The sequence below is a fragment of the Pituophis catenifer genome, unplaced genomic scaffold (genome assembly GCF_029215685.1).
Source record: "Pituophis catenifer annectens isolate HBS135680 unplaced genomic scaffold, rPitCat1.0.hap2 SCAF_8, whole genome shotgun sequence".
In the NCBI taxonomy this organism is placed as follows: domain Eukaryota; kingdom Metazoa; phylum Chordata; class Lepidosauria; order Squamata; family Colubridae; genus Pituophis; species Pituophis catenifer.
The window spans coordinates 20,108,997-20,230,892 of record NW_027256888.1 but is presented as its reverse complement, the minus strand read 5'-3'; the positions used below and the strand labels follow the sequence as shown (position 1 = coordinate 20,230,892).

At 37.6% G+C, this 121,896-nt stretch overlaps 3 protein-coding genes across 3 annotated transcripts; 1 reads left to right on the top strand and 2 right to left on the bottom strand.

The window, feature by feature from the left end:
- Positions 1–3,240: 3,240 nt before the first annotated feature.
- On the bottom strand, positions 3,241–42,892 carry ASIC5 (acid sensing ion channel subunit family member 5). The gene is made up of 10 exons (XM_070948984.1): positions 42,556–42,892; positions 25,578–25,884; positions 25,093–25,324; positions 23,954–24,076; positions 14,449–14,598; positions 12,528–12,675; positions 11,945–12,001; positions 10,787–10,955; positions 4,132–4,223; positions 3,241–3,431 (listed from the first exon to the last, which is right to left on the bottom strand). The coding sequence occupies exons 1-10, from the start codon at positions 42,890–42,892 to the stop codon at positions 3,241–3,243; spliced, it is 1,806 nt and encodes a 601-aa protein (XP_070805085.1).
- A 6,477-nt stretch (positions 42,893–49,369) lies between these two features.
- Positions 49,370–73,206, top strand: TDO2 (tryptophan 2,3-dioxygenase). The gene is made up of 13 exons (XM_070948787.1): positions 49,370–49,446; positions 49,659–49,727; positions 50,018–50,123; positions 51,513–51,603; positions 60,170–60,240; positions 60,788–60,915; positions 64,065–64,251; positions 64,783–64,890; positions 65,958–66,069; positions 67,314–67,371; positions 68,697–68,776; positions 69,420–69,510; positions 71,887–73,206. The coding sequence occupies exons 2-13, from the start codon at positions 49,693–49,695 to the stop codon at positions 72,038–72,040; spliced, it is 1,221 nt and encodes a 406-aa protein (XP_070804888.1). The 5' UTR covers positions 49,370–49,446; positions 49,659–49,692; the 3' UTR covers positions 72,041–73,206.
- A 165-nt stretch (positions 73,207–73,371) lies between these two features.
- On the bottom strand, positions 73,372–84,434 carry CTSO (cathepsin O). The gene is made up of 8 exons (XM_070948483.1): positions 84,282–84,434; positions 83,469–83,577; positions 83,064–83,203; positions 82,269–82,436; positions 81,733–81,854; positions 76,169–76,332; positions 75,178–75,270; positions 73,372–74,242 (listed from the first exon to the last, which is right to left on the bottom strand). The coding sequence occupies exons 1-8, from the start codon at positions 84,420–84,422 to the stop codon at positions 74,208–74,210; spliced, it is 972 nt and encodes a 323-aa protein (XP_070804584.1). The 5' UTR covers positions 84,423–84,434; the 3' UTR covers positions 73,372–74,207.
- Between the last annotated feature and the right edge of the window lie 37,462 nt (positions 84,435–121,896).

The following is a 121,896-nucleotide window of genomic DNA, read 5'->3' as shown; positions in this document are numbered from 1 at the left end:
CCTTTCGCCAATCATTGTTTCTCATCCTAGGAAGAAGCAATGGGAAATCACTCCTGAAATCTTGGGAATAAAAATGCAAGGACTGTTCCAGGAGGTTGACAAAGTCCACTACCTTAGGTAGTGAACACTGATTTAAACACACACACTCACAGAAAGACAGAGTGAGTAACTAAGGTAAGAAATGCCATTGAACATTAGGTAATGTAATGGATTCTGTGAATCTTCAAGTGCTGTGTATAATTATTCATGAGCTTCAATATATAATTCATTCATTTTGTCTATACTGTTTGTTTACACAACTGAATTTCAGAGAATGCTGAATTGGTCAGTTGTTATCAACAAAAGAAAACTGTTTTGTTCTCATACCATTACTAACATGACTAGATTGTTTGCAGACCCTTCTATAAAAAAATAGAGATTATGATTCTTATTTCAAATAACAATTCTGCTATTGTTTATATCAGCCTTCTTTCCAGGTGTTTGGGAATTCTCAGGCTGGGAAGAATGCCAAGCATCAGATAGTGATGTTGCTTCATCAGTATCTGCAAGTGGGATGAGCGAATATTTCTCTCTGCCTCAGGGTAGAGCCCTTTCCAGTAAGAATGGATAGAAGTAGTATCTTCATTTTTCCACACTATGTGTAAGCTTCCAAAAATTTTCTGCCATGTCCCCCAGTTTTACTTTACTAAACTAAAGTGGTGGACACATTTCCATAGGTTGCATTACAATATAACAAGATACGGTAATTATTTTCTAAACCGAGCAAAAAAAGAATTTACACTTAAAAGCTATGATAAGTGCTAGTTGACTTAAATATATATAATTATATATATATTATTACATTATTATTATTAATTATTATATATATTATAATTATATATATAATTATAATTATATATAATTATATATAATTATATAATATATATAATTACATATAATTATTATATATATATATATATATATAATTATATATAATTACAAATAATATTTTAAGATATATTAACAGTTTGCAGTGTTAAACCAACACCCATGCTAGATGAGATTTGCATTCCATCTGGTCCAGTTTCTTTTTTCCACAATGACCAGTTAGATGCTTTTGAGAAACTTGTAAAAAGACAATTGGTTTTTCTTCTTTTTCTTCTTATTAGAAGCACACTGTCTCTATATTTCCTTTGAGCTATTATGATCCTGTCTTCCTTCCTGAATTTGTATAAATTCTTTTAACTCACCTAAGGTAGTGGCCTTATGTTCAAAAACCAATTTCTAAGCAGTCCAGTTTGCAAACTGACAAAGGGACTGAACTATTTACATATAAAACCTTTCCACAATAAAATATAACTTATTTTCTTGTCCTAAATCTGCTAACACTCAATTTATGGCTTATCAAAAGTCAAGGCAGAGCCAGTCTGTCTCAAAGTGCAACCATTTGACTTTTCTGCTGATAAGAAAGGAGGCACAGTTTTGCTTCACAAAATCACTTTGAAGAGGCACTTCTATTGCCTCTGAAGCAAAATATCCTTGTTGAGATCTTCAACACCCCATGAATAAACCTCAGATACAACTTCATTTTATGCAACAAGTCCTGGAAGAAATAATTGTAATTTTTACCCCACTATGTATAAGCGTTTATAATTTTATAATTCCTATCACATATATTCTTAGTTGTCTTTTTTTCTTCTTAAAACTAAGAATTCCAATAGGTCCTTTTTCCTAAGGATTAAAAAATCACTGTGATGTGAAGCAGCTGGAAAGTATTTCAGTACAAATGCGCCATCAGTTTATATCAATGTCAAACAAGAACTACTTCTATTAGCTGTTCTGGTGGAATTAGCAGAATGAATTTCCATATTTCATTGATTCCATAAATCAATAAAAGTCAGTTCTACATTGTCTCATGCTTTAACAAAATACTAGGAATTAAAAGAGAAAGATGAGTAGGACATCTGCTGGCAATACACTGTAATTAGAGATGCTTAAATCTACTTCATTTTAGCTGAATATTTTCCTCTTCTAACCTGTGAAAATATGTGTATCAAGAGTACCGTATATATTAAATGATGCTTAAATGTGTGGATATCAGCGCAAAAGAGCATACGTTTGTGGTAATTAGTTGCTTTAGAAAACAAATGTATTAAAAGAAATTCATTTCAGAGAATAAATGAATACAAAATGCATATTTCAGGAAAAGTTCTAAGGAAAAGTATACATTTTCTTGTTTCAAAAAATATAAAGAAATTAATATATGGAAATGAACCAAATTTAATCTACATGTTCTGGACCAAAAAAAAAATTGTTAGGTAGAATCTTACAATCTTACAGTCACAGATTATTACTCACATAGTGGTTATATTTAGACAATCCACTTAATCAGGTTTAATCAAAGTTTACTTGATCCTTTTCTTAGATTCACATGACATGCTTAACCGTACATGAACCACATCCTATATAATCACTATTCAATAAAATTGTCTAAAGACCTATTTTTTTTCAGTGATATAAAATATGAATTAAATATTTGAGGTAAAGAAAGATAAGGAAAAAACAAACAATATAAATATGCAATAATATAAATTATCATTTGAAGCTAAAAAGTAATACAACATATCAATAAAGCAACATTAGGACCACAGACAGATCATAAATCATTAAATAATGTCCAAACCTTTCACTTGCTGTTGAAAAGATTATAAGACAAATTTGGGGAAAATCCCTTTGGTAGCAGGCATTTTTTCAGAACAAGGAGGTTATAACTGAAAAAGTCTCTCCTTTGCAGCTACCATGTCTTAATAATTGAGAGGATTCCAGGGTGAGTACCAAATAGTAACTACAGATTGAGAAATGTTTTGAGGGAATGTTGCCACCAGGTGTATAGAATAAGATCTTCTTGAACAATTTGAACATTAAAGCAGGACTTTGATAATGGCAACAGTTTGCCAACTCAAGCAATAATAGGATTACAGTGACAGCATTTTTACTGGCTGCTGTTTCACATCAGCTGAAATTTCTGAACCATTTTCAAAGTATAATGTAATAAGCTAACAAAATATAGGTAACTATTACTTACTCTGTCCAGATGGGTTCATGAAGTGGTCTTTCTACTATCGTAATAAAAAATGAGTAATGATACTAAGGCCATCTTTTCTTTAGTAACAAAGATAGATTTTAAAAATAAATGCCCTGCATACACAGAAAGAAAGAGTTAGGATGTCTTCATCACTTTTGATTTGTTTTCTGAAAGTATTAGCATTCTTGTATTCTTCTCTTGTGTATTTGTTCATTCTGATTTGAAGTGTTCCAATCGGGCAATTTTGGTGCTTTTAGGAGAAGAAAAACACACATCCAATAGAAGTTGGTGAATACATATTCGACAATTTCAATGATGGTAATCATACTGGCTCCACAAAATAAGCCCAGTTGACCACCAATATCAGCTGCAACGAAAGCAAAAAATTTATCAATCTAGTGTTTTTAAGTGCAATTCTATCCTTATGTAATTAGAAATAACTTATATTGGAGTCAATATACACTGCTCAAAAAAATAAGGAACACTAGCAGAAGACATCCGAGATCTGAATGAATGAAATAGCCTTATTAAATACTTTGTTCTTTACATACAGTAGTTTATACACTGCTCAAACAACTAAAGGGAACATAAAACTACTGTATGTAACGAACAAAGTATTTAATAAGGCTATTTCATTCATTCAGATCTAGGATGTCTTCTGCTTGTGTTCCCTTTATTTATTTTGAGCAGTATAATTTAATATTATATATTAACAACTTGATCTCATGTGCACAGAATATATTGTGTTAAATTTATAGTTCAGAATGAAAATGCATGCCAGCTGACCATTTCCTCCATATTGACATTTTATTTAACATGGAGTTATAATACTGGCTCCTCAGTCCTGTGAACATATTTGATGTTAAAGAGACCAAAACATGATAAAAACTTATTCACTATAGGCCCGTGGATTTTATATATTTCACTCATCCTTATATTTTCATCTAATTTTATATTAGAGTTGATTATAAGCAAATTGAAATAAGACCCATAAAGCTAATTACATATTATTCAGCCTTATCTGAACTAGAAATACCAGATATAAAATGTAATTATAGAATACTTACCTAACAGTTCTGATACACTCAGTGCCTTCTGTTGCTGGGTCATTTTGTAATTCAAATTGTGGTATTTAATGTCAATATATACAAGATTATTCCTAAGGGTTATAAAGATACTGTGTTGTTGTCAATTTAGCTATGATTTTCTTTCTACAGATGGAAAAAGAATCAATTAATAGCCGACAACACACTTTTACCTGTAATGTATTTGTTGTTTGGTCAGTAAGTCGTGTTTGACTTTTTGTGACCCATGAAGGGCATGGCATAAGTCCGTTGGAGGTTGCCAAATTCATGTTCATTGAATCAAACCTGTTACATTTAATGGCTTCTTATACCCAGTTTTTCAGATCATAATAAGTCTCTGAATTGTGAGGAAAATTTTAAGCATTGACAAAGCAGGAAAGTAGACAAATAATTTGGACTAGGATATTGGATATTGGTGGTGCTGCTGCTGCTGTACATCATCAACCTAACACATTTTGGTGCCTAGATGGATCAGCTTCTTCATATTAACCCAATCAAGGCACATATCATCAAAATTAAGCAAGTTTTGGAATGAGACTGTAAATCTTACATATCTCTCCCTACTCTGGCATCAGAAATCAAATCATCAGTGAAATAATTATAATACGTTCCTGAGGGTGATGGGCTTAGTTAATATAAATTGGAAGAGATAGATGCTGAAATTATGGTCAATTATATACTATTGAAAGTATATGGAATACATATGGAAATATGTATTTATTCAATTTACATGGCTATTCATTTGCCATAGTAATCTAAATGTTCAACAACATATAAAAATACAGTGGTACAACTCATTGTTTTTTGGTTCTGGGAGATGTGATGAGTACCAAAAAAGATGAATACCAAACAAATGTTTCCCATAAGGAATAATGTAGTGAGTCACAAGGTAGTTGACACCAACAAGTTCTAGCTTGTGCATTGAGTACCAAACAAATGATGAGTGCCAGGACAAAATTTTCACATCAAAATGCATTGAGTACCAAATTTGATGAGTTTCAAAGCACTTGAGTACCAAAGTACTGCTGTATATCAAAACAATACTTTAAAACCTATGAAAGCCTGGTGACTCAGCAGCCTGGTGGCTCAGCAGACTGATAGCATTGTGATTAACACCAGCTGTCTGCAATTACTGTAAGTTCGAATCTCACCAGGCTCAAGGTTGACTCAGCCTTTCATCCTTTCTAAGGCAGGTAAATTGAGGACCCAGTTTGTGGGGGCAATAAGCTGACTTTGTATAAATATACAAAAGTATGAAGGCGGGACTTCCGGGTTGGCTCCGCAGCGCCATTGACGGTCTTTTTAGACCGCCGCCCCCGTGATTCCGTTGAGCCGTTCTGACAGCGTTAATCAGCTGTCAAACGGCTTGAAAATCTCCCCTTCGGGAAAAGAAGGGGAGGAGAGCAGGTGGGTGAGGGTAGAGCTCCCCGAAAACCCCTGGATTAATTCCAGGGGTTAGGAGGGTGAGAGCTCCCCGTTCAGCCCACTGAAGCTCCGGATCCGGGGGGACTCTGTTTTTTTTTACAGAGCTAGGCGTTGCGTCCAATTTCTGCTGTCAAACAGAAGATTAAATGATTTCAAAAAAGCAGGCGGAACAGAAGCAGGAGGACAAGCTTTTTGCAAGTATAACACTTAACTCCGGGGATACAATGTTTCTAATTGGATTTTCTGAGCTGGAAGTTAAGATGGTGTTTCTTTGTTGCGATTTTAAAAGGGAAAGTTAGAAAAAGTTTTTGCTAATAGACTCGTGCTCAGAGACTGGCTTTAAGTTGCTGGAATAGATTTTGAAGAGCTGTTTGGGAAAAGATTATTTATAAAGAAATTGCTGAAAGCTGCTCAAAAGGATGGCTCTGACTTTATGATTTTATGGTTGTGGGAAGAAAGAAAATTTCTTTAAAATAAAATGGCTTCTAAGAAAGGAGATCTTGAAAGTGCTGGATGTTATTTGGAGGTGTCAGAAACGAAACAGTTGTCTGATTTACAGAGTTGTAAGGATTTTGATGCAGAACTTACAGAATTTATAAAAGAAGCCATGAATAATCATACTGCAGCTATAAGTAACCAAATAGCAATTCTTAAAGGGATAACAACAGAAATGACTGAGGAAACCAAAACAACTATGGAGCATGATGACAACTCAGGAGATATTGCAGCAGAGAGGGTGGAAGAATTTTCTCAAGAATTTTCGAGCTTATTCTCTGCTCTTTTCGGAAAAATTGATAGAATCTTTCAAAATTATGACTTGGTTTGGAAAAAAGTAGTAAATGACCAGACTTTCGAAGTTTCAGAAGATGAAGGAGACTTGTCAGTGGCATCTATACATTTAATAGAAAAGAAACAATTGAACTTTTTTTCACAAACTCTTGACAAACTTTGGTTTTACAGACGAAGGAATGAACTGATTTATATAAGCATGAAGAGGCGATTTGGGGGCTCTAAATCAGAGGAAACTTTCTTAAAAAGGGGACAATCTTTGCAGTTATATCAACCTCAAATTAAAATGAAAAACCTCCTCAAAATAGAAGTAGGAGGGATGCAGAAAGACTGGAAAAAATATAAAAAGAAAGCAAGAATGGAAGATTAACCTTTTCTTTTGGCTTTGTAGTTGTTCTACTCATGGTTAAAAATGATTATGTTGTAGGTATTATAACTACTGAGGGGGAAAAAGTATAAAGTTAAATATTGATTTTTAAATATGATGTACTAATGGTTGATTAATCCTTTTTGGTTTTCTAGTTTATGTATTAATGGTTAATTATGTTGATGATTATCTTTCAAATTTTAAAAGTTGGAGGGAGGAATAATGAAGGGGGAAAATTTAGAAACTTAAAAAATGTAGAAATTTAATTAGTGAATATCTAAGGTTTATTTTTTGTCATGAGATTTTAAAATAAGAAAGCAAGAATGGAAGATTAATTTTTTCTTTTGGCTTTGCAGTTGTTCTACTCATGGTTAAAAATGATTATGTTTTAGGTGTTATAACTACTGAGGGGGAAAAAGTATAAAGTTGAATATTGATTTTTAAATATGATGTATTAATGGTTGATTAATCTTTTTTGGTTTTCTAGTTAATGTACTAATGGTTAATTATAAAAATGTAGAAATTTAATTAGTGAATATCTAAGGTTTATTTTTTGTTATGAGATTTCAAAATATCTGAACTTTGAGAAAAGTAGGAGGGGGAAAAATGTTTTTAGGTTTGAATGTTTAATATTTGTTAATGGTTTTAAAATTCTTAGAGTTATTGGATTACATGTTACTTTGTGTCTATATAAAGGGAGGTTGATGAAATTGTAAAAGGGGAGTTAAGGGGTCTTGGGAGTTATTAAATCTTGCAGTTAGCTAGTTTATTTTAGCGAATGTTTGGTGAAATCTATGCCCTGTTTTTGTTCTGGGAAGTCGGGGGTGGGGGGTGGTGAGGAGGGGTTGAAGATTGAGTTTACCAAATTGATTTTTTTTCTTTTTTTCTGATGATAGTTTGAATGATTGTTTATATTGTATACTTGTTTGATCAGAAAATAAAAGTATGAAGGCTATTGCTTAACGCAGTGTAAGCCGCCCTGAGTCTCCGGAGAAGGGCGGCATATAAATCAAATAAAAAAAAAAAAAGCAACTAAGATAAAAAAAAATTATCTATAATCAATTCAAATTCAAATCACAACAGGGATGTTCCAGCAAATTATTCAGCCCCCTGTCTAAAAATATATCTATGTCTTCAAAAGCTTCTGAAAGGCTGACAGTGTCAGGACCAATCAGTTCTCAAGGCTATTGTGTTCCAAAGTGCAGGTACTGTGACAGAAAAGACTTGTTGACTATGTTTTGCAAGATAGCATTTTTTAATCAATGGGACTCTTGGCATTCCTGGATCTAATTAGATAGGTAGAAGCAATCAGAGAGAGGTAGTCCTACAAATCACCTGGCCCCATGCCATGAAGTTGATAGCTGACAACCTGTACTTAGAAGTATACCTGCAAGTATACTGGGAGCCAGTGCTGCTCTCAAAGCAATGATATAACAAATCTGTGCTGCTACATGCCAGATCAGTTGCAACTTCTGGATGCTCTTCAAGGGTATCCTGATGCAGAGCACTTTGTTCTCAGAAGCACAGTGGTGCTTCCGGGTTGAAAGGATTAGCTGGTGACATCACAATTGCCCAGGAGATGCTCGGTTGGGGGTTTATTTCATGTCATTGGCAGGAGCTGGAGCGAAGGAAGAGAGCTCACCCTATGGCAGCATTTTGGGTCTTGAACATTGTCTTGCTAACTCAACATCCTAACTACGCAAGCCAACATGCTCCTTAGCACTTTGTAAATAGTCCACTTGGGAGGTGACCAAATCATGGTTGGCCATGTACAATACTTCCTAGTCCAGGAAAGAGTGTGATTTCCAAAACATAGTTGTGCAATAGCCCTTCTTACAACATTTGTCACCTGGTCTCTGAACATGAATCCGGGAGAATCTCCAAATTGTACACTAGTTTGACAATGTATTCCATCCAGAACTAGAGATGGACACTTCCTGGCTCTGGGGATTCCTAAAATGTCATATCAATCAATTTTGGAAGACCAATCCTAATATGCAAATAACCAATATTGTTATTTATTTAGTATATGATGAAAACATGACAAAGAGAAGTAAACATATGCACACAATCCACATAATTATACAGAAAACTTCTATGGGGGTACTGCAGTGGCCTCATAATTTGATGTTTCCTCCTGGACTTCATGGCCATGACAAACAGAAGAGTATAATCAATAATGGAAAACAGAATACTGATTAATATCTGGGAAGTTGACTAAATTCTGTGACAGAGTAATGGTGCTCAAATGTCATTGGATGTTTAATTTCAGCTGTCAATAGGATTTTTAGCCTAGATATTTTATATTTTAACATAGGTTTTTTTTTCTTTTTTATTCTTTGACTGTAGATTCTTAAATAATAAAGAGATTAACTATTTTTTGCCTACTTCTGAAAATTCAGGATTCATTAATGCAACAATTCCATTCTTAAGTAACATTTTCTCTTCAGAACAGTCTTACAATTACTTAATGTCTTTGCTAATAGACCCCATTTTTATGATTGCTGACACAATAGATATGCTAGTATTCTATACCTATAGCTCACAGCTATATTACTTTTTTTACTTTTGTTTTTTTAATCAATAGATGACAATTAGATGACCATTTATAATGTTTATAATGTTTGCTTATTAATATGTTTGCTAGATTCATGTACTTGGGAACAGAAATATTTTCCTGTCATTTGTCAAGCTTCACTGAGTAATTGCAAGATAGAGCTCCATTTGTGGACAATCAGATGTCAGAATAAATTAAATAAAAATGTTGATAGGAAACTCAGTCTACGAAAGAGATCCATGGCACTCCTGTTTTTGATATAAAGCAAATACAGCTTTGATCACAGCAATGACAGAGCAGGATGCTTTTTCTCGAATGCTTTCAATCTTTCCCACTCCTGAATCTTCACACTGATTTTCTTCTTCTAAATAAATCATACAATAATCTGCACTTGATTTTCTGCTTTTAGCAGAATTAAGAGTTCTTGGATTATATCAGTAAATAAGAATGTAATAATGGGATTAAACTGAAGAAAGAGTTAAATAAATATGAAATCTTTCAAAGCACATAATTCTAATACAATTTGGCCAAAAAAATCCAAAACAGTTTGGCCTATAGTCCTTTCAGGGATTAATAAAAATGTAGACCTGCCCAAAATATTACCAACATATAGTATCAAGAGCAGGGGTGTAAAACCCATGGTGCCACGTTGTCATCACATGACATATCATGACTTTTTCCCCTTCGCTAAAATGGGGGTGGCCGTGGCCAGCATGTGACACATCCGGCCTGTAGGCTGTGAGTTTGAAACCCCTGATCTAGAGAATAAGGAGCAGATGGAAACATTTATTTACATCCAGTTCCTTTTTCCATTAGAGAGAGATAGAGCACGCTGAGAAAAAGCTGGGATTGCACTTCCAGGTGTCATCAACAATCATGATAAAATTTAAGGGTCTTTATCTAAAGATAAAAAAAAAGTCAACTTTTCATATTAAAAGAAAAGTAAAAATTCTCTTGAATAATCCTGGTAAATGCATGACTATATCCAAGCTGCTTTCTGGACAATGATTAGTTTGCAATTACTTTTATTGGGTCTTTCTTATTTCTCTTGTCTCCTACAAAAGTACTAACCAAGCCAAGCTTTGCATAATTTCTGGGCCCAACAGGATTAAGCAGGTGCTGCACATGGAGTGAAACAGGCAGAGGTGGGTTTCAGCAGGTTCTGACCAATTCTGGAGAACCGGTAGTGGAAATTTTGAATAGTTTGGAGAACCGGTAGTAAAAATTCTGACTGGCCCCGCCCCCATCTATTGTCTGCCTTCTAATTACCAGCTGATTGGGAGGAAATAGGGATTTTGCAGTAACCTTCCCCTGGAGTGGGGTAGGAATGGAGATTTTACAGTATCCTTCCCCTGCCACGCCCATCAAGCCACGCCCACCAAGCCATGCCACATCAAGCCACACCCACAGAACCGGTAGTAAAAAAATTTGAAACCCACCACTGGAAACAGGGTCTGAAATCTGTCCATGGTTTGACTATATGATAAAAAGAAAAATACCTGGCATATTCTGGTTTTTTCTTCAGCTTTGCAGATAGGAATCTGAGGGCTTGTTCACTTGCAAAAGTAGAATATGAGATGGTGATTGGGTAGTCTGTTTCTTCACATGGTACTGGACATGTGGAATTATGTCTTCCTACTGTACACAATTCCATGAATTCTATTTTATCTAAAATGGAAAAAAATAAATATTACACACACACAAAGGGAGAGATACTAAATTATCTTTTTTGTTTGGTGTATCTTCTTAGATAATAGATGCTTTATCCAATGCAGGATTTTTAACTAAAAGTGTAAAATTAATTCAATCAATCAGAATAGAGCTGCATTTCACACAAGTGACTATCCAGTCTCTTATTAAAAACCTCCAGTGATGAAGCACCCATAACCTCTGAAGGCAAGCTGTTTCACTGGTTAATTATCTTCCTTAATTTCATCTCTCCTTGATTAGTTTCCATCCATTGTTTCTTGTCCTGCCCTCTGGTGCTTTGGAAAATAAATTGACCCCCTCCTCTTTGTGGCAGCTTCTCAAAAGCTGGAATACTGCTATCATGTTCTCCCAGTCCTTCTTTTCTCTAGACTAGCCAAACGCAAATCCTGCAACTGTTCTTCATATGTTTTAGTCTCCAGGCCTTTAATCATCTTAGTTTCTCTTCTTTGCGCTGTTTCCAAAGTCTCAGCATCTTTTTTATAATGTGGTGATCAAAACTGGATGCAGTATTCCAGGTGTGGTTTTACTAAGCCTTTATAAAGCTGTACTAATACTTGACTTGATTTTGATTCTATGCTTATTGTATTAGCTTAATTAATATATAATTGACATATTAAAGTAAAGGTTTTATATATATTTGTTAGGAGAACTGTAACATTTTAGTTTATAATTCCTGCCTGTTTCCCACACTTCCTAGAGATTAATAAAACTTGGATTCCAGAAGGGTCCTATTTATTTACAAAGTTTACAAAGTGCAGATATCCAACTGCACTGGTTTGTGAATCTCACAAGATGGGTGCAGAAACTCAGGTCATATATCAGCATTCACCCAGTGGCCATATTATCATGTCCATATATTAGCGATCTAACTAAGTATAATTTGGTATAGCTACAATGTAATTTTTGAACCAGTTTTTAGTTTTGTGATGTATATTGGTTATACTCACACAAAGTAGGAGAAACACAGCTGTAAAATTTCTCCAAGTCACATTCTGTGCCATTTCCTTTTCAACAGGTGCACGGGACAGTTGCAGTAAATGAAAATTAGCAATATAAACAAAAATATGAATAGCACTTTCAATCTGATATTTCCATTCATCTAACAATTCAGCTTTGTATAACATCTCTTTATATAAGAGAAAGTAATAAAATAACAGTAATTACATTAACTTATTCTATTGATGAATCAATGGCAATTTCAGCCATTCTTTCCAGTACTTATATCTCCTTTTAAGTTTTCCCTGAAAGTGGTATACAGAGAAGGTCTTTGCGAAGCAAAAATAGAATGTCCACTCTCTCCATAGCAGAGATATTCTTATACATCACTGTTGCATTAATTGTGATTTGTCACATTTACACTATATGTTTCTATTTTGAACCCATTTGTATTTTAATCTAAATGTATTGTAACCTCTGCTTTTGAACATCTTGGTAGCTTTTTTCTCCAATCATGATTCCTACAGTATTATTGGAATTTTTTTTTTAATCCAGACCCTTTGCAAAATAGGAAGTACATGTGCCAAGTTGTACCTGGCAGCATAAAAGGTAAACATCCACAGTGCTTTTGGATAAGATGAACCTTGCATTCTTGTAGACATCCATATGTACTGTAGATTTGATGATGTTGAAGCTTAATGTTTGGGTTGCATTCTCCCCAAGGGTATTCTTGGATAATTGTCTGATGTGAAAAAAGGAAGTTTTATTTTGAGCAAATGGTATCAATTTCAATGGCAAAGTATTGATGGAACAACTTTTAAAAATTAAACCCAGAAAAGTAATCACTGTAAAATGAACATTTTCAGCACAAATCATCTTCAAATACAAAACACAATTGAATATATTGTGAATTATATTCCTGGGTTGAAATAAATAAAAACATTTTGCCTTGTGGCAGAATCAAGATCCTATCTCAATGTAACTTTTAAGGGATCCCATTTCATATCCCTTTTATCCTCTAATCCCCTAATTTTATTTGTTCCTATTTTTTTCTAAAGCAGTTCATTATCAGGACTGAATTTGATTTAACAATGCAGATCAATAATTATTATTGGCAGGGGGGCAGAGGTCGACCCCAAGGCCCCTTGTATGTGGGGTGCCACAGGGGTCGGTCCTCTTGCCCCTTCTGTTCAACATTTATGTGAAGCCGCTGGGTGAGATCATCCGTGGTTTCGGGGTGAAGTACCATCAGTACGCTGATGACACTCAGCTGTACATCTCCACCCCGGATCACCCCAATGATGCCCTTGAAGTGATGTCCCAGTGCCTGGAGGCTGTGCAGATCTGGATGGGGAGAAACAGACTCAGGCTCAACCCATCCAAGACCGAGTGGCTGTGGTTTCCGACGTCCTGGTATAGTCAGTTGGTGCCATCACTGACTATTGGGGGCGAGTCATTGGCCCCCACAGAGAGGGCTCACAACTTGGGTATCCTCCTGGACTCACAGCTGTCTTTAGAAGAGCATTTGACGGCTGTGGTCGGGAGGACTTTTAATCAGGTCCGCCTGATTCACCAGTTGTGGCCCTTTCTGGATCAGGATTCATTAAGTACGGTCACTCATGCCCTCGTCACTTTCCGCCTGGACTACTGCAATGCTCTCTACATGGGGCTCCCCTTGAGGAGCACCCAGAGGCTCCAGCTGGTCCAGAATGTGGCCGCGCGGGTGGTTATGGGAGCAACGTGGCGCTCCCATGTGATGCTCCTCCTGCGCAAGCTGCACTGGCTCCCGGTGCACTTCAAGGTTTTGGTTACCACCTTTAGAGCGCTCCATGGCTTAGGACCAGGGTATCTACGAGACCGCCTTCTGCCACCAGTAGCCTCTCACAGACCAGTATGCTTCCACAGAGAGGGGCTCCTCAGGGTGCCGTCAGTCAAACAGTGTTGACTGGCGGCCCCCAGGGGGAGAGCCTTCTCTGTGGGGGCACTTGCCATCTGGAACGAGCTCCCCCCGGAGATACAGTGGATCACAGATCTACGCACTTTCCGCCATGCCCTTGACACTTGCCTTTTCCAGCAGGCTGGCCTGGCCTAACCTCTTTTTAAATCGTTTTAAATTTTAAATTTGTCTTATAAATTGGGGTGTTTTAAATTTGTTTTTGGGCCATGGTATTCAATATATTTTAAATGGTTTTTAACATTTGTATTATGTGTATTTTATCTTGGCTGTTCACCACCCTGAGTCCTTCGGGAATAGGGCGGTATATAAATTTAATAATAAATAAATAAATAAATAAATAAATAAATAAATAAATAAATAAATAATAATAATAATAATAATAATAATAATAATAATAATAGTTGTTGTTGTTGCAGACTAAATCCTAAAGCTCTATAATCTCTTTAAAACATGTTTGTTATAGCTATACAAATCATATGTTATATTATTGATTGCTTTAAAATGTAAGAAATAAAATAATATTGAACCCCATTTTACATATCAAATGCTAATACTTACTTTTACCTGTTGGATTGCAGCATGGGCATGCATTCCCACTGGAGTAAAGACACCTAAACCATCAAATCGGGGAGGTTCTTTAGGTGAATGGATAGCAAAGGTTATGCCAGCATCAACAAAACCAAGACTAGGATCATCAGTGAACTCATCCTAATAAGATTTTTAGAGAAAGACATAGTAAAATAGATGGGTTAAATTCCTGTCAGTGATCTCTTAATTGCTCTCCTGCAAAATGATCTACAGTGTTGATAAATTAAAATAAAACAACATAAACTGTATTGGTATGAAGTATTGTTATATTATGTAATATGTCATTTTTATTAATAATTATCCTTCAACCATAATTGTTGTTAAGATTGCCGTTCTATACACACTTACTGGACAGCAGGTCCCATTAGGTCTGAGTACTCATGCATTTTAAATAATGATTTAAATGATTTTATTGCTCTCTCTGTATAAATGTCAATAGTTTTTACTATGGTCACTGACCAAAAGTTCAAACAAAAACAAATGTACACACTTTAGGATAATCTTAGGTTTATGTCTTTGTGACTACTGTACAAATGACCATTCAGACTTGAGCTACATATCTTGGAATCTGGACAGCAAAATGAAGTGAGTGATGTTTCAGAATTACCCAAATACAATAAAACAGACATGAAATTAAACAATGGAAAATGCCCTGATAAAAAACACAGGTTAAAAGCATACAACTTATTGCTTCTAATACTTGACAACTGCAAGAATAGATTCTCTCATCACAAACATCTGGTAGAAACCAATATGTTATTAAAGTCATTTAAACCATGGCATCATGATACACATGATATCATTAATGCCCCCGATCCAGGGGTGAAACTAAAATTTGTTACTACCGGTTCTGTAGGCGTGGCTTGGTGGTGGTGGGGTAATGTGACTGGGTGGGCGTGGCCAACTGTTTTTTTTTTCTTTTACTTTTAAAAGCATTTTTTCTACAACCTTAAGAGGTTGCAGAAAAAAATGCTTTTAGAAGCCTCTGATGATCAGGCAAGTCAGCTGGGATCGCCAGAGGCTTTTAAAGGCATTTTTTTCCCTACAATCTCTTCGGCTGAAGGGATTGCAGAAAAAAATGCTTTGAAAAGCCTCTGATGATCCCAGCTGAGCCACGCGATCATCAGAAGCTTTTTTTTTTACTTTTGAAAGCATTTTTTCAGCCGAAGAGGTTGTAGAAAAAATGCTTTTAAAAGTAAAAAAACCAGCCTCTGATGATCGTGCGGCTCAGCTGGACATTGGGGGGGGGGCGCGCAGGGATTTTTGCTACTGATTCTCCGAACCACCCACCGCCATCACTACCGGATCAGGTGATCCGGTCTGTACCGGGAGCATTTCACCCCTGCCCTGATTCCAGTGCTGACACTCATTTCTCAATATGTAGAAAATTCCTTAATTTTCCCTACTGCACTTTGAAAGAAAGATATTGCATATTGCTATGTGTTGCTATATATTGTTGCACTATTGTGTATAGGAATTGTTAACGGGTTACGGGTAAGCAATTTTTTCTGTCCAAATGTAACTAAAAACACAACTATTTGATATTTTGCATCATTGTTTTTCAATGCTCATTTTAGCATGCTCAAATCATAAACTTAAAGGTGATCTTTGAAAAGCTCTATGATCAGAATTTTTATTTTTAAATACTTTATTGAATTTTCCAAAATAAAAAGAAAATATATATACAATCTCTATCTCCATCAGAGGTACAGTGTTTATACAATTTGGTGAATCATACGTTAAACAAACTTCATCCTTAGCTATAGAATATTCAATGCAATATAACTCAAATTCAAGTGCATAACAAGTCATATCCTAAAGTCATGTTTTGGTTTTGTTCTTCAACCAATTATACCAATTTCCCCATACTTCATCATATTTCGATTTCTCCTCATTCTTTAACTCACTCATCAATTTTGCCATTTCTGCGCACTCTAGGATTTTGTTTATTAATATTTCTTCTGAGGGTGTAGATTTATTTTTCCAGTATTTCGCAAAGGCTAGTCTAGCCGCGTAATCTGGATTATGAGTTGCGTTTTGTTGTTGTTAAGGCCATCTTCAGTCATACCCAGGAGAAAGGATTCTGGGGCTAGGACTATCTCCTGTCCCGTTATTTCACACAGCCAGTGTCGAATTTTTGACCAGAACTTTTTAGTCTCAGGACAGGTCCACCATAGATGATAGAAGGTGCCGACCGTTTTTCCACATTTCCAACATGTGGCTGAGAGATTTGGAAATATTTTTGCTAACCTAGCCGGGGCTAGGTACCACCTGTGTAACATTTTGTAATGGTTTTCTCTAAATGTTGCCGATTTCGTTATTTTATAGTTCCTATTCCAGGCCATCTCCCAGTTGTTAAAATTTAGTCTATATCCCAGGTTTTTTTCCCAAATAGTTAGCTGATTTTTTGCTATGGTCTCTGCTCTATCCTCATCTAATAGGGAGTTATAAATTTTCGTTAGCATTTTCTTGTCTATTCCCCAAATAATTTTATCAAAGTTTCCGTGTTTAGCTTCTATACCAAATTTGTCTCCATCTTTTTGGAATCTAGAGTTAATCTGAAGATAGTTCCACCAATCCAAGTTGAAACCCTGGTCCCTCAATAAATCCAAGGGTTTAAGCTTCCCTTCTTCATCAAGAATATCCTTATATGTGCCCAATTTATAATTGTCTCTTCTATTTGGGGCCGCCAACGCTTCCATAATAGATAGCCAGCTGGGTACCTTAGTATAGATCCTCTGTCTAATTTCCTCCCACGTGCGAATAAGAGTCTCCCTAATTTTGTGTTTGTGAAAGTAGGATTTTTTCTTGTTCTTTGTATCCCACAGGTGAGCATGCCATCCTTCTAGAAGATTGTGTCCTTCTAATGTCAAGATTCTCCTATCTTGTAGCTTGATCCACTCCTTGATCCAGATTATTTTTGCTGCCTTTTGATATATTTCCCAATCAGGGAGCCCAAATCCTCCCAGATTTCTTTTCCCTTGGAGTATCTTAAAAGAAATCCTCGATTTCTTACCTTCCCATAGGAAGTTTCTAATATGTTTGTTCAAATCCAGAAAGAATTTTTTATCTAGAGATAACGGGATATTTTGAAAAAGGAACAGAATTTTAGGTAAGATGTTCATTTTAATTGCTGCTATTTTACCAATCAGGGACAATTTTAGCCTTTTCCATCTTTCCAGGTCTTGATATATATTCTGCAGTAGGGGGATATAATTATCGTCTTTTAGTGAGGAGAATCTCGCAGTAATCCATATTCCCAAATATTTTATTTTCTTAACTGCCTGGAGGCCTAATAAATCTTCCAATTCTTTCTTTTGTGGGTCTGTCATGTTTTTCACTATTATTTTAGTTTTATTCCTATTGAGTTTGAGGCCCACCACTTCTCCATAATCCTGAATTTCCTTCATTAATTTTAAACCAGTTTCTAATGGATCTTCTATTATGAGGGCTACGTCGTCTGCAAAAGCTTGAGTTTTGAATATTTCCTTCCTGATCTTTAATCCTTTAATTTCTTTATTAGCTCTGATCTTTCTAAGTAGCACCTCTAACGCCAAAATATAAAGTAGGGGGGATAGGGGGCAACCCTGCCTCACTCCTTTTTGGATCTGAAATACCTGAGTTTTGTCTCCATTCACTAATATGTTTGCCCTCTGATTATGGTATATATTCTCGATCATCTTCCTAAAATTGGTCCCAAATCCCATTAAGTCGATTTGATTAGTCATAAAAGTCCAATTCAAATTGTCGAATGCCTTTTGGGCATCGACAAACATTAGGACCAGCTGTTTTTCAGGGTGTTGTTCATAGAATTCTATGGTGTTCAAAACAATTCTCAAGTTGTCTCTGATCTGTCTCCCTGGAAGAAAACCATTTTGATCTTTATGGATCCACCGATTTAAAAATTTTTTAAGCCTCTCCGCAATTATGTTCATGAACAGTTTGTAATCTGCATTCAACAATGAGATGGGTCTGTAATTTGATATCTGCTTCGGGTCGGCACCTTCTTTCAGAATGAGCGTCAAATACGCTTCCCTCCAAGAATCTGGAATTGTTATACCAGCTAGGGCCTCATTAAATATTTCTAGTAATTCTAGTTTCAGGACTTCATCAAATTTTTGATATATTTCCCCAGGGAGACCATCTGGGCCTGGGGTTTTGTTCTTTTTTATTTTAGAGAGGGCAGTTTTTAATTCCTCTATAGTGATCTTTTCGTTTAACATTTCCTTTTCTTCTTCAGAGATTAGAGGTAAACTGGCTTCCAACAAATACTGCTCTACCTTGTTTGACTCAATTCCTTCATTTTTGTATAGGCATTCGTAAAATTTTCTTATACTTTCTAATTTATCTTCTTCCTTCGTCAGAATGTTACCCTGAGAGTCTTCTAATACTAGTATTTGATTTTTTTCCTTCTCTTTTTTTAATTTATACGCCAGCCATCTCCCCGACTTATTAGCGTTCTCAAAACAATAATGTTTGGATCTTTTTATTTTTTGTGCCATCTCCTCCTGGTCCAATAAATTCAATCTATGTCTCGCCATCCACCACTGTTGTTTAATCGCCTCATCTCCCGGGCATTTCTGGAGTTCATCTTCAGCTTGTAATAGCTTTTTGGTAAGCTCTTCCCTGATCTTTCTTTTTTCTTTATTTTGGAAGGCAGTATATGAGATGGCTACCCCTCTCACATAAGCCTTCATGGTGTCCCACACAATTTCTTTGGCTATCTCTTGGTTCCCGTTTTCTATGAAGAAGCATTTGACTTCTTCATTCAGTTTCAGTGTAAACTCTTTATCATTTAGTAGATTGGTCCTTAGGCTCCATCTCTGATGTTTTCTCTTGGTATCGTGGTGCCAGCTAATTTCAAGAAACTTGTGGTCTGCCCAGGCATTTGTGCACATATTAACCTTTTTAATTTCTAGGCCCAGTTTTCTAGTAGCCCAGACCATGTCTATTCTAGACCAAGAGTTCTGTGGCATTGAGTAAAAAGTAAATTGTCTATCCTGGGGGTGTAGAGTACGCCATATATCTATCAAATTTATCTCATCCACCAAGTCAAAAAAGGTCTTTGGTAAGGGAGCTCTTTTATTCTTTTTAATTTTATCACATTTATAATCTTTGTTTGGGTCAACAATTCCATTAAAGTCCCCTAGCATGCATATTTCGTTATGGGCCCATTTTGCCAGCTGTTCATGCAATGTCCGATAAAATTTCCCTTGTTTTTTGTTCGGGGCGTAAACCCCTACCAATAACACCTTAGAATTACCTCTCGTTATTTCTACTATAAGTATTCTCCCTTTTTCATCTTTATATTTACATTCTGCCTCTATTCCTTTCTTGACATAAATAGCAACCCCCCTTTTTCTTTTCTCAGCTAATGAAAGAAATACTTTACCAAATTTAGAATAATTTAGATAGTTGGCTTCATCTTTTTTATGTGGACCTCCTGAATACAGATTATATCAGGATTCTGTTTCACCAATTTTGACAATATTATCTTTCTTTTTTTATAGTCATTTAAGCCATTCACATTTAACGATATGATCTTTGTATCGTTCATTCCTGTGGTTGGTCTCTGATCTCTAGTTCTTATTTACCTTTAAGGTTACTGCTCTTACTGGTCTAGTTTTTTTCCCTTTTTCTTCTGTGTCTTCCTTTTTCTTCTCCTCTTCTATATCTTCCCTTGTGATTTGTTCTTGAGATGTCTCTTCTTCCGTATTCGCTATTTCAATTTCCTCCTTACTAGTTTGTTCCTCTTCTCCTCCCCTTAATTGATCTAGGAAGTCTTGGGCATCACTTAAACAGTCGATTTTAATTTTCCTCCCTTGCCATGATATTAACATTCCTTCTGGCAAGAGCCACCTAAATATTATACTTCTCCTATTTAATTGGTTTGTCAGAAATCTGTAGTTTTTCCTCCTTTCCCTCACTCTCCTTGGAATTTGTTTTAAGATATTCACTTCTTTTCCCCCATAGATAATTTTTTCCTCCCGGGCTATATTATACAGAATGTCTCTCACTTTTTTTCTAGCGAAGCGAACGTGAACCTCTCTTGGGAGCCTGTTTCTTCTCACGTAATTTGTTTGGACTCTGTACACCTCGTCAATCTCTCAAATTATTTCCTGCTTGTCTTGTTGGAGGGTCTCTGCGATCAACTCGGCCATCTTATCTCCTAGGTCCTCTTCTTTATCTTCCAATATATTTTGGAATCGAAGGTAAAACGAGGCCTTATCCATCTCGAGTTGTATCAGGGTGTCTTCTGTTTCTTTGTTCTGCACCAACAAAGTTTGATCGACTATATCCAATTTCTTCTCGTTTTTTTTCAATCCTTTGTTCTGCTTTCTGAATTCTATTCTCATTGCTGGCAATAGCAGTTTGAATCTCGTTCATTTTTGAGTCAAGTGCATGTATGTCTGAGTTTAGTTCAGAATGACTGTTCAAGAGTTTCTCTTGCATCGCAAGCATGGTTTCTTGTATTGATAGCAGAGACGATTGTACCGTTTGCAGCGTTGGGGTTACTGGGGGTTTGTCTGTTTTCTGGAGACCTTCTACTGATTTCTGGGTGGCTGGGGATGACATTGCTAAGGTGGGAACAGATGGCGCTTTTTTACCGGTTTTTGCAATTGTTGATATCAAACTTGCCATTTCTTTCAAAAGTGATTTTTGGTCTCTTATTATATCCTCTATCTTTCTCCAAATAGTCATCCAGTGGCACTTGCCACGTTTTGCTCCGGGGTGCTATCTTAAATCCTTATTAAGCTCCTTTATTAATTCCCAATACACTCTTAATAAATTTCAATTTATACTTAATTTCTAAATTACTAAAATAGGATAGTTCAACACTTCCAACAAACAACAGTCACTACCTATGTAATTCTTATATAGCTAAGTTCAGTCTTAAAATAAGTATTAATAAAGATGAATTAATAAGTTAATAAGTTCTCTCTATAGTTTTTATATATCTAAATTCAAACCTTAATATAAAATATTAATATAAATAACTTACTAAGTGCTACCCGTAAAAATAAATATTATAGATTAAATAAATTGATAAATATGACTAGATAGATATATATAGGTATAATATATGATATAATAGGTTAATTCATTAAATACAAATCTAAGTTCTTAATTGTAAATATGTCTAATGGCTATTGGATATAATCAATTTTTGAATTTTTATAATTCTTAACAATCAACAGGTTTAATTAATAGTAGTTATAAAAATATTTTTAAAAATCAAAGTTCAAGTGTTAGAATCACAGATGCTCCAAAAGAGGAGAAGGGAGAATAGATATAAGTGTATATATGTTATATTATAGTGTTTACAAAGTTGTAGATTTCCACCTCGCCGCTCTACTGGGCTCCAGCACTTCTCGATGATAAATCTTCCTGCTAGAGCGTCTTCTTGTTCGTCCTCTGCTGTCTCACTCTTTCTGTTCAATGGGCGCACTTCCTGTTTCACTGAAGCTCTCAGAAAACAAATCACAGATTTCTCCTGCTTCCTTTCCACCTCGTTCACAAAACACAACGCCAGCCACACCGAAAATCTTTTCTTTTCTTTTCCCTCTCACTGCCCCGTCCGGAGCTCTTTGTAGAGGCGATCTACTCCCTCTGTATCTCATGTCAGCTCACCGGCTTGTCGGGTCTCCATAGTTTCGATCTGCTCTACCCTCTCCGTCGCCGCCTCACACCGAGCCAAGCACTCCTCTCCCGACTCCACCGACCTCCTCTTTCAGCGCTCAATCACTCCAGGGTATGGGAAAAAGGCTTTAAATCTGACACGGCACCTCCGATCTCCTTCTTAGCTTCTCGTCTTTTGCTGGCTATTGCAGCTTCAAGCCCGCCATCAATAGCCGGCTCACTGCGTTGGATCGACAGAGCCGCCCGATCAAGCGGGGAGTGGTTGCGCCCCACTTTCCCACTTGTCTGGCTTCCTCTTTCGTCCGCAGGACTCTCCGGGTCCCACGCCCCCAAAGGGATCCCCAAAACGCGGTGATAAGAGGTGTTGAGGAGCAGCGAGCACTCACTCAACACCCTATCGCTGCAAATCACCAACCGGAAGTCCCTCTATGATCAGAATTTAGCCTCTAAGAGTTTATGTATTTGAGTTTCAAAAATAGCACTGATATATATTAAATGCATTAAATGCATTTTAAATGCATTTTTAAAATTGTGTTTGACAATTTCTAAGAGGAGATGAGAACGTAGACTAGATTGGGCTCCATAGAATACTTAAGCAAGTCACTGCTAGTTTGAAGGAAGCCTGGTAGTAAACAATATCCTTCTAGGTGTTTTGGAACCTGCTTTTTTGGAGCTCCAGCATGTATGAAATTGAGTTATATAGATGAAGCAATAAACCAGCACATTTAAACTTTGGCAACTCTTAAAGGTAATATAATTAAGTTCAAAACCTTCTGACAAATCCATTACAATTTATCATTCCCCAATCTATTGCTTCCATGGATCTCATTAATCTCAGCCAAACCACAATAATACCAGCTGATTGGGAATGATAGGCATCCAATCATTCTAATACATTGGGATATCAAATTCGTTCAGGTAATCTAATCAACTCTCTTCCCATTGCAGGAATCTCATCCTATCATGGACAAATGGGTATTCAATCTTTCTTGAAAACGTGGAGTGATGTAATAATTATAACTTTGTTCCACTGTTTAATAGCTCACACAATGAGGAAATTTCTCCTTATTCCATGTTTGGATCTTTCTCTATTAAGCTTCCACTCATTGCTTCTTGCCTTATATGCTGTAACATCACTTTATGTATTGAAAGACTGTTATCTCCACTTAGCCTTTTCTTCTTTAGGCTAAACCAGTGTTTCCCCATCTTGGCTATTTTTAAATATGTAGACTTCAGCTACCAGAATTCCCTAGCCAGCCATGTCAAAGTCCACATATCTAGGAGTTGCTATGATTGAGAAACACTGTGCTAATCATACCAAATGTAACTACTCTACATAAGCAAGAGCTGTGGTGGCGCAGTGGTTAGAATGCAGTGTTGCAGGCTAATTCTGCTGATTGCCAACTGATAGCAATTCGACAGTTCAATTCTCACTGACTCAAGGTTGACTCAGCCTTCTATTCTTCTGAGGTTGGTAAAATGAGGGCCCAGATTGGTAGGGGCAATATGCTGACTCTATAAAACTGCTTAGAGAGGATTATAAAGCACTGTAAAGTGGTACTGTATATAAATCTAAGTACTATAACATTTTGCCCCAATGGAGTTGCCCCTCTGGTTAGTTTCCCCAAATTCAACCATTACATTGGCCGGTGTTCCCTCCAGTTGATCAATGGAAAATTGTGAAAAACAGCAGATAGCTTACATCCCAGACACCAACTTTGATTTTTCCTCTCCTTATAACTTTCTCCCTTTGGCAAGGAAATAGCAAACAAATTATAGCAATTGACTAACCAGTGGAGTTTCAAAATTAATACGTTCATGAAAATATTTCTACCTGTTTGACATCAAAAATCAAACTGAGGCCTCTTCCAGAAAGGCTAACTCTTCTTCTTGTAGGAAGGTTAATGTGATTAAAAGTAAAGCAGTTCCCATATTCAGTAAAGACATGTGCAAAGTCCTTCCATGAAGAAAAAAGAAACAAATGAAAAATGGAGTTAATATTTTCTCACAGACATTTTAGGTGTCAGGTTTTGCTATTACCTGTGGCATTTTAGTATCAGTGAATGAAGAGGTTTGCACTACACAGAGATTTGCAAGTATCTAATTAAAAAAACCCTAAAGATTGAATTTCAGCTCTGGCTAAAGTTCACTGTTGAAAGTAGGTAATCAAATCAGTCCAGGTCACATCATTCTTAACCTTGCAGTAAGGTCCCATCAGTGAAATCAATGGATTTTAATTAGGGAGTTTTCAGACACAATGCTTTTATTTAGCATAAACAAAACCAGATATTAATGAAATACAATATGTTTGTGGGAACTGTTTGTTATGAGCTTTTAAATTTCAGTAATTATTACCTTTTGACCTTTTTTGATGGATAAGTGGAATTAATTTTTGAATTATAATTACAGCATCACTCTGCAAATTAAAAACTTATGGAGTGATTCACTAATGTATATCTACACTCTTATGTATTGGTGAAACATTGAGAATTTTTTTTCCAAATTTAAGATATATTGACAGCCAGGTTGGTCTAGGGGCTAGGAAGTAGGAGACTGTTTATGTCCCACCTTTGCCATGTAAGTCATATGGGTGACTTTGGGCTCTTTCAGCCCAACCCACCTCACACAATTGTTGTTGTTGTTGTTGTGAAATAGGAGGAGGCTATGTTCACTGCCTTGAGTTATTTATAAAAATAATAAAAGCTGGCTATAATAATAATAAAAAATATTAGCATGTATTATCACGTTGCATTTGCTTGGTGCATTACTAACTTTGCACATATAGCCCTTTGCTAAAAATCAAAATATGCATTCTGACAGCCAAATATGCATTCTCTTACCCTGGTAGAAAAACCATCTTTCAGTTTTCAGACAATATTTTTTCTGACAATATTGCCTTTCAGATCGTTATATAAAGACTACATTTATTTCAGCATTTAGCTAATACATGTTTTATAAAAACGAAAATGTTACCTTTGGGTGGCATTTTTTCCCAAAAAATTCACAACTCAGCAATGTGCTGCTGTTGAGATAGAAACCATTATCTCTTGTAAATTCTTTGATGCTGAAATTTTGATTCCCTTGAAAAAAATCTTGTAGTTCTTGACTAAACTTATCATCAGTATTGAACATACGAAGAACTCCTGACACTATGCTCCATAAGAAGAAAATGATGCTCAGGTTAGCTACTGCTTGAGTTTGGAACCTAGAAGTATAAATCAGAAATGCAAATATAAGTTCTGAATGCTTGAGTAGCCCAAGACTGTCTATATTTTTTCCCAAAACAAAGATGAATTACACAGAGGTTATTTAATTTTACATTGGCTATAATATTGCAACCTTTAACTCATATAAATGCATACTATAAAATGCTAGAATTGTTAGCCTTGATATTTGTCCAATTGTGATCATCAGAGCTTAAAATCATATAGGGCACAAGGAAGAAAATAGTGCCTTACCTGTTCAGATTACAAAATGTTACAGCAGGAAATTCAATATTCTCCACATACTGAACTACCACTGAGGTTGTGGTGGGCCAGCTGAAATAATTGATGAAACGACAATAAACCTGCCAGGCAACTAGGACAATAGAGCCCAAGACTACTACCATCCATAAGATCTTGCGTGTCTTGCTCTTGGTATGAATAATATTGTGCACTCCATGGAAGGAAGTTGAAGTTGCAAACTCATCATCATATTTCTTCCTTTCTTCCAAAGATGGTAGAGTCTTTCTTGTGAAATAGAGCCTGGCTTTTTCCAGAATTCCTTAACATTTAACAAATAATGATAAAATCCATTCAGAATGAGTTCAGTTGGATAAAGGATACATTAATCCCCACCTTAATGAAAACATAGCATGGTCAATTTTCAATTATTTTATGTATGTATTCTTGGTGTCTACATATTTGGCATGTGTTTCCAAACAAATATTAAGAAAAAAGGAAGCAGAGATTAGAGAGAAAGAATCCATGCAAATGTTTTGCCAAAAAAATCATGAAAAATTCTCTGATAATAGTTTACACTAGTTTGTTAAAATATCAATGATAAAGGATGACATTTTAATGCAAAAACGTAAGAAGTATTCAGAGACATTTTCCTATGAATATAGTTGTTTTTCTATTATTTCACTTTTCTTCTTAATCTCCTCTACAAGCTGCAACTCAAGCCTGTGCCTGATGAATCAGATTTAAGTAACATGGTATTTTTCTATGTATATGAAAAATTGCAACTGCAGTTTACCTGCATATTGTATTCAAAAGAATTAACTATTCAATATATTCTAAACAAAAAAAGTGTTTACAATTTTCATTATGTCCATAAAAAATGAATAATGCTAAACACTCTAATATAACCAGCCAACTCTGTGTAATAATAATCACAGCGTACCTTTGCCATGAAAGTTCCTTAATTTTCTAAGCTTCTCCATTAGACAAATATTAGAAGATTCATCTCTAATACATGGGGAGTTAATTGCTTTTATAACATCAGGAAATGGGTGGGGATTCTATTAAATACACAACAACGTGCAATTTGCCTGCCTCTGTTGCTTCTCTCTCTCTCTCTCTCTCTCTCTCTCTCTCTCTCTCTCTCTCTCTCTCTCTCTCTCTCTCTCTCTCTCTCACACACACACACACACACACACACACACACACATACACACACACACGAAGACTAAATGCATGCATTTAAGCATACAAAATATAATAAAAAAGATGAGTGACACTTTTTAAAAACTGTAAACAATATCATAATTAATGAATTAAATGCTAATTACTAGAATATCAAACAAAAAGGCAATGACAGATTTTGAGTAAAACTCAGTAGTTATGATCAAGCAATAGGCTTTTTTCACTTTTTTTCTTTTTGAAACTTTTTAATGCAGTTGAATAGAAACAGGGGTGGGTTCTACTTAACTTTACTACTGGTTTGCATCGCGCCCGCTTCTGCACATGCACAGATCACTTATGATGATGTCCGGGTCAGTGGGTGGAGCCTCCCGCTGGTTTACTACTGGTTCTTGTGAACCGGTCCGATCCACGGGCAACTCACCACTGAATAGAAGGCTTTGTGTGATTTCACTGCATTAGCTGACAGCCTTTCCTGTGAAAGCAGAATGCTCAACTGTTAATCTGGATTAATATCCAGATTAGCAATTTGATTCACCCACATTATTCTTCACAAGGGACCCATGTCACAGTTCTATCAAAGAATCAGTAGACTTTTGTGTTTTGAAGTAATTTCCATGTATTCTGATGAAGTTCAGAATCTACTCATAAACATGTGTAGTAGTAATGCAGTGTGTAAAATCCAGTTGGAAGAAAACAGCAAATTTGAATAGAGTTAACGATATTCTGCATAAACAGGGCTGTTTATTATACAAGAGGAAGCCTGTCAGTATGCAGTAATATCACAATTGCTCTTCTTAATTTACAAAATAAACATGGGAAGGTGAGAGGAGCATTGCATATCAGTATTCAAAAAAGATAAACACATAATTTCTCAACAAATAATTTAAAAATCAAATAGCACCAACAAAATCAGAATTGACTATTATATGGCTGCTTCTTCAGGCAATGCCATCTGCCTCAAATTTCCATGGTTTTAATGTAGATTATGTGACTATTCCATGTATTTGACTCTCTGGAGAAAAGAAGGCAGAAGGGGTAGCATGGGGATTATTGCAAATAATGTCATAGTGAATAGGCGTTGTAAGAAGGCATAGAAAAAGGTGTGAATTGAGTATTTTTTAAAAAAAAAATCCACATGTAATTTTTGCTCAGAGACTCAGGATTTCTAAAAATACATGTTTGCAACTTCTATTTTTCACTTTCTTAACTAAAAATTGCACTCACTCACCTATTCATACAACCAAGCAAACCTACACAATTTTAAGTCTTACAAGACAGGATATGTTGAGTTTCAGAAGAATAAGGATGAAATACTCAGTGGACATAGCCGCATAAATGGTGGCGTCAAAGAACTACAGTTTTCTCATGATGATTTTCCACTAGAGTGCCATTGCTAGTTCACATGGAAACCATATAATGTTTTGGGAATGATCTTTTGTTTTGAGAACCATCTTCTTAGGCTGTTCTAAAAGTCTTCATTCTGCTACTTTTCCAGATGTTGCATAAACTGAAATCTTTCTGAACAAAACTTTTTATCTTTATGGCTTGCTTTGAGTGAATCTTATGCATTCCATTCTTTAAACATTCACTTTCACATAAATACATAGTACAAAACTACACAGTATTATTACGCTGTGGCATCATTTAATGATTGGCGTTACAACTAATAATAATATACTAGCATTTACAGACTAATACAAGCTATGCATGGTTAATTATAATTTGTTTAAAAACAGTTTAACCTTAATCTAGCAGCAAGCAATATTTCTATAGTTAGGAATGGTATTTTCAATATTTCAAATTCATTTACTCTCTGAAGATAGCTGTGTTTCTGGCTAGTGATATAGCGCAATCAGAAAGAATGGGATTTTAGGTTATAAGATACAATATATGTTGTGACCTGGTGGGTAAAAAATATACGACATAGTCTAATATACTTTGAGGGGGTATCAAAAATAGGGAAAAGAGCCATGGTAGTACAGTGGTCTAAGGCACCCTGTTATTAAGCTGGTTATTAAGACCAGCTGCCTGCAATTACTGCAGGTTCGAATCTCGCCAAGGCTCAAGGTTGACTCAGCCTTCCATCCTTTCTAAGGTAGGTAAATTGAGGACCCAGTTGTGGGGGCAATAAGCTGACTTTGTATAAATATACAAAAGGATGAAGGCTATTGCTGAGACATTGTAAGCCGCCCTGAGTCTCCGGAGAAGGGCGGCATATAAATCAAATAAAAAAAAAAAAAAAAGAATGAGAGCACCTGCAGAAACATATGTCAAAATGACTTAATCTATGTTGCACCATTACAATGCAAATTCTATTCCTTTTCAACCTGTGGGCATGTTTTGCCCCATATAAAAGGGATGGTAGATTCTGTTCCATGATAGTGGAATGGTGGTTCCGTCATTTTCCCCTTGACTCCCTACGATGGAATGGGTTGTTTAGACACGGACCCTTGGCCACTCCTCCTTCACCTCCAGCTACCCACCTCAGCCCATTCACAATTAGCTTTCCTCCTCTGTTGGCCCTCCTCCTGTCATTCTCCATGGCCAATGAGCCCCTAGCTCTCTGCCCCTTTCCCTTTGTCCTGACCTCTTTGTTCAGACACTGTTTGACCTGGGTCTTTGGTTGCATGGGACAAATAGCCACCAGCCAATCGGGTGGCAGGCAGAAGCAATGGTGCTGTGGGGGCAGTGTGGAATTGGCGATCACAGGGGCTGTGGGGGTGCAGCATGCGATGCAAGATTTTTTTTGAAGTGCCACAGCTCCTCTGCAATTTTTTTAAAAAGTTTTTTGGATTTTTATTTTTAGAATATACATCAACATCAATACATGGATAGTGCGGTATCTATTTGTTATGTTATTCAAACTTATGAAAACCTAATATTAATATACATATTTGTTTTAAAGTAGTTATTCAATATTTCAATGTTCCATTTTAATGCCAATCACAATATTATTTGAGTTTACATAGTACTGCCCTCTTTCAACCTCTAATCTTTCCTTCTAGTTATTGCTGTTTGTTAAAGCGGTGAACAATTATATAGAGAAAAATTTTAGACCCAAAAGAAAGGAACTAAGGGGAGAAGAGCTAAAGACTTTTTAAAAACATAGAAAATTGGACTGTCAAACTGGGCAGGCATTGCTTTGGAAAGGCACCTTAAAATGCTGGAACTATCTACTTGAATAATTGACTTCTACAAATTGAATTAAAATAGGATTAAATAACTTTACATTTGAAACAATGCTGAAACCTAAGCTGAGGGAGCCACCTACTGATGAATGGAAAATATACCATACCCCTACAAGCCTGGGAAAGTTTCTGATAAGAGAAATAAACAGAGAGATTAATAAGAGATATAAACAATATTTCTCTGATAAGAGAAATAAACAATACTCATCATCAATTTTTATCTATCCTGCTAGGAAACCAACATTCTCTTGACGACACCAATTTTTAAATCAGGGGTTTGTTTCTAAAATCCTTTGCTTCCTTATTGGATGTTGGCCTTTTGTTGGAAATATAAATGAAAACACCACTTGTGCTCCTAATTCCTTAACTTTCTTCCCTAGCTGTTTGTTATCTCTTGCTATTGTTTTCAGGTTTATTGTTGTGTCATTTGTCCCCATATGTAGAAGAAGAAAGGGGTATCAATGTGGTTGATTATTTTAGTAAGTTTCTCAGTTACATCTTTGATTTTTGCTCTAGGGGAATAGCATACCTGCCTATAAAGATACTCCTTTCTTCTGCTACCTGATTGAATGCTCTTTCTTCTCCTTGAAATGTCATTTCTTCTCCTATATCATTGAATGTCCAGTCTGCAGGTTATAGTTTCTGAGACCACAGTGTATAAACTGTCATATAAACCACAGTTAAAAAAAGAAGAAGTCAAGGATAAAACCTTTCAGAATGTCTTCTGTAGCTAATGCATTTGCTATGTGATTTGTTGAACCTTGTCCTTTATTCCTCCCACTGAAAATGAGTATGTGATTGGATTATTAATATTGCATCAACTGTTATCCGTATTTGCTTAACCTTCAGTTATTTGATCTCCCATTTACTTAAAGCAGCTATTAATTGTAAATGGAGGTTAAATGTAAAGGGCAATGTGTGAGAGGAAATTACAAAATATGCAAGGAACACAGGAAGCACACACACACACACACACTCACACACACACACACACATGTACATATACACAAAGACACTAATGCCTATTTTTATGCATTCAAGATATCTGTCTAAAACCCTCTGTTAAGTCCCACATGATTTTTATTTACAATGTTTTGATCAACATGAAAAACAACAAAAGATATTTTGACAAGATACATCCCAATCCCACCAAAATTGCCAGTTCAGATTACGCATAATTATTTCAGTGCAAAATTAAACAATATTGTCCTCCAAACACTCCCAGTACATTGCAACAGCATCTCATACTGATGTTCTGAAACAGAAAGCTCTGTTTCCAAAGTACTGTTTTCAATTCTGAGCCATTGTAAGATTTTCTGAGCAGTTAGCAATCTATCAACTTTCCCAACTCTGAGTGTGTTAAATAGCCCCTATGACCAGCCCATAGTAGCTGGTCACTGCCATATATTGCCATTTCATGCTGAGCTAGTGGGTTGCTATGCCCTCAGCTGGTCAGCTGGTCCTGTTTTTTCCCTTCCAGCTGATATCCAGTTGATGCCTCCTGGCAACTGGTTTTCCCAGCATTTCAGCCAGCACAATTCTGCAGTTCACTATTTCTCCCAATAGCTATACTTTCATTTTCAGGTTCTTTCTAGCTACCTGCCCAATGTATTGAAATGGTTCTTTTCTCTCCAACTTCTGTCCCAAATTTGCAGCATTTTAGGCATTTTAGAAGAAAACCTCAGCCTGAATGAATACCTTTTTTTTTTTTTTTGCTTCAATAGAACATGAGAAACCATCACTATTTCATTGCCACAAAGGTTCCATGGACACAAAACGGAAAAAAGAATGACAAAATAAAAGGACCTTGGAAGTCTTTTAGTCCAACCTTCTGCTCAAGCAATAGGCCCTAAACTATGTCAGACAAATGACAGTCCAATCTCTTCTTAAATACCTCCAGTGATGGAGCATCCACAACTTGTGGGGCAACCCATTCCACTGACTAATTGTGAGAACTGTAAGAAAATTTCTTCTTAGTTCTAGGTTGGATTTCTCTTTGATTAATTTCCATCCATTATTTTTTGTCCAGCCTTTAGAAAATTGACATCTCTTCTTTGTGGAAGCCCCTTAAATATTGGCAGACTGCTATCATTCCTATTTCTTCTCTTCATTCGACTAAACATACCCAGTTCGTGTAACCTTTCTTCATATATTTTAGCCTCCAATTCCCTAATTATATTTGTTGCTCTTCTCTGCACTTTTTATAGAGTTTCAACAACTTTTTTATATTGTGGCAATCAAAACTGGATGTAATATTCCAAGTGTGATCTTACAAAGGTATTATAAAGCAGTATTAACACTTAACTGGTCTTGATTCTATCTCTCTGTTAATGCAGCCTAGGACTGTGTTGGCTTTTTTGGTGGCTGCAGCACATTGTTGGCTCATACCCAGTGGTGGGTTGCTACCAGTTTGCACCAGATCAGGCAAACCAGTAGCGGCAGCGGTAGGCTCCGTCCACCCACCTGGACACTTCTGTGCATGCACAGAAGCGCCGTGCACGCGCGTACGAGCAAACCAGTAGTGACTGGAGTTGGAACCCGCCCCTGCTCATACCAGTATTTAAGAGGTTGTCAATTTTGTCAGAGTTTGTTGCAGAAATTAAATCCAGTAATCACACACAGATAACTGATGCAGCATGAGTCATTAACTTTTTATATACATAATAACACATGAAGTAAATGTACAATACCAGCAGCTGATTCTTCCAACGTGGTAGTAGTTACATGCAAAAAACACAGGCAGCAGAGAGAACAGTTTCCAGTTTCAATACAGCAGAGAGACTAGACCAGGCTTGTTTTTAGCTTCAGAGCTCAGAGCTTAATACAGAGCCAATCCACATCCAGACTCCTAGCTGTCTCCAGCTCCCAAACAGCCCTCATTGGCTGATTTAGTTGCTATGCCTATACATCGGCTGTCCTTGTTCCCATGTCTCCATTCCAGTTCATGAATATTCTGACAAATTTAGCAAGGAATAGCATGTTGTTGTTGTTTTACTTTAATCAGTGTAGCACTGAAGAAGTGATGATACAATAAAGATTGCAGGGAAGAAACGGTCTGGGTTAGAATCAATGGATATAATGTGGGAACGGGATGTGAAAGTATTCATAAGTGTAAACATCTGGGAGAACAAATGAAAAAAAACAGGAACTAATAAAGACAAAACAAGTAATGTTTAAGTAAATGTGGGCACTGAGAGACTTACCCACAGAGGAGCTAGCCAGTTGGGCTTGTCTTATTTAAAATGTATGAATAGGAAGCGCATAGGAAGCACCTGATTGGCGCATGCCCAAGATGGCGGTCCTACTCGAAACGCTGTGAGGAGAGGGTCGACAGTTGGCCGTTATGGGGGGGATTTACAGGGGTCATAGATCATCTACGACCCCTTGCCCAGGTGGCGGAGCATGAAGCCGATGTGCTCGTGGGTTTTTGGGCTCACCAGCGCTCCCGGAATGTGAGCCTGGTTGAAGTTTGTTGCTCGCTGCGAGAGAGGCGTGAGAGAGGCAGCGGCAGCGTGAGAGAGGTGGTGGCAGCGGCTATGGGTGACCATGGGCGTCGTCGTCATAGGCATCGTCGTCATCTGTGAGCCTCATGGAAGTGCTGCTCGCCACGAGAGAGGCTGAGAGAGGCAGCGGCAGCACGAGAGAGGTGGCGGCGGCGGCTATGGGAGACCATAGGCGTCGTCGTCATCTGTGAGCCTCATGGAAGTGCTGCTCGCCGCGAGAGAGGCTGAGAGAGGCGGCGGCAGCACGAGAGAGGCGGCGGCGGCTATGGGTGACCATGGGCAACCATGATCGACCATGGGCAGCGGCGTCTGTGTCTGTGAGCTTCATAGAAGTTTGCTGCTCACCGCGAGAGAGGTGCAAGAGAGGCGGCGGTGGCGTGAGAGAGGCGGCGGCGGCTATGGGCGACCATGGGCGGCGGCGTCTGCAGCAGAGGATGGCGAGTGATGGCGGATGGCGGTGGGCCTAATTCCGACCAGATGGCCCGTGGGCCTGAAACCGGGGCGGCGCTGGTGCTGTTAGCTGCGCTGGTGCTGACTTTCACCAGACTACGGACCACAGATGCCTAATAGGAGGAAGGGGGCGTCTGCGGGACAAAGATCCCAGTGAGGAGGCTGTTGAAGATCTTACGTCAACGACGACGGCGCCGGTGGGACCCCAGTTGGCTAGCGGGTCAGCCGGAGTTTCAGGAGTCGAGGTTGGTGAAGGGTTCTATGCTGGTGGGACCCTCCATTATGGCTTTGAAGAACTCTTGCAGATTAATTCCACCCCTGTTCTAGGGGTGAGGTCCTCCTTATTGATATCATTGGAGGCTAGGACTGCAAATGGAATCCCCTGATGGAGTCGTTCCCCCCCACCTCCAACCGGTTTTCCATCTGCCTTTGTAAGACACTTGATTGACTTCAACGTGGACTTTTTTACATCCGGAGTTTTGGGACCTGGCTCTGTTTTTCGTCCTGTTTCCTGGCTGTATGGAAGACAAGACAGTTATGGGAGGATTGATGGAGCCAGTTCCACACTACGTTCGCCGCGGATGGGATGTCCATCTTTCAGGGCCAATAGGGCCAACCACTGTGAGAGGGTGGTTTTGGACTTTTCCATCTTGCCTTGATTAGGATGACCAACCGCCGTGAAAGGGTGGTTGGATAGTTCCCCCAGTTGGACAGAACACACGGACTCCTACCCATTACCATGAGAGGGTAGTGGTGACTCTTCCGATTAACTTAGCCTTGCTTCCTGGACATTGAAGACCATCATTATAGATCCCTAGGCCATGTCTAGGCCAAATTTGTATTATCACTCCAGTGTTTTTAAATGTATTCTAGGGCAAAGCTTCTTGCGCTGCGAGATTCTCCCCTCTTGCAGGCTTGGCCCTCTATGTTATCGAGGGCCCACCTTAATGACGGGTTTTGCGACCCCGAGAGGTGGCATGTCAAAAAAAGGAGATTGAGGGGTTTTTTAAAGACATTTTTAAACAGACTTTTAAGGGGTTCTGAGGGGTGGGGAGGTTATGTGGGTTTGGGGGAAAACCCACGGGGGATGGGGACTAGCCCGGCAGTTAATGGTGCCATAGGAGGTATGGACTCTGGGGGAAAGGGGACTGATAGAATGCCCTCTATTGAGGGCTTCTCCATTAATACGCTGAGTGGGAGGGGCAGGTATGGCGGGAGCAGGGGGCCGTATCATGTGGTGGGAACACACACTCGCTATCTCTGAGCGATTGCGTGCCCCGGTCCCCTTAGCTCTTCCCGTTCCCCAGGTTGCTCAGAGTCTCAGGGCCCGAGTCTCTGGCTGATGTTGTGTAATGACAGGTCCGTAGTAAATAAAGCCCCCCTCATTTGTGACCTTATTCAGGAGGGGGGAGTGGACCTGGCAGGTATTACGGAGACCTGGTTGGGCCATGAGGGGGGTTCCGCTCGTGGAGATGTGCCCACCAGGCTTCCATGCATTTCATCAGCTGAGAGTCAGGGCAGGGGCGGGGGGGTAGCGGTCATTCTAAGAGAAGGTCTTGATCCGAGGGAGACCACTGTACCTCAGATAGCCGGATGTGAGTCCCTTTTTGTGAAGTGGGGTTGTGGGGTGCAGATGGGTTTGTTGATCACGTACCTGGCTCCCTGCCACGTGGCAACAACCCTGCTCGAATTCCTCAATATCATAGCCGAGGTGGCGGCTGATACCCCCAGACTTGTGGTCATGGGGGATTTCAACCTGCCATCTATCGGTGAAACATCTGAGGTAGCTCGGGAGTTCATGGCTTCCATGATGGCCATGGACCTGATCCAAGTAATTCACAGCCCTACTCACATAGGGGGACACACTCTGGACTTAGTTTTTATCTCTGGTCAGTGGTTGAGTGGCCTTGATACAGGGGATATAGATATTGAACCCTTGTCATGATCTGACCACTTGCTCCTTTGACTTGACTTTCTGACTGCCGCACCCCGTCGCAGGGAGGCGGAGCCGACCAGGTGGTTCCACCCCAGGTGGCTGATGGATCCTGATAGGTTCCAGATGGAGCTTGGGCCATTTCCTGAGACTCTAGCTCATGACTCGGCTGAAGACCTGGTGGCCGCCTGGAATAGCGTGGCTGCTGGGGCTTTGGACCAGGTCGTGCCTTTGCGGCCTCTGACCCGGCACCGAACTCACTTAGCTCCTTGGTTCTCCGAGGAGCTGAGAGAGATGAAGCGCCGGAAAAGACGCCTAGAGAGCGGTTGGAGGGCCAGTCGTTCCGAATCTGACTTTTCACTGGTAAGGTCTCATATTAAGACCTACCTAGTGGCAATAAAAGCGGCAAAATCTAGCTATTTTGCCGCTCTTATCGCGTCATCAGATAACCGCCCAGCCACCCTGTTCAGGGTGACCCGCTCCCTTCTCCATCTGGGAGTGCAGGATGACCCCTTGCAGGGCCGAGCTGAGGATTTTGTACAGTATCTGTATGATAAAATAACTCAGATTCGGGAAGACTTGGCCGCTGACTGGGTTAGTTCAGACGAGATGACTGAGGCAGGCCTTGAGAGTGTTATCTGGGAGGAGTTCGATCCTGTGGCTCCCGAGGACGTGGACAGGATCTTGGGACGGCTGAACGCGACCACATGTTTATTGGACCCGTGTCCCTCCTGGTTGGTGCTGGCTTCCTGGGAGGTTACACGAGGCTGGCTCCAGGGGATTATCAACGCTTCTTTAAGTGAGGGTGTCCTGCCGGCCGCCTTGAAAGAGGCGGTGGTGAGGCCTCTCCTCAAGAAGCCATCTCTGGATCCGGCTGTTTTGGCTAACTATCGTCCAGTCTCCAACCTTCGTTTTATTGCGAAGGTTGTTGAGAGTGTGGTGGCACGACAGCTTCCCCAGTACCTAGATGAAGCTGTCTATTTGGATCCGCTCTAGTCCGGCTTCAGACCTGGGTACAGCACGGAAACGGCATTGGTCGCGTTGGTGGATGATCTCTGGAGTGCTCGGGATAGGGGTTATTCCTCTATCCTGGTCCTGTTAGATCTCTCAGTGGCTTTTGATACCATCGACCATAGTATCATGTTGCGCCAGCTGGAGGGATTGAGAGTGGGGGGCACCCTTTTGCAGTGGTTCTCCTCCTATCTCTCTGACCTGTCGCAATCTGTGTTGACAGGGGGGCAGCAGTCGACCCCAAGGCGCCTTGTTTGTGGGGTGCCACAAGGGTCGGTCCTCTCGCCCCTCCTATTCAACATTTATGTGAAGCCGCTGGGTGAGATCATCCGTGGTTTTGGGGTGGAGTTCCATCAGTACGCTGATGATACTCAGTTGTACATCTCCACCCGACCATCCCAACGATGCCTTGGAAGTGATGTCCCAGTGTCTGGAGGCCGTGTGGGTCTGGATGGGGAGAAACAGGCTTCGACTCAACCCTTCCAAGACCGAGTGGCTGTGGCTGCCGGCATCCCGGTATAGCCAGCTGACGCCATCGCTGGTTATTGGGGGCGAATCATTGGCCCCCATGGAAAGGGTCCGCAACTTGGGTGTCCTCCTGGACACACGGCTGTCTTTAGAAGAGCATATGACGGCTGTGGCCAGGGGGGCTTTCTATCAGGTTCGCCTGATACGCCAGTTGCGCCCCTTTCTGGATCGGGACTCCCTACGCACAGTCATTCAAGCACTCGTCACTTCTCGTCTGGACTATTGTAATGCTCTCTATATGGGGCTCTCCTTGGCGTACACCCGGAGGCTCCAACTGGTGCAGAATGCGGCCGCGTGGGGGATTATGGTAGCAACGGGGCGCTCCCATGTGACTCCTCTCCTGCGTGAGCTGCATTGGCTTCTGGTGGACTTCCGGGTGCACTTCAAGGTGTTGGTGATCACCTTTAAAGCGCTCCATGGCTTAGGGCCGGGGTACTTACGGGACTGCCTTCTGCCACCAATTGCCTCCCACCGGCCAGTTCGCTCCCACAGAGAGGGCCTCCTCAGGGTGCCGTCGGCCAGACAATGTCGGCTGGCGACCCCCAGGGGGAGAGCCTTCTCTGTGGTGGCACCTACCCTTTGGAACAATCTACCCCCAGAGATACGAGTGATCTCCGACCTCCGGACTTTTCGTCGGGCCCTAAAAACCTATTTTTTTCAGTTAGCCGGACTGTCCTGATTTTATGGTTGGTTTTAAAATTTGATATGGATTTTAAATTGATAGGTTTTAAATTACGGGCCAAATTTATTTAATTATTTTAAATCTATTTTTAACTTTTATGTATAAATGTTTTTTTTTAATACAATTTTATTGATTTTTTTTTACACAAATAAAATATAGTAACAATTCTGTTTGACATTGGATTCGCAGTGTTTATACATATATACATGAGTAAGTGTCTGGTGTCATTTATACTATACATTTCTAATTAATTTCTGCACCTTTTATTCCTTCCTTAATTCTATCATTTATCCATTCGTACCATCTTCCCCACACAGTATCATAATCAGAATTTTCATCGTCATTTATCTCGTGTGTTAATTTACTTATCTCTGCACACTCTAATATTTTATTAATTATAAGGTCATCTGGTGGTAGGTCTTTCTTTTTCCAGTATTGAGCATATGCTAGTCTGGCAGCTGTAGTTATGTGTATTAGGAGGTGGACCTTTTCCTTTCCATACCCTTTCTTTACCATTCCCAGGAGAAATATTTCTGGATTCAAATCAATTTCTTCTTTAAGTATATCTTTCAACCATCTCCGAATTTTGCTCCAGTACCTTTTTGCTTCGGGGCATGTCCACCACATATGAAAGAAGGTGCCATGACCATGGCCACATTTCCAACAATTTGGCTGCGCATTGGGGAACATCTTTGCTAGTCTTGCAGGTGCTAAATGCCACCTATGAAGCATTTTGTAATGATTTTCCTTATACGTGGCTGCTCTAGTTAATTTATAATTTTTATTCCAGGCTTCTTCCTATTCATTAAAGTTCAAACTGTGTCCAATATTTCTCTCCCATGCTCTCAATTGGTTTCTGATTATATCCTCATCTCTGTCTTCATCTAATAAATAATTATACAGCTTGGCCAACGCTTTTTTCCCTGGTCCCATCAAAATTTTGTCTAATCCATTATATCCTAATTCTAAGCCATATTCATCTTTGTCTTTCTGGTATCTTGATTTTATTTGCAGGTAAGTCCACCAATCTAAAGTTATACCTTGGTCTCTCAGAGCTTCATTTGATTTAATGTTTCCCCCTCCATCGACGATGTCTTTATATCTGCACAATTTCTCCATTCCCCACCTGTTGGGGTAAATCATTGCTTCTACCGTGGAAAGCCAGTTTGGGACTTTTGAATAGTATCTCTGCCTAATCCCCACCCACGTTTGTATTAGGGAGTCCCTAATTTTATGCCTGTGGAAATAGGTTTTCTTTTTATTGTCTTTGTCCCATAGATATGCATGCCACCCTTTCTGTAGGTCGTGTCCTTCTAGCACTAAGATTCTCTTATTCTCCAAGGTGATCCAATCCTTTATCCATATCAACTTTGCTGCTCTGTAATACATTTCCCAATTTGGGAGTCCAAGTCCTCCCACATTCCTTTTTTCCTGTAGAATTTTAAGTGAGATCCTTGATTTTTTTCCCTCCCAAACAAATTCCCTAACGGTCTTATTTAAATCTGCAAAAAAAATTTTCTCTAGAATTACTGGTAAATTTTGATATAAAAATAAGATCTTGGGGAGGATGTTCATCTTAATTGCCGTAATTTTGCCTATAAGTGATAATTTGATCTTTTTCCATCTATCCAGATCTTGTTTTAATTTATTAATTAATGGTGTATAATTGTCTTCTTTTAGGGATGAACACCTTTTGGTTAGCCAAATTCCTAAATATTTTATTTTTGGGACAACTTATAGGCCCAAAGTTTCTTCTATCTCTTTCTTTTGCGTCTCAGTTACATTCTTAGTAAGTATTTTAGTTTTAGATTTGTTCAATTTAAAGCCTGCCACCTCTCCATATTTACTCAATTCCTCTAATATTTTTTGTCCAGATATTAATGGATCTTCTAATATTAGCGCCACGTCGTCTGCAAAGGCTTGCGTTTTATAAATTTCTTTTCTAATTCTTAGGCCTTTGATTTCCTCGTTGTTTCTAATGTTTCGTAGCAAAACTTCCAGAGCCAAAATGAATAGTAGCGGTGACAAAGGGCAGCCTTGCCTTACTCCTTTCTTGATTTGAAAAATTCTTGTCCTGTCTCCATTTACTAGAATGCTCGCCCTCTGATTGTCATAGATAGTTTTTATCATTTTTTTGAAGTTTTGCCCAAATCCCATTATTTTAATTTGCTTGGTCATGAAATTCCAATTTAGGTTGTCGAATGCCTTTTGGGCATCCAAAAAGACTAAGGCCAACTGCTTTTCTGGGTGTTCTTCATAGTATTCTAGTGTATCTAGTACAATTCTCAAATTGTCCCTAATTTGTCGTCCCGGGAGAAATCCATTTTGGTCTTTATGAATCCAATTATTTAATATTTTTTTGGTTCTTTCTGCCATTATACACATAAACAGTTTGTAATCAGTGTTTAGAAGCGAGATCGGTCTATAATTTTGGATTTTTTTGGGGTCGGCACCTTCTTTCGGCAGCAGTGTAACATGAGCTTCCCTCCATGAGTCAGGAATTTTTGAGCCCAACAAAACCTCATTGAAAATTTCCATTAATTTAGTTGTAGAATTTCTTCCAATTTTTTATATATTTCTCCTGGGAATCCGTCTGGGCCAGGTGATTTATTGTTTTTGAGTTTGGAAAGGGCTTTTTTGAATTCTTCGGTTGTTATCTTAGCATTTAGCATCTCCTTCTCTTCCTCCGTTATTTGCGGGAGCTCCGCCTTTGCCAAGTATTGATCTATTTTTTCCGCCGAGGTCTCCTCTGCTTTGTATAGGGATTCAAAGTACTTTCTTGCTCTTTCTAATTTATCTTCTTCTTTATTTAAGAGATTTCCCTCCGCATCTTCTAATATCTGGATTGTCCCTTTTTCATTTTCCTTTTTTAATTTATAGGCCAGCCACCTGCCCGATTTATTTGCAATTTCAAAATAGTGCTGTTTTGTTCTTTTTATTTTTGGGGCTAGCTCTTCTTGATCTAGAATGTTTAATTTATGTCTCCACACCATCCAATTTTCTTTTGCTACAGTATCTCCAGGCATTTTCTGGAGTTTCCTTTCTGCTTCATCTAGATGTTTGATGAGATCTTCCCTGGATTTTCTTTTTAATTTGTTTTTATATGCAGTGTAAGATATTATTACCCCTCTCAGGTAGGCCTTCATTGTGTCCCATACTATTTCCCGGGGTGTCCCTTGGTTCTCATTTTCTCCAAAAAAGTCTTTATTTCTCCTTTCAATTTTTCTACACACTCTTTGTCACATAATAGTTTTGTATTGAACCTCCATCTCTGTTGTTTTTTTCTCTTTACATTTCTCCATTTTATTTCCAGGGGATTATGGTCTGCCCAGATGTTTGGGCTAATTTCTGCCATCTCTATTTCTAACCCCAGCGTCCTGGTAACCCAAGCCATATCTAATCTCGACCATGACTGTTGCGAGTTAGAATAGAATGTAAATTGTCTTTCGCTTGGGTGCAAAGTTCGCCATATGTCAATTAAGTTCATTTCCTCCGCCAAATCAAAGAAGGCTTTTGTTTTTGTTCATTTTGTTGCTTTTATAGTCTTTATATGGATCTACAATTCCGTTAAAATCACCTATTATGCAAATTTCATTGTATTCCATATTCCCTAATTGTTCACGTAGCTTTTGAAAAAATTCTCCTTGTTTTTTATTTGGAGCATAAATACCCACTAGTAACATTTTAGAGTTTTCTATCATAACTTCAACCATAAGTATTCTGCCCTTTGTATCATTATATTTCAATTCTGCTTCAATTCCTTTTTTAACATAAATTGCTACCCCTCTCTTTCTTTTTTCTGCTAATGAGGTAAATAGTTTACCATATTTTTTATACTCCAGACATTTGCCCTCATCCTTTTTTATATGGACTTCCTGTAGGCAGATTATATCCATATTTTGTTTTGCTAGCTTTGTAAGTGTTAATTTCCTTTTTTTACTATCGTTTAAACCATTGACATTTACTGAGATTAGTTTCAGATCCTTCATTCCTGTTTTCCTTGCTCGGTTTTAGTTCTTGTTTAGTCTTACGGCTCTTACTGGTCTTGTTTTTTTCTCCTTGGCTTCTTCTTCGGTCTTCTTCTCCGCGGTTTCTTCCTCTTCTAGATTTGTCGCCTCTATTTCCTCCTTACTACTTTGTTCTTCTTCTGCACCCCTTAACTGATCGAGAAAGTCTTGTGCTGTGCTCAAGCTATCTATTTTTATTTTTCTCCCCTGCCAGGAGATTAACATGCCCTCTGGCAGGAGCCATCTGAATAATATATTTCTTTTGTTTAATTGCACAGCCAAAAATCTGTAGCCTTTTCTCACCTCCCTCACTCTTCTCGGAATCTGTTTTAGTATTATCACTTCTTTTCCTCTGTATGTTATTTGTCCGTCCCTCGCCATATTGTATAAGATGTCTTTTACTTTTTTTCTTGCGAATCTAATGTGGACTTCTCTGGGGAGCCTATTCCTCCTCGCATAGTTTGTTTGGACTCTATAGACGTCGTCCAGTTCTCTAATAATCTCACGTTTGTCTTGTTGGAGTACTTCTGCAATTAGTTCCGCCATCTTCTCTCCTAAATCCTCGTCTTTATCTTCTTCCACATTTTGGAAGCGCAAGTAGAACGACGCCCTGTCCATCTCTAATTGTATTAATGAATCTTCTAATTCCTTATTTTGCATCGTCAACGTCTGATCTACCATGTCCAGTTTCTTCTCATTTTGTTCTATTTTTTGCTCCGCCTTCTGGATCCTTTGTTCGTTGTTTGAGATTGAGACTTGAATCTCATTCATCTTCTGGTCCAGTTGGTGGATATCTGTTTTTAGTTCAGTGTGGTTATTGGACATTTTTTCCTGCATGGCCATCATCGTTTCTTGGATTAATGTCAATGTTGATTGTACTGTTAGTAGTGTTGGTGTTGCTATGGCCTTGTCCGTTTTTTGTAATCCTTCCGTTGATTTTTTATCAATCAATATCTATTTATCAACCTATATCACTTCCAATCACTCTCTTAAATAAACTTAACAATCAATATCAATTTATCAATCTACATCACATCCAATCAATGTCTTAGGTGAATAACAAGAGTTAATTTATAACTTATAATTATATGATTATAATAATAGTTAATTGGTGTATTAAATAGTAATTGATTAATAGGTGAGATCATCCGTGGTTTTGGGGTGGAGTTCCATCAGTACGCTGATGATACTCAGCTGTACATCTCCACCCGACCATCCCAACGATGCCTTGGAAGTGATGTCCCAGTGTCTGGAGGCCGTGCGGGTCTGGATGGGGAGAAACAGGCTTCGACTCAACCCTTCCAAGACCGAGTGGCTGTGGCTGCCGGCATCCCGGTATAGCCAGCTGACGCCATCGCTGGTTATTGGGGGCGAATCATTGGCCCCCATGGAAAGGGTCCGCAACTTGGGTGTCCTCCTGGACACATGGCTGTCTTTAGAAGAGCATATGACGGCTGTGGCCAGGGGGGCTTTCTATCAGGTTCGCCTGATACGCCAGTTGCGCCCCTTTCTGGATCGGGACTCCCTACGCACAGTCACTCAAGCAGTCGTCACTTCTCGTCTGGACTATTGTAATGCTCTCTACATGGGGCTCCCCTTGGCATACACCCAGAGGCTCCAACTGGTGCAGAATGCGGCCGCGTGGGGGATTATGGTAGCAACAGGGCGCTCCCATGTGACTCCTCTCCTGCGTGAGCTGCATTGGCTTCCGGTGGACTTCCGGGTGCGCTTCAAGGTGTTGGTGATCACCTTTAAAGCGCTCCATAGCTTAGGGCCGGGGTACTTACGGGACCGCCTTCTGCCACCAATTGCCTCCCACCGGCCAGTTCGCTCCCACAGAGAGGGCCTCCTCAGGGTGCCGTCGGCCAGACAATGTCGGCTGGCGACTCCCAGGGGGAGAGCCTTCTCTGTGGTGGCACCTACCCTTTGGAACAATCTACCCCCAGAGATACGAGTGATCTCCGACCTCCGGACTTTTCGTCAGGCCCTAAAAACCTATTTTTTTCAGTTAGCCGGACTGTCCTGATTTTATGGTTGGTTTTAAAATTTGATATGGATTTTAAATTGATAGGTTTTAAATTACGGGCCAAATTTATTTAATTATTTTAAATCTATTTTTAACTTTTGTGTATAAATGTTTTTTATCTTGGCTGTTCACCACCCTGAGTCCGAAAGGAGAAGGGCGGTATAGAAGTTTGAAAATAAAAAAAAATAAAATAAAATAAACCAGGAGAACAATGGGGTTGTTGTAGCCATAGTCTGGATTGAGCACCAGCCTGAACCTTGTCAACCCACAGTAATCAGATTTTTAATTTCTAAAGTTAACTTCAGAAGGAGCCAGAAGCATCACAGAAGACAAGCGTGTCTAGAACTGCAATTGAATATGCAAATGACGAGATCAATAGCAGGCAGATTGTATGAGTAATTGTTCTCTTCCCAGTTAATGACCCTTGTGAAATAATTAAAAGTGTAAAGAGGGAAAGTGCTATTAAAAACATGACACTGAACACCAGACTTCACAGCATAAAGGTTTGCAATTTATATGCAAGTTTAGTTGGAAGCACTTGCACTCATGGGTTAATTGCAGAAAGACTTCCAATAATAAAGCATTATTTCAAGGTCATTGCTGTATGAAGTATATAGATAAAGAAAGGAAACCCATCTGCAGTCACTTTTCTTTATGCTGAAACTGTGGGATGTGCACATACTCTATAGTAATTTTTGGAAACATTTAAAAGCATAGTTGAACAGTCTATGGCCCATAGGTTGCCTCTAGTTCTCAGGATAGATTTGTGGACCTCCATTATCCTAAAGGGGGGATGTCAATCTTCCCCAAACACCAAAATTGGCCCCAAATTGAATTGCTGACATTCATCCATTTTGCAGTCAAATTTCGTATTTGGGGTATTTTAAGAATTAGGAGTGGTACAAAGGCAGTCTTCAAGAATCAGACATGACTGAATGGAAGAAAAAAAATGGAAATGATAACTTATTAAGGTCTCCTTTTCCTACCATATAAACCTTGAAACAATCTTCTTCTCAAGTGGGGCCAACAATTTGTGATAGCAAATTGCATAGCAAAAGTGATTTGCTATGTCATAAAAACATTGGAGGCCCTCTATTAGAAGAATAAGATGTAGCTCCCAACAAACTCCATTTTGCTCTCACTATGATATATCATTATTATTTTTAATGTCTGAATTTTCTGACTTCATAAGTTCAATTCAGTTTCAAGAATGACATTTATTCTGTGGTTTTCTCTTGGATGAAATTTTCTTTTAAAATAGCCTGGGGGAAAAAGGTATATTTAATCTGTTTACTCTATTGATCCAGCTTGATTTCTTTCTGGGTCTGCCTATGCCAAGTAGGAATCACCTGGGAGACCTCTGATCACATCAGGCAAAGAAAAGACAATCAATTTGAAGCTCCCTCCTTATGCAACGTTTTCCAGCTAAAGGCGAAATTACAAAATGGATATGGACATATCAAAAAAGTGGTTTATAAAGTGAAAAATAAATCACATCAAAAGTGGAATACTTTTAAAGTGTTGCAGGTTTAAAACATTGTACAGATATAATCTGTTGCCTGTTGATGGCAACCACTGTACCAGACACTAATAGAAAATATCTTATGTTGAATTTCCCTTACAATCAGGAGGAGGTTTTAGGGGCCATGCTAAATCATTGGGGTGATGCAAAGAGCTGGAAAACACTGGCTGTCTATCCCGGAGTTGTTCCTTTCCTTTTGGCTAAAGTGCTGAATAGTAATAGTATGAGCTTCAGCTGGTCCCATGTTCCAGTTTTGATTTGACTGGCAATATTCAGTTATACTGGCTTGCTGAAATCTGTGCCTTCACAACTGTGAGTCTAATATGTTTTGGCTGAGGAATAGCATCTCATCTCTAATATTTGCCATAAAGCCTGAATATTGCTAGAAATATACTGGAGCATAAATGAATTTGAAATTCAGTAAAAAAAAAAAAAAAAGGAGAGGGAAATACATCTTAATTTTCTGGAAATGATTGCTTCATTACTGAAATGAATGTTATTTGAATGCTGTTCAAACAAATCAGCTAAAAAGTCTCAAAAAACAAGATTACTGATGATTGCACATATGTGTTTTCTTTACCTAAACATTTTAAGAGAGAGAGAGAAAAAAAAAACATTGAATCATCAGTAAAAGCCTAATTTGCTTCAGTTAGACAAAGTATTGGATTCAGGATTTCTGGAAAGAGTTGCACCATTTATGTAAAATGTAAAAACAAAAAAACTTCAACCAAACTAAAGCAAAGAACTTGCTGTTTCTATTGGTTTAGCCGGAAGGTGGTTTTCTTTCCCACCCCTTTTACTTAATGATCAAGTCAGATGATCAGAAACTTGGGTTTACTTTAGTTTGCATTCATTTAGAACCTGCCAATGCCAGAGACTTACTCCTATGATGAACAGAGGTATCCCCGAGCTGGGAAAGTTTTTCATTTTCCATTTTACAACCAGTGCCCTTAAACAGGGACAGTAGTAGATGTGAACTTAAATTTATTTATTAACATTCAAACAGAAGTTTAAAAGGTACTGCTCTCTTATGTGATTGCCTAATGACAAAGCAAGAGAAAAAGCAAACCCTTTCTTGGCAGCATGTGCTCAAAGTAGAGCTAGGCACATTATGAGAATTCTTTGTGGAATCTCCATCAGCCCTAATAAGGCAGTCCTTGTTTAGCAACAGCCTAATTTAGTATCCTTGCACAACTATCATGGTGACAAAAAAGTAACTTTGCAACAGGCATCATATTTATTATCTTCACGGGTAAAGCAAAGGAACGCTGAAATAATATCATACACACTTTTTTCAATTTTACTTAGTAATAGTTTTGCTTAATGACTGAGTTGCCAGTCCTGACTGTGGTTGCTAAATGAGGACTACCTGTACTGATTTAGATTGAAGGATTGCTATGGGAGCAGTAGGAAAAAAAGATCAGTTCTGTCTTATTTTGTAGTTTTCTATTGAAAATTAGCCATAAGGTTGTTCTAACGTATTGTGGAGGAAAAATAATGTCACTTCTTTTTAATGATAGTGAAATTAATTAGAAGAGTAATTTTAAGAGTTGAAAATGCAGGGAGAAAAAGAATTAAAAAGGTCATAATATTTACTGTATCTGAAAATTTCCACAAATAATAAGAGAACTATAGTAAATATACAAATTGACTCTGAAGGGCTGTAAATTGTCTTTCCCTAATCTGGTTTTTTCCAACTGTTCTAAAACAGCAGTCTACAGAAATTTCCATTATTATCAGTGAAAAATAAAATATTATGGCAAAGTTGCAACTTTTTTTTCAGGATAAGGGTCATATTTGAGTGCTGCTAAGGGCCAGATTAGAGCTAACAACAACAACAAAAACCCTCAAAAATTTTATGGACATTTGTGTGCCATTGAAAATAATATGATTTCAGTAATATATCCCAATTAATATACTTATATTTTTTTCTGTCACATTAAACATTTCAAGCGCATTGCAGCTTTCTCCAAAGCTATCTCAGGGTCAGTCCTGGGAACATACATTGTGCTCACTGCACTACGGTAATGCTTGCTTCACTAGTCAATTTACTTCTTTCATCTTATCTCATGTTTGGTCTCAATATTTGCATGGTAGTGAGTGGTTTTTTTGAGGCAAAGTCCCCTGTCATTCAAGCAATCAGCAAAACCTTTAACAACTTTCCATAGAAAGTTAACTGTTTTCTGTAGCATTCTACTCTGCTATCTAACAGTCTGAAAATGATTTTGAGTAACTGAATTAATGAGATCTTTCTCTAGTTGCTGAAAATTATGATCTCTATAGCAATGATGGCAAACTTTTTTGGCACTGAGTGCCCAAACTGGAACACACGCACTGGAGCCCTGGAAACCTGAACACCAGCTGGCCAGTGTGCATGTGTGCACCGGCCACCTAGTCTTGGGGTTTCTGGCATGCACATGGACGCTGGCCAGCTAGTCTTTGCATGTGCATGTGCACTGGCCAGCTTCGTGTGTGCCAGCTGGTCTTCGGGTTTCCAGAGCTCCAACACGTGCGAAGACCAGCTGGCTGGCGTGCATGTGCATGCCAGAAACCAGAAGAGCACCTGGCGACGGCGTGTGTGCTCAGAGAGAGAGCTCTGTGTGCCACCTCTAGCACGTGTGGTTTGCCATCATGGATGTATAGGAATAACAAAGAAGTTGCCTGTAAAAAATAGCAGCCAGCATGACTACCAATGGCCTAACAAGACTAGCAATATTTTTTATTGCTTTCTGATTTATGATGTTTATCATTTTTTTTTTTAATTCTGTCTCTATGGAACCACAGAACTCCTGTTAAAACAGGAATAAAACATCTATTCTAACCCACTGTAATTTTGAAAGCTCATTAAGCGATTGGTCATAACTGGAGGACTACCTGTATATCTCCAGTTGCAGAAAAATGAAATTTATTTATTTAAACAGTATCTGAATTTTTCAGTTAGCATCATTTCTTGTATGTTTCTTTATTTTTTTTCTATAAAGTTGCAATGAAGTTAAAAAAAAAGATTCATACAGAGAGCAATGTGGGAAGAGATGCATGGCTGCTACATTATCTGTACAATGACTGATAATGTTCCATATGATGCATGTATATCTCTTGATAGGTTAGAAAACAAGCAATGTTGTGTTATACTGGTGTAATGTTATGTCAAGTTTATAACAAATACTTTGTTGTACCAAGGGTTAACATTTCATGTGCTGACTTAGACTGCACCTTGTTATTCTTTTTAAATTTTTTAAAAAACAGAATGTAATTATTCTCTTGAAAAAGTGGAACCAATACTTAATTCCATATGTCCATATAGCTATGGGTATTGAAGTTTAGGGTCAATGGAATGATCGACTTTTTTGGTCAGTTCATTTCTATAGATATGACACATCAAATATTTAGTGAAATTGAGATGCTGTAAGAGGACATGATAATGTATCACTTCAGCAAATGCTCTGTTAATGATTAGATGAAATTGAGTAACAATGTGCAATAAGTACAACTAGGATTTGGAAAACTAGTGAAGAATTCAAAATCTTTTGGAGAAGAATATTGGGACATGTTTTCACTCAGAAAGAATTAACAATTGTTCAAAACATTTTATTAAATTTGGAAATGTGAACATTTGATTGCTTGAAAACATTCTGTTTTCAGAGCTGTCTTTCTATTTATGTTTTGAACCTAGGATTTATAAACAATTTATAATTTATACATATTTAAGTATACCTGACTTTTATGCAGATAATTTATATCACTTATATATTATTTCCTTCAGCTCTGTAGATATCTGAAGATGAAAAAATTGCAATAACTGAAGATTTTGAAATTCCATTAAAAGTGCTCCAATTACCTGATATGCTTGTGAGGTTTTTTTTGTTTTGTTTTGTTTTGTTTTGCAATTTGTGTTTGAGTTGAATGAGTTAACAAGACAAATATTTCATGAAGTTAATTTCTAGATATCCATTGAATCTGAATGATAGCAAGGGTGGGCATTTCAAGAAGAGGGCTGGCCTAAATTGTTGATCAGATTACATAAAAGAATGCACTAGGAAATGCAATTTATTTTATCTCAGGATATTGGAACAGGCGATAATTGATACTGGAGCCATGACTGGATGTCCGTTTTGGAAGAACAAATACCAGTAAGTACATTTCTCTTTTTTGTGAATAAGAAAGAGATATTGGGATAAACAAAAACAAATGAAATAGATATATAAGTAACTAAAATAATATTTTTTTAAAAATCTTGGAAGCAGCTTTTGCTGTTTTTGGAACCCTGTTTTTATTTCTTTTTTGCAGTGATTTTAATTGACAAAAACAGAATCAGTCTTGTCTTGTTACAAATTCAAATAACCAGCATAGTGATATAATCTGTTATAATGTTCTCTTCTGTTGGCAGTACTTAGCTCTGTTATCATTTGTTTATTCATAGATTTAATTTTACTAAACTGGCTTTGGAAGATGGGGCAGATGACAAATCACAGGAAGGATTAAACAAGGCTAGCAAAGGTGGTCTTATCTATGGCGAATATCTACATGTAAGTATGAGGTAGTGGTACTGTTTAAAAAATGGCTAATCTGCAACTCAATATTTCTGCAGTTTCTGTAGCCATTTAAGTATGTTTTATGATTACGAAACTCTTGATTATTGTAATGAATCTTCAAAAGACTTTCAGGTTTTAGCTATGGATACTTAAACTGTCTCAGTAACCCAATAGGCAAATAACCATCTGTCCCGCTCCCCAGAGTGATTCACCCAAGCAGTACTACTTTATGAGTCCTACTTTATAAAGGACAGTTTTCCATTTAAGGACTTGCTTCAAATTAACTTTGGTTTTGGTTTTTTTTATGATTCTCCATTCTGCGTCTAATTTATAAGGGCCTAGCCATTGCAGCATGCATAGTTCCACTAATTTATGGTAAGATACATTGTATTTAATTTGTGGTAATGTATTTCCTTTCTTAGATGGTGCAAAAACTAATTTATCCACTGCAAGCAAATTGTGCACAAATTTTTTAAAAATCAGGAATAATCAGTCTTCATAACTTAATATGAACTACCAATTTTTTCTGTTCTCTCAGCAAAATATGTTTTGAATATTAGCATATTGGATTTGTAACAGAGTAATATCTTAGGTTCTGCCAGTTGTACTGTAGGTAATAGTCATGGATTATTATTTTTTTAAAGAATAAGATGGCAGTGAAGTCTTTGTGGGGCAGTAGAAAAATATCATGTTATGCTTTTATTTTAAAATTGTTCATCTTTTTCCAGCTGGGTTTCCCTGCCAGACCAAAATCAATAGTAAAAAAATTACTGAAAAAGCTCAATCAGTAGAAATACCAGTAGAACAAACATGTTTAATTCAGATTCATAATCTCCTATATTACTTTTAGGCTAAGAGTCACTTTTATTGGCTGTTGGGTTCCCCATCCCCACTCCGTTGTGAAATTATTTTTGTTCTGCTGCTATGGCAGCAGTTATATTTTTCAGCAGAAAATCAGGTTTGTTTGATACCTAATTACATTAATGTGGGGATGGGGCAGCTGCAATAATTTTGCCATGTTAAACATTTGTGTTGGCTCAAAAATACATGGTATCCCTAGGCCATGTTGACTATGGCTCCATCTCCTTCCAGTGTGAACATTTTGCGTTTTTATAATGATTCAGAGAAAGGAAAGATTGGTGCTTCCCAAACTTTGGTGTCCTACTCATCCTTAATCTAAGAACAGCCCTATTAAATAATACATTTAAAGACATGATACGTATGGGCACGACTTTAAATCTATTGTTTTCAAAATATAAAAGACTGATTATCAAGATTGAAGTGTGAATTTTTAATAAAGATATATTCATTATGTGATACAGAATTAAATGACATTATCTGCAGAATTATTGAAAGATCACCTTAGTCTTCTTTCTTTTAAAGCTGGATAAAATATTGAATGCACAGGAACTTCAGAGTGAAAATAAGGGAAACAAAATTCATGATGAACATCTGTTTATTGTAACCCATCAAGGTAAATCCTGAATAATCCAGTTCATTTTATTATCTGGTGATTACAAATACAAGTTTGATTTTTAATAAAAATGATTTTGTTCTATATACTATTTTAGTATAAGTAAAAGCATGTGTAAAAACAGCTAATGTAACTCTTTAATTTCCATAACTATATCTTAGCTGAAAAATAACATTTGAATTGTTTTCAAATTTGGAACAATCCCTAGATTTCTTAAAACCAAAAAAGTTAAGGCAATCTTTCTAATTTATGTGAAAATTGCTAACTTTGCAGAATGCAGAATAGATATGCGATAATGCAAATAAACTGAAGTTCATTAATTAATTACTATTATTAATTCAGTTATTACTTATAATTCAGGTATTTATTGTCCTTATTATTCTACTTTGTGATTTTAAATCATGTATACGGATACAAATCTGATTTTGTTATATATAAAATTATACAAATTATGTTGTATTTATGTTCTATGCATGCTTTCAGGTTTCATTTAGTTTCATCCATAAATTTCCCTGGCTACAGTGGATTTACACTGGAACATAGTTTTGTTTTGTTAACTTTTTAAAAGTTATCATATTTTTAATGTAGCAAAACCCAATATATGTATTTTGCATTATGGTATCATATTGCAAAGTCTGTACTTTTTACATTTGTGTTGTGATGTCATATGCAAGTACGTAAACTTTCATTGTGAATCACAAGATATATTGCAAAATTTTGATGAAAACAGTGGTGCTGATGCTCCTGCCTTAAAATTATAAAAGTCATTCTGGAATGGAGATGTTACTTGCAGAACCTGTAAACTCTAAAAGAAAATCTTGGGGAAGTTTCTTTTACAATTGCAACAGTAAAAAGTTGTATTGGAAAGTGTAGGGTTCAAATCCTTAGTCATTTACAAAACCATCAGAATAAACTTTGGCCCAATCATATCTCTTCAATTAAGCTCTTTTACTGAATCATTGCAGAGGAAAGGAAGGGTGAAGGGAAACACTGTCCACACTGATTTGATAATACCATTGATCCATTTGCTATTACTGTTTATTATTAATAAAGAAATAAAAGATATCTGTGAGAGCACCCTAGACATTAAATTGTCTCCAGATTTTGGAGACTGGAGCATCTGGCCAAAATTATACAGTCATAAAATCATAATTTGACTAGTAACAGCAATCATACAAATTAGTCATTTATATACAAAGTGGCAGCATTTTGAATTATCTGTCTGTTCTCAGCCTTCTTGTGCTAAAATATTTTTTTAATAAGGGCACAAGCAATTTTCACAAACTTTAAATGATAGATACATTATATAACTAGGGCCAAATTTCTCAGCTATATGCTTCTCGTACAGACAAACTTTTCATAATTTGCCTAAATAGAAATATTATCTGTATAGGGAACTGCAATTCAATTTTTTTTTTAAAAAAATATTTTCTTTTAATACAAACATGCCATCATTCATTAAACAGTGTGTCGTCTGGGTACAATTTTTTTGTGTCATAACAGTTAAAGCTTACCACCATATTCATTGTTTATATCTACTCTTATTTTAAAACTTAATACTTAACATATCTATAGTTATAACATTTCTCTTCTTAACTTATTTAACTTTATTATACATTTTTCATATTTATTCTCTAACCATTGATAAAATAAACCCCATATATTATAGTAATCAGATTCTTCCTTTCCTTTAATTGCAAATATTAATCTATTCATTTCTGCGCATTCTAATATTTTCTTAATCACATTTTCATCTCTAGGAATCTCTTCATCTTTCCAATTCTGTGCAAATACAATTCTAGCTGCAGTTATTACATGAGTAATCAAATATACATTTTCTTTACTATAATTTTCTGCTTCTCTGTGATGTTTTTCATTATTATCTTAATTTTTTCTTTAATTTTCAGTCCTGACACCTCACCCTATTCTTCTATTCTTTCTAATAGTTTTAGCCCTGTTTCTTGTGGATCTTCTAAAACAAACACCAAATCATCTGCAAATGCCTGTAATTTATATTTGTCCTTTTGAATTTCCATATCTTTTATCGCCTTATCCTGTCTTATATTTCTATTTAATACTTCCAGCGTCAATACAAATAATAGTGGAGAAAGAGGACATCCCTGCCTTGTGCCTTTCATAATATTAACCTTTTCCATCATATCTCCATTAACCATCACCTTTGCTGATTGTTTATAATATATGTCTTAATTATGTTAATAAATCTCTCCCCAAAGTCCATAACTTTTAATTGCATAAACATGAACTGCAACATGATCACATTATCAAATGCCTTCTGTGCAGCAAGGAATATCAGTGCCATTTGTTTCTCTGGATGTGTTTCATAATATTCCAATGTATTCAAAATTATTCTCATATTGTCTCTGATCTGTCTCCTAGGTAAAAAGCCATTTTGATCTGTATGTATAAATTCATTTAAAAATCTCTTTAATCTTTCTGCCATTATTGAGGTAAATATCTTATAATCCGCATTTAACAGGGAAATCGGTCTGTAATTTTTTATCCGTTGCAGGTCTGAGTCTTCTTTCGGTATGAGAGTAAGGTGACCAGACATCCCGCTTTTGGCGGGACAGTCCCGATTTTTAGCAATTTGTCCCACGTCCCGCGGCGTTTTTAAAAAGTCCCGATTTTTCATTCTGCCTCCTGAGTCCCGGCTGCCTCCTGAGTCCCAGCTGATGGCTAGAGGGAAAAAAAACTGTTTAAACTCTTGCCGTGGGGCTTCAAAGGGCCGCCCTACAGGTAATCAGTGTTAAAAGAAAACAAATGAGTAGACCGATGCCTGCAAAAATAGAAAAAACAACCCCTTATAGCTTCCGCATAGGTTAATTAGCACAAGTTGATTAGCTCGGCTTCCCCACTCTCAGCTGATTTGCTCTCAGCTGTTTTGCGCAGGGTTCTGTTCTGTTGCTGGCTGCAAAAAGTTCCTGGAGCAGATTTTTTTTTCCCCTAGCTATGCTGAAAAGCGAAAGCGAAAGTAAAAAGCAGGGTCTTTGCTGCAACGTGACAAAATGAGGCAGAGAGAGATTTCTTTTTCTTTTTCCTCACTAAAAAAGGTAGGTGCAAAACTGCAAACAATGGGAAATTTAGGGCAAAAGAGGAGAGTTCAAGATTTTAAAACACAAAAGAAAAAAAGTTCTATTTAACTAGGGAATTGTAATAATTGAGATACTATTAATTGTATATTGTGTTGAAAGCAGAAATGGTTAAGTTGTGGTTTGGAGGAATATATGGGGGAAATTATTTGGTTTATTATTATTGGTAAATATAATTAATTGATTTGTAAGAAATTTGGATTGCATGGAAATAATTGGAATATTCATGTTCATATTGATTAATATACAAAAAAGATAGTTATATAACTAATTGATTTATATTAAAATGTGGACTTTATATTAAACAACTGTATTACATGATTACATAATTAACCAATGTGAGGATGGATATAAAAATAGATGACAATGGGAAGGGGTATGATATAGAATAGAAGGGAAAAATTGAATTTGATTAAGATTAGAGATGAGGATGAAGGGTAATATTGTTTTTTTAAAAAAATAGATGAGGAATAAATATGGCAAAAAGGAAATATAGAAATTGTAAATTTAATTGAAATGACTAAACACTGTTTAAATTTGTGAACCGGCCAAATATTCTGTTCAGAGAAAATACATTGTATGTTTGTATGTGTGTTTCTAATTATTGCTATTTATTCATATTTGTTCTCTTTTATTCTTTAAAGTTTAACAATACATTCTTTATCTTAATATCTTTATATTTGTTTGGGGTTGGCTTTCTTCCCTTTCATCTTTTTTATTGTACAGCAATCTTTCTCCTCAAAGCTACCACTTCTCTCTTTTCTTCCCTTCTTACTTTCTCTTCCCCCCACCCTCTTCTTCTCCTCCCTACTTCCTCTTCCTCTCTCCTTCTCCTCCTCTCTTCCTCCCTCTCTTACCCTCACTCCTACTCTAATTTCCCTTCCCTTTCTTCATCCCTCTCTATTGCTATATCCTTTTATGCATATGGACTACTCAGAGGGCTGAAAAAGTTATTTTTGACTGGTCCTCACACTTTTGACCAGTCCTCGAACTTACGACTGTCCTCACATTTTACATTTTTGCCCTATCTTGTCATCATGGTGAAGAGAAGCAGTTGTGAAATGAGTGACATGGTTATTAAGAATGCTGCACGGGCATAAATGTGAGAATGGTCATAAGTGTGAGGACCAGTCAAAAGTGCGAGGACCTGGGGACTTCCTGTTTGCTGCTGGCCGCCGCCAGACGTTCCTTTGGGATCGTCAGCTTCCATAGCCTGTCAGAGCCGCCTTCACAACGGAACGGCGGCTCGAAAAAACTCCGTTCCCATGAGGAAACGGAGATAGAGCCAGCAGGGGTGGGTAGAACTCTCTGCAGAGTCCCAAAAGTTTTTCTTTTACTTTTGGGATGGAGCGGATGAGATGCCCCATATCCCCAGCCGCTGCTCCGGGCTTTGGGAGACCTCTGCTAATGCAGAGCTAGGCGTCAAAAGCAAGCCTGCGAATTTGACAGATTACTCAAAGAAAATGTGAGCTGGACCTGTAATACTGAAGCGCAAGTATTTTACTTATCTTTTAAAAATTACTTAAGAGAATAGAGGAAGAGAAAGAGGAAAAAAGGTTTTTTTTAAAATGGCGTCTGCCGCGGCTGGAGAAGAGTTTGAGAGGGAAAGTTCTCCCGTTTTTTATTATTACAATGTAGCGGAATAAATATCACTGGCTACATTTGTAGACAAAACTCCGCTCCTGTTTTTGTTTTTCTCTTTTTCCCCTGGAGGCCTGATTGTTGCTGGCTGGAAGTCTTTTGTTTTGTCTTGTTTTTTTTTTCTTCTAACAAAGCCTGCTTAGGCGGAAACATGGCACTGAGGCTTGTGAAGTCAGACAAAAAAATAGGTGGGGGGGATTCCCCCACTAAGAATTTAAAGGAACAAGTTTTAACTCTTCAGTCCCAGAAACCTGATTTTAATATAATAGAATTTCTCTTAGAGGAGATTGAAAGAAGGGATGAGATTGTGAATCAGCAACTTGAAAAATTTAAGCAGGAAACTAAGGAATTGGTGAAATCCAAGTTTGACTTTTTGCAGCAAAAAATTTTAAAAATGTCAGAATTTATGATTCGGTTGGAAATAAATGCTAATTTACTAGAGTCAAAAATGGATGAAATTCAAGACAAATTGGACAATAGAATTCAAAAAATTGAAAATGATTTGTTAAATATTCAGGATTATAGTTCAGAAGAAAAATTTAAAATGGATGCTGATCAAAAGTCTGGTAATGTAGAAACTCTGCAACAGAGGATTGAAAAAGAGGTTCTAAAGATACAACATAATTTTACAGAATATGCAATAAGACTTAGAGGTTTGCAGGAAAATAACAGAGATGACTTAAGGAAAATATCTTCTGAATTTCTAGCTGGGATTTTAAAGATTCAACCTGAGGAAGTGTTTTGTAGGATTGACAGAGCTTATCGAATAAACTCCTGGACTGCCAAGCAAAGGCAATTGCCTAGAGATGTGGTAATCTATTTTTCAGATAAAGAAATTAGGAATAAAATTGTGCAAAATTCCTTCAATTCTAATTTGCAATTGTATGGAAGAAAGATTTGGATTTACAAGGAACTCCCACCTAAGATATTAATGGAAAGGAAGAAATTTGGCTTTCTGGTGTCTGAGTTAAAAAGGAGAAATATTCAATTCCGGTGGGACGTCCCAGTTGGTATTATATTGAGATATCAAGGAGAAAGATACCAGTTAAATACTGTTGAAAGAGCGGAAGAATTTTATCAAAATAGGTTGAAAATGAATTTAACGTCTTCAGATATAATACAGGATAAGCAGAAGGAGCTGGAACTAAAGACAGAGACTGTACCAGATAAATTGCCTTTGGATTTATCGGATACCCCAGCTGGATTATCTACAAATTCGAGAGAAGTGCCATCTGATTTTAATGTGATGACTTATCAAGGCAAGGACAAGCATGGAAACCAATTAGAGGATATACAAGGGATAAAAAAGAAACGCGAGACACAAAAAATTAGGATGGAAGTCAAACCCACAAAAAGAAAACAAAAAAGAAATAGGTTGTACAAAAATAGAAATTTCTAACCCAAGCAACAGTGAAGCCAGTGATTTTAAAATATGAATGATTATGTGAAAACATAGAGGAGGCGACACATTGGTCAATATCATCCTGAGGATAGTGGCAGATCTCTGCATTGCCGTAATTTTGGGACATGGAAAGAGCCTCAAATTGATGGTTTTGAATTATCTACTTTGAAATTTCTTTTTGTGTTGATAAATATATTATAATTATCTTGAATTATAAGGCAAGAGAATCACATTGGGACATGCAGAAGATCGGGTTGTTACCCAATACGATGATGGAAATTAATAATCCTGATGAAACCCACAATTATTATTATATGGAATATAATTATAATGTCACTCGGGTGGTTGTTTTTACTTTTATATATATAAGAAGATGTTTATTACTGATGGGGGCAGATATGATTGGAGACCTTGAATAAACTGTTGCATCAGCAAGCTATGTTACCCTATTATGGATGTTGGTTCTAACAATCCAGTGGAAAGACTTCAAGAAGATATTATATGGACTATAAATTTAAAGTTATTGTCTTTTCTTTTTTTATTTAGATATAATGGAATATATATATATATATATTTTTAAGTAGTGTGGGCAGTGAATTAAAGATATCAAGAATTGTTGTGTATGGTAAATTTGTAAGACAGTGGGTGAATAAGCTAGCTACAGATTGATTAGTTTAAGAAAAGGGATTTTTAAGTGATACATTTAGGGGAGTGGAGGAAATGGATAGAGTGGAATAAATGTTAAATTAGATTTTATGGGGAGCCCGCTTTGGAATGTTATTAAAGTAGGACTTATCGTATAGTTTTAAAGTGGAAGGTGGTTTTGAATTGTTGCAATAATGTATAGATATAAAACACTATTATGCTAAATTAGAAGTTATTTTATAATAGTTATAGTATAATGTGTTTGTTTTTTGTTTTGTTTTTTTCTCTTCTTCTTTTCTGAAATGTATGGATAAAGGGGGATTTATAATACTTTTAGTAAGTAAAGGTCAGTATTTTGAGGAGGGAGTAAGTAATCTGTTATGAATTAGGGTTTTTTTTTTTGTTACGAAGAAGTCACAGGGGGGGAAGGGTGGGGAGGGGGGGTTAGGGAGGGGGGGGAGGGGGGGAAAAAGGGGGAAAAATTTGTATTTGAAAACTTTTTCAATAAAAAAAAAAAAAAAAAAAAAAAAAAGTGCGAGGACCTGTCAGAAATGACTTTTTTCAGCCCTCTGAGTAATCCCTATACACATAGCCATGGCCACCCGGTCACATGACCAGCTAGCCACGCCCACCCAGTCACATGACCTCCAAGCCATGCCCACAAAATAAGCCACGCCCACAATGGTGTCCCTCTTTACCAATGTTAAAATCTGGTCACCTTATATGAGAGTCATATATGCTTCTGTCCATTAAGCTGGCATTTTTGCCTCTAACAATAGTTCATTAAATACTTCCAGCATTGTATTACTAACAACTTCTTGTAACTTTTCATATAACTCTGCTGGTAATCCATCTAGTTCCAGTGTTTTGCCATTCTTTTATCTTTTAATTGTTTCTGTGAATTCCATAATTGTTAGCCTTTCTTCTACTGCCTTTTTAAATGTTTCTGGTATAATAGGTAATTCAGCTTTTTCTAAGTATTGTTTTTTTTTCTTCTGGTATTGTCTCTTGTTTATATAATTTTTCATAGTAATCATGAATTATTTTCTTTTTCTCATCATTTTGATATCATACAGTCCCTTCATTGTCTATTAATTGGAACTGCAATTCAAATTATGGGTGGTGATTACAGAATGTAAATCTGCTGGAGAGCTGATGATTGCAAGTTTAAATATTCAGATATGATTATCATGTTGTTTTCTCTGAACAGAATCATGGCATGCTTCGTCTGCTCTTTATTATTACTGCAAAAGTTCAATCTGGGACTATTTTCTGCACTGTGATATTACAACTAATAATTTCTATTGATTTGACATTGTAGATTCTTCAGATGTACATTTAAATGCCACTTCAGGGACAAATGGGGTTGTGTTTCTTTATAACATCATACTTTACTATCAAGTTTGTGCGCACATACTGTAGATTTTATGTAGTTAGATTTTTCAAAGATGTTTGATTATTTGCATAAACATTAACATTAGGATTTTTGAGAACTGATGTGATTCTGATTTAAATCTTTGTATTCAGAGCGATGAATGCATGGAGAATAGTAGAGTAGACATCTACAAACTTTTGCTTTCTATATCAAAACCATCAAATCTCAGCCAAAGTATTGAACTGGCCAGGAAAAGCAACTGAAAAATAATCAGGATAGAAAAGTATATCAATTTACAGCAACCTTATGCACTTTTTGAATATAGTATGAATCTCTATTAATTCACTTTTATTTATTGCTTGAAAACTGAATTAATATTCCTTTCAACTTTAGCTTATGAATTATGGTTCAAGCAGATCCTGTGGGAACTGGATTCTGTTCGAGTGATATTTCAAAATGGTCATGTAAGTAGAATAGAACTGTTTTATTTAAATTTCTCTTTGGATTCTGATTCTTATAAAAAACAATTTGAAATTCAGCTTGTGAAATTTGGATATTCTAAACATCTACAATAATCACCATTTTTGGGATGCCAGTTAGATTAAATCTCTAAAATTTATTACTGAAGAGCACAATTAAAATTTTTCAGGCTTCAGTCCTATAGAATTTTACCAGAAAGAAAATATTATTTTGGGGGAAATCCCACTGTACTCACCAATGTATTCTGACAAAGAAAGAAGGACATGACCTCATCAGGCAATGATGAGGTCATCAGGCAGATGAAAATATGGAAATATCAAAATTGTGCCTGGAGGCTGTGAGGGACCAATGGATGGTGGATGGGGCAAAACAAGTCTAGATTAAACCCTAGTAAAGTGTGCTATTTGTAAATGTTATCAAATGACTGTTACAATTCAAGAAGTCTATTATGGGTTATGATTTTATTGTTATTGTTCTGCTTTATCAGCCAAGTCATAATAATAATTTTTTTATATATACATTCAAACTAAGGTGAGAGATGAAAGGAACATGCTGAAGGTGGTTACTCGAATGCAGAGAATTTCAATAATCCTTAAATTGCTTGTGGAACAATTTTCTGTCCTAGAAACAATGACAGCTTTGGACTTCTTTGACTTTAGGTACAAACATTTCAGGTCTTTGATTCATTTATATGTGCAGTTACTGTATTTGCAAAGGTCTTAAAATGAATTTATAGGAAACAAAATACTGATAAAGAAAAATATTTGTAGCTCAGGATTAAAATGAGGAATTGTTGGTGCTGAGCTTGGCTGTTTTCTTGCAGACATTTCATTACCCAAACTAGGTAACATCAGCAGTGCTAGTAGAGTTTGCTTTCTGTTTATATCAGTGGTTCTCAACCTTCCTAATGCCGCGACCCTTTAATACAGTTCCTCATGTTGTGGTGACCCCCAACCAGGGGTGGGTTCTAAATTTTTTTACTACCGGTTCTGTGGGCGTGGCTTATTTTGTGGGCGTGGCTTGGAGGTCATGTGACTGGGTGGCCATGGCTATGTGTATAGGGACTTCTCAGAGGGCTGAAAAAAGTCATTTCTGACAGGTCCTCGCACTTTTGACTGGTCCTCACACTTATGACCATCCTCACATTTATGCCCGTGCAGCATTCTTAACAACCATGTCACTCATTTCACAACTGCTTCTTTTCACCATGGTGACAAGATAGGGCAAAAACGTAAAATGTGAGGACAGTCGTAAGTTCGAGGACTGGTCAAAAGTGCAAGGACCAGTCAAAAATAACTTTTTTAGCCCTCTGAGTAGTCCATATGCACAAAAGGACTACCCAGAGGGCTGAAAAAAGTGATTTCTGACAGGTCCTCGCACTTTTGACCGGTCTTCGCACTTATGACTGGCCATCATTTATGCCCATTGTAGCATTCTTAACAACCATGTCACTCATTTCACAACTGCTTCTCTTCACCATAGTGACAAGATAGGGCAAAAACGTAAAATGTGAGGACAGACGTAAGTTCGAGGACTGGTCAAAAGTGCGAGGACCAGTCAGAAATAACTTTTTCAGCCCTCTGAGTAGTCCATATGCATAAAAGGATACAGCAATAGAGAGGGATGAAGGAAGGGAAGGGAAATTAGAGTAGGAGTGAGGGTAAGAGAGGGAGGAAGAGAGGAGGAGAAGGAGAAAGGAAGAGGAAGTAGGGAGAAGAAGAAGAGGGGGAGGAAGAGAAAGTAAGAAGGAAAGAAAAGAGAGAGGTAGTAGGTTTGAGGAGAAAGATCGCTGTACAATAAAAAAGATGAAAGGGAAGAAAGCCAACCCCAAACAAATATAAAGATATTAAGATAAAGAATGAATTGTTAAACTTTAAAGAATAAAAGAGAACAAATATGAATAAATAGCAATAATTAGAAACACACAAACATACAATGTATTTTCTTTGAACAGAGTATTTGGCCAGTTCACAAATTTAGTCATGTTTAGTCATTTCAATTAAATTTACAATTTCTATATTTCCTTTTTGCCATATTTATTCCTCATCTATTTTTGTAAAAAGCCAATATTACCCTTCATCCTCATCTCTAATCTTAATCAAATTCAATTTTTCCCTTCTATTCTATATTATACCTCTTCTCATTGTCATCTATTTTTATATCCATCCTCACATTGGTTAATTATGTAATATTACAGTTGTTTAATATAAATTCAACATTTTAATATAAATCAATTAGTTATATAACTATCTTTTTTGTATATTAATCAATATGAACATGAATATTCCAATTATTTCCATGCAATCCAAATTTCTTACAAATCAATTAATTATATTTACCAATAATAATAAACCAAATAATTGCTGGCTCACCCGCCCCTCGCCCATCACTATTTATTGGCAAAAATAGTGGTGCGGGGGGGCGGGGCAAGCCAACAATTTAACAAACGGTTCAGTCGAACCCCCTAGAACTGGCAGAATCCCACCACTGGCTATAGGGCAGCCCTTTGAAGCCCCGTGGCAAGAATTTAAACAGTTTTTTTTCCTCTAGCCATCAGCTGGGACTCAGGAGGCAGCAATAGATTGGGAGTGGGTGGGGTAAGCGAACGGCCGGCAATCCAACAGAGCAGAGAGTGAGTGAAGGCGTGGAGGGGGGCAAGAGAGGGCTTTGGCGACCCCTGTGAAATGGCCGTTCGACCTCCAAAGGGGTCACGACCCCCAGGTTGAGAACCGCTGGTTTATATTATAGTGGCTTAACCTGTCAGTGTTGGTCTTGGAATGGTCTTGGAGGTTCTTTGTTTGGGCTGTTTACTGTTAGCTTATTTGCCAGTTCCTTGATTGGGGTATTATATACTTCTTGATTGTTAATCTATACTCATCTGGGTGTTGATTGCTGGTGGGGAGGTGTTCCCTTTTTGGCTTGTTGATTGTCTCTTTTGCACAGTATGTAGATATGTTTTATGTCTACATCTGGCTAATTTGTCAGAGTGCCAGGCTTCCAGAAAGAAACTCCAAACAAGCTAACAGTAAACAAGCCAACCAAAGTACCTCCAGGACCACTCCCACTAACACTTACAGGCAAACAGTAGAATATAAACGAGAGCTAGAATCAACATCTGCAAGGAAACAACCAAGCTTAGAGAGCACCAAGGACCCCTCACAAAATGCTCAGTATATTTCTATCAGGATTTGTGATGATGTTAACAGTAATGGATGAGCATTTCACAGAATTGAAGAATAGAGGTCTTTATTCTGACAGGATTAGAAAGTTAAGTAGTGAGTTTCAATTTAATTCCAGTTTATATAAACACATGCCGTAACTGGGCATATATATTTAGAAATAAGCCTTACAATAGAAATAGAATAATAGAAATAAATAGAGTTGGAAGGGACCTTGGAGGTCTTCTAGTCCAAACCCCTGTCCAGGCAGGAAAGCCTACGCAACTTCAGACAAATGGTTATCTAACATTTTCTTTAAAATTTCCAGTGTTCGAGCATTCACAACAATGTTTGAGTCACTTTTGATTAAGCATACAATATGTCAAGGGACTGGGAGGAAGGCACCAAAATTGACATGATTAAAATCAATGAGACAAGTTATCCAGGATTAACATAAATCTAATTTATTTCAAGGATATGATTCTATGCCTAAAATTGGGATTCTGTCCAGAGTGATTGCTTGAACAAAGATTGATGATTCAATAACTTCACAATTACTTGATGTAATAGAATAACACCACAAAATCAAGCATGCTTTTTTTTATGCAGAATAATAAATTACAGCTCTTTCTCTTATTTTATTTTTAAAGAGATTATCTGAGTCCAGCTTCAGGATTTCAGAGCTTACAGTTTCGATTATTGGAAAATAAGATTGGTGTCCCTCAAAGTTTGAGAGTTCCATATAACAGAAGGCACTATCGGGATAACTTCAAGGGAAAGGAATATGAATTATTGCTTAAATCAGAACAAGAACCAACACTACTGCAGCTAGTCAAAGTATGATTTTTGGCATTTACTACTTAACTGGTCATGCAGAGTTGTGATCATAAAAGGGCTCATCCAGGGATGGGTTCTACTTACCTTTACTACCGGTTTGTATCGTGGCTGCGCACGTGCTCGCTTCGCTCACATGCTCTTCTGCACATGCGTAGATCGCTTCTGATGACATCTGGCTCAGTGGGCAGAGCCTCCCACCGGTTTTACTACCGGTTCTATAGAACCAGTCTGAACCGGGGGCAACCCACCACTGGGCTCATCCACTCTTGGGCTTTGATTTGTTCACAGCTTTGTCTTTGAAAAAAATCAGCTTAGTTGAATTTTGCCACACTGGAATAGGTATTGGTAAAATATAAGGAATTAAAAACTGGGTGGGTGTTCTGGTGGGATATGGGAAGGAAGGCTGCTACTCCTATTATCTTGTCTGTAGATGCTATGCTTTGCTATGGCTAGTCACTAAGTACTAGCTTGCTAATTCACACATTGCAACTGGTGCAATCAATTGACGTTTACTTCCTTGTGTTTTATAAGGCATGGCTGGAAAGAACACCGGGACTTGAACCAGAAGGATTTAATTTCTGGGGAAAATTTGAAGCAAATGTACTTAATGGATTAGAACAAGAATACGCAGTAGTACAGGTACATATTCCAATTTATCATGTTGTCCTTAGATAGATTAATAAAGTAGCTTTCCAGGGGTGGTTAACATTTGTAGCAAAACCTCCTGGTTGCAGTTCTAATAAGAGAGCATATACATATGAATTGTACCTCCATATATGTGTGAATTTCCATATGGATTAGTTTAAGTTTGCTGATACATTTATTTATGCATGGGTATGCATGGGCAAGCTTATTCCTTTTGTTGAAATAAATGAAAGCAGAATTGCAGTGAAGCTTTGGCCTTTTGGATATGCATGCAATGTTGCAACATGTATATAAGAGGGATAATTCTTACATCATGATTGCACAATCATGGCACTGCTGTTATCATTTTGCCCTGCTTGACCATCCTGCAGATGCTACTGGTGGGGGAGAACATTTATCTTATGGCAACACTGCATGACTGTTTTCTCAAAATAGTTCAGTTCTCAAATGTTGGTGTGCTGTAGATGAGGATGACAAGTTCAGACACTGAACCAGATAATCTGACAAAATCTAAAGTCCTTATTTGGACATTTAAACAAATAAAATACTCAAAATAAATTAATTCAGTAATGATTTTATAGTTACAAGCAAACAGTTTTTAAGGGTGTATAAGAGAATGTGTTATTAATAAATGTGGTTATCTTGTTATGATATAGACCGGTTATTCATTTCTGTGTCCAAGTTTGTTTTAGGATAATAGCTGTGTACAGAGTCAATAACTTCCATCCATATTTAGGATATTCCATGTTCTTCCTAGTTGGTGCCTTCCAGGTGTGTTGAAAGCTGCAGTCTTGGGAAAACTAGAGGGCCATGTTAGACGAAGTTTATGATCTTTCAACTGATCCACAAGCAGAGACAGCCATCTGCAATAGTTTCCTTTTCATACTGACATTTTAGTTTAATCACACATGCACACAAGAGGAACGGTGATTGTCATGAATTAAACAAAGGACTTGTGAGAAAAAGCTCTGGATATATGAAATGCAAAGGGAAAATATTCCCCATAAATACAAGTATAGATAAGTAAAATGTTTTTTAAAAAAGATAATTGTCTTTGAAAGGCTAAAGAAGATTCTGAGGAAAAAGAAGATCAAATGGCAGAACTTCAGAAGCAAAAAGAAGTACTTATGTCATTATTTGATGAAAAACTCCATGAACATCTTCTTAGTAAAGGTAAGCATAGTAAACACAGGTAGTCCTCAACTTACAATTCATTTAGTGACCGTTGAAACTTACAAAGGCACTGAACGAAGTATTTAATTATGAATAAATTGTGACCATTTTTCACTCTTACAACCATTGCAGCATCCCCATGGTCACTTGATCAAAATTCAGAGGCTTGGCAGACTCATATTTATGACAGTTGCAGTGTCCTAAGGTCACGTGATCACCTTTTGTGACCTTCTGACAAGCAAAGTCATTGGGGAAGCCAGATTCACTTAACCGTATTACTGTAACAACTGCAGTGATTCATTTAACAACTGTGGCATGAACAGTTGTAAAATGGGACAAAATTCACTTAACAACTGTTTCGTTCAGCAACAGAAATTTTGGATTCAATTGTGATGGTAAATTGAGGATTATCTGTAATAATAGCATGAGCAGAAGTGGAGTTTCAGTTCTTGATAGACAACATAAATATCTGCATTAGAATTTCTGCATTATTTTCCTTTTTTATTTATTTATTTATTTATTTATTTATTTATTTATTTATTTATTTATTTATTTATTTATTTATTTATTTATTTATTTATTGAATTTCTATACCGCCCTTCTCCTGAAGGACTCAGGGCAGTGAACAGATTAAGATTTCATATACATTTAATTTTTTTTTTTTAAATAAACAGTAAATAATAAATTGAGTCAACTTGGTGTATCTGCTAAGATCTTGGCATAGAATTTAGATGTTTATGCTAGCCCTGCTTGTTGAAACAGAAAGGTCTTCAGGGCATGTCGGAAAGTGCGAAGATCTGGGATTATTCGTATTCCAGGGGGTATTTTGTTCCAAAGAGTAAGTGCCCCCACAGAGAAGGCTCTCTCCCTTGGAACTACTAGACGACATTGTTTTAATGATGGTACTGTGAGTAGGCCTACTCTGTGAGAGCGTATTGGTTGATGGGAGGTTATCGGTTGCAGCAGGTGGTCTCGTAAGTACTCAGGTCCTAAGCCATGGAGCACTTTAAAGGTAAGAACCAACACCTTGAAGCGCACTCGGAAGGCCACTGGAAGCCAGTGCAGCTCGCGTAGAAGAGGTGTTACATGTGAGCACCATGTTGTTCCCATAATTACTCGTGCGGCCGCATTCTGGACCAGTTGGAGCTTCCGGGTGCACTTCAAGGGGAGCCCCATGTAGAGAGCATTGCAGTAGTCAAGTCGGGAAATAACTTTTATTTTTTAAATTTTTTTAATTTTTGCAGGTGACAGAAGATTGTCCTATAAAGCAATGAAAGGAGCTTTAATGATATACTTCTACAGGTATGCAGAAGGTGATTGCCTCTGTAAAAGGCTTTCCTAGTGTTATTTCTTTACTGAATCATTTCGTTTTTGTTTTAACATCCTTAGCAAGCAGGATTAGTATTGAGAATAGGAAAATAAGCCCTTGCTTACCAACCATTTATTTAGCAACCATTTGAAGTTACAACACTGAAAAAAATAACTTTACAATTCATTTACAACTATTTACAAACTTTGCTGCATCCCTTACTCCTTGATTGCCCTTGCAGCCAATAGATATTGTACTGTTCCTGATTTGTGATTTTTAATCCCCCCCCCAACCTTGCAGAGCAGAGATATTGCATAGGAAAAGGGAGTAAGCAGTTTATTGTTCTACACATCAAAAGTAGGCTGGGAGCTGTGGGCATGTTGTGCAAACAACCTACAGCATTCTCTAGAAATCTTTCTCTCCGAATGATTTCCAGTGACGGCTAACCTTTTCCGGACTGAGTGCCCAAAGTGCGTCTGTGCCCAAACCCCCAAAATCTCCCAAAATGCGCGCTCAGCCCATGCATGTGCTGTTTCCTGTGCATGTGCGCGCACACCCTGCATGCAGCCCAACCCCATGCATGATGTGCCACCTCCCTGCACGCCAGGGGTGGGTTCTACTTACCTTTACTACCAATTCGCAATGCGGCTGTGCTCTTTTGCGCAAGTGCGCATTCTGATGACATCAGGGTCGATGGGCGGAGCCTCCCGCTGGTTTTACTACCGGTTCTATAGAACCGGTGCGAACCGGGGGCAACCCACCACTGCTGCACATGCCCTGCTCCCCACGCATGCCTGCCAGAGACCCGAAGACCAGCTGGCCGGCAGGAGGCGTGCGCATGTGCGGCAGAGCTGAACTGGGGTGATGGCTCGCATGCTCACAGAGAGGACACTGTGTGCCATCTCTGGCACGTGTGCCATAGGTTCACTATCACAGCTATAGGCAGTGTCTCCTTTGAGTCAGCCCAATTCCATCTTATCTAAAGTCAGCCCAATTCCATCTTATTAGTCAAATCTTTTGCAAACTGACACCCTCCCCCCTCCATGTAGAGCATAAGAAAACAAATGGGGGAAAGCTATACTAAATATTTACTTTGACCCTAACCTTTATTTATGCCTGTTTACATTAATTTCAAAAGAATATAAATAGAAGCAGCAAATTTTGAGAAGCAAATTTAAAGTCTATTTTCTGTTTTCTGCTGATTATTTTTAGCTATTAAACTGTCTCAAATTGCTTTAAGAATTATGTTTATTATTTTTTTTTGCCTTAACACAAACTGATAAATGGAAATTTAATCAACTTTCTTCTATTATTTAAGAGAGGAACCTCGCTTCCAAGTTCCTTTTCAGCTTCTTACTTCTCTTATGGATATCGATGTGCTAATGACTAAATGGAGATGTAAGTTCTGTTTTGAGCATTCCTTTGATGCAAAAATCATTATTTTCATTTGACATTGCCACTATAGTCAACATGAAACATATTTTCAAGTTTGACAGTCTAGATTTTGTAGCCGAATAAATATTTATTCCATCCTGTAGTGCCCTGTATTGCGAAAAGTTACAGGAGATGAGCACAACTGGCTTATAACTTCAGGCCTCTAATGGTTTAAGTGATGGATACCTTTGAAATACTCAGATATTGCTTCTGCCACAAAATTATCCACATTTAGCAAATCATTTTATTTTAACTTTACTTCTGCTCATCTGGAACGGGGCTGATATCACAAAACTACCTTACCTGCAGCAAAAATACTATATGTGATAATATATTGTGTAATAAATATATTCCAAGGTTGTGATCTTATAGTCATTTTGGTAAATCTAGGCTATATTAAATCCTGTAGAACATACTTATTAGACTTTTATGGTATCCACTTTGAAATAAAATAGATATGCATCCATTTAATTATAAATAAAGTAGAATATACTAATATAAAAGTTAAGTTTGTGGAACTGATGAAACAATTCTCATTTACAACAGTTACCTTATCTTTTTATATCTTAAGATGGAAAATGAACTAAGTGAGTTTCTATATACTTAGATAACCATGTGTGTATGGTGCACAGAATGATTGGCAGCAAGGCTGGGACAGGAGGTTCATCAGGCTACCAGTATCTACGCTCAACTGTGAGGTAAGTTTAGGAAGTCAACTTCAGTTTTTGTTATTATTTATAAATGGCAAGATACATACCATATTCATATCAAAAATGGATAAAAATGTGAAGCAAGAATTATTTGGCATCTACATACATATATTAGCAGATCTCATGTTTTTAAGTTTACAAGGGAGTTCATATTGATCTTTTTGTAGGAAACCACCACAATATGCTGTGGGTAAAGTGTACATGTTTGGCTACACAATTATGCTTTCTCCTTGTGGATTTAATTTCCTTTTTAAAATATATACAGGTAGTCCTCAACTTGTTTAACAATGGTCCAAGGTTACAATGGCCATGGAAAAAGTGACTATGACCTATAGATGCACTTACAATTGTCACACTACCCCCAGTTATGTGATCATAATTTGGGCACTTAGCAACCAGTTCACATTTACAATTGTTTGCAGTGTCCTGCAGTCTTATGATCATGATTTGTGATCTTTTTTGCCAATTTCCTGCAAAAAAGTCAAGTGGGGAATCTGGGTTCGCTTAATGACTGTGATTCACTTAATGATCGTCATAAAATGGTGGCAAAATTGCATCTGACTCAATTTATGATTGCAAACAATTTCTAACAGAAATTCTGGCACAAATGTGATAATAAGTTGAGGACTACATACAAACATTCATTCCTCAAATACTTTCTTCAAACGTCTGATTAGGAAGCATACCTACAGGATATATAGGAAGATTTTTTTTTTAAATTTTCTCTTGAACACTAGTAAAATTATTTAAAGCACCAATAGGATTAATGAAGGGATTCATAATTAATACAGCAAATGTATTGCCATAACCAATTCAAGCTGGACAGAAGATTTCTGTTGTGAGTGGTCTAAATTACCTTCATGCTGTTAATAGTTAATCACATAGATAGTTTATTGCAGGCAGTTCTTTGAGCAAATAAATTATTTGCTGATTTAATGTGGACAACATCTGTTTGAATGTAATTGGGAATTCAGATGATGGGACACAGTAGTGCTGACAGCCAATCGAAAACTGGGTTTCCTCTTCTAATTTAAGTCACACGATACTCATGATTATAGATGTTATTGTCTAATAATATTTGGAAGTCCAAGTCTTGTTGTAGACAATTTGCTCTAAGAACTGCACATTAATGAAAGCTCAATTGATGCACTTTCAGAATTTTGTTAAATAATATTAAAACCAATTAGGCCTTCTTAAGCAAGAGGTATTTTGAGAAATTATGCAATACCCTGGTAGTGGGCTTTCAGTTTCCAGTTAACTTTGAAAAAAGCCAAGAGAATTACATCTTCAACCGACATGTTCATTAAACAAAATAAGCATGCTTTGGGTGCCAAGAGAAGGGAGATTGATGCCCTTAAATCTCTCCCTCCCTCCCTCCTTCTCACACACACGAACAACTAAAATTTAAAAGTCTGAGTTGAAGGTGTCATAATATATCCTATTTGTTTCTGTCTCATGGCAAGAGCTTCACTTCTATTGAGAGACACCACTGTTGGGCCTTGCTTAGGGCATCCATTGGCCTTAATGCAGCCATAGACACATATATTAATCTTTACATAGTATTTAATGTCATAGCATGAATTACTGTATATTGTCTCTTTTTGCACATAAGCTGTATTTTTTATTATGAGAACAAAAAGGAGTCATTTTTGGCTTTAGCATTTATGCAAATCAATTCATAACTGTATAGAGTTGTACAATAAAACTACGGTATATTAATTATAGAAAGAAGTTAATTCTGTCTAATTATACCCAGTCATAATAACAATTAGCCATTTATATAACCCCCCTAATCAAAGAAACAATTTTTGATAAATTATTTTTGACTAATAAGAGATCTTCATTCCCATAACACAATTATCATCTGCAAGGTGAATGGCTGCTGCAGGGAATGCAGAAGACTCCTCTGGAAAGTTCAGTCTAATCCAGCAACTTGATTCCAACCAACATGTTCAATTGTTAATGGTCATCTTAAAGGGATAAATAAAGCTGAAATCTTCTGGACAATAGGTTCTTCCCAGAAGAAAAAAATTAAAGATGTTTGCTCTCATAGCGTCCCCTCGCTGCAAAGTCTCTTTTGCTGCTCTATTGATATTAGTGAGCATTAGGTAAAAGGCTTGTTCATAGTTAAGGATATAATTAAAGCTATTATCAGAAGCATTGGGATCACTAGAAAGCTCATAACATGCTGGTTTTTTCCCCCTGAATTGACCATTCCCAACTGTTAAGCATTAAAATTGGATGCTAATACATCAAAACAGTAAAAGCCTTGGATCGAGTCTAGTGTTATAGGTTCTGCTTGCCATTATCTATAAAATATTATGAAATTCCATTTCGATTAATATTTTTCATTTTCTTTTTCAGTGACAGATATAAAGTATTTGTTGATTTATTCAATCTTTCAACTTACTTGGTGCCAAGAAGCTGGATCCCAAAACTGAATCCAACACTTCATAAATTCCTTTACACAGCAGAATATTGTGATAGTTCATACTTCAGCAGTGATGATTCAGATTAACAGCTTTCCTTAGACAAGTATTACAAACCCCATGCTTTTGATATATTTTGATATATTGAGCTCTAGTTTGATGATGATGATGGTGGCATAAAAGCCTAGAAGTTGTGGAGTCAACACATCTAGAGACACTGGTTTAAAAAAAACTTATACTGTGTAGATTAATAATTTATATATATATATATATAAATATATGTATTTATGCACAATATACAGTAACACAGATTTTAATATATAACTATTTCAATTAAGTAATTATAAAAGAAAATACAGAAATAACCAGCTCAATTTTAAGCTTTACTTTTATCAGTTTTATCTCATTTATTAGGCTGAACCAAGATGTTTCCGATTGCTGCATTACGTTTGTAATAAATATATAAGTTTAAGTATATTACAGTTTAATTATGTCTTCAAATTTTCTTATGAAAGCTTACTCCTGAAAACAGTATAAAAATGTTGGGATGGAGAAAGGAAGAAAATTGTACTATATATTAAAAAACTGAAGAAACCAGAGATTTATATAGAATTTGCAACATATGCTAGAGTAGATTACAGGAACATGTTATGCATATGTTGGAAAATGGTAGAAGTTGTTTAATAAATAAAGGTTATTTGAGGGAGCCTTTTTTTTAAATTAAGAAATAAGAACTAATGTTATCAGGAGAAACAGAACATTTGAAAGGAAATGACATACTTAAGAATTGTGAGATATACATAAAAAAGGATAGGTCAAGACATGGATCAGGAATGAATGGGTGCTTAGTGGACTGAATACAAAGTATGTGACCAGTTTAAAAAAACTGAAGTAATTTTTATCAGATAGAAAGAATGAAAGAAAATTGAATTGCAAAAAAAATAGATTAAGGAAGAATGAGTCAAAAAAGGTTGAAGATAGAAAAAAATTGGTTGGGGGTGGTTGATAAGAGCCTCAAAAACAGAGTATTTTAAACAACAAAAGGCAACAGATGAAGGAGAGTATGGCCATAATCGAAGTAAATTAATTACAATATATAAAGGTGTATTAAAAGGTTTCATGTAAATTATATTTAGTTGTGCATCATTTTTGTTTATTGTGCCTTTCTTTGGAATACAGTTTCTTGCTTTTCTTCATTATTTCAAAAAGAAATTATGTTAATAGGTGAGAGCATATCAAATCTTATTGGTTGATGGAATTGACTTGCCTTCCTTTTGAATGAATTAGCTAATCTGCAATTATGATAGATTTCTGGCTATTTCTTTCTCAGTTATTACTGAACTAAAGTAGAAAATCATAGTGGGAGCAATTTTTGAAGTTCAAATGCAAAGAAAGTAAGTTTTTTTTAATGTTTACCTTTATTATTAAAAATATCAGATGATATTGACATGAATATACAAAAAGAGTTTCATATGACCTTTTGAGACATTTAATTAAAACTTATAAAACTGTTAGAAATAACTGTGATCAACTATTAATTGCAACCACTTCAGAATTATATCTATATATGTATAAAAGGCTTCCACCCCCTATTATCCAAATTGGCAATTCCAATTATTGTAGGATTCTATTCAATTTGAATCAAATTCATAATTTAAGTGTCAACTTGCAAAGCAAAAACTACACAGAAATATGCTTCTAATCCCAAATAGTTTTCCAGTAGAATATAAAAGATTACAAAACAGAGTAAATAAATCTCAGTAGTAGCAGAGTATCAAAGAAAATAGTTTCTAAAAAATATTTTTTGAAGTTGCTTCATACATTCTGCAGCATAGCCAATATAGCAATAGCACTAAGACTTATATACCAGTTCATAGTGCTTTTTCACTATATGCTGTCTCTAAATGGTTTACAGAGCCAACATACTGCCCCAACAACCTTACTGACCTCGGAAAGATGGAAGGCTAAATCAACCTTGAGCCGGTCAGGATCGAACCCCTGGCAGTGGACAGTTAGCCTGTAATACTACATTCTAATCACTGTGCCACCATGGCTCTAATATGCTACCGGAAGTAGATCAAACAATAATTAAAAAGGGATAAACTGTGAAATCAGCAACTAGTTTTGAGGAGCTGGCTGGAAGATTGTTCTCAGATCCAAGGATTGATACTATCTGAATATTGGCAACAATCCTTTCTTAAGTCTTCATTATAAACTAGTGTCTGCAATATTTGCCACAAATCCTTAGCATCTAATTCATACAGATACAGCAGAAACTGAATCAGCAATACCTAGAGAGCAAGAAACAAAGTTACCATTTAATTGTTAGAAAATCTATTATTTTTTTACATTTAAAAAGAATTTTGACTTTTCTCTTATTCTTAACCTAAGTAGTTAACAGAATAACAATAGAACATCTACAAAATATAACACAAAACATAAACATCTGATATAGATGTAAAGTAAAGTAAAGACAATAAAACATTCAGATTAGCACACCTTCAAATAACTAATACAACAATTAAAATGAACAGTAATAATCTGATGCAGCCATTAACTATCAACATCAAGTCACTGTACATATAAGAGGTCTCCCTTGATACTTAACAGCAGCACTCTGACAGCTCTGGGTCTCCAGAGCAGTTTCTCTGTTATCATTTTCTCCAAGGCCACCACAGTTGTGCTAATCTCATGTCTAAGACTATCCCATAGTAGGACAGCCATAATAGAACTGCTTCCTGGCTTTTGTCTTAATTATAGAAATATGGGATCATTAAGAGCTTTTGCTATGATGTCTCTTCAGCCCCGTTCCTTCATTAAACATCCCGCTGGAGTTTTCAGTAGTTTTAAGCATGCAGATTTTTCAGGGGAACAGCCTTAAACAATTACCTTCAAATAAGTGAAGGTATAATACTAATAATAAGGTATACTAATAGTAATATCAATGTGTAAATAAAAGGGCTTACAATTGATTGTCTGCAATTTTGTCTCAATTTAGGATATAATGTTTAACAAGCTGAATTTATAGCTATATTAATCAAGTGTAATTAAGGGTCTAAGCTATATTCAGGAAGGCATTTGAATGATCTTCAATGTCAGTTATTGGAAAACTTAGTTTTCCACTGAACAAGATACTACCTGAAAATTCAAACTGTAACAAAGACTGTTATAGTAGGTGCTAGGTAGGAATCATTCATATCTAAATTCAATACAAATCAAAACTTACCACAAATATTAGAACCCATTTTAACATGAGCATAGCCATTTCTTCCCCATGTCTGTCCCCAGGAGTTCCGTACAATCCAATAGGGAATGTTACCTGTAAAATGATTTTGTTAAGTATCTACGTATTTCCTTTTAAAATTAAAAAAGGGAATCTGGTTTCTTAGGAAGAAATTGTCAGAGAGAGGGGCTCCTCCAGGTGCCGTCAGCCAAACAATGTCGACTGGTGGCTCCTAGGGGGAGGGCCTTCTCTGTGGGGGCACCTACTATCTGGAACGAGCTCCCCCCGGAGATACGGAGGATCCCGGATCTGCGCACTTTCCGCCGTGCTTTGAAGACACTCTTATTCCAGCAGGCCAGCCTGGCCTAATTTTTTCCCATTCTTTTAAATTTTTAAACTCAAATTTTAATTCGTTTTAAATTATTGGGAGTTTTAAATTGTCTCGGGCAAAAATTATTTAATTGGGTTTTAATTATGTCTTAACTTTTGTATTTATGTGTTTTATTTCGTGCCTGTTCACCGCCCTGAGTCCTTCGGGAGTAGGGCGGTATACAAATTTAATAAAATGAAAAATGAAATTAAGTGGGCCAGGCTAGTGTCTCATTATGCAAAGCCGTCACATGGCATGTCACTTAACAGCCACTTTGCTGAAGACTGCTTTTCGGGTCCAATTGCAATTGTAAGTGGAGGTCTGGCTGTATGAACAAATGCAGTATAGGTATCTGTATCCAAGTACAGACTTTATATTTATAAAAACTGAAACAATGGAATTAAATTGAGAAATTAAGCTTATAATATAATTTCAGGCATACTAACAGCAATTTGTTATAGGGACTGTACATATGTATATTAATAGTCAAGGAACGTATTTAAGGCCTTCCCATAAATGAATGAATGAATGAATGAATGAATGAATGAATGAATGAATGAATGAATGGCAAACAAAACTATTTTGCATTGAAGTAAATAACAAAATAAACAAATGAAAGTTTACCTGTTCTATCAAAACCAGTTACAACCACAGCATGATTTTGTTTCCCACTAGAACAATGATGCTGTATGATACCACCAAGATAATCTTGCCAACTAAGTGCATCTACAACTACTGACAAAGGACCCCATTTAATCAGCATCTTCATCATTTCATCTTCATGTTTGCTGTAAGACACAGAAATAATGATATGTAGTTAGAATGCAATACTCAAAACACACTCCGCCATAAAACAGTTCTGGTCAATCCATATCAAGAAACTGACCATTCCTGTGTCTATTCAGAAACTGGAGTAACTTGTGCCAGTGAAATTATATTAGGAAATATTTACTATCACTGCACCAATAATTAAATAAAAATATTGTTCAAATGAAGCAAAGAACATGGAAAATGTATAATCAACTCCGTAAATTTAATTCAAATGCAGTAGAACCTCAATGCAATGGGCCAGGGAGAGGGGGTGTCCATTAAAGGCAAATATTTGTTAAATGAAAATTTAACTTGGGTGGACTGATTCATTAAACAGGCTTTTCCATTATTTGGTGATGAAGTCAAAAGTCAGAAGTTGTTTACTCAAGGTGTCCCCAACCCATGGTCCATGGACAGGCATCAATCCGTGGCTTGCCAGAAAACTGGGCTGCACAAACAAGCAAAGCCCCATCTGCAGGATGCAGGCAGCACACGAAATCATGCCCCCTCCGGGTCATGGAAAAACCTTTCTCCACAGAACCAGTCCCTGGTTGGGGGCTGCTGATCTGCAATATCCAAAGTCTGCTGAATTGGGTGGGAGAGAAGCAAGGGGCATTTTGTTAAATCAAGGCAGTTTGTAAACACATATTTAATAGTGTTTAGTTCCCAGTCTCAACCCAATCCCAATCCAATCTATCTGGTTACCTGTCAGTTGAATCATTTGTTGAAAGGATGCAGGGAATAGATTATTCTACATTAGGCTGCTCTATGTCTATCTAGCAGCTGCAATTACATTTTCATATACAGTAGTCCTTGACTTTACAACCACAATCGAACCCAACATTTCTGTTTAAGTGAGACACTTGATAAGTGAGTTTTGCCCCATTTTACGAGCTTTCTTACCACAGTTAAGTGAGTCACTGAAGTTCTTCAGTTAGTAACACAATTGTTAAGTAAACTTGGCTTCCCCATTGACATTGTCAGATCACAAAAAGTGATCACATGATCCAGAACACTGCAACTGTCATAAATACATGCCACTTGCCAAGCATCTGAATTTTAATCATGTGACATGGAGATTCTGCAGTGGTTGTAAATGTGAATAATGATCAAGAATAATTTTTTTCATTACTGTTGTAACTTTGAATGGTTACTAAACAAACTGTTGTAAGTTGAAGACTACCTACAGTTACAAGAAAGAGGAACTGAATGTTTAGATCTGATTTTTCTGCTGTTCTTGGGGAGTATCTTTCCTTGCCTGAACAGAACTGCTTGTTAATACATGACTGAGAGGAGTAGAGAGGACAAAGGTAGAGTGAGCCTGCCTCCATTGCATTTGAACTTCCCAGAGGTTGCTGGGAGGAGCTGCTGACTGTAAGTGGGGGAGATTGAGAGTGAGTACAGTTTGAACAATGAACTGAGAGTTGCAACGTCCTGGGGTATCGATGGGCCTTGAGGATTACAGATAATAGTTACTGAGAGAAGAAGAAAGGAAAATAATTATTTGCAAAGAAATATTTCATGCTATTTTGGATAAATTTTTGGACTGATCTGGTGGATTATAAAAATTATAAGATTGCGATACTGGTGGGAATAGGAAGAGAAAAGAGTGTCCTTTCCTTGGTTTAAAACAGGGGGGGTTAAGAGTTGGTTGGGGGCTAGGAGATAATTGTGGTGTATTTTACTAAATTAAGGTTCCATTAACCTGGTTAATAGACATAAGTAGATACAAGCAAAAATGGCAAGAAATCCAAATTTAAGCAAATTAGGAAAGAAAACAACATCTGCAGCATCATCTGCAGCATCAAGCCAATCAAGTCAAAGAACGATAGAGAGCATGTTACAAGCAGATAAATCAAATTAATTTCAAAAAGATGTGATGATCCTGTTTCAATCCTTACAGGAGGTGATAACAAAGAATCATAATGAGGTGAAGAGTGAGTTGAGAGTTATGTATCTAAAATACATAACTTGGTTAGAATAAATGATAAAACACATAGATTTGAAACCAGAAATATTTCTGCTGGGGATACTACCAGAACAGTATAATAAAGGGAATACATGTTTAATTTTGCATGTAGTAACAGCAGCAAGAATAGTGTTTGCACAACAATGGAAAAATGAAGAGGTCCCGACAGACGAAAGTGTAATAAAAAAAGATTAGAATGTGCTGAGATGGATAGATTAACACTTAAGATAAAAGAAAAGGAAGAAACAGAATACTTTTTAACATGGGATATATTTTACCAATGGTTAACTAACAAAAACAGAGGTTAGAATTTAAAAAGATTCAAAGAGATAATAAAAAAATTGTATTGAAAATATTGTAAGATGGACAAACTAATTGTTTTATTATTTTATGATTAATATTGATATGTTTATTAAGATTACTAGTATGATTATGGTTATTGTTGTACCTTTACGTAAAAGTAATTATGCCCAGAACAACACGCTGTTCAGATAGACATGGATTTTTTTATGTTTTTAAAGAAAAAAATGTACCAATAAAATATATATTCAAAAAAAGAAGCTTGGAAAATTTTGAAAAGTGAAATCATAAAAGCCCAGTCTAGCACAATACCAAGAAGAAGAAGAAGAAAAATAACAGCTATCAAAAGAAACCAGCATGGCTGCACAAAGAATTCTCTGACAAATTGAAAGACAAAAACAGCAACCATAAATAGTGGAAAGAGGGGCACATAATTAAGGCAAAATATCAGCAAATAGACCGAACCTGCAAATATGAAGTGAGGAAAACTAAGGCTCACAATGAACAAAGGCTTGCGATGAAAGTAAAAAATAACAAAAAAAGCTTCTTCCAACATGTTAAAAACAAGAGAAAAGTCAAGGAGACAATTGGTCTGTTGCTGGGAGAAAGTGACAGGAAGGTGACAAGCAACAGTGGGAAAGCAGAACTACTTAACTGATTTTTTGCAACTGTCTTTACACAAAGAGAAAAACAGTCCAACCTATCAAAAACAGCACCACAAAAAACAGATTAGGAACACAAGTTAAAATAGGGAAGAAAATTGTAAGTGAGCACCTGTCTATCCTAGACAAGTTCAAATCGCCAGGACCAGATAGATTACACCCCAAGGTTCTGAAGGAACTAGCAGACGTGACCTCAGAACCACTGAACTATATGTTTCAAAGATCCTGGAGTACCGGGGAACTGTCAGAGGACTGGAAAAGAGCTGATGTAGTTCCCATCTTCAAAAAGGGAAAAGAAATACATCCAGGAAACTACAAACCTATCAGCCTGACCTCAATATCAGGGAAGATTCTGGAAAAGATAATTAAGCAACAAATCAAAGAACACCTAGAAGCAAACGAAGTAATAGCCAAAAGCCAACATGGGTTTGTCAAAATGCCAGACTAATCTTATTGCATTCTTTGACAAAGTGACAAAATTAGTGGACCAGAGGAATGCTGTCGATATAATTTACTTGGACTTCAATTAGGCATTTGATAAAGTGCCTAACTAAATAAAATAGAAAAATGTGGGTTAGACAGCATCACCACCAGATGGATTCATAACTGGCTGACTAACCGCACTCAACATGTAGTCCTCAACGGAACTGCATCTACATGGAGGGAAGTATGCAATGGGATACCCCAAGGTTCTGTTTTAGGCCCAGTACTCTTCAACATCTTCATCAATGATTTGGATGAGGGGATAGATGGAGAACTTATCAAACTTGCAGACGGCACAAAGCTAGCAGGAATAGCCAACACTCCAGAAGATAGGCTTAAGATACAGAAGGACAGACTTGAAAATTGGGCGCTATCTAATAAAATGAAATTCAATGGTAAAAAAAGTAAGGTTCTACATTTAGGAAAGAAAAACAAAATGCACAGGTACAGTATATGTGGTCTCTCGCTCAATAGTAGTAACTGTGAGAGGGATCTTGGAGTGGACCACCATTTAAATATGAGCCAGCAGTATGCAGCAGCTGCCAAAAAGCGAACACAGTTTTAGGGATAGGGATAAATAGAGGGATAGAATCAAGATCACATGAAGTGTTAATACTTTATAATGCCTTGATAAGGCCACACTTGGAATATTGCATTCAGTTTTGGTCGCCATGATGTAAAAAAGATGTGGAGACTCTAGAAAGAGTGCAGAGAAGAGCAACAAAGATGATTAGGGGACTGGAGGCTAAGACATATGAAGAACGGTTGCAGGAACTGGGTATGTCTAGTTTAATGAAAAGAAGGACTAGGGGTGACATGATAGCAATGTTCCAATATCTCAGGGGCTGCCACAAAGAAGAGGGAGTCAAGCTATTCTCCTAGTCTCTAAGGGCAGGACAAGAAGCAATGGGTGGAAACTAATCAAGGAGAGAAGCAACCTAGAACTAAGGAGAAATTTCCTGACAGTTAGAACAATTAATCAATGGAACAACTTGCCTCCAGAAGTTGTGAATGCTCCAACTCTGGAAGTGTTTTTTTAAAAGAATATATTGGATAACCATTTGTCTGAAGTGGTATGTAGAACTATTTAGTCTCTAAAGAGAAATTTATTTGATATACAATTTCTCACACAATTAAGAATTGTATCAAAGCCTGTTATTTTATGCATTACAATATTCCGAATAACTCTATATGCTTGCAATATTCTTTTTTAAAAACTGTCAAACATATATATTGGCTGTAGAATAAAGGCAATATTTTAAATACGTTTATCAATTTGTATTACAACAGACATATTTTTTGTAATGTTGTAAAAGTTGTAATGATATTAATTAGCTACTAAAAAGGTCAGTTCTAGTAGTATTTTAATTAATTCTTTTACTTAACATCTAAATGTGAGTTGAAAATATAGAAATAGAACTAAGAAGACATTTCCTGACAGTTAATCAGTGTAACAACTTGCCTCCAGAAGTTGTAAATGCTCCAACACTGGAAGTTTTTAAGAAGAGATTAGATAACCATTTGTCTGAAGTGGTGTAGGGCTTCCTGCCTAAGCAAGGAGTTGTACTAGAAGACCTCCAAGGTCCTTTCCAACTCTGTTATTCTATTCTATTCAAACTGTGAGACAGTGCAACTAGTCATAAATATGAGCTGGCTGCCAAGCACCACTGTGATGTGACTGTAGGGGGTGGATTCGGTGGTCATAATTTCAAGGATAGATCATAACTGCTTTTCTGAAGTCTGTCATAACTTCAACTGCTTGTTAAGCAACTGATCATTAATCAAGGACTACCTGTATTTATGTTGTTCAATATACCAATTCCCTATTGCTATAGAACCAATTTTTGAACATGACTCCAACTGTCCATCATCACACAAATCAGATGAAGCTGAAACATCTGGAAGACCAGTGCTTCTCTACCTTAAGACAGTCAAGAAAAAAAAACATATTCATTAACTTTTACCTTAGATCATATGCAAGATAATCTGTTATTGAGATTCCAAAATCAGAACGTCTGAAGTAATGGCACAATCCTGTATGAGCTTTAAACAGATACTTTGAATCTCTCACCAGTTTCACATGTGTCTTCAGGGGGGAAAAAAATCAATGATTCATAATTAAATATCTATATTTATGCTTTTCAAAGTTATCTTTCATAGGTTCTATGCAAGAGGGCCAAATAATATTGCAGTCAAACAAGCATGAAATTCCTTTTTTCTTGTATTGCATACTATGAAGAGAAAGAGATCAGGAATCTAGAACTGTTCTAAATTCCTATTTCTAAAGGGTTTTGTAGAAAATATTTGAAGAATTTATGTAATGCCTGAGGCACATGGTAAATATAGCCATTTTCAATCCATGGCTTGAAAAATTAATGTAACAGTGGAGGGTAATTTTTGCATTAGTATGACATCGAGTTTGACCAAAGTTATTTTTTAAAATAATTCTAAGATTTGTCTTCACTTCACAAATTTATCAATAAAAATTTTAAATAAATACCTCATTTAGCCAACTCAGCGCACTAATAGTTGAACCCCCATTGCAACCATAATTATTATATGAACAGTCAATGACTTGCTGTACACTGAATTTTTCCAGAGTATTTCTTTTAATTGCATAAGCAGATTCTATTCCACTAACAATACTGAAAGCCCAGCAGGCACCACACTGAAAGAAAAAAAAATCCCATGGGTATTATTCTTTGAATAAGAGTTTAAGAAAGCATGTTTACTATACCTATTATGTTATCCCACTGCACTATTTATGATTTTTTTATGTATAATGTTTTTCTGATTACATATAGTATTCAATCTATTTTTCAAGAAAATTTTGATTCCTTTCAGAGAAATGGAATATTGGTTGGGGTTTTTTTAAGTGCAGAAGTTTTTTTCTAAGCACTTTCAGACTGCTGCAATATAATTTAAAAAACCTAGTCTCTAGTCAGGCATAGAGTTTATTCAAGTCACTTTGAGCCAATCATGAGCCAATTCCATGCAGATCACCCGGACAAGCCGGGTCCTTATGTCACAGGTTTGTGGTAAAGATTAAATGAGAATGAGGGAAAGAACTCTGTACACTGCCTTCAGCTCCCAAGTAATAAAAACAAACTACCATAAGTAAAAGCTGCACCAGGCAAATTAAGACATAATGCATTACAACACTAACTTGAAAAGAATGGAGAAATATTTTTCCCTATAAATTATAGCTCCTCTAATTACACTGTAAGGCTGAATTAAAATATGTATTATATAAATAATAACACTGAGATTAAATAAAAAGAAATGGACAGTTTACCTGTCTTTGATTTCTCACTTCTGTAACAACATTCTTGTCCCTCCAATCAAACTTTGCTGGCAAGGGTGAGTCTGTTCCTTGTAATGCAACTTGAGGAACGTATCTGGGAACTTTAGAAGGTCTACTTTGTAGGTAAATAGCTTTAATATAAAAACAATTTATTTATTTTGACTTTATCACAACTACAATCAGCACAAATATCTTGTTTTGAAAGCAAACACTTAATACATTTTAATTTAATTCTAATCAGATCATTTTTACAGCAATAGTGATCCAACATTGTGTTCAATGCACTGTCTTTGTCTTTTTGAAACTTCTAAGGATGATATCAAATCCTCAGGATACATTTATCCAGGATAAAGTGGTACCACTGGCAAAAAATACACTTGGTAATATGTTCTGTACCTTTAAATTCTTCAGGAGACAAGTGAGAAAACTGATTTATTCCGTACAAAGCAGTGATATTGTCACCGAATGATAATGAATTCCAATGCTTAATTCTCTTAATACTTTCCTGGAAAAATAAATAGACCATATATATATATATATAATTATAGCCAAACAATTTTCAAATAACTACACTTAAGCCATTCAATACACCTCAGGGTTTCTGCCAATTGCAGACTTCTGAAGCGAACAAGCACTTGCGAAAATGGTTGACTTTTCATATGTGCCGTGTTTTGAGAATATATTTTGTATTTCAAGCCTTTCTTCAGTTCTTCATAATGCAGCTCTCCTGCATAGTTTTTCCAATCTTTCATTTTTTAAAAAAATGGAAAAACTATGCAGGAGAAGTTTTATTGTGAGCCGCCCAGAGAGCTTCTAATTACTTCATACAGACTTCTATTTAACACCAAGTAGGGAAAAACAGCCTTTTCGTACTAATTCCCATTTTAATCTAACTACCGTCCTTCCTTCCTTCCTAATCCCCGTTATTAAATGGCAAAACTCTTGGCCATTTGGAAATGGGGTCGCTGGTTTTGCATTCCTGTATAAAAGATCTTCAAACCCTCTGAACTAAGTGAACCGGGCAAAAGGAAGAGGGCGCTCGGGCCCCGGAGTTTAAAGAGCAACACCTTGCCTGCTGGGGAACCGGCAGGGCGGAGTAATGCAGCATAAAGCGGCCGAAAAAACAGAAGAGGAAGCCGAAAAGCGGAGCCTGCGCACGAAAAAGGGGTGGCGGGGATGGAAGGAGCCTTTGCGTCCTTTCGTACCTACCCGCAAGGCCCTTTCTTTCTTCCACTCGCTGCCCCTGGGATTGCGAAAGGGGAGGGAGAGATTTGCCGGTGCAAATTCGGAGCGGGAGCCATCCTCAAGAAAGGGAAGCAGGATTAAGAGGGCGCACGGCCACAGGATCATGAGAGGGCGTCGGATTTTCCTTTCGCTTTGCTGGCCCCTCCTCCTCCTGTTTAGCGTAGGGCGAAGGTCCGGCGAGGTCTTGTCCGGTTTGGTTGGAGCACCCTTTTGTAATTAATCGCCTTTGCTGCTTGAATATTTGCAAAAAGTACAAAAGTGCCAAAAGATAACAACAAACAAAAGGTACAGATGTATCCCACTCATACACAAATATAAACAAAGCATTAAATCTTTACCACATATTGATCATCTTTCCTTTTTAAAAAATGTGTTTAATGCCTTCTACTCACTATGGACTCCTGGTAATGTCTTGACTAGTCCCTGCAGTTTTCTCAGCAAAGTATTTTGGAAGTGGTCTGCCATTGCCTGCTTCCTAGGTCTGAGAGAAAATGATTTTTATCTATATGTGTATGTGTGTTTTGTTACTGCAACACGATTGGTTCGTATTTAGCGTGTGATTCTGATCCTGGAGACTTTCTTAGTAATGCTCCTTATCCATTCTCTCCTTAGTTTGCTACTAGTCCCTTGTGTAAATTGTTCCCGTTAAGTCCCTTTGATTACAGTTTCCCTTGGAAGAAGATTGAAGCCAATAAAGAATTGAGAAGCTCTACTCTCTCCATATCCCATGTCATGATCCTGTCACCTCCAAGCAATCAGTTTACCCTTTCCTTTTTTCCCCTCCTGCAACTAATCATTATATTGTTTTTAGTATATAAACCTAAGATTATTTTGTGTGCTATCCCTTTTTAAAAGTTCTTTTAAAACATTTATGCAAAGGCGAGCAAATTGTTGGTATTGTTTCATAGTAATTATTCTTAGTGCAACTGAAAGTTCCCTATGCATCCACAATGGTTTCCTAAACTGCTCCCTATTTTTTCTCCTTAAAATTTGATTTCAGTGTAATATTTTTGAGAAATACCCTCTTGTACTCCTTTATCTGAAGGTTCATGGAAACTGCCTTGTGCCTTGCTAAATTTGTTGAAATTTGCTGTGAAGAAAGTTAGCACCCACCCCTCTTAGAAGAATGAAATATTCTAGGAAATATTAAAAAGGCAGAATATTATACCTCCCTGGATGAGAAAAGGAGAAACATGCTCTTGGAAACCAGCTCCCACCTTTGTTAATAGCTCCAGAAAGACTGGGCCATCCTATCTATAAGACAAAAGGTCTTCAGCTCCAGGGTGATAGGATTAGCCCTCACTCAAGATCCAAACCAGGACAAAGCCATTAAGACATAATAGGAATTGCCCAGCACCCTTTCAGAACACAAGCCTCTTCATTACATCGTCACCCAGCAAGATTCAATCAAGCCTGGGACACAGACAGTCTACAAGGTCATCTGGACCCCTGCATAGCCCCTGGGACTCTGACAACCAATAGGATACATGTGCAAGGCCCAAGAGAGGATATAAATATTTCTCTGCCTCCCAAGTCCCAGCTGATTGGGAGGAAATGGGGATTTTGCAGTAACCTTCCCCTTGAGTGGGGTGGGAATGGTGATTTTACAGTATTCTTCCCCTGCCATGCTCACCAAGCCATGCCACGCCCGCCAAGCCACACCCATAGAACCAGTAGTAAAAAAATTCGAAACCCACCACTGACCCAGATGGACATTTCTTCCAACAGGTGCCTTAAATCTAATGTGCATGTAATAGTAATAATATATTACATTTGTATGCCATTCGACTTTCAATTACTTTGGGACAAGAAACAAATTACAATGAAACCTAACTAATAAAACTAATCAAAGAATCTAAGCATGACATGGAATAAAGCAAAATCTGGGTAAAGATTCTAACTTAATTCACAACTCTTCTAAACAACAGCTGGAGGCATCTGGAACTCAGGAAATCTCAATCCAGAAGGTAGGTAAAGAAGGCTTTCGGGATCCTGATAGATGCCATTGTTTGTACCCGGAGAGCAATCTGGATCAGCTGATGGGCTCTTCTGGGTAAATTGTGTCAAGTGCTTGCATCAGCGTCTGATGATGGTGGTTAACAAGAAAACACTCAACAGAACTGGCTGCAAAATGACTGTGAACCCTCCCAAGAACTTAGTGGAAACCATCTGAACCGATTAGACATCTGGGGCAAAGTATTTTTATTTATTACAGAAGTCCTGGGTAGCAGCCAATCTGAATCAATACACTCAATTTTGATAATAATTCAAGAAGTTTAGAAGTAATAAGACTGGACCAAATTAGAAATTAAAATATGGTTTAATTGAATATATTACTTAGTCTGCAGTTTTAGGCAATCCAAGTTTTTCTTGCAATAACTCAGATGGTTTAAAAGCTTTATTTGTCAATATGCCAAAGATTAACAGTGCTTCTTCAGAATTTCAAATATATGCAAAGTGACGAATATGAGTATTTCTAAAGTCAGTTTCTCATGCTGCAATGGCTACACTAATTCTATTGGTCTCAGGTACCATAGAATGCTGCCATTCTGGTGGGGAAGGGGCCTGTAGGCATTCCTCAGTTTATAACCTCCTTCCCGGTGCCTATCTAACCTGTGCTTTGATTTACCTTCCTGGGAATGAAAGAGGGGAGGGTCATCTGTTTATCTCAGCTCCGGAGCATCCAGCGAGGGATGCCTGAGAACGGCTTCTTATAACTGCAGGCCCACCAGCAGTTGCTGATACTGATTTGCCCGAACTGGCTGAATACCACCTCTGATCTTCACATCTGCAGATTGGCTTATTCAACACCGGACTGAGGGGAGGGTCTCTTAACTGTTTCAATCTAATGGAATCCACAGATCCTGCTTTTTTTGCTTTGCTATCACTTTCCTTTCAATAAAAGTTTCCTTTTAAAATGCCAATCATTTCTTGAATGGAGAGGAGAGGCAGGCCCTCCATCTGCAAAAGTGGTTAACCCAGAGAAGCACTCACTCTACTAAGGGGACCCTGCAAACCATGTCCGAGCAGAGCGGCGAGCACAGAGAGGGAGATTGCTGAGGTGAAACATCTACTACTACCCAGCTAGATGCAATCTCTGACTGCCCTATTGAAGATGAGGCCGCTCTGGAGGATCCCACGAAACCGAGATGGTCAATTGAAGTGGGGAAGAAATACAACTGGAATGGAAGAACTAAAGGTGTCACCTTCACCTGGGGTGGCTGGCAACCAGGCTGGAAAAGCCAGCTGGATTCCCTGTGGGACCAGGAGGACCTGGCTGAAGAACCGGCTAGAAATGAGTGACTTAAAAGACAAAACATGCAGTTTATGATGGAGTCTTTGGGGAACCTGAAAGGTCGGGGGGAACTGGACCGCCAAGAGTGAGGAAGCGAAGCAGCAGCAGCCACTGATGGAGCAAGAGATGTCACCTCAGGTCCAGCGGCCACGGACCCAGCAGACTGGGCAGCATAGTCAGCAACCATCCCGGCAAACCCGCCACATGCAGCACCAGTCCCTGAAAATGTACCGGGGCTGGTAAGAGCCCCACAGTTAGAATGGAAGACACCCCTGGGTGTGAAGTATGATGGCGACTTGCAGCAGTTGGGCTTTTTACTGGTGCATGTCCTCACATACATGCAGGAATATGGGTGGGATTTCCAAACTCAGGACACCCAGGTTAGAGTTGTCACCCTGGCTCTGGAAGGAGCGGCAGTCAGGTGGATGATGACCCTCCACAATGCTGATGCCCAGGAGCTGTGGAACTTCGACCGTTTCATGATGGTGCTTTGTCACCAATTCGAAGACCCACGAGCAGATCGGAAGGCCTGTGACTGTGGTTGCCAGCCGGTGACGGAATACATCAAGGAGTTCCAAGCCCTTGCCTGCCGAGTAGACTGGCCGGAAGACATCCTGGTGAGCTGGTTTAAAGAAAGACAGGCGAGAATTAGAAATGATATTTTGCAAGCTTCTTACAGAAACAAGATTAAAGTGGATGGACAAGAGCTGGTGGTCCTGAAAGAGCTTCCTCCTAAAATGTTAAGAGACAGAAAGCAGTTTGGTTTTTTGGTGAACGAACTAAGAAACCAGCAGCTCCAGTACAGATGGGACATCCCATTTGGGATAATAGTGACATACGCTGGGCAAAGATAGTGCTTAAACACAGTTGGAAAGGCAAAAGATTTTTATGCCAATGTCTTAAAGGCTGGACAGCCACCCTCACCAGGGGGTGCTAGAAAGCAATTGGAAATGATACAACAGGAGAAAGATGGAGGGCAACCACAAACCTATGCTCAAGCTTTAGCTGGAGGAGCTAATTTGGAAGATTTATTGTTGAGTGGGGGTCCACCACCAACCCTTGAGCCATTAAAGATGATAGAATTGCCAAAAGATCAACGATTGACAAGAGCCACTTACAAACAGCATCTGGCATGAGAGCCTCAAGATTCAACCCAACAAGTCAAAAAAACACAAGCAGTGGGAGGAGCTAGGCCAAAGTCCAAAATGGCGGAGGACGTTCAGCTGATGCTCTCAAAGCTTGGAGGGCCCAGAGATGGCAAATAAATTTTTATCTTGGAATGTCAATGGTTTAAATTCTCCACAAAAAAGAAAGAAAATATTTCACTATTTGAAGCAATTTCAGAATGATGTTATTTGTTTGCAAGAAACGCATATTAAATCCTCAGATCAAAAGTACTTGATAAATTCGAAATTAGGTACACATTTTGTGGCATCAGCACCAGAGAAGAAAAATGGCCTAGTTATATATGTTAAAAGAGGCTTATTGGCCAATTTAATTGAGGCTGACACTCAAGGTAGATATATTGCAATTGAATTAACAACACAGAACGGGAAGCTGCTTGTAATTGGAGTATATGCACCTAATCAACAGCAAGGCAAATTTTATAAACTTTTACATACCAAAATACTATAATGGGATTATAGATCTTTACTTTTAATGGGTGATTGGAATGGGGTAATAAATACCCAGAAAGATAAAAAAAAAGTCTTTCCAAGATATCCATGTGTGCTAAGTTGCCTAAATCTTTTTTTGATATTTTGGAGGATATGGAGCTGAGAGACATTTGGAGAGAAAGGAACGTATTGGAAAGTGATTTTACTTTTTTTTCCGACAGGCATCAATCTTTTTCTAGGATTGATTTTATATTAACCACAAATGATCTTTCTTCTAGGGTGAAGAAGACGAAGATATGTCCAAGAACTTTAACTGATCATAGCCTGGTTTGGGCGGAACTAGAACAGGAAAGAGGGGAAAGGAGGTCTTGGAGGTTAAATGAGAATTTATTTAGATATGAAGATAACTTGAGTGAACTTAAAAAACAAATGAAAGAATTTTTTGTTAACAATATAAATAAAGGTACCTCGATGGAAATGGTATGGGATGTGAGTAAGGCATATATGAGGGGAACATTAATCTTTCTGAACAATAAATATAGATTAAAACAACAAAACAGATGGAAAGAGATAGAGGAGGAAATTAAAAAGAAAGAACAATTGCTTATAACTAATCCGGGAGACAAAAAGGCAAAAGATATGATCAATATCTTAAGAGAGCAATTTAATATGTTAATGGCTGGGCAAGTAGCAACCAGCATACAATATGCCAGACATAATACATTCTGTAATGCCAATAAACCTGGGAGATGGTTGGCTTACACGATGAGAAAAAAACAAAAATCACGTGTTATAGACAAGATAGAATTTAGAGGTAAGGAGATTTACCAACAGAATTTAATAAAAAAGGCTTTTTTGGAGTTCTATACAAAGCTATATGCTAAAGATGTAATTCAAGATGTTGATATTGATAGATATTTAAAGATAGATATTCCTGAACTAACGCTGGAACAGAGAGAAAGATTGAATCAGCCAATAACTTCCGAGGAAATTGTTGGGGTAATTAAACAATTAAAAATAGGTAAGGCTCCGGGAACAGATGGACTAACAGCTGTCTATTATAAACATTTACAATTTGAAATGTTAGAACCACTTAAAATCTTATTTAATAAAATACAGGTAGGAGGAGGAGTACCACCTTCCTGGAAAACAGCTTTTGTCTCACTAATTCCAAAGGAGGATCAAAATTCCATCAAACCTGAGAATTTTAGGCCAATTTCACTTTTGAATACCGATTACAAGATTTTTGCTAAGATACTAGCTAATAGATTAATGCCAGTTATGCAACAAATAATTCATAATGACCAATCAGGGTTTATAAAAGGGAGACAAATGAAATATAATGTTAGACAAATTGTAAACCTACTGGAATATTTGGAAAAAAATAATCAAGTCCCTGCAGCGTTTATATTTTTGGATGCAGAGAAGGTATTTGATCGCTTGAACTGGCAATTTTTGTTTAAAATAATAGAGAAAATGCATTTTGGGAAATATTTTACACAATCAGAGCGATATACCAGCAGCAAACAGCACGAATAATAGTTAATGGAGGTTTAACAGAGGTTTTTAGAATTGAGAAAGGAACAAGGCAGGGGTGTCCTCTGTCCCATTGTTGTTTATCTTGACTTTGGAAGTGCTATTGAATAAGATACGTGACTCAGAAAAATTGAAGGGTATTGTAATTAGACATCAAGATTATAGATTAAGAGCATTTGCAGATGATTTGGTTGTTACCTTATCCCAACCTATAGAGTCGACTCCATATATATTGGATATAATTGATCAATACGGGAAAGTATCAGGATTTAAAGTTAATTCACATAAGACAAAGATGATAATTAAAAATATGTCTGTATTTGAAAGAGATGAACTAGCAAGAATAACAGATTTTGAAATAGCTAAAAAGGTTAAATATCTAGGAGTGTATATAGCAGCTTCAAATACAAAATTATACAAAAATAACTATGAGGTTCTTTGGCAGAAGGTATAGAAGGATATGGAGAATTGGAAAAAATTACAGTTGTCTTTATTGGGAAGAATTGCAGCAATTAAAATGAATGTGTTACCTAGATTCTTATTTTTGTTCCAAATGATACCTGTGCTTAAGAAAGATGAAAATCTGAGAGAATGGCAGAAAGGTGTTAATACTTTCATTTGGGCTGGGAAAAAACCCAGAATAAAAATGAAAATTATACAAGATATACGTGAAAGAGGGGGTCTCAAAATGCCTAATTTAAGATTATATTACGAAGCAGCGGTCTTATCACAAATTAGTGACTGGTTTAACTTAACTGAGGGGAGAATTTTGAATCTAGAAGGTTATGATTTGTTATATGGATGGCATGCCTATTTGTTATATGACAAAAAAGGTGGATAAAGTATTTAAGGCCCATATACTTAGAAATGCTTTGTTGAGGGTTTGGAAAAAATATCAATATAAGTTAAATTATAAGATACCTGTATGGGCAAATCCTAGACATGCAATAGAAAATATAAGTATAGAACAAAAACAGGAGGTGATTACCTATAAAGAGCTTCTTATTATGGAAAGGGGGGTAATGTATTTGAAACCTTTAGATACATTGAGAGAAGAAGGTATAATTTATACATGGTTTCAGTACGGTCAACTTCAAGCTAGATGGAAGGAAGATCAAAAAACTGGCTTCATGCAAAATGAGGAGAATTTGGTAAAACAAATTAGAGATCAAAAACAAATGCATATTAAAAGGTTGTATAATGCTTTATTGGAAATAGACTCTGAGACGGAACTGGTTAAAGATTGCATGATTAAATTCACAAAATTTTCAAGAGCCAGTAATGATGGAGACTTGGGAAAAGATTTGGACTAGAAATGTGAAATTTACACAAGCACAAAATTTAAGAGAAAACTTTTATAAAATGTTTTATAGATGGCACTTAGATCCCAAAAAATTATCATGTATGTATCCTAATGTGCAAGCTAAATGTTGGAGATGTGACTGTGATGATGCAACTTATTATCATATATGGTGGACCTGTAGAAAAATCAAAGCATTTTGGATAAAGATTTGGTGGGTGATGCAGAATATTTTTTAAAAAAGACTGAAATTTACTCCACAGTTGTTTTTACTGGGTATAACTACGGACTGTACAGTTGCAGAGACTAAACTGATTTTGAACTTGATAACAGCAGCAAGATTGTTGATAGCACAACATTGGAAGAAGGATTTTTTGCCTACTATTGATGATTGAATATTGAAAGTAACTAATTTAGCTGAAATGGCTAAAATTTCAGCATATTTGAAGGATCACACACAAGAAAGGTATATACAGGACTGGAGAAGATGGATTGATTATATTCAAAATAAGTATCAGACTAAAAAATATCAAATAGCTTATGAATGATTTCTTTTAACTGTATAAGCGCTATATAAGTGATATTAGAAGGATTATGTCTAAGAAGTAGGATTTTATCTATGGGGGGTTAAGAATTTTTTTTAGGAGGTGTTAGTTTAATGATTGGTTAAGCAATTCAGTTTATTGTTAAAAGTTAATAGAAATACCTTGTGTTCTGCTCTGGGAAGTCGGGGAGGGGGAGGGGGGTTGGGTGGGAGGGTTGTGGGGAAATTGTGTTTGTTTTACTAATAAAACTTTTTCAATAAAGAAAGACGGGCTAAATGATGACTTCTACCATACCTGCCTGGTCCACAGAGCCCCAAACCGCCTCCACGATTGGTATATTTTGGCAGAAGAGGTGGAGATTGACTTATCCAGTACCGAGCTAGGAGAACCTGGAAGAGATCCCCAACACAGGGGGAAGTGAGAGCCGTTCAAGCTGGAGACCGCCTCCCCCCCACCGCGGTCAATTACCTGTTTGTGCAGGGTTTTTTTTTTAATTATAAAAAGTTTTTTCTTTTAAAACAAACATTACATCATTAATCAGTTTGTTATCTGGGTACAAATTTTTGTGTCATTATGTTTAAATCTTATCACTATTTTCTTATATTTCTTATATTTCTTTGCTTTTACATTTCAATTTGATATATCTCCTGTTAAAAACATTTTTATTTAATTTTATACCACTTTTTGTCCATATTCATTTTCTATCCAATGATAAAATTACCCCCATATGTTATAATACTCCAATTCTTCCTTCTCTTTAATTACCAATGTTAATCTATTCATTTCTGCACATTCTAATATTTTCTTAATTACCTCTCCCTCTGTAGGGATTTTTTCCACTTTCCAATTTTGTGCAAATACAATTCTCGCTGCAGTTATTACATGAATAATCAAATATACATTTTCTTTACTATATTTCTCAGATAAAATACCCAACAAAAACAGTTCCAGTTTTAAATCAATATGTTGCTGGGTCATTTTCTCTAACCATATCTGAATTCTTGCCCAATAGTTTCTCACTTCTGCACATGTCCACCACATATGATAATACAATCCCAGTGTCTGGTGACATTTCCAACATTTTGTTGATTTATCTTTAAACATTTTTGCCAATCTTTCCAGTGACATATGCCATCTATAATACATTTTATACAAATTCTCTTTATATGCCATTGTTAATTTATAATTTCTTTCCCATAGTTGATGCCATTTATCTAGCTCTATTGTATATCCAAAAAATTTTGCCCATGCTATCATTGTTTCTTTTACTTGTTCTTCTAATTTAATAGAAAGTAAATAACTATATAATTTTTAATCATTCTCTCATCTGTTCCTGTGAGTATCTCATCCAATTGTCATCTCCAAGTAAAAACCATATAACTTTGCATCTTTTTCATATCTTGATTGTATTTGCAATTGTATATACCACACCATATCAATCCCTTGTTGTTCTAGTTCTTGTTTCGTTTTCAATTCCCCCTTTTCTGATAAAATATCTTTATATCTAATAATATTTCCCATATTGATAATATTTGGATGTATTAATGCTTCCATTGTTGAAAGCCATGTTGGTATTTTCAAATAATGTTTTTCTCTAACTTTCTCCCATACTGATAATAAAGAATTTCTTACATAATGTCTTTGAAAATAGCTATGTATCTTAGTCTTCCCATACCATAAGAAAGCATGCCAACCCAGTTGTAGATCCTGACCCTCCAATGTCAATAAACTTGTATTTCTTAATACAATCCATTCTTTCATCCATGATAACGTTGCTGCCTGATAATATAATTCCCAGTTTGGTAGTCCAAACCTCCTCTAAGTCTTGCATCTTGTAACATTTTCAAATTAATTCTCACTTTTTTCCCTTGCCATATAAATGTCATTATTATTTTATTAAGATTCTCAAAATATTTTTTTCTAATTTTATCAGTATTGTTTGAAATAGAAACAACAATCTTGATAATATATTCATCTTAATTGTTGCTATTCTTCCCATTAATGATAATTGTAAATTCTTCCATCTCTCCAAGTCCATCTCGATTTGTCTTTTCAATTTATAATAATTATCTTCCTTAATCGTGATGCTCTTGCTGTTAACTGAATTCCTAAATATCTTACTTTTTTAGTAATCTGAATATCTAGTTTTTTCATTAACTCCCTTTTCTGCTTCTCTGTGATGTTTTTCACCAATATTTTCATTTTATCTTTATTGATTTTTAACCCTGCCACTTCTCCATATTCTTCTATTTGTTCTATTAATTTTGGCCCAATTATTTGCGGCTCCTCTAAAATAAACACTAAATCATCTGCAAATGCCTGTAATTTATATTCTTCTTTCTTAATTCTGATACCTCTTATCTCTTCATTTTGTCTTATATTTCTATTTAATACCTCTAATAACAACACAAATAATAATGAGGATAACAGATAACCCTGCCTTGTGCCTTTCATGATATTAATCTATTCTGTTATATCTCCATTTACCATCACCTTAGCTGATTGCTTATAATAAATTATAATGAATCTAGTCTGTGTCTTTGCTCCTGTCAATTCACCAATATTTCTTCCGGTATTAACCACCTGAAGCTCACTCCTTTTTTAATTAAACTTTTTGTCAAGAACTGGTAACTCTTCTAGATATTTGTTTCAACACCACTATCTTTCTACCTTTATATTTTATTGGGTTATTTCTTGCTCTTTGTAATATCTCAGTTTTTATTGCTTTCTTGGTAAATCTTACATGTACCTCTGTAGGTAGTTTATTTCTCATTGCATATCTAGTGTGTACTCTAAATATCTCATCAATCTCATTCAATATCTTTTCTTTGGTTTCCTCCATTGCTACCATCAACAACTCTGCCATTATTTCAGCTATATTTTCCCCCTTCTCTTCTATGTTTTGAAATCTTAAATAATAATCTGCACAATCCATTTCTAAAGAAATAATTGTTTTTTCCTGGTTTTTATCAGTTGTAAGTCTATCGTCCAGTTCTCCCACTTTTTTTTCTGTTGATTCTGCTTTTTCTTCCACCTTTGTATTCTTTGTTCATTTTTTCAATTATCCCCTTAACATCTTTTAATTCCCTTCTACTTTTTCCATTCTCTCATCTAATTTGCCTATTCTTTCTTTGAAGTCTTTATGAAATGCCTATTTTTTAGTTCCAGTTGCATGGTCATAGTATCCAATGTTCTCTGGGCTGCAGGGCTGGAAATTGTTGAGGAAGCTGTTGAAGGCAGGTGCGTTGTTATTTTCTTCATCTTGTGATGTCTTGATATTATAATCCACCAGGTTTATAATCCAAATACAATTTGTTATCCAAATATTTAATCCACCCCGTTGGGTGAATTAAAAAAAATACAACAAGAAAAAAAAAACCCAATCAGCCAAACAGAAAAAGAAAAAAGAAAAAGAAGAGAAAAAAATGTAATCTCAATTGTAATCCAACGTTCATGTTCTTGTTCTTCAGGTTTTTCTTACCTTAATCCAAATTACCTCTAGTGAGGAATTAAATAGATAACCCCCCCCCAAAAAAAGAAAGAAAGAAAAAGAAAGAAAGAAAAGGAAGGAGTGTCTGTATGTGAAAAAAAACACAAAAAAGGAAAAGGAAAAGAAAAACACAATCCAACCAATTGTTATACACAAAAAAAGACTAGAAAAAACAAACAAAAGAAAAGTGCCTAAAAATTAACAAGTAGAATCTAAACTCTGTTATCCACAGAAAAAAAACAAGAGAAAAGAAAAATATTTCAAAAGCAAAACTATATGGGAGTTGTCAATAATCTTTTCTGTTGCTTCTTCTTTTACATACTTCAAAAGGTACACTGTTCCATCTTGAATTTAAAACAATGCTGTCAGTGTACCTCAGTCTATTAGACAAAATAATTTCTAATTAGTTCAGCAAGCATTATCAAGGTCATTCTTGTTTTTCCTTTAATTTATTCAGTTCATTGTCCTTTCACTAGTGCCTCTAGGTGGCACTGTAATTTATTTTCATCTGGGAAAAGTAGAAAAAGTTTTTTATTTTTTAAAAATAGTTCATTCAATCAGTAAATTTAGTTCAATTTCATTTATTAAAAATAATACGTTTAAAAATACTCAATCATCTTATTTTCTTATTTTCTTATTCTCCAAATCAATTCTGTTGAATCATTTAGTTTTTTCTTCTTTCATTTGGGCCCACCCGTTTTCCTCACTGCTATATTGTCGGAGATAGAGAAGCCGACACACGCCCACTCTCCCCTCTCCTCTTTTTGTCGTTTCTCCTCTTTTAGCTATTTCCAGGAGGTTATGAAAAGAAACTTGTACTTTGTTTAAAAAAAAAAAGGAGGTATCTCACCCAGATGGTCCACACTTCCTTTTACTTCCATACTTCTATTGTGGCCGCCCCAGCTTCGTAGCAGCTCTCAATGGTCGCTTTCTCAGCCATCCGGTTGAGAGGCTTCTTCCTACCGGCCAGGGAATTTGCGACTTCCCTATGCTTGCCAGTCCGTGCCTCTCTCGTTAAGTCCCTACAGGATGGCATCAGTCAAAAAAGACCCCCAAATGGCTGCAATATCGATCCTTCGGGAGCCCCCAAAGAAAGCGTCGTTTTGCTGCAATGCTGGCCACACCCTCTGATGCTGGCCATGCCCTGTTCCAAGTGTGGAAAAGATGGACAACGTGCAGTTGAATGCTGCTCAAAGACCCCAGCCCACTTGCTTGCTAAAAGATGGCCTGGCATGGATGGGAGAGAAACTGTATGTCCCAGCTAGCCAGAGACTCAACCTCATGAAAGCCTACCATGATTTAAAGTTAGCTGGCCACTTCAGATTTATAAAAATACTGCACTTGATAAAAAGGCAATTCTGGTGGCCTTCCTTAAAGAAAGACACAGAAAGTTACATGACCAGTTGCCGTGCCTGTGCAGCTGCAAAGAGAAGGCAGAGAAAAACCCCAGGGCTATTACAAACAGTAGCTGAACCATCAGTACTATGGAGAGAGATTTCTATGAATTTCATAGTAGAACTACCGGACAGTGCAGGAAACACCATCATTTGGGTAGTAATAGATCTGTTTTCCAAGCAGGTCCACATCATGCCTTGCCAAAAAAATTTTCATTGCCAAAACTCTGGCCAAAATGTTCCTGCACCACATCTATTGATTGCATGGATCCCCACAGAGGATTATATCCGACCAGGTGGTCCAATTTACATCAACGTTCTGGAGAGCTTTCCTAAGCCTTCTGAGTACTGATCAGGGCCTGAGTTTTAGTCATCTTCCTCAGACAAGTGGAAGGGTAGAACAAATGAATCGAGTTCTAGAGCAATATCTAAGATGCTTCATCAACTACCAACATGATAACTGGACCAACCTCTTGCCTTTTGCAGAGGTTGAATATAATAACACAGTGCACTATAGCACTGGATTCACTCCATTTAGAGTGGCCACCAGCCAGGACTTCAACCCAATGCCAGAACTATCGGCAGACGAACCACGATACCCTCTCTTAAGGAGTGGATACATCAACTGCAAAACATCTGGCCAGTAGTAAGGAAAGCACTCAGTGATGCTAGAGCCACATTCAAAGAATAGACCCCAAACCATTTAAAATAGGGGACAGGGTATACCTATCCACTAAATTTCTACAATCCATACAACCCCCTAAGAAATTAGGACTGAAATACATAGAACCTTTCCCCATCAATCGGATTATAAATCTGGTGACAGTTGAAATATCACTATCAAAAACTCTCAGGCAAGTGCATTATTAACAATTTCCATTAATAACTTGATATACTTTATTCATATTGATCTCAGAAAAATAATAGTTTGACCTTTTGTTTTCAATTTTAAAGCAATATTAGGAAGTTACTGTTTTTAATATTGTTTGAATGTTTTAGAATTGCTAGATACCATATAATAAGTATATGTTTTGAATTGAATTGTTGTAATGGCCAATTATTTTAATGATTATCTATCACTCTGTTGATGTGGTTTTCTATGATCCTATGTCCAGAAAAAAATATATTTGCATGGTCAATTGTAAAATTTAGTACAAGTATGTAGAAATAATTTTATTACCAGACACTTGAGGGCAGTATTGTACTTGAACATGTAAGCATTGAAGGTTATTCAAAAATAAATTGTGGTAGAGGTACATGAATTTATGCTTAATCAAAATTGAAAGGAAAACCTAGAGTAAAGGTAGCATTTTTTTGAGTTAGGCCTATATATAAACTGAACAGCTATATTAAATATATAATGTTTACAAAAATTGAAAGATAACATTAAGACTAAAGTAAGGCTGGTCTTTCATTAATTTTAAAGAGTGTACAATGATTTGTCTGAAAAATATAGTCTAATTATAGTATTTCAGGAAACTGACATGAAGTCTCTTCTGTGTTAATGTTGTGTATAGACTTTTGGATTACTAATATACAAAATTAATTTATATTTCAGTTAGTATGTATCTGAATAATTTTAATTCTAATAAAATTTTAAGAGGTTTTTAAGAAAAGACTAGACCATCTGAAAGTTTTTGTTAGACTTAGAGCTGTTCAGTAAGAAATGAAAGGACAATATCCACTTTCTCTATTGAATCTAAAATCACAATTGTATTGCCACTGGAACAAAATTCATAATCATAAATTGTTTTGAACAAAACAGTGAAAAAGAGGCCATTTGCTACAAATGTTAAGAGAATCCCTATGTTGAGATCAATATCTATAGCAATATCTGCTTATTTTATTCTTGTCCTGCCCTTTTATTCATTTCAAAAAGAAACTAATTCTTCAAAAACCTACTGGTAGTACACACATTTCCCTCACAACTCTGAAGTCCCAATAATCACACAGGAAAGTGAGACTGAAAAATAGTTCAAGGACAATGCTGCTATTTATGTTTCATGATGAGTGTGACTTAGAACACAGTCCTGCCTGGTTATAGTCTGCCAAAGCAGGCAAGCTACTTTACTACCATAAATACAAAATGTCAGTCTGTATGAAATCTCATGAATGAGATTGCCAAAATTTCACACAATTAGATGATCTTGTCATCAGGAAAAGTGGCTAATTCCCATGTCTTTACATAGGAAGAAGGTGTGATGTATAATATATGAGGTACAGACTTTTTTTTGTATCTATGTGACACAGACTTCCAATTATTTTCAGTGTACTTATACAATTTTTAGTGTTTGGGGAGCATGCTGAGTTTGTTATAAAGGAGGTGCCTTAATAATGTTAACTAGTTTAATCAGGTACCATTAGTAACTAGTTTAATGAGGTATAGTTAACTTAATAATGTTAACCAATTTAATGAGGTTAGGAGTTTCTTTTCCTTAACCAATATCAGATTCTTCCATTTGTTGGAAGCATACAAGGAAAACGGGCATTTGAAAATAAGATAAAATATTAAAAAAGAGCAGTTGATAATAATGTTTCATGTGGTGAAATTAAGGATATTAAGGAATAATTTTCTCTACCAGGCTTTGACATTTTAGACTATATTGATAGGAATTAACACAACCACAGGCAGTAGTAAGCTTATATACCATAGGAAATATTAATTTTGGATGTCTCCATTATTCTGGCATGTATACTAATTATGTTGGTTCATATTTTATTTGAGATAGTTATTTTTACATGAAGAAATAAAAATAAAACAGAGGAAAATTCATATGGAAGCTGCTAGTTTTCAGTCTCACAACTTTCTATTACTCTCAGATTTTATTGAAGTTGAAAATGATAACAGCAAAAACTGGGCATGAATTACCATCAGCTCTTAAAGCAAAGTAACAGTTTATTATTTTAAGTGATCTATTTTATTCTTTTGCTGTATTATAGAAGAAGCTCCTGCAAGTTTCTCCTTGAATATTAAAAAGGAAAGAAAAATATAAGATCACTGACATAATACACATATAAACATGCACATACTATTTGAACAGGCTAAATTTTTTAAAATGTAAATTTTCTGGTATTATTCAGTAGAATGCATGAATTCAGTAGAATTCAAGGTGGTTTCCATTTGCTTCAGTTGGTGTAATATTTATGCAACATGCAGAGACTCAATTATCAAATCATGAGTTCTTGTCTACACTGAAAAAATTAATACAATTGTTTTAGCTAAGCCACTAGCTTATCCATTGCCAGACACATTTATATTTTTGAAGTACACTGACAGACTTCTCTGGAACATGTGTCTCCAGGGATTGTAGATGGAGGCATAATGCCTTTCTCTCCTTCTCTTAAAATACAACTCACATACAAATTTTAATAGACTAAAACAGTATTAAAAGGTTACAAAAGCATTGCATAACATAGATTTTTGAATCAAATCACTCATACATTTCTTCATTAAGACTTATCAGAATGATTGTACACAAAATCTATTTGAATCATGCAACTTCAGGAAGGAACAGTCCTTTTGAACCAGTCTGTTTGAATAATTGTCCTTTTAAGTGCTTTTTCTAAATATATTATTAGAATAGAATAGAATAGAATAGAATAGAATAGAATAGAATAGAATAGAATAGAATAGAATAGAATAGAATAGAATAGAATAGAATAGAATTCTTTATTGGCCAAGTTATGATTGGACACACAAGGAATTTGTCTTAGTGTATATGCTCTCAATGTACATAAAAGAAAAGATACATTCATCAAGAATCATAAGGTACAACACATAATGATAATCATAGGGAACAAATAAGCAATCAAATCATATTAGGAAACAGTCAATATAAATCGTAAGGATACCAGCAACAAGGTTACAGTCATACAGTCATAAGTGGGAGGAGATGGATAATAGGAACAATGAGAAGATTAATAGTAATGCAGACTTAATAACTAGTTTGACAGTGTTGAGGGAATTATTTGTTTAGCAGAGTGATGGTGTTCGGGAAAAAACTGTTCTTGTGTCTAGTTGTGTGGTGTGCAGTGCTCTATAGTGACATTTTGAGTGTAGCATCATCTGTTGATCTATTTGCTTGGTATGCAAGTTGCAGGGGTCTAACAGCGGATCCGTGATGATTTTCAAGTGAGACAGCACTAGCCTTTTAAAGGTTTTCATAACTACAGATGTTAGAGCAACTGATCTGTACTCATTTAGTTCCTTGATGGTGGGCTTCTTCGGCACTAGTATAATAGTAGAGCGTTTGAAGCAAGAAGGAACATAGCACATCTCTAGCGATTTATTGAAGATATGGGTGAAGATGGGGGCCAATTGGTCAGCACAGACTTTTAAGCAAGAAGGAGTTATCTTGTCTGGGCCTGGAGCTTTTCCTGGCTTTTGTCTGTGAAATAAGTCTTGCACTTCCTTTTCTGTGATCACTAGGGGTTGGGAACGCAATGGGATGGGGTCAGTTGTAGGAGGCTTGGCTGTTGTTGATGTGTCTGAGATGGGGCTTGTGGAGATAGGTGGCTGTAGTTTCCTTTCAAACCTGCAATAAAACACATTCAGGTCATCTGCCAGTTGTTGATTTCCTTCAGCCTGGGAAGGAGATTTGCCATAACCAGTGATATTTTTAAGAGTTTTCCACATGTTTGCTGGTTCATTTGTTGAGAACTGATTCTTTAGCTTTTCAAGGTAGCTTTTTTTTGCTGCTCTGATCTCCCTTGTTAATACATTTCTGGCCTTTATCATCTTTTCTGTAGGCTTCCTCTTTGGAATGACATAGCTGCTTAAGTTTAGCTGTGAACCAAGGTTTGTTGTTACTGTATATTTGCAAGTTCCAGGTCGGTACACATAGGTCTTTACAGAAGCTGACATATGATGTTACAGTATCTGTGAGTTCATCTAAGTCTGCAGAGGTACTTTCGAAAACATTCCAATCAGTGCAGTCAAGGCACTTTGAGGCACTTTGCCTTCTCAGTCCAGGTCCTCACTGATTTAATTGTTGGTTTTGTGGTTTTAAGTCTTTGCCTGTAAGCAGGTACAAGGTGAACCATGTAATGATCAGAGTGTCCCACAGCTGCTCGTGGTAAACATTAATAATTTATTTCTATGTCTGACAGACAGGTTTGGGCAGATAATATATTTTTACAGAACTATGAATGATTCTCATATCAAACATTCTAATTCAGATGTATATTCCTGAAGATAGATCTCTCAGCTAACTATCATCTATCTATCTATCTATCTATCTATCTATCTATCTATCTATCTATCTATCTATCTATCTTCTATCTATCTATCTCCTATCTATCTATGTCAATATTTATACATTAAATAGTAAGTTAAGGTAGGTGAAACATTATTCCCAAATTTTGAGATGTCTGTATATTGTTCTCTGATGCTGTGGGCTAAATAACTAAATATCTACTGTTAATTTTACAGCCTGCAATCAAAATGAATCACACAATGGATTATTTCAGCTCTTTACATTTTATATTCCATTCCTTTTTAGTTTTGGGTTGATTAACATGGTACCAGAAAATATCAGTCAAAATTATGTGGAATGCCTTCTATCAAGTCAATTCTAGTAAGAAACAAAGGTGCTTTTTTTCAAGAGGAAATTGGACTTTCTTGTTTTTCTTTGAAGACATTTCGCTTTTCATCCAAGAAGCTTCTTCAGCTCAACAGAAACATCTTCAAAGAAAAATAAGAAAGTCAAGTTGCCTCTTGAAAAAAGCATCTTTGGAAAAATATTTTGCATTTTATTTGGGCCAATGGTAGATTGATGGGTTTATAGGATGAAAAGCTATATCCCATCTTCTGCTTTTCATGCTACCTCTCATATCACCAAATCATTTCTCTGGCATCAACTCTCTAATTCCAATCAGTGATAAAGATAGGCCTGCCTTTTTTGTGATTAAAAGGCCGAAATACAAAGATTGAAATAATGTTTATACAGCTTACCTCCTGGCCATATACCACAGAGATGTGGGTGATTAGAGTATAGTATTCAGCCCTTTCTTCCCTCTTTTGAAGACAGAATAATCTCACAGTAGATAAATAAAAAGACCTTATTTTAAAACAAAATATAAAATGTTAATAATCCTTTTAAACTATAAATTTGAAAATGTTGCCATTTACTGTGAAAGAAAGTAAATTTCAGAGCTGCCAAGATAATAAATGAATGGCAGTTTATAAAGTAGTTTTTTCTTCTTTTCTTATAAAAAAGAAAAATTAAAAAGATACCATATTCGTGAGAAATTATAATATGCTTCCATTGTGCTACAAATGATGCCCTTCAGTCAGAATATCCAAGCTTATACTAGAGATTTCAATTTATGATTATAAATCGTAAAACATTCTAGACAAATTATATCTTCATAAATAAAGCTTTTTGATTGAACGCTCAATTCCACCGTTGGTTAAGAACTTGACTCTCGGTAGCATATAATAATAACATAATAAAAACTATTAAAAAAGCATTCTACAATTAAAAACACCAGACAAATTTACCAATGGCAGAGTATTAGAGAGATCTGCCATGATGGGCAATATAGCCATCTTACTAAGTCACCATTTCCTTGAGATCTCCAACTCTGATAACATCATCATATTTTAAAAGACTTTTGGAAGGATGTCAGGGATGGACCAGTCTCACCTCAGTGGAATTAAGCTCCATAGGGTGGCAGCAGTGGCAGAAAAAGCCTGTCTCTGAATTCTGCTGGATATAACTCTTTCACAAGTTCAGTGGTGAAATGCAATTTTTTTACTACCAGTTCTGTGGGTGTGGCTTAGTGGGCATGGTGTGGCTTGGTGGGCATGGCAGGAGAAGGATATTGCAAAATCTCCATTCCCACCTCACTCCAGGGGAAGGATACTGCAAAATCCCCATTCCCATCCCACTCTGGGACCAACCAGAGGTGGTATTCACTGGTTCTCTGAAATACTCAAAATTTCTGCTACTGGTTCTCCGAATTACTCAAAATTTCTGCTACTGGTTCTCCAGAACCTGTCAGAATCTGCTGGATTTCACCCCTGCACAAGATTTGAGATAGGGATTCAACTTCTATGCTTGAATCAGTGGTGGGTTGCTCCTGGTTCGCACCGGTTCTACAGAACTGGTAGTAAACCCAGCGGGAGGCTCCACCCACTGACCTTAACGTCATCAGAACGCTTACAAGACAGCTAGACACAAGGACAGTTTTTCCCAAACGCCATCACTCTGCTTAACAACTAATTCCCACAACACTGTCAAATAATTCACTAAGATTGTATTATTGTTATTCTTTTCTTCCTTATTAGTATCTATCTCTTCCCACTTATTACTATAACCATGTTGTTTGTATCTTTCAATTATATTGTTTTTATTTTTTCGTAGTATGATTTGATAGCTTATTAGTAACCTTGACTATCACTAAGTGTTGTATCTTTTTATTATAATTTAATTTAATTTAATTTAATTTCCAATTCATATACCTCCCTTCTCCCTGAGGACATAATTATTTATTATAAATAAAAATGTAAATGTCGGTTTGTACATAACCGCACATCTCCGAAAGTTTTTCACCGATTGCTTTCAAATTTTGACACAACGTTGCATTCGACTACGGGCGTGTTTTTATATACCTGTATTATATACATGTCACACCTGTGAGAGGTAAAAACATGAAAAACATTGGAAAACATTGAAAGACATTGACAAACATTGAAAAACATTGAAAAATAGTGCCATCTGCTGGACGTAAAACCAACATGGCAGCCTCTCAGCCCTGATTACGCTCAACAGATTTCTGCTCCTTATATTTAGACTTTCCATATTGCTTCCAAGAAACTGCGCATTTGGAAGGCAGAGACGCCCGAGGGCCATATCCTGCCACCAGGCTCAGCAGGTAGGCAGCTGGCTCCCCACCGGGAAGCCCTCGCAGCCAGAGCTTCTAGGGCTGGGCGGGGCCCTCCCGAGCCTGACTCTGACCTCCCGAGCCTGACTCTGACCTCCCCCTACCCCGGCCGCCCCGCAAACTAGCCTCGCCCGTCCCGCCCGCTGCTGCCCATCCCCCTCGCCAGCCGCTCTCAGGGCTCCCTCCAAAGAACACCTGGCAACGAGGTTGCCTGGGTCCACCGAGCAGGAACCCTCCATCCCTCGCCTGGCCCAAATCGCACCTGGCCCAGTGCTACCACGGGCCCCAAGGTCAGAAAGACCAGCCGCTAACTGGCGCTATGCGAATCCGGTCGGTGAGCGGGAGATGGAGGCAACTGGAGCCTCGGGGTCACCTTTGACCAGCGCAGCCTTTGATTCCCAGCTGGGCACTCTGGCAGTTCACGGAGCCTACACAAAAATTTTGGCCTCTGGCAGAAAAGGGGCTCCAGGGAGGCTTCCGGGGGCGGAAACGGGCAGGAGGGAGGATGGCTGGCCCTCCTTCATTTTGCCTGGAAGAGTGGGGGATTTAATCATTCCCCTGCCTTGGCAGGTGGGGGAGGAGAATTGCGCAGCAGGGGTCCAGTGGGGTGTGCTTTCCCGCTTTCTTCATTCGGGCGGGAAGCCCCAAACCAGCCTCAAACCCCCACCGCACCCCCTCCCTCCCTCTCTTCCCTTCCCTTCCCTGCTATGCGTCTCCCTGTCGAGCCCCAGAGAGCATCTGTGTAGGGAGGATGGAGGGGGCCCCTGAGTTTCTGCTGTAGTGTGGAGAGCTGCGAAGGCCTGGCCTGAAAAGATAAGGGCAATGGCAGGGGATGCAGATAAAGAGAGAGAGAGGGAGAGAGAGAGAGACATAGAGAAATACAGAGAGATGGGGGAGAGAGAGACACACATACAGAGATACAGAGAGAGAGGGTGGCAGAGAGAGACAGAGATACAGAGGGGGGAGAGAGACAGAGGGTGGGAGAGAGAGACAGAGAGATACAGAGAGAGGCAGAGAGAGACACATAGAGAGATACAGAGGGGGGAGAGAGAGACAGAGATACAGAGGGGGGAGAGAGAGACAGAGATACAGAGAGAGGGGGGAATAGAGACAGAGATACACAGAGAGTGTCACAAGTAAATGCCCTACCTGCATCAGAGCCTGCAGAGAGTATAGCACTGCAGGGGTTAACACAAACTCACACGCAGCCAGCCCCCTTCCCAAACCACTCCTTACCTGAGACTCCACCCCATGGGTATATAAGGTTGCCCCTCACCATTCCAGATGCTTCTCCCAGATGTTACTTGACTTGTACGGATAAACCTGTAAATAAAAGAGATTGATTGAATAACTTCCTTATGTCCATTATTGGGCCTGATCCAAAGATCCAGTAACAAGATGGTAGCAGAGGATGGTTTAATGGCCCAATAAATCAAGGACATACAAAGGAAACCCGATTGCATGCCTAAAGGATGGTGACACTACAAAAGCAAAGCGGTGACAGCACAACGGGATCGCCAGAGAGGGCAGAGGCCACAATCGATCCCAAGGCCAGCACGATGGAAGAAGGAAAGGAAACTGAGGAAGGAAGCAACCTAGATCCCGATGATCGAGAGGACGAAAGCCTGCGGCTCGACGTCCTGAAAGAGAGAGCTAATGACAAGAACCTTCTCACGGACCTCCGAAGCTTCATACTGGACCGCGAGGTGGCAATAAGTGAGGCCGACCCGGACCTGGAGCTAGAAGAACTGGACTCGGTGAGTGGATCGCCCCAAAACGACCCCACAGCGACCACCGAGCCCCATGGCCCCACGCAAAATTTCAAACGGCGGCCATCTTTGACCATGCGGCCAGCCAAAATGGCTGACTTCCGACCAATCGGAAGCCAGGATTTAAAATGGCCGGCGCGCGAAAAGTACTCAGCCCTAAGTGATGGGGAAAGTGACAGGGGTGAGGGGACAGGGTCCAATCCGGATTTCGAATGCCCCCTGACCAAGCGGCAAGTCGACAAGGCCATGAAGACCCTCGCCGCCGCTTTCGGCCCAGGCCTAAGGATCACCAGGGAGGAACCGAAGGGACCCAAGCGAACAGGGAGCCGGGGAGGAGGACACCGGGACGCCCACCCAGGGGATGCCGACATCACCGCCAGCGCGCCAACCCTCCTGCGCACCCCAGGAATGCCGCACCCTAGATCGACAAGGCCGCGAACCCCGGAACGCAGAGACTGGAGCGGCTACTTACCATCATCGCCGGGCCTTCCAAGCCACCTGGATCTCCACGCCGACGAGATCGCCACGAGCCAGCCCCGCCAGAGACACCGCTGGACTCCCAAGGTCGAGACTGAGGCCTACCCAACCGTGAGAGACTTCTACGCGGGAGCAGCGATGAACAGGTCCTTCCATGATGACTACAGGGCCGAAATGGACTTCGCACATGCTCAGCTCCACCTAGAGGAAGAAAGAAGAAAAAAAACACAGAGAGGGCTTTTTAAACTCCCAGCAAGCGTCCCCATGCCGTATTGCTGTTACAAGCACCTGCAGAACCATGGACAGCAGCCTGCTGTAAGTAACTTAGCAAATAGTGCTGGGAACTTACCAAAGGACTTCCCAAAGTTGAGGATGGATGAGGGTAACATCTTAGAGTGGTCACAACAGCTTCAGGTGGTGTTCCTAAAAGAAAATATGTCACACTTTATCAATGACACCCCAGAAAAACCATGGACTTTAGAGTTGGACTGTGTGTATCATAGGGCTTTTTACCTGTTAATCTCTAGCATATCACCAACCATATATCATAGCATTGGCCACCACCTCACAGTATCAGAGATCATACAAAAAATATTTGGGTTATTTTACAGTGAGAGTGTGGCCACCACCACCCAGATTTCTAAGGATTTTTTCTCTGCCAGACTTAGGCCAGGGACCTAAGGCCAGGGACCCCATAAACGAACACCTGGTGTCCCTGAACGCCACCAGGGCCGAACTACACCTTAGGGGGGAGGTCATATCAGACCAGACCATGAAGAGTGTAATACTTAATTCTTTAGACCACACATGGGATAGTTTCATCGCACACCTGGATACAATTAGCTTAGGACATCTGTCCATCGAGAGGCTATCCAACAAACTGATAGCCTAAGATAATTTGAAAAGGAGCCGCCATAACACAGTTAGGGAACACAAACACATAAGGAAGGTAGCCTTCCAAGACAGGCAACATGACACAACTGAGTGCTACAACTGCGGATCTAGGGGGCACCACAAGCGAGATTGTCCCAAAGGCTACAGAGAGAGAAGCAGACCAGAACACAGACTCAGACAGGCAGAGAGACACACTCCCGAAGACAGATACAGGCGCAGGGATTCCCCCAACCCACGGGACAGAAGGGGAAATAGGGACAGCTCCCGTGACAGCAGGACAGGGTCACTATACGAGATAGGGGAATGCACACACTCAACATGTCAGGATAGGGAGGTCAACTCATGGCTCCTGGACTCTGGGGCCTCTAATCACACAACCTGTAACAGACAATTGCTCTCCTCTTTTACAGAGGAAAACTTCTTGATCAAGGTTGCCAACCAAAGTGAGGTTAAGGTAACTGGAAAGGGAGTAGTAATACTGCCGGGCATAGGGAAAATAGAGGGGGTACTGCTAGTACCAGAGATACCCCACAACATTCTAGCCGCATTAAAACTTAGTAAAGATTCGGGAATCAAAATGACTTTCGCTGAAGGGAAGGCACACATAAGTAAGGACGGAGAAAGCATAGGGAGGGTGTTAGTCAAACAGGGGTTGCCCTACCTAACATTCAATGAGAGCAACACCCCCAGTGTAAACACCAGCTCAGCCCCCATAAGCAGCGCGAACCCAGACAAAAATGAGGAGAGTCATGAAAGTGAGAGGGGGACACACAGCGAAGAAGACACTGCACAGGAAGCGAACGCAACCAAACACACACAGGGAAAGCTATCAATAGGCAGACCCATGCACGATGAATGTGCCCACCTGCTGCACCGAAAATTAGGGCACGCTAGTTTCCCCGTGATTCAAAAAATGTCCGATTGTACCAAGGGTGTCAAAATAAAGAATTGCGAAAACTACCGTGAGTGCTCGGTGTGCAAATGTTCAAAGTTAAAGGTCAAGCCCAGACCAAAGAAATCCTCATGCACTACCAGCCAAGCCTTCAACTTAGTACACATGGACTTGGTGGGGCCCCTAAGGCCATCCATCAAATACAAAAAGAGATACTTTCTCACCATCGTAGATGACTATAGTCGCTACGGCTTCGTCTATACACTAAGGCAAAAGAGCGAAGCTTTCCAGAAATTTAAGGAGTTCTATAAAAGGGTAGAGATTCAAAACAACACACAGATTAAACAAATCATGACAGATAGAGGGTCCGAATTCCTATCGAGGGAATTCTCCCATTGGCTCAAATCCAAGGGTGTGCTTCACTTTACATTGACTCCGTTTTCGGCCTTCCAGAACGGTGTCGTAGAACGACGAAACTCCACCCTGCAGACCATGGTCAGGTGCGCACTAGAGGATGCAGGGATTGGCCAACACTTTTGGTCTGAGGCCTTAGTCTACTCCAATTACACGCTGAATAGGACCTGGTCCAGTGTAATAGATAAGACACCTTACGAACTCATGTATAATAAGAAACCACAAATAGCACACCTGCACATGTTTGGGGTCACTGCTGATGTGCACATACCAAAGCAGCTGCGCAGGAAGGGGGACAAAATATCCAGAAGGTTAAGGTTTATGGGATACGAACTGGGCACCAAAGGGTTCAGGTTTGTAGACAATAATAACAAGTTTGTAGTATTTGGACGGCAGTTTTCCATGAACAGGCCAACTGGTCCAGGATACACCTCAACGATGTACACTCTAGGCGGGAAACGAGACTAGACAACTGAGAACAAGATAAGCAAGGCGCGCTAGACAGCGTAGAAAGGGAGGAACCCAAACCCAAACCCAAACACTAGGAGGTCAGGGTCAGGGAATGGAAAGGAGACCACCCCAAGATAAGTGTAGACTCACTGACACAAAAGGAAGCCAGATACCTACACGATAACGAACACACAACAGACAGGCCAGTTAGAACAACCAGAAACCAGTTACCCAAAAGATTTGATGACTACGTAATGCACATACACACATCTCCCATCACACCCAACTCCTACGAAGAGGTGTTGAGACTGCCACACGAAGAGAGGTCAAGGTGGGAGTCAGCCATGGCTAAGGAGATGGACAGTCTAAAAGAACTAGAAATTTTCACCCCAACCGAGGTCCCAGAAGGAAAAAAACACGATAGGTACCAAGTGGATCTTCAAGATCAAGAACTTAGAGGGGGCAAAAACCTATACAAGGCCAGGTTAGTTGCTCAAGGTTTTGCCCAGAGGTTCCCGGAAGATTACACCGACACATACTCCCCTACCGTGAGAGCAGAAAGCGTCAAGAGCGCACTCGTAATTGCCTCCATACTAGGGTTAGAGGTACACCAATTCGACGTGCAGACAGCCTACTTACATGCCAAGCTAGATAAGGAAATATATGTCAGAGCGCCGCACAGCAAAGGGACACCTGGCTGCTCAACAAGAGCCTCTATGGAGAATTTCTCGGACTTCCGGTGGCTCCGCAGACGACGAGGACGGTCTCCATAGACCGCCAGCCACCCGATCTGTAAAAAACTGCCCTGACAGCGCTAAACAGCTGTCCGGCGGTTTGAAAAAACTCTCCTTCGGGCAAAGAAGGAGAGGAGAGTCGGAGGGGGTGGGTAGAGCTCCCCGAAAGTCACTGGATTAATTCCAGGGACTCGGAGGGTGAGAGCTCCCCAGTTCACCCCTCCCATCGCTCCGGATCGCTGGTGCCTCTGTTAATCAGAGCAAGATGTCTGCGTCCAATTCTGCCGGCAAACAGTGAGTTTAAATGATTTTTAACAAGGCAGACAGAGCGGAAGCAAGAGTGCAAGCTTTCTAAGAAAAACAGAACTTAACTCCGTGAATACATTGTTGCAAATGGAGCTCTCTTGAGCTGGAGGCTGGAGAGGAAGCCTTTGTTATGGGCGGAAGGGAAAGTGAAAGTTAAAGGGAAACTGCTTGTTAAGAGCCCTCTGCCTGAAGAGTAAATTGCTGGGGATTGAGTATAACTTGAAGAGAGGATTGTTTATGTTGGAAAAACTTTGAAATATACTTTGTAAGACTGTTTATAAGATTCTGTGGCTGCAAAAGGAAAAAACTCTTTTTAAAATAAAATGGCTGCTAAACAACTAAAGCCACCAACTTCTAAAGGGGGAGGAGGTTCCCCTGTAGTGACTCAAAAACAACAACTTCCGGCTGATACACAGTCACAAGACCTTAAAGAATTTATAATGGGTGCCCTGAACAATCAGACAGAAATGATGAAAGAATTCTCAGAAGAGTTAAAGAAACTTACAAGTGTGGTGGAGGTAAAACATAATGAAATAAGAGATGACATTGTTTATGCAGTTTCAGGATGTTAAAGATTGAGGAGAGAGTACGGGAAATTGATGATGCTAACTTGGAGCTTGCAACTAAACTAGGAGAGGTTATGATACAGACAGAGAGAGTGGATGACGAAATGGTTATGTTACAATACAGATCAATGGAATTTGCCCTGAGGCTGAGAGGTTTGAAAGAAAAGAGTGGTGAAAATTTAAAAGATGTTTGTTCCAATGCTTTAGCAGAGCTGATTTCAGAAAGGCCAGAAGATGTGGCAATTCAAATGGACAAAATTTACAGGGTCAATTCCTGGCTGGCAAAACAAAAGCAGCTACCAAGAGATGTGGTGATTTATTTTACAACAAGGAGACTTAGAAATGACATTTTGCAAGCGTCTTACAGAAACAAGACTAAAGTGGAGGGACAAGAATTGGTGGTCCTGAAAGAGCTTCCTCCTAAAATGTTAAGAGATAGAAAGCAGTTTGGTTTTTTGGTGAATGAACTAAGAAACCAGCAACTCCAGTACAGATGGGATGTCCCATTTGGGATAATTGTGACATACGCTGGGCAAAGATATCATTTAAACACAGTTGGAAAGGCAAAAGATTTTTATGCCAATGTTTTAAAGGCTGGAAGGCCACCCTCACCAGGGGGTACTAGAAAGCAATTGGAAATCGTACAACAAGAGAAAGATGGAGGGCAACCACAAACTTATGCTCAAGCATTAGCTGGAGGAGCTAATCTGGAAGAAGATCCACTATTGAGTGGGGGTCCACCACCAACCCTTGAGTCATTAATGATGATACAGCTGCCAAAAGATCAACGATTGACAAGAGCTACTTACAAACAACATCTGGCACAACAGCCTCAAGATTCAACCCAACAAGCCCAAAAAACACAAGCAGTGGGAGGAGCCAGGCCGAAGTCTAAAATGGCGGAGGAGGTTCAGCTGATGCTCTCAAAGCTTGGAACGCCCAGAGATGGCAAATAAATTTTTATCTTGGAATGTCAATGGTTTAAATTCTCCACAAAAAAGAAAGAAAATATTTCACTATTTGAAGCAATTTCAGAACGACGTCATTTGTTTGCAAGAAACGCATATTAAATCTTCAGATCAAAAGTACTTGATAAATTCGAAATTAGGTACACATTTTGTGGCATCAGCACCAGAAAAGAAAAATGGCCTAGTTATATATGTTAAAAGAGGCTTAGTGGCCAATTTAATTGAGGCTGACACTCAAGGTAGATATATTGCAATCGAATTAACAACACAGAATGGGAAGCTGCTTGTAATTGGAGTATACGCACCTAATCAACAACAAGATAAATTTTACAAACTTTTACATACCAAAATATTACAATGGGATTATAGATCTTTACTTCTAATGGGTGATTGGAATGGGGTATTAAATACCCAGAAAGATAAAAAAAGTCTTTCCAAGATTTCCATGCGTGCTAAGTTGCCTAAATCTTTTTTTGATATCTTGGAGGATATGGAGCTCAGAGACATTTGGAGAGAAAGGAACGTATTGGAGAGCGATTTTACTTTTTTTTCAGATAGGCATCAATCTTTTTCTAGGATTGATTTTATATTAACTACAAATGATCTTTTTTCTAGGGTGAAGAGTACAAAGATATGTCCAAGAACTTTATCTGATCACAGTCCGGTTTGGGTGGAACTAGAGCAGGAAAGAGGGGAAAGGAGGTCTTGGAGGTTAAATGAGAATTTATTTAGATATGAAGATAATTTGTGTGAGCTTAAAAAACAAATGAAAGAATTTTTTATTAACAATATGAATAAAGGAACTTCGATGGAGATGGTATGGGATGCGTGTAAGGCATATATGAGAGGAACATTAATTTTTTTGAATAATAAATATAGATTAAAACAACAACATAGACGGAAAGAGATAGAGGAGGAAATTAAAAAGAAAGAACAATTGCTTATAATTAACCCGGGAGATAAAAAGGCAAAAGATATGATTAATATTTTAAGAGAGCAATTTAATATGTTAATGGCTGGGCAAATAGCAACCAGCATACAATATGCCAGACATAACACATTTTGTAATGTTAATAAACCTGGGAGATGGTTGGCTTACACGATGAGGAAAAAACAGAAATCACGTGTTATAGACAAGATAGAATTTAGAGGTAAAGAGATTTATCAACAGAATTTAATAAAAAAGGCTTTTTTGGAGTTTTATACAAAGTTATATGCTAAAGATGCAACTCAAGATGCTGATATTGATAGATATTTAAAGATGGAGATTCCTGAATTAACGCTGGAACAGAGAGAGAGATTGAATCAGCCAATAACTTCCGAGGAAATTGTTGGGGTAATTAAACAACTAAAAATAGGTAAGGCTCCGGGAACAGATGGACTAACAGCTGTTTATTATAAACATTTACAATCTGAAATGTTAGAACCACTCAAAATTTTATTTAATAAAATACAAGTAGGAGGAGGAGTACCACCTTCTTGGAAAACAGCCTTTGTTTCACTAATTCCAAAGGAGGATCAAAATTCCATTAAACCTGAGAATTTCAGGCCAATTTCACTTTTGAATACTGATTATAAGATTTTTGCTAAAATATTAGCTAATAGATTAATGCCAGTTATGCAACAAATAATTCACAATGATCAATCAGGGTTTATAAAAGGGAGACAAATGTGATATAATGTTAAACAAATTGTAAACTTACTGGAATATTTGGAAAAAAATAATCAAGTCCCTGCAGCGTTTATATTTTTGGATGCAGAGAAGGCATTTGATCGTTTGAACTGGCAATTTTTGTTCAAAATAATAGAGAAAATGCACTTTGGGGAATATTTTACACAATCAATTAGAGCAATATACCAGCAGCAAACAGCACAAATTATAGTTAATGGAGGTTTAACAGAGGCTTTTAAAATTGAGAAAGGAACAAGGCAGGGGTGTCCTCTGTCCCCACTATTATTTATTTTGACTTTGGAGGTACTATTGAACAAGATACGTGATTCAGAAAAATTGAAGGGTATTGTAATTAGACAACAAGATTATAGATTAAGAGCATTTGCAGATGACTTGGTTATTACTTTATCCCAACCTATAGAATCGGCTCCATATATATTGGATATAATTGATCAATACGGGAAAGTATCAGGATTTAAAGTTAATCCACATAAGACAAAGATGATAGTTAAAAATATGACTATACTTGAAAGAGATAAATTAGCAAGATTAACAGATTTTGAAATAGTTAAAAAGGTTAAATATCTAGGGGTATACATAGCAGCTTCAAATACAAAATTATACAAAAACAATTATGAGGTACTTTGGCAGAAGGTACAGAAGGATATGGAAAATTGGAAAAAATTACAGTTGTCTTTATTGGGAAGAATTGCAGCAATTAAAATGAATGTTTTACCTAGATTTTTATTTCTGTTCCAAATGATACCTGTGCTTAAGAAAGATGAAAATCTGAGAGAATGGCAGAAAGGTGTTAATACTTTTATTTGGGCTGGGAAAAAACCCAGAATAAAAATGAAAATTATACAAGATACACGTGAAAGAGGGGGTCTTAAAATGCCTAATTTAAGATTATATTATGAAGCAGCGGTTTTATCACAAATTAGTGATTGGTTTAATTTAACTGAGGGGAGAATTTTGAATTTAGAAGGTTATGATTTGTTATATGGATGGCATGCCTATTTGTTATATGACAAAAAAGTGGATAAAGTATTTAAGGTTCATATATTAAGAAATGCTTTGTCAAGGGTTTGGAAAAAATATCAATATAAGTTAAATTATAAGATACCTTTATGGGCAAATCCTAGACATGCAATAGAAAATATAAGTATAGAACAAAAACAGGAGGTGATTACCTATAAAGAGCTTCTTATTATGGAAAGGGGGGTAATGTATTTGAAATCTTTAGATATACTGAGAGAAGAAGGTATAATTTATACATGGTTTCAGTACGGTCAACTTCAAGCTAGATGGAAGGAAGATCAAAAAACTGGCTTCATGCAAAATGAGGAGAATTTGGTAAAACAAATTAGAGATCAAAAACAAATGCATATTAAAAGGTTGTATAATGCTTTATTGGAAATAGATTCTGAGACGGAATTGGTTAAAGACTGTATGATTAAATGGGCACAAAATTTTCAAGAGCCAGTAATGATGGAGACTTGGGAAAAGATTTGGATTAGAAATGTGAAATTTACACAAGCACAAAATTTAAGAGAAAATTTTTATAAAATGTTTTATAGATGGCATTTAGATCCTAAAAAAATATCATGTATGTATTCTAATGTGCAAGCTAAATGTTGGAGATGTGACTGTGATGATGCAACTTATTATCATATATGGTGGACTTGTAGAAAAATCAAAGCATTTTGGATAAAGATTTGGTGGGTGATGCAGAATATTCTTAAAAAGAGACTGAAATTTACTCCACAGTTGTTCTTACTGGGTATAACTACGGACTGTACAGTTGCAGAGACTAAATTGATTTTGAACTTGATAACAGCAGCAAGATTGTTGGTAGCACAATACTGGAAGAAGGACTTTTTGCCTACTATTGATGACTGGATATTGAAAGTAACTAATTTAGCTGAAATGGCTAAAATTTCAGCATATCTGAAGGATCACACACAAGAAAGGTACATACAGGACTGGAGAAGATGGATTGATTATAAACAAAATAAGTATCAGACCAAAAAATATCAAATAGCTTATGAATGATTTCTTTTATTTGTATAAGTGTTATATAAGTGATATTAGAAGTATTATGTTTAAGAAATAGGATTTTATATATGGGGGGTTAAGAAATTTTTTTTATAGGGGTGTTAGTTTAATGATTGGTTATGCAATTTAGCTTATTGTTAAAGGTCAACAGAAATACCTTGTGTTCTGCTCTGGGAAGTCGGGGAGGGGGAGGGGGGGTTGGGAGGGGGGGTTGTGGGGAAAATGTGTTTGTTTTAAAACTTTTTCAATAAAAAAAAACAAAAACAAGAGCCTCTATGGACTGAAACAATCCGGTAAACGCTGGTACGAGTGCTTAGTTGGAGTGTTGAAGTCGATGGGATTTACTGCAACCACAGCCGACAACTGTTTCTTCATCAGAAGTGGAGAAGAATCCCCTGAATACATCCTAGTCTACGTGGACGACATTCTCTATATCAGCAAACACAAGGACAAGCGTGAAGCATTTGCCCACGGGTTGAATGCACACTTCACATTGAAATATTTAGGAAGAATAAACAAGTACTTAGGAGTGCAAATCGATAAAACACCCAAGGGGTTCCGGCTGTCTCAGAAAGAGAAAATAAATGAACTATTGCACAAGTGCAACATGGCAGATGCCAAAGGGTGTGAAACCCCCATGCAACCGGACTTCTTAAAGAATACACATGGCGAGTCCCCTGAATTCAAGGACAACACCCTATACAGATCCACCATAGGCTCACTCCTGTACATCGCCAACTGGACAAGACCAGACATCGCCCTGTCGGTTAATCTACTGTCCAGGCACGTAGGTTGACCCACAATGTACCACTGGGACGCTGTAAAGAGAGTGCTGAGGTACCTAAAGTACAGCGCCGATGCCTGCCTGCTCCTAGAGCCAAGTACATCTAACGGGCCAGTCCTCACCTGCTACGCTGATGCTGATTGGGCAGGAGACACCAAGAGCAGGAAAAGCACCTCAGGGTACGTATTCTACCTAAACGATAGCCCGGTGTACTGGTACACGGGCAAACAAAATTTGGTAGCCACCTCGACCACGGAGGCGGAGTACATATGCCTATCCAAGGCTGCCAACAATATTATATGGCTCGATGACCTGCTCACCAGCATCTGGGCCGATCCCACGTATCTGATAACTATTCACGAAGACAACAGAGCTGCCATAGAAATATCCAAGGCCGATGCGGTGGGTCAAAGGTCCAGGCACATTGATATAAAACACAAGCATGTGAGGCAGCTCTCAAAAATCGGATTCATAAAAGCCGTCCACTGTGATACAGAAGAACAGACTGCTGACATCCTAACGAAGCCACTACTAAGCAAACAACACTCATACCTGGTATCAAAATTATGCATCAGACCTTATATTTCCCACGAGGAACCCAACTCGCAATCACATGCTAGGCATTTAGAGGGGGATTTGTCACAAGTAAATGCCCTACCTGCACCAGAGCCTGCAGAGAGTATAGCACTGCAGGGGTTAACACAAACTCACACGCAGCCAGCCCCCTTCCCAAACCACTCCTTACCTGAGACTCCGCCCCATGGGTATATAAGGTTGCCCCTCACCATTCCAGATGCTTCTCCCAGATGTTACTTGACTTGTACAGATAAACCTGTAAATAAAAGAGATTGATTGAATAACTTGCTTATGTCCATTATTGGGCCTGATCCAAAGATCCAGTAACAGAGAGGGGGCGAGGAGACACATAGAAAGATACAGAGGGGGGACAGAGAGAGACAGAGAGAGATACAAAGAGAGAGGGGGAGACAGGGAGGATTTTGTGGTTCCCATTGTTTTTTAGCAACCGGTTCTCTGCCCTAATCACCAGCTGTGTAGGCGTGGCTCGGGGGCTGTCATGTGACTGATGAAAGTGAGTGATGTTGAGTTGGCCACGCCCACCAAACATTTGTGGAGAGTTTGGAACTTCAGCCTCGCTCTTTTAGCCCAGCGGAAGCATCAGACTGGGCCACAGCAACGCGTGGCCGGGTACAGCTATTGTCTTGCATGCACAGAAGAGTGTGTGCATGCACGAGTGAAACAAGCATGCACGCGGCCCCGTTGCTAACCGGCAGTAACGGTAAGTAGAACCCACCCCTGGCTTGAATATACACAGGTAGTTTATTTATATGAAGGATTGTAGCATTTTATAGTTGCTGGCCTAATGGGTAACATCAATTCAGGCCAGAGAAAAAGCCTTCTGCTCAGGAACATGCATGATTTAGAAAAAATAGGAAGAGTCCTGGAAGAACAGGTGATTCATGATAAATATGGGAAATTGTAAGGTTTTTTTAGAATTGTAAGCCACACAGGGTCACTTGACTGTGTTGGGAAGCTATAGAAATTGAATGAATGAATAAAGTAAAATAAAATCATAGTCATATCTGTCTGAATATCTAAGCCCCAGAGCCACTGCTTAAATTCTGCTAAGATTTTATCAGGGATAAGAAAGGCTGGTTTTGACAACCACAACCCCACATAATATGGCTTATTTTTAAAAGGAATAGTACAATGTACTATTGAAGTATATTTATTCATTTAAAAGCCAATGCAATTTTATTCCTGTCTTTACTTTCCATAACTTATTAACTAAATAATAATATAGTATGATTTTCTAATAAATTTTCAGGAGGATTTTATTAATGTTACAGCAAATGCATGATAAAAATAATTTTTTTATTTCCTTTAATTTCATCTTTTTTGCATTTTTATAGTTTATAAATTTATATATTATTATAAATTATTAAGTATATAGTTAATCAAAGCTAACTTGTTAACATTTCATCTTCATTTTCAGTAGGTATAAATATTTATTAAATGCAGAAAAGGAGAAAGTGAGATTCTCTAAGCACATTTCTGAATATGCTTTTAACATGACATCTGTTTTTTGATTTTTCTATTAAAATTATACGAACTTGAATATACAGTATTTCCAACCGGTATCTCCTCTAAACATTTCTTATCTGAATTTATTTCCAAATGTTAGAATTTCAAATTCCCTGGTCTTACATTATTGTTAGAAAGTACCATTTATGAAAAATTATCCCACATTATAAAATAGATATATTTAAAGAACTATTATATATTCTAATATATATGATGCAGTATTTTATATATTGTTCATATATATAATACTGTATAATATATATTATACAGTAATAATATATAAATCTATTTTATAATGTGGAACAATATGAATATTGTTCATATTCAACATCCACATTATAAAATAAATTTATTTAAATAAATTGCTGTTTTATCTCGTAGGTTTCTCAACCAATGTACTAAAATGGTTGCTATGGTAGCTGGGTTTTTTTAGAATTCAGAAAGTGGGGGAGAGAGGGAGGGGGGAAGTGGGGGAGAGAGAAACATTCTCTGGAAATACCAGATACCTATTATTAAACGTACTAATAAAGGAAACTGTATTTTGTTTATCTAAGCACCTAAAAGATACTTTCTACAGTTGCAGTTATGTTACATGGCGTATAAGACTTAACATTTTTTCTCATATGAAATAGCATGTATTTTTTGTCTTTTTCAACAACATCTTAGCCACCATGCCAACAAAAGAGTCCATAAATGCACCAGGACAAAAAAGTGAAAAAGTACATTGACAATAGGTATTAGGAAGTTCAGCAGAAAATAACTGGTGCAGAATTGTTCATGTCATTTGAAATGACATCATAAGCCAATCAAACTGTCCAACAGTACTCCAGAATGATGATACACCTGGGACATTGTGAAAAAAGGTTAACAGGGAGGGAGTTTTGATCTTCCTTGCCAGAGACAATATATTGAGTTCTTTTATTTGAGCATGTGGTTCAATGATGTTTGAGCATCATTAATGAAGAGCCATGGTGGTGCTGCGGTTAGAATGCAGTACTGCAGGCTAACTCACTGCTCCAGTAGTGGGTTCCTCTCGGTTTGGCCCGGTTCGCGAGAGCCGGTAGCGGTGACGATATGACGTCACCGAACTGGTTCTCTGTCTTCGGGAGCTGGGCCCTCCTGCCCGCTCCTGCGTTATTCTGACCTTATATTTCTTCTTTTTTCGCCCAGCTGAGAGGTGCGGCAGAGCGGATTGCCGCACCTCAGCTGGGCAGCTTCTCAACGCACTTGCGCGAAGCGCAAGTTTGGTGTGCCTGCGAGCGAACCAAGCATGCACGCAGCGATGCGACCAAAGAGGCGATCGCGCACAAAGCACACACACAAAGAAAACTGGTAGTAAAGCCGGTTAGAACCCACCCCTGTACTGCTCACTCCAGGAGTTTGATTCTGAGTGGCTCAAGTTGACTCAGCCTTCCATCCTTCCAAGGTTGGTAAATATAGACCCAGATTGTTGGGTGTAATATGCTGATTCTGTAAACCGCTTAAAGAATAAAGTGATATGAAGTGATATATAAGTCTAAGAGCTATTGCTATTGCTATGCTCCATCAATATGAGTCTGGATATTCTTTCCAGGGATATATGGGCGTTTTCCAATTTTTTAATTTTATTTTTTTTGATAGAGTTTTTTTCTGTATTCTCAGAAGAATAAGATTATCCATGGATAATAATGTAATCCATGACTGGAAGTTTAGAAGGATTTGGGAGGAATGTCCTGATTGGCTTGGATGGCTCCTTTTGTAACCTGTTTTTCTGGGATAAGTTACTTTTAGTTCCATATGGTTTATTTGAATTTGGTTACAACTGATGGGTGGCTATAATTTAACTGAAATTTAGATTTTTTGGTAAACACTCCAAAACATAAGAGGGTGAGATCCCAATAGAATAAAATATATCTAGCATGGGAGGAACTGTGGAATCCTTGGTGCTCTCTAAACTTGATTATTCTCTTCCATCTAAGAACTCCACAGAGTGAGATGTAATCAAGTAGGTCATGATCGATTAGCTTGATGGGATATGAAAAGGACACCTTTGGCTCTTATAATTTCCAGCCAGGAAACACAGGACAGTGAATTGATCAAGTGCCCTCATGTCTATGTTTATGGCACAAAGGGGATGAGGACACATAATGGATCCTATCCTAGAATCAGGTGGAATTGGCTTTAACTACATGCTAACAAATTGCTTGGTTCACCTGGTAAGAAGTGTAGCTCACACAGCAGAGATATTACATAAATATACCACAATTGCTCATATCATTCTGCATATAGATTTTTAGTGGCCTAACATGGCTGCTGTTCTGCTGTTGTGAGTCAGCAACTGGATAGAGAAAAGGGGAGCAGAAGCATAATTCTGGCCTTGAAGGACAGCTATGCAATCACGAGAGCTTCCTGCTAGCCAGAGTTGTGGGCAGATGTACATACAACAGTCC

Coding starts and splice junctions, on each gene's coding strand:
- ASIC5 (XM_070948984.1), bottom strand. CDS start 42,892: ATGGCCATGCAGGAAAAAATGTCCAATAACCACACTGAACTAAAAACA. Junction 25,325..25,577: donor ACATTTTGTAATCTGAACAG/GTAAGGCACTAT, acceptor TTATACTTCTAG/GTTCCAAACTCAAGCAGTAG. Junction 4,224..10,786: donor AAAAAACCAGAATATGCCAG/GTATTTTTCTTT, acceptor TATAACCCTTAG/GAATAATCTTGTATATATTG.
- TDO2 (XM_070948787.1), top strand. CDS start 49,693: ATGACTGGATGTCCGTTTTGGAAGAACAAATACCA. Junction 51,604..60,169: donor GTTTATTGTAACCCATCAAG/GTAAATCCTGAA, acceptor TTTCAACTTTAG/CTTATGAATTATGGTTCAAG. Junction 60,916..64,064: donor TTGGACTTCTTTGACTTTAG/GTACAAACATTT, acceptor TTATTTTTAAAG/AGATTATCTGAGTCCAGCTT.
- CTSO (XM_070948483.1), bottom strand. CDS start 84,422: ATGATCCTGTGGCCGTGCGCCCTCTTAATCCTGCTTCCCTTTCTTGAG. Junction 83,578..84,281: donor AGAAAGAAAGGGCCTTGCGG/GTAGGTACGAAA, acceptor TTATTTTTCCAG/GAAAGTATTAAGAGAATTAA. Junction 74,243..75,177: donor AATGGGTTCTAATATTTGTG/GTAAGTTTTGAT, acceptor CTTGCTCTCTAG/GTATTGCTGATTCAGTTTCT.